Source organism: Cnephaeus nilssonii (genome assembly GCF_951640355.1).
Source record: "Cnephaeus nilssonii genome assembly, chromosome: 17".
NCBI classification, from domain to species: Eukaryota; Metazoa; Chordata; class Mammalia; order Chiroptera; family Vespertilionidae; genus Cnephaeus; species Cnephaeus nilssonii.
In genome coordinates, this window is record NC_137088.1 from 8,531,761 (window position 1) to 8,672,809 (window position 141,049).

General features: G+C 51.3%; 4 protein-coding genes across 13 annotated transcripts; 2 read left to right on the top strand and 2 right to left on the bottom strand.

Annotated features, from left to right (window-relative positions):
- The first annotated feature begins 6,978 nt into the window (after nucleotides 1-6,978).
- LOC307113216 (atypical chemokine receptor 2-like) lies at nucleotides 6,979-41,740 on the top strand. 8 transcript variants are annotated; one of them, XM_079794658.1, is made up of 5 exons: nucleotides 29,036-29,229; nucleotides 33,042-33,168; nucleotides 33,817-33,933; nucleotides 37,362-38,114; nucleotides 41,694-41,740. In XM_079794658.1, the coding sequence occupies exons 1-5, from the start codon at nucleotides 29,209-29,211 to the stop codon at nucleotides 41,705-41,707; spliced, it is 1,032 nt and encodes a 343-aa protein (XP_079650784.1). In that variant the 5' UTR covers nucleotides 29,036-29,208; the 3' UTR covers nucleotides 41,708-41,740. The 8 variants fall into 8 exon arrangements, with proteins under 8 accessions (XP_079650779.1, XP_079650783.1, XP_079650782.1 ...); XM_079794657.1 differs by lacking the exons at nucleotides 29,036-29,229; nucleotides 41,694-41,740 and adding an exon at nucleotides 6,989-7,106 and having other exon boundaries at nucleotides 37,362-39,671; XM_079794655.1 differs by lacking the exon at nucleotides 41,694-41,740 and having other exon boundaries at nucleotides 33,415-33,933; nucleotides 37,362-39,671.
- Nucleotides 23,529-27,394, bottom strand: CYP8B1 (cytochrome P450 family 8 subfamily B member 1). The gene has a single exon (XM_079794650.1). It carries the CDS (start codon nucleotides 26,044-26,046, stop codon nucleotides 24,553-24,555), a length of 1,494 nt encoding a protein of 497 aa, XP_079650776.1. The 5' UTR covers nucleotides 26,047-27,394; the 3' UTR covers nucleotides 23,529-24,552.
- On the top strand, nucleotides 41,698-74,816 carry GASK1A (golgi associated kinase 1A). 3 transcript variants are annotated; one of them, XM_079794648.1, is made up of 8 exons: nucleotides 41,698-41,775; nucleotides 43,625-43,751; nucleotides 44,272-44,376; nucleotides 46,796-47,052; nucleotides 66,445-67,680; nucleotides 72,793-72,915; nucleotides 73,584-73,687; nucleotides 74,344-74,816. In XM_079794648.1, the coding sequence occupies exons 5-8, from the start codon at nucleotides 66,490-66,492 to the stop codon at nucleotides 74,552-74,554; spliced, it is 1,629 nt and encodes a 542-aa protein (XP_079650774.1). In that variant the 5' UTR covers nucleotides 41,698-41,775; nucleotides 43,625-43,751; nucleotides 44,272-44,376; nucleotides 46,796-47,052; nucleotides 66,445-66,489; the 3' UTR covers nucleotides 74,555-74,816. The 3 variants fall into 3 exon arrangements, with proteins under 3 accessions (XP_079650774.1, XP_079650775.1, XP_079650773.1); XM_079794649.1 differs by lacking the exons at nucleotides 41,698-41,775; nucleotides 43,625-43,751; nucleotides 44,272-44,376; nucleotides 46,796-47,052 and adding an exon at nucleotides 49,297-49,567; XM_079794647.1 differs by lacking the exons at nucleotides 41,698-41,775; nucleotides 43,625-43,751; nucleotides 44,272-44,376; nucleotides 46,796-47,052 and adding an exon at nucleotides 49,298-49,617.
- A 17,731-nt stretch (nucleotides 74,817-92,547) lies between these two features.
- POMGNT2 (protein O-linked mannose N-acetylglucosaminyltransferase 2 (beta 1,4-)) lies at nucleotides 92,548-102,925 on the bottom strand. Its single transcript, XM_079795583.1, has 2 exons — nucleotides 102,723-102,925; nucleotides 92,548-94,856 (listed from the first exon to the last, which is right to left on the bottom strand). Exon 2 carries the CDS (start codon nucleotides 94,743-94,745, stop codon nucleotides 93,003-93,005), a length of 1,743 nt encoding a protein of 580 aa, XP_079651709.1. The 5' UTR covers nucleotides 94,746-94,856; nucleotides 102,723-102,925; the 3' UTR covers nucleotides 92,548-93,002.
- Between the last annotated feature and the right edge of the window lie 38,124 nt (nucleotides 102,926-141,049).

The following is a 141,049-nucleotide window of genomic DNA, read 5'->3' on the forward strand; positions in this document are numbered from 1 at the left end:
AGCTTGTCTAGGGAGCTCTTTATTTTTCCTTCAATTTTAAATGATAGCTTTGCTGGGTAGAGTAATCTTGGTTGTAGGTCCTTCTTTTTCATCACTTTGAATAGCTCATGCCAATCCCTCTGGCCTGCAAAGTTTCTGTTGAGAAATCAGCTGACAGTCCTATGGGATCTCCCTTGTAGGTAACTAACTGCTGTTCTCTCAGTGCTTTTAGGATTCTCTGTTTGTCTTTGACCTTTGGAATTTTAATTATGATGTGTCTTGGTGTGGGTTTCTCTGGGCTCATCTTGTTTGGGACTCTGTGTTTCCTGGACATGTAAGTCTATTTCTTTCAAAAGGTTAGGGAAGTTTTCAGTCATTATTTTTTCAAATAGGTTCCAATCCTTTGCGCTCTCTCTCTTCTCCCTCTGGTACCCCTATGATGTGAATGTTGGTATGCTTGATGTTGTCCCAGAGGCCCCTTAAACTATCCTACTTTGTTCTTGTTGTTTGATTATTTTTTCTTTTGGCTGTTCTGATTGGATACTCTCCACTTCCTTGCCTTCCAAATTGCTGATTCAGTCCTCTGCTTCTTCTATCCTGCTATTGATTCCCTCTAATGTATTCTTCAGTTTCAGTTATTGTATTCTTTATTTCTGACAGGTTCTTTTTTATATTTTCTACCTCCATTTTTATGTTTCCTTCCCTGTTGAAGTTCTCACTGAGTTTATTCTTCCCCTAAGTTCATTGCAACATTATGACCAGTGTTTTGAACTCTTATCTCTAGCAGATTGCTTGCCATGACTATAGCAGATGAGCTGTTGTATGTGGGCTGACCCCATGGAATGGGATTCACTATTGCAGGGCTCTGGTGCCTGCTGAGTTCACCCTTTTGGTGTGTTGTTTGTGGAGCTAATCAGGTGGTATTCTGGTGTGGTCTGAAGCTGGTCACCAGGTGTGTTGGTTCTGGGCCTTTTGGGAGGTCTCCAGTGCATGCCCAGGGCAGCTGCTGCCTGTACCCAGTCCAGAGCCACCTGGTAGGACCTACAAAATGATCTGTGGTTGGTAGTTGCCTGTGCTGGGCTTGGAGATGCCTCAGCTGTGAACCAAGGCCAGCTGCCATTAGTGACGGGTTGGGGGCTGCTTAGCAAGATGCACAGGGCATGCTGAAAGGTTTGTGTACCTTTCAGAGATTTTAGGGAAAACCACAGTGTGGGCTGAAGCCTGAAAGAGGTTAGGGCCTGTGCACAAGTTGGATGGGATGGGTTCTCAGGGAATCAACAGGGTTGGATGAGTTTGATGGAAACACAGATTTGGTACCTGCATATCCTGGAGACTCTGTGGGAGGGGAGGGCTCAGCAAAGGTACACATTGGCAGAGAGTGCTTCCCCTCCAGTCCTCGCCTTAAAGCCAGACAGTTCAGTCCCTCCCTGCATGTCCCTGGTGCCTTTGGGGCTGCTGCCCAGTGCTGGAGCTCAGATCAAATGAATTCCTCAGGAAGTAAGGCCATAGGAGGGCCCTTTAAGAGGATGCCTGGGACCCCAGCAGCCCTCCATCTCCCCTGGATGGAATTCCTGCTGGTTTTACAGCCAGATGTGGGGACTTCTCTTCCCAGCACTGGTGGTCCAGGCTGGGGAGCCCGGTGTGGAGCTGGGACTGCTCACTCCTCAGGGGGGACATCCGCAGCCAAGATATCCTGATTCTTTTTTTGGTGGTGGTGGTGGGGGGTTATAAAAGCCCTTTTATAAAGCCATTTTTAAACAAAACAAAGTTTACAAAAGAAAAAAAGATACAGAAAAAGAATAACTTGCTTCATGTCCCCAAAAGAAAAAGAAAAAAAGTAAAGGGGGCAATGCCAACATGCTCAACAATAAAGGGTTCTTTTTCTTATTTTTTTTTCTTTTTCTTATTTTTTAATACAAAATACAAGCAAAGGATTGACATACTTAAAACAGAGCTCAGGAGCAGACACGCAGTCCTGGAAACCCTTCCATAAAGAAAGCAGGAGTTTGTTTTCTCTTTGTCTATGCAGGTACATACAGAGACTGGGATATGTAAAAATTAAGTATCACCAAAGACCATCACACGTCTACCAATGTATGTTGCATCTATAATTCACTAACAAAACAAGATATCCTGATTCTTCACTGACACTCCTGGGTGTGGAACCAGTCCATCTTATCTCCACCCCTCCTCCCAGTGTCCGTGGGGCTTCTTTTGTATATCCTTAGTTATAAGAGTTTTCTGTTCAGCTCCTCTTCAGGTGGTTCTCAAGGGTGGTTATTCTATAATTTAGTTGTAATTTTGATGTCGTCGTGGGAGTAGGTGAGCACAGCATACATATTCCTCCATCTTCCTTGCACATCTTACAGACAGCAAAGATGACAAGCTCCCCTCCTCTGTGACTAGTTTCTCTTGCTGCTGTGCACTGGGCTATCTCTGCTTTTTAAAAACTCCTCGCCAAGCATATGTTTATTAATTTAATTTAATTTTTAAAAGAAATTACCTGTATTTTTTTTAAAAAAATTTTATTGCTTTCAGAGAGGAAGGGAGAGGGAGAAAGAGATAGAAACATCAGTGATGAGAATCATTGATTGACTGCCTCCCCCATGGCCCACACTAGGGATCGAGCCCGCAACCCGGGCATATGCCCTGACTGGGAACTAAACCATGACCTCCTGGTTCATAGGTCGACGTTCAACCACTGAGCCACACTGGCTGGGCATGTTTATTAATTTTAGAGAGAGAGGTGTTTGATGAGCCCTGGCTGCAAATTCAGCTTGAGAGGGGGAGAAAGGGGTAAGAGGAGAAAGAAACATTGATGTGAGAAAGAGAGATTGATGGGTTGCCTCCCGTACACGTCCCAACCAGGGATCGAATCCTCAACCTAGGTATGTGCCCTGGCCTGATAACGAATCTGCAACCTTTTGATGTACGGAACAGTGCTCCAACCAACCAAGCTATCTGGCCAGGGTTCTGCTTTCTTACAGTAAAATTCCAACTAATAAATATAGAAAGAATTGTGGAGATAATCACCATTTGGCAAACACCACAGTACTAACTGTCAGAAAGTGTCATTGACAGATGCTGCCCTTGGAGCTGGCGGAGAGCAGCTGGCACTGCCCCTGGGTGGAGAGCACTTCCTCTGCATGAAAGAATTTGCACAAGTACTGCCCAGCTGTCTGCCACCTGGGCTCCTGGGCAATTATCTCGGCAGCAGGGCAGAGAAGGGGAGTCGTGAAGGAAAATCTCAGGGTGTGAGATTGGCTGGTGCTGCTACTGGGCCGGTCAGGATTGGGGTGGATCTGTGGAGGGCAGGATGATTGACTGGAGAGCAGTGGGGTGACCTGGGCCTATCAGGCCAGGCTCAGCCCTTCCTGGAACTCCCTAATACTAACCCTGAAACCTTGACTGACTTCCCCTGACTGGAACCTGCCCAGTTATAGGAAAAAGGCCCAGCCCTTGCTGGGAAGATGCCTCAGTGAGTTCCAGGGAAACAGGTTGCAAAGGCTCTGAGCTCCCACCAACAACCTGCCCTGTACACCGAGGAGTAGGTGTTTGATGAGCCCTGTCTGTGAATTCAGCTCGACAGGAAACAGATGGGTTGAAATTTCAAAAGAGGATGAGACAAGTTGAACAGAAAAATAAATAATGATGTTCATGGAATAAAATGGATACCCATGAGTTCATACTGATAGAAATGAATGAATAAATAAATAAATAGGGAGAAAGGTCAACCTTTTCTTAGAGTAAAATTACAATTAATAAATGTAGAAAGAATGAAGGAAATAGAGAATCACCATTTGGCAAATGCTGCAGTACTAATTGTCAGAAAGCGTCATTGACAGATGTTAAAGTTAGTGGGCGAAAGTATGTTTAAGAAGCAGGATATTTGTGTAGTTTCCAATTACCTCCCCACAAGATGCCTAGTAATTACAAATGAATAAATAGTAATTTCACTGTGGAAAATCCTGGCAGCCTGCCCTGACCGGTTTGGCTCAGTGGATAGAGCGTCGGCCTGTGGACTGAAGGGTCCCGGGTTCGATTCCAGTGAAGGGCATGTACCTTGGTTGCGGGCACATCCCCAGTAGGGAGTGTGCAGGAGGCAGCTAATCGATGTTTCTCTCTCATCGATGTTTCTAACTCTCTATCCCTCTCCCTTCCTCTCTGTAAAAAATCAATAAAATATATTTTTAAAAAAGAAAAAAGGAAAGAAAATCCTGGCAGGCACCACGTTACCAAGTGACCAAAGTTGGCATTGTCACTCCTGAGACACTGAAATCGTGTACCTCCATATGACCCACTGAGAAGGACACAACATCACTTCCGTGGTGGGCCTGCCTGAGTGCATGTCCTCAATCTAATTATGAAGAGGCATCAAACCAAAACTCAGGGTCACTCTACAGCTCTCTTCAAAACTGTCCGGGTTATGAAAGACGACGCAAGACTGAGGAACTGTCTTGGAATGGAGAGATTAAGTAGATGCAGCCACCAAATGCAATGTGAGATTCTGCTTTAGATCCTGGATCAGAGAAAGGACATAAGTAGGACAGTTAAATATTTTAAGCTGCAGTTAAATATTTTACCCTTTGTTCTTCCCTGCATGATCTACAATAATAATTTGTTTTGTGTTGATATTTACTGCTATGTTGCTAACAATCACCTGAAAGAGAAGTTGGGGTGCTTCACTGGCCTGGACAAAGTTTAGCTAAATCAGAAAGCAGGTCTAATTAAGCAAGTTTATCTATATATATAAAAGCCTAAGCGACCATCACAACCAAACAGATGACCGAACAGACTGCGTGGGGCAACTAGGCCGGCAGGGGGCTTAGTGAGGGGTGACCAAACGACTGAGCAGCAGGCTGCATGGGGCAACCAGGCTCACAGGAGGGGCAGTTGAGGGTGACCAGGCTGGTGGTGGTGGGGTGCAATTGGGGGTGACCAGGCCAGCAGCGGGGGCAGTTAGGGGCGATCAGGCAGGCAGGCAGGTAGGTGAGCAGTTAGGAGCCAGTGGTCCCAGATTGTGAGAGGGATGTCCGACTGCAGGATCGGGCCTAAACCGGCAGTCGGACATCCCCCGAGGTTCGGATTGGAGAGGATGCAGGCTGGGCTGAAGGGACCCCCTCTGTGCACGAATTTTGTGCACTGGGCCTCTAGTATATATATAAAGCCCTCACTGGCCCCAATTGCAGGGGTGTGTTTCAATCTGTCATTGTCGATCCATGAATTTGGTTGACACTTCTATTATAGAGAAAGGGCGAAAAGTGATATTAAAATATTTCTTCTAATTAATTTCCTTTCAATGTGCATGAATTCATGTACTGGGTCATTAGTTTTGAAATAAAAAAGTTATAAAGGGGAGTAAGGGTATGAGGAAAAGAGCCCAGGTTCTAGAACTTGGCTGTTCCCCAGGATGGAACCAGGACTCTGTGGCTTTTGTTGGGCAGCTCCCTGGACCTTATTCTCCCTATTGGTATCTGGCGTTTGGACTAGAGACTTAGAGCCTCCCCCCTTGGAAGGTCCCTCCTTGCCATCCCAGGCATGGCCTCCACTCTATGTGGCCTGTGGGTTCCAGAGAAAAGCAAATGTCTAGGTGCTTGTGCACCTCTCTGGGAACAGGAACTTTCATCATGCCTGTCTGAGGAAGGCACAGAAAGGGAGACAAGAAGGAAAAACGCAGGGTGTGAGGTTGGCTGGTGTGCAGCGGGGCCGGTCGGGATTGGGGTGGATCTGTGAAGGGCAAAATGACTGACTGGAGAACAGTGGGGCACCCTGGGCCTCCCTGGCCAGGCTCATCCCTTCCTAGAGTTCCCTGCTCTTGGAACACCCTAATCCTAACCCTAACCCTAACCCTAACCCTGGAGCCTTGACTGACTCCCCCTGACTGAAACCTGCCACTCAAACTCAAACTCTGGTGTGGAATCTCATGAGCAAGATGGACCAGAGTGTCAGCTTCCCTAAAGACAAAGATGCCAGCAAGGGAGAGACAGGGGAAGGTGCTGTCATATTTGAATCTTCCTCCCATAGGATACAGGACACCCAGCCATGGTTTTTATTCAGGAACCACTTATCGAGCTGCTAGTTCTATCCAGGACTTTGAAGGACAGATAGGATCTGGGCAGGAAGTGACTCTGCAGAAAGGCCGAGCCCAGTGGATTAAACAGCAATCCCAGAGGGGGAAGGGATGCCAGCTATGACAGTTCTACACCATATCCAGTCGGTGTCCATGGTTTCTCAAGCACAGTGATGCTTGCTACGTGGCTGAGGGAAGAGCTACACCTTGTAGGGCACCGTGGCCTGGGAGGAAGGATAGTTTGGGAGGAAGGCCTGACCGGACCCTCTGCATCCGTTCTTTTGTGACAGTGCAACACAGACAGCCCCCTGTGGTGGCAGGAGGCACTCCCAGGAATACAGACTCTGTGTGTGTGTGTGTGTGTGTGTGTGTGTGTGTGTGTGTGTGTGTGTGTTGTGTACATACACACACGGGAGGAGGGTAAGGACAAACACATGAGGTCACACTGGTCAGGCCCCTCACAGCACCAGGGCCTCTAGGATCAGACATCCTGTTCCACACCATCTAGTGGCCAGCTGCACAGATGCAGCTGAGACCAAAGCCCTTCTGAAAATCATACAGGGAGAAAGCACCACTCACTCGCAGCCTCTTGGTCCCCCAAACCCACAGCTAGTAGGCACTGGGATGAGCCTTGAGTTGAGCAGATAGACCACTTGGGGTCTGTATAACCCAGAGATCCCTCTTTCACAGGCCATGGTTCCTCCATCCCTTGTCCCCAGTTTGGAAACTGATGGGGATCTTTCAAAGAGGTGTGGTTGGAGTCACATTTTTCCCCAAAATAATTAGACTGTTTTTGCGGGGGTGGTGGTGGCAGGGGTGGATACTCCTTCCTGGGGGAGGGTGGGGGCCGGTCATCTGAGCTTGACTTGTTTTGGATGAGAACAGTTTGTGGCTGTGTGGTGAGGTGGGGCTCAGGGTGTGTGAAGGAGGATGTATAAAGGATGTTGCCCAGAGAGGGGAAGAGCTTGGGAAGAGGAACACTCCCTCTACACTTCCCTGAGGAAGGACCAGGCGCTGCTGCTCTCCTCCTGAGCACGGGGTGTACATCCCCAGGCAGGTGGGTCTGGCTCTGGTATGCTATGGCCACTTTCGGCGTGGGGTGGGCCCTGCCCAGGGATTACAGAGAGAGACTGGATCCAGTGGCCTGGAGCTTTGGGGGGGAATGTGTGGGGAGAGGGAGGTGCTGATGGGTCACTGTGGAGCTTTCTCTTGAGGGCAACTGTTGGGGCAATAGCCCCCACAGCTGGGCAGTGTAGTCTGCTGGCCCCTTCCTTGGTTGACACCGGCTCTGAGAATCTGCTTTGTGGATTCTGAAAATCCCTGATAGTTGGCTAGGGGACTTCAGGCACTTCCCTCCCTCTCTGGGCCTCAGTTTCCCCAGCTGTACAATGATGGGGGCAGATGAGGTGGTCTCAAAGGGTCCCTCCCTCCCTCCCTCCCTCCCAGGGCAGAGGTTCCCCAGCTCTGTGTTCTTTTACACACGTCCACGCTCTCTCCTTGTGCTCCCCATCCTCTCATGGCCATCCCCTCCAAGTTCTCAGCCCCTCCTTCTGCCCCAAACAGTCCCAGGACTCCCCCTGATCCATCCCATACAGAGCCAAGTGTCATTTTAGGGCCTGGAAGGGAACCAATAGTTATGGGCCATGCCCTCATTTAATAATTATAAAAATTCCACCAAAGGAGGCATTTTATAGGTGAGAAAACTAAGGCTCAGAGAGGCTAAGTCATTTTCCCAGGGTTACTCAGCCATTAAGAAGTGGACCAACCTGTCCTTCCATGCTGTCCCATGCTGAGTGTACCACCTCCCAGGGGGTGTTGGTTGTGTTTCATTTTGAACCAGCACAATGCTGAAATATACATCCAAGGAGCTCTAGTGGTAGAATTTCAGGCAATAGTGATGGCAAAAAAAAAAAAAAAAAGAAAGAAAAGAAAAGAAAGAAAAAGAAAAGAAAAGAAAAAAAGAAAGAAAAGCAAGAACAGTTGGGGAAAGATAACAAAATGTTTCTTCTACTACAGCAGCTCCCTGAACAGTCGGGCTCTAAAACTGCTTAGGTTTCATTATCTGAAATAAGCTTTGGGAAGGAGGGGTTGCCTGTGATTTATCAATGTCACAAACATTTCCTGGTAGGAACCAGGAAAACAGGGAGTGATGTGGGGTCCCAGGGAGCATGGGGAACAGGCGGGGCTCAGATCTCCCAGGGAGCAGGAGGGGCCATGTCAATCAGGAGGAGTTGGGGCGGGGCCACCCTGCTGGAGAGCGGACAAGGCCACTCTCTTCCAGCTGGACTCTGTGATTCCACAAATCTGGGGAGGTTTGCTGCAGCAGAACACTGATGAGATATACCAAAACGTTCCCAAGGTTATTTCGGAATGGGGAGGAAAGGGAGTGTAAGATTATGGGGCATATTTTTTCTTGTATTTGCATATTTTATATGGAGCCTATATTACTATTGTAATCAGGAAAGATACACGGTAAAAAGGAAAGAGAGAAAGAGAGTGTGGGGTCAGTGGTCCAGGACTCAGTCAGTGGTCGGGGTTAGAGGGTTAGAGTCAGCTCTGCTAGCTTTCGGTGTACCGCCCCCCCCTCCCCGCCCCCCTTTCTTGTGAAACCAGGGAGCTGACACCGCGCAGCCTCTTCACAAAGGAGCCAGGAAGACTTTCGAGGATTGGAATATAAGAGCCTCAGGAAGTACTGAGTCCCAGGTAAATGCCAGGACTGGGTACTGCTGTTTTCAATGTGTTTTTTATATCGTATTGAATCCAAATGCAGCAATTCCCATGGTGGACCATGCCCAGGGCAGCCAGCCTCCTGTGAGTCTGAGAGAGCTCAGCTCCCAGGGTGTGGTCAGGACTCCGACTCTGGAGCTGATGGCAGGGACTTGATAGCTAGTCTTGACGTCCACTTGCTGTGTGTCTTGGGCAAATTACTCCCCCTCTCTGAGCCTCATTTCTTCATTTGCAAAATTGGAATAATAATAACAATGCTTGTCCCATAAGGTTGTTGGGAGCAGTAAGTGCATTAATACATAGAGAGCCTGGCTGAGGGGACCACAGCTGGCCTGCTGTCTTCTCTGCGAGGTAATGTAACTTTAGTGTTTAAGAGCATGGACTCTGGCTTTCAGTTCCTGGCTCTACTACTCACTTGCTCTGTGACATTGGGCCAGTTCCCTACCCTCTCTGTGCCTGTGTCCTCAGCTGTAAAACAGAGCTAATAATAGTACTTAACTTCCATACAGTAAATGAGAGGCTAGGTGAGTTAATATCCAGCATCCCACACAGGATTCCTTGGTGTTAGCTGTTACAATAATTGTATCAAACTTAATCCTCATGAAACCCCGGCTGTGTTTATTTTATGGGTGAGAAAACAGGCTCCTGGAAGTCAAGGGCTCCAGGGTGGAAGCCTGACTTTGTCTCAGGGCCGGCAGGGCTAACAGAGTGGGGCGGGGGAGGGGGAGGAGAAGTGTGGGAGACCCAGCTCCACCCCGAGGCGGCCATTCGTAAGCTCTCTTCCTGAGAGTCATTCCCGGGCTCTGGACTTCTTTCCTCATATCTTCCTCCTGTGGCTTCCACGTCCTTTTCCTGTTTTTCTATTCCCACACCATCAGCCTGAGCGATAGCACCCGGGTCTCCCATCACTTCTCCATCTCTAGTCCCCATCCTTCATCCCTATTTTTGAATGAGCATCCCAGACTCTGGGCCTGGTTTCATATCCCAGCTCTGCTACTTACTAGCTGTGTGGCCTTGGGGAAGTTCCTTAGCCTCCCTGTAACTCAGTTTCCTCCCATGTAAAGTAGAGGTGATAATAGTACCTGCCTCAAAGTGTTTTTGCAAGGATAAAATGAATTGGTGCGTGTGGTCAAGTTTTGAGAACACAGCCTAGCCCCTAGGAAGTGCCGTGAATGTGGTGGGTATTACTGTTGTGTTGTTGTTGTTGTTGTTGCTATGGCCACAGTAGCGTTTAATAGCTGCTGTTTTCCCAATCCCAGAAGGAGATCCCAGTTCCCCCAAAGGCAGGTTTTCTGCCACGTGCCCCAACACCAGAGCGCTTTCCGCAGCCAGAACCTGTGGTCAGGGTGTGAGTTTACTTCTCAACTCCTGATTCAACTTGGTTAGCCGCAGCTGGGCTGGGCATGCAGGGTGGCAACGCCAGGGTTATAGGCAGGGGGGTGCCCATTCCAAGCTTAGCCAGGCGGTGTCTAGTTGGAACTCCATTCTACCCCAGTCCTTCTGAAGCAGCGAGGGGAGCCTCAGGGGTATTGGGGTGGCCACAGGGCACATTCCGTGACACTGGTCCGGGAGGCTGCTGAACATGACTCAAGTGGAAATAGTGGGGCTCTGGGCGGGTCACGCGGCATTGTCACTGGCTCCGCAGAGGCCAGGCTGCGGGGGCAGAGTTGGCTCAGGCCGAGAGAACAGCTTTCAGAAGGTGTTTGGCTCAGCTGTGTCCAGGGCGTCAGTGTGGGAGGCAGAGAGCCAGGTAAGGGAAAATGAGGCAAGAGAAGGGTGGGAGACAGGTGACGGTGCTGATTAATGCCAGCCCCCTGGGCAAATGCCCATCTGTCACAGGAGGTGAGGGGATCCTGAGGCTGACAGGTGACCTGTGAGTGCTGGGCAGAGGGAGGGGGTGGGGAGGGGAGGAGGCTGGGGCAGGGGTTGCACCCGGTCAGTGGCCCCCACAGGCTTCTGGGAAGGGAGGATTTAGGTTACATTTGAAAGGATTAGAGTTTTAAATTGTAAGGAAGCCAGCAAAAATGACTGTCCACTAGAAGTGATCTCCAATGTTTTCCTTGGTTTTTATTTTGAAAGCTGGCATGGCCTCTTGGGGTCACGTTCGATGCTGTTTATTTGTTCACTGGTCTCATGCACTGTGGCCAGCATGCTCAGCGTGGGTGTTTGTGACCAAGAGGGGACCTACACGTGACCCTGTCCTCAAGCGCTCTTGACACAGGCGGTGGGCAGCTGTGGCACAGATGTGGAAGGTGGAAGAGGGAAGGGGGTGGGAGACACAGGCAGGGAGACAAAGAGACAGTCAGGGTTTGCTCAAGCTCCACGGGGTCCTGAGAAGGGTTGTGCCAGTAAAGGTTTAACGATCAGCTCTCTTATGGTGGTGGGGTAGGGGGCACACACAGGAGAAGGGGGGCTCCAATTTGTAGCACTTGCCATGGTGTAGACATTCCCACCAGGACCAATTTCCAGCTACCAACTTCACTGAGTGCAGATTGGTTAACTCCGTGACTCTCTGTGGAATGCCTCCTGGACGCCACAGAGCTGGCTCCGGATCACAACTGACTTTGAATCTTCTCTGCCACTCGTTGCTGAGGCCAGAAGTCCCACAGCCAGAGGCTCATCCTTCAAATCCAGGTTTGGTCCGTGTGGAAAGGGGAGCTGGGGAGAAAGAGTCACCAGATCTACTTGTGTTCATTCTTGGCTCCATCATCTACGGAGGCAAAGCCGTGGACAACTGGGCTTCACCTCTCCAAGCCTCAAGTTTCCTCCTCTGGAAAATGGGGGTCATAATAGTACTGCTTCCCAGAACTATGGTGAGGATTATCTGAGGAACTGCACGTGAGGGTGCAGCCCATAGAAGGAGCTCAGCTAGCATGGCTGCCTTCCTGTCCAGATGGATGGAGACCATCCTCCCCCTCATCGCCTCACCTGAGACTCCTCTGAGAGGCCTTGAGGTCCTCAGGAGGAGACCTGCTCTCCAGCCAGACATTCTTTTTTTTTTTTTTAATTTCTTTATTGATTAAGGTATCACATATTTGTCCTCATCCCCCCATCCCCATCCCACACCCCTCCCCACACATGCCCCCACCCCCCTGTTGTCCTTAACCACTGGTTAGGCTCATATGCTTGCACACAAGTCCTTTGGTTGATCTCTCCCCTTTACCCCCACCCTCTCCTACCCTCCCTCTGAGGCCTGACAGTCTGATCCATGCCTCCTTGTTTCTGGGTCTGTTCTTGTTCATCCGTCTATGTTGTTCATTATTTCCCCTAGATGAGTGAGATCATGTGCTATTAGAAATACACTTATAAGAACCAAAAATGAGACAAGCAATAATGGTTATGGTGACAGGAAATGAATCAGTCTGTAGTGAGTTTCTTTCTGGGCCAACAGTCCTTTTGAGACCCAATTTCAATGTCCAACAGTTCCTTATGTGTACATGTCAGCACTGACATTACAGTTCTGGATGGTGGACAAATGGTGGTAATGCAGGTCCGACTCTCTCTGGTTTGGTCCTGGGCAACCTGCAGTGATGCACAGCTGCTAACTGCTAGTATGGGAAGGCCATGTCAGCGTCTTCCATCTCTGGACTGCTTCTCTTCTGTCTTCATGGCTGGAGTAGTCCTGTCGATTCCTCTCTGTTGCTGGAATCCACATGGTCTCAGAGTTGTTTTCTGAAAATATACAAACATATTCTCGACCAAAAGTTAATAAAGGAATATTTTCTATAAATTTGATTTGGGATCCTATTTCATTTTTTGCCCAAATGATTTTCCTCTGGCTTGTTTTGACACCTTGTGTGTTTTTCATGGGTGTCTTGCTTTTAGCCTTACAATTAATTTTCTAAAGTATTAATTTTCTAGATGTATCCAGCCAGACATTCTTGCTAAGTCAAAGCTGGAGCCAGCCCAGGCAGCAGCCTCAGGAAGTCACCAAGAGGATGATGTCATTGCCCTAGAGATAAGCTATGGTTTGCCTCTGTGCCCTTGGCTTCACTGCAGGGGGAGCTCGGCTGACCTTATCCTTGCTATCCTCTTTTTAAAAGTCCCCCCCCCGCCCCCCAGCCTGTATAGAGTTCTCTGGATTCCCCTAAAGTTCCACTACAGAGCTTCATTCGGGATTGCCTTCCTACCCGCTGATTCATACGAGGATGTGAATAACTGACGCCCCCCCCATTCATTCCTCTTAAGGTGTCGCTGGATAAACTGAATGAAATCAGGCAATAAGGAAACGTGAAAGCCAAAAGAGAAGAACCAGAACGGGGCTAGAGGGACAGTTAGGGGTGAGGTAACAGAGACCCCAAGAGCAGCTAGGAGCATGGGGTTCATGGCTCAGTCCAGCCACTGACTGCTCATTGTATGCTTTGCACAAGTCGCTCCACTCCTTTGAGCCTCAGTTTCCCCACCTATAACTTGAAGAAGGTGGACAGGGTTCACTCTTACTCCCTCAGTCTGAGCGTCTGAGGGCACAAAAGGTCACAGGAAGTATATCACCTACTGCCACTGCATCAAAACCCACAAAATCAGTGGCTTGAAACAACACAAAATTATCATTTTCATGTTCTGGAAGTCAGAAGTCTAAAATGGGTCAACAAAGAGAAAGAAAAAAGAAAATGGGTCAACAGGGCTGCATTCCTCGGAGGCCCCGGGGACAATGTGTGCGCTGCCTCTTCCAGCTTCCAGAGAATACCTGCCTTCATTCTAACCGAATCCCTCTCACCACTGTTTCCCTTGTCACCTCTTCTCTGACTCAGCGCTCCTGCTTCCTGATGAGGACCCTGTGATTACCTTGGATAACCTAGGATCCTCTCTGCATCTCAAGATCCTTAACTTAATCACCTCTGGGAAATCCCTTTTGATATAGAAAGTAACATAGTTACAGGTTGCAGGGGTCAGGAGGTGGATATCTTTGGGAGGCCGTTACCTGCTCACCATAGGGAGGCTGTGTTTTGCAAGGAGGCTCAATGAAGCCTTGGGGACATCAATGGTGGAGTCTGCAGAGGCCAGACCAGCCAATAAGGGCAATGTTCTGGGCAACCAAGCCCTCCTGAGCCCAGATCCCACCTCTCAGGTGGCTCCTTTCAGTAAGCTGGACAGGTCAGGTGATTGGGACCAGAACGATGGGACGAGGGACAAGGCACTGTCCCCAGGATTCAGATGCAGCTAGTGCCTTCCTCCGAGGTGGTGAAAAGGTTGCTTTGCTTGTGGAGTGAGTGCCTTACAGGACTGCCACAGTGGGTATGAAGGTGCCTGGCCATTTCCCATGTGTACCTGGGGTGGGTGGTTGCTGCTGTTGATGAAAGTGGTGGGAGGGGCTGGCGGGTGGCCTCAGAGATCCAGAGGACCTGGAAAGACTCCCAGAGTGAACGATGAGGAGGCCGAGAGAAAAGGGAACAGAGTGTTCCAGGTGGTATGGGCCAGCCTAGGGCCTGCTCATCCTGACATCTGGCTTTGATCAAAGCAATCGTCAGACTTGGCTGTTTGTTAAAGCAAAAGTCAAGGACCCTGAGAAACCATGTCAGGACCAAGTTCAGTGATGACAGAGCAGAACTGCTGGTGTTTAGTTAGTGGCAACTCCTGACTAATGAATTCCAATCAGGCCCCAGTGCAGAAGAGCACCTCCTCCTCCCAACCCCACGGCGCACAAACTCCCAGCGCCATCCACGTGCTGGGGGTGTGCTTGCTGCTGCCCAGGGAAGGGAGGGGCTCGGGGACTGGAGACCCCAGAGGCACAGGAGCTGAATGGAGGACCAGGAAAGGAAGGCATAGGGCCACGTTCCTGAGGCCGGTCAGGAGCAGAGCCCTGGATAAAGCCGCCCACTCTTGAGCTCCAGGCGTGGCGACAGGGTGTGTGTGTGATTTTCTCGGCATCTGGCCCAGACGCCATGTAAATAGAATCCCAAGGGTGGGACAAGGAGTAGGAGGACGCCAGGGTTGCCCTGGGAGAGGTTCTGCCTCAGCAGCATTGGATATTTCCATCAGCTATGAAATCACAGCGCCAAGGAAACTAGAAGGGTCCGCTGAGGACCTGAGTCAATATCTGTTTCAAGATTCTACCTGGAAAAGTAAAATAGACAAAACTTATATTAGAAAGGACTGGGGAAAATGTTTACAATCCTATCCAATAAAAGAATAATATGCAAATTGACCATCACTCCAACACACAATATGTCTGCCCCCATGTGGTCAAAGATCCTGCCCCATGTGGACACAAGATGGCCACCACAAGATGGCCAGCAGGGGAGGGCAGTTGGGAGGCACCCGGCCTGCAAGGGAGGGCAGTTGGGAGGGACCAGGCCTGCAAGGGAGGGCAGTTGGAGGTGATCAACCCTGCAGGAGAGGGCAGTTAGGGGTGACCAGGCTGGCAGAGGAGGGAAGTTGGGGGCAAACAGGCTGGCAGGGGAGCAGTTAAGCATCAACCAGGCTGGCAGTGGAGTGATTAGGGGTGATCAGGCTGGCAGGCAGAAGCGGTTAGGGGCAATCAGGAAGGCAGGCAGGCAAGCAGTTGGGAGCCAGCAGTCCTGGATTGTGAGAGGGATGTCCGACTGCCCGTTTAGGCCCGATCCTAGTGGGATCGGGCCTAAACGGGCAGTCGGACATCCCTCCAGGAGTCCCAGATTGGAGAGGGTACAGGCTGGGCTGAGGGACAACCCCCCGCCATGCACGAATTTCGTGCACCGGGCTTCTAGTCTATAATAATAAAAGCGTAATATGCAAATTGACCCAACAGCCGAACACTGAAACGACCATCAGGACCACACTATGACACCCACTGGCGCCAGGCCAGCCAAGGCGGGTGTGATGCGATTGGTCGGGGGCCCGGCCATCGCCTCATGATAGCCCTGCACAGGGAGGTCCAGGCCACTGGCCAGTGGGGCGATTAATTGGGGGGGGCTCCACGATTGCCTCAAAGAGGGAGGCCCAGACCCCTGCGGCAGGTGGGCGGGGCCTCCCTCTGTGGGGAGATCCATTACAGAGCCCCGGCCAGGTGGGCAGGGCCTACCTCTTTGGGGCGATCGATGGCAGGGCTCCCAGACTGTGAGAAGGCGCAGGCCAGGCTGAGGGACACCCCTTTCCCAGAGTGCACGAATTTTGTTCACTGGGCCTCTAGTATCTGTATAAAAAGCTAAAATTCTTACAACATAAAACCTTTTATAGAATGAGAATCCCACCCATTAAAACAATAATTTATTCACACAAGAAATAAAGCTGGCATTGAACATATTAAAAAGTTCAATCTCACCCTAACCGGTTTGGCTCAGTGGATAGAGCATCGGCCTGCAGACTCAAGGGCCCCAGGTTCTATTCCGATCAAGGGCATGTACCTTGGTTGCGGGCACATCCCCAGTAGGGGGTGTGCAGGAGTCAGCTGATAGATGTTTCTCTCTCATCGATGTTTCTGACTCTCTCTCCCTCTCCCTTCCTCTCTGTAAAAAGTCAATAATATATATATATTTTTAAAAGTTCAATCTCCTTTGAATCAAAGAATAAACACTAATATGCAGAGGAACAGGTGGGGGTGGCTTGTGTTCTTCTCTTTGTGGCCCGTGATCATGGGCAGCCTCCAGACCCCACTCTGGTGGCTGTGCAGGGTTGCCTGTTTGGGCCACATCTCCCTCCTTATCTCCTTCCTCTCTCCCTCCCAAACCCTCTCCCCATGGTGAACAATCTAGCGCATTGGACATGATGTTTCTGTTCTGGAACACAGAACAAGATGGAACCTAATCTTGCTTCATGACAGTCTCTCATCACTGCTTCATGTGAGACTCTCTTTTAATAACACCATTGAACTTGGGGAACCACCATCCCAGAGAGAACTTGACCATGCCTCTGGCTTCTTCTGCCTAGGCAGCTGCCAATCATTCTCTGACTTTCCCTTTCATCTCTTTGAACTCATCCTCTCTAATAAAATGGTAATATGCAAATTAACCACCACTCCGCTACATAAGCCACGCCCACCAGCCACGCCACGCCCACCAGCCAATGAGGGCGAGTATGCAAATTAACCCCAATCCAAGATGGCTACAGCCAGAGAGAGCAAGGTTTCCCAGGTAACCGAGCAAGCCAAGCTTTCCATAGCCGTTGCAGGCCTAAGCCTCCACTCAAGCTACAAAGTTTCAATTATAGAAGGTAAACAAATTCAAACAAATGGCGGCAGAATGGAGCTTGAGAGAGCAGGCCAGGGTTGCCGGCGGCAACAGGGGAAGCAAAGCTTTCCCCACACCCTGGCCGGGCTCACCCGCTTAAGGCTACAAAGTTTCAATTGTAGAAGGTGAATTACCTGCCACAGAAATGGCTGCCGCCCCAGAAATGGCTGCCATCCCAGGCTACAAAGTTTCAATTGTAGAAGGAAAATAAATTCCAGATACCAGGGCCTCCCCTTGGGTTGCCAGGGGGCGTGGCCGGCCTGCAAACCACCACAGGCCCCTCGCTCAGGCCGCCCCACACCCCAAGGGAACCCCCACCCTTATCTGTGACACCCTTCAGGGCAAACCAGCTGGCCCCCACCCGTGCACCAGGCCTCTATCCTATCTAATAAAAGAGTAATATACAGATTGATCATCACTGCAACACACAAGATAGCTGCCCCCATGTGGTCAAAGATCCTGCCCCCATGTGGACACAAGATGGCCACTATAAGATGGCCAGCAGGAGAGGGCAGTTGGGAGGCACCCGGCCTGCAAGGGAGGGCAGTTGTGAGGGACCAGGCCTGCAAGGGAGGGCAGTTGAGAGGGACCAGGCTTGCAAGCGAGGGCAGTTGGAGGTGATCAACCCTGCAGGAGAGGGCAGTTAGGGGTGACCAGGCTGGCAGAGGAGGGAAGTTGGGGGCAAACAGGCTGGCAGGGGAGCAGTTAAGCATCAACCAGGCTGGCAGCGGAGTGGTTAGGGGGTGATCAGGCTGGCAGGCAGAAGCGGTTAGGGGCAATCAGGAAGGCAGGCAGGCAAGCAGTTGGGAGCCAGCAGTCCTGGATTGTGAGAGGAATGTCCGACTGCCTGTTTAGGCCCGATCCCACCAGGATCGGGCCTAAACGGGCAGTCAGACATCCCTCCAGGAGTCCCAGATTGGAGAGGGTACAGGCTGGGCTGAGGGACAACCCCCAGCCGTGCACGAATTTCGTGCACCGGGCTTCTAGTATATATATATGTGTGTGTGTGTGTGTGTGTGTGTGTGTGTGTGTGTGTGTGTAGTGCATTTATATTAATTTTGTTAAAAGAATATCATGCCGAAACCGGTTTGGCTCAGTGGATAGAGCGTCGGCCTGCGGACTCAAAGGTCCCGGGTTCGATTCCGGTCAAGGGCATGTACCTTGGTTGCGGGCACATCCCCAGTAGGGGGTGTGCAAGAGGCAGCTGATCGATGTTTCTCTCTCATCGATGTTTCTAACTCTCTATCCCTCTCTCTTTCTCTCTGTAAAAATTCAATAAAATATATTTTAAAAAATTATAAAAAAAAAGAATATCATGCATATATTTGTATGGGACTTGGAGGTAGTGGACATATTCCAAAGGTAGTAGAATGGTTTTGAGGGGGTGAGGAAGGAATCTGGGATATCTCTCATGTTTCAGTCTTAGGTGACTGAGTGGTTGGTGGTGCCATTCAGTTAGGTAGACCCAGGACAGGAGAAGAAGCTGGTGGGAAGGTGATGGACTCAGTTCTGGGTGAAGCAATAATTTAAACTAATATTTATTGAGTGCCTACTACGTTCTGGGCACTCTTCGTAGGGCTTGAAGTGCTTCACATGAATTATCACATTTAAGCCTCAAAAGAACCCCATGAGTAGGTACTATTAATTATCATGATCACTTTAAAGATGAGGAGATTGAGGGATGGAAAAGTTTAGTAGTTTCTATCAACATGATGGATCACTCCTTTCTGCTACAAATCTGAAAATACTGGATAAAATATATTACAATATTAAATATAAAAGAAAATATTGATATAAAGCTATACTTATAAATAAAATACTGCAAATAAAAGCAAGGGACACTCTCAGGTGATGGAAGTAAAGAAGGCTCAAAGCCAGAGTGGGCACACTAGACTTTTATAGATAAAACAAGCCCACTGAAGAGAAGCTCTCATGCAAAAAAATATATATAAGCCCCACAAAGAAGAATAATGATAAGCCACATATGAGGAAGAGTATGGAGACAGAATCAATAGATGAATTGGTAGCCCTAAATAAGGAAGAAAAATCAGAAAGACAGTACCAGTCTTTTTAAATGATGAGGGAGAAAATAAAGAAGAGAACCATAAGGAAAGAAGTGAATACCTACCCAAGGTGACATCACTATTCAGTGTAGACTCGGGCTCCCACACTTATGCTCATACTTGCTCGGCTACAGGCACTGATGTAGATGTGAAGGGTCCATTGGACATCCCGGAGCAGTAGAAACTGGGTTTGAAGAGAGGGAGGGATTGCCTAGCTTCATCTTATTTCTCCCACACTACTCTCTGGTCTGCAGCGCTCCAGGACGGGATGTATCCTCTCGACATGGCCACCTCCCCTCAGCCACTCACCACCAAGGTCGCCAGTTCCGAGAACAGCAGCGCCTTCTATGACTATGAGTACTACTTGGACCAAGCGGCCTTCATGCCCTGCATGAAGGACGAGGTTCTGGCCTTTGCCAAAGTCTTCCTGCCGGTCTTCTACAGCCTGGTCTTTGTGCTGGGCCTGAGCGGGAACCTCCTCCTCCTAGTGGTCTTGCTCCGGTACGTGCCTCGCAGGAGGATGACGGAGGTCTACCTGCTGAATCTGGCCATCTCCAACCTCCTGTTTGTGGTGACCCTGCCCTTCTGGATCATCACTGTGGCCTGGCATTGGGTCTTCGGGAATTTCTTGTGCAAGATGGTGAGCACTCTCTATACCATCAACCTCTACAGTGGCATCTTCTTCATTAGCTGCATGAGCCTGGACAAGTACCTGCAGATCGTCCACGCTCAGCCCCACCACAGGCTGAGGACCCGGGCCAAGCGCTGGCTCCTCGCTGTCATAGTGTGGGCTGTGGCCCTGGCTGTCTCCATCCCTGACATGGTCTTTGTGCGGATCCATGAAAACCATGAGGGTGTGTGGAACTGCCATGCGGATTTCGGGGGGCATGGGACCATCTGGAAGCTCATACTCCGCTTCCAGCAGAACATCCTGGGGTTTATCCTTCCACTCTTTGCCATGATCTTCTTCTACTCCCGCATCTGCTCTGCCCTGGTCAGGCTGAAGCCCCCAGGCCAGGGCCGGGCTCTAAAGGTAGCCGTCGCCCTCGTGGTGGCCTTCTTCGTGCTGTGGTTCCCGTACAACCTCACCTTGTTTCTGCACTCGCTCATGGACCTGAAAGTCTTTGGGGACTGCGAGACCAGCAATTACCTGGATTATGCGCTGCAGGTCACAGAGAGCATCGCCTTCCTTCACTGCTGCATCACACCCATCCTCTACGCCTTCTCCATCCGCTGCTTTTGCCAGTACCTAAAGGCTCTCTTGGCCGAGTTGTTTGGACGGCGCCAGGGGCCATGCCCTGCCCAGGCCCCGCTGTCCAGCTGTTGTGAGAGTAGCAGCCTCACTGTCCAAGAAATGACCAGCATGAAAGACCTTGAGGAGGGGCAGTCTGAGGACTCCCCCAACAAGGGGGCTGTCGGGGGACATAAAGCCTCAGCGGCCATGCCACAGTCCGGTGAGAGCGGAGGGGACCCAGCTCAGCTGGGCATCCACCCAACGTCTTCTCTCCAAGGGCCCCAGTGACCACGTTGCTCAGCCCAGAGCTCAGTTCTCAGTTCTCAACCCTCAGCAGCACCCGCTCACTCCTTCCAGGACATCATACTCCCTGATCTGCTGCAGTGGTTGCCCAACTGACCTCTGTGTCCTATTGTCACCGTCTCCGATCATCTAATCTGCACCCAGCAGCCAGAGTGATTGCAACATCTTCGGCCTTCACTGCCATCTCCCTCCCAGAAGCCTGAGGCCACCCACCCACCAGGCTGCTCCGGGCCCTCTAGTTCAGCTGGGGAAATACTGGTGTTGTTTTGTTTAATGTTGCAACCTTGGTGGTGGCTCCGGAGCCTGGCAATCCAGAGGCTCTGGAGATGCAGCACCTGGGGACCTGCTGAGGGGGAAAGGCAGGCGTGGCTCCGTCCAGGAGCAGGGCTGCCCACCCTCCACCCTGGGAAGTGTGGCGAGGGCATTCGCAGCAGTTACTACCTAGGAAAACATCTCTTTTCTTCCTGGGGTGCCTGGAATTGCACCATTGGCACGTCATTCCTGACTGGCTTTGTTATAAGCTTTCCTCAGAGAATACACATAGTGGGCTTTTCTCTGAGGGGGAGAAAAACTGGTGCAGAGATGAGAACTGCTGGGTCAGGACAGGTCTCAGTCTTCCTACTGCCTCAAGCCTCTGCAAAGAAGGAAGGGGGACCCTTGGAGAGGGTGTCCCCAGCAGTCCCCATGGGGGGCCAGTGGCGGGCATTGGCCTATAAGTGCACTCTCTAATTATGGGAACTCACAGATTCCTGGGAGGCCTGTTGTTACGTGGACGTCCTTGGCTGTGGGATGGGACACTTGTATTTACTTCATACCCGACCACCGACCACCGAGGCTTCCCTCGGTCCCAGACCCTCAGACAGGTCACAGGATCCATGAGGTTCGCTCTCAATTGAGTCTCTTGGCCCTGACTCAGTGGACCGGAGCCCTCAGCCCTTCCCCAGCCTGTCCACAGGCCAGGCTCCTGGCCTGTGGTCCTTTGGGTGTGGGGGGAAAAGACGGGATCCAGCACCCAGGTCTGGGCAGGGTCAAGGAGGTATGTGAAGGCCCTGCCACTTTGCTGCATTCCACACCTGTGCTGGCACCAGGCCTGGTTATGTGGGCAGGTTGTTGGGGAGCTCCCCATGGTCAGCCCCCAGCCTCTCAGCCCCCTTCTCCCTCTCCTGTGCGCCCTACTAACTCTGTATACTGCTGGCCCCTCATGGATTAGGATGGGATGTCCCATCTTCTCCTAACCAGTCAAAGCTCTGTCAGGCTCCAGGTCGGTGTCATCATTTGGGGGCAGCTAGACCCAGAGAAAGGCAGGCCCTGACCCAGAGTCACGTAGCTGGTGGGGACAGACTCCTGATAGTCTATTATCTGGGCAAAACTTAGGGCAGAACAGGTAACCTCAACAGGAAGGAAGAGGCCAGTCAGGGGTGTGGGGGAGGAGTAGCAGAGAGAAGCCCCACTGGGCGGTCCTTGCAGGGGGTCCATGCTGCTGGGGCCTCCCTCCTCCAGGACCCTACACCAGTTCCCATGATCACAGCCCCAGCCAGGCCCTGCCATCAGCCAGCTGCTGCTCTGGCAGCTTCCCCTCCCCCTCTCCCAGCCCTGGTAAGCATGCCTGGCAACAGGGACTGTCTCTAGTTCATATGTCAGAAAGCTGAGTGAGGGCACGGAGGGAAGGAAGTGATTTGAGGACGTGAAGTAAGCCGAGACTGGAAGTCAGGTTTCTATAATTTAATCCACATCTGGGGAATTGGGGGGTCAGAGATGAGGAATACGATACCAAGCCCCATGGCCTCCAGTGTGGGGAGGGGACAGGAGGAGAAATCCCGGACAGACAGCAAGGACACATAACAGATGTGCTGTGATGCAAACAGTACTCGGGGAGCTCCAGTAGCTGGAGGCCAGAGGATGGGATGGGGCCAGACCTAAGAAGGCTTCCAGGAGTAGCCGGCACTGGGGTTGGCAGGACAAGCAAGCAGCTGTGCTTTCTAGACCTAGAGAGTTCCACTAGGGAAAGCTGGTGACGTTGAATTGCACTGGATGGACAATTTGGAGACCAACTGAGACAAAACTTAAATATCAGGTGTGTGAAGGGAATGGGGAACCAGCAAATAAAATAGTGACAATTAGAGATGCTTTTAGAAAAAGGTCTCTGGTAGCAGAGTGGGCAGAGGGCCTGGCAGGCCGGGTGTGGAGAGAAATGCTTGAATCACTCCTACACGAAGGCAGCATTTCTCTACCGGCTGCCCCTGTCTGGTGGCCACTACCCACACGGGCTGTGGAGCACTTGGAATGGGGCCGGCTTGAACTGAGACGTGTTGGAAGGGTAAAAAGTGCATACCAGATTTTTGAACATACAATACAATATACAGATGATGTTTTGTAGAATTGTACCCCTGAAACCTATATATTTTATTAACCAATTTCACCCCCCAAAATTCAATTTTTTAAAAAGTACATACCAGGGAAAAAAAAGTACATACCAGATATGGAAGACAATACCAAAAAGAAATCTAGAAATATTCTTTATATCGATTACATGTTGAAATGCTAATATTTTCGATATACTAGTATGGGGGTAAGTACAATCATCATATATAATAAAGAGGTAATAGGCAAATTGACCATCACTCCAACACACAAGATGGCTGCCCCCATGTGGACACAAGATGGCCACCACAAGATGGCTGGCAGGGGAGGGCAGTTGTGGGTGATCAGGCCAGCCGGAGAGGGCAGTTGGAAGGGACCAGGGCTGAAAGGGAGGGCAGTTGGGGGCAATCAGGCCTGCAGGGGAGGGCAGTTAGGGGTGACCGGGCCGGCAGAGGAGGGCAGTTGGGGACAACCAGGCCTGCAGGGGAGGGCAGTTAGGGGCAACCTGCAGGAGAGGGCAGTTGGGGGAAACCAGGCCTGCAGGGGAGGGCAGCTGGGAGGGACAAGGCCTGCAGGGGAGGGCAGTTGGGGGGACCAGGCCTGCAGGGGAGGGGAGTTGGGGGGATCAGACCTGCAGGGGAGGGCAGTTAGGGGCAATCAGGCTGGCAGGGGAGCAGTTAGGTGTCAATCAGGCTGGCAGGGGAGTGGTTAGGGGGTGATCAGGCTGGCAGGCAGAAATGGTTAGGGGCAATCAGGCAGGCAGGCATGCGAGCGGTTGGGAGCCAGCAGTCCTGAATTGTGAGAGGGACGTCCGACTAAACGGGCAGTCCGACATCCCTTGAGGGGTCCCAGATTGGAGAGGGTGCAGGCTGGGCTGAGGGACACCCCCCCCCCCGTGCACAAATTTTGTGCACCGGGCCTCTAGTATATCATAAAAACAAATTTTACTTGCTTCCTTTATTTTTTAATTTTTTATTTAAATTCTTTATTGTTTAAAGTATTACATGAGTCTCCTTTTTCCCCCATTGACCTCTCCCAGGCCACTCCCAACCCCCAGCACATGCCCTCACCTCCCTACGTCTGTGTCCATTGGTTATGCTCATATGCATGCATACAAGTCCTTTGGTTGATCTTTTACCCCTTCACCCCTTCTTTTATTTTTAAAAAATAAGTCAACTATTAAAAATAGTTGGATATTAAAAATTACACTTGTGGCTTGCCTTGTATTGCACAACATGGTTCTAGAATGTGAATTCCAGAAGACATGGAATAGTATTGAGGGGGAAAATTAAGGTGGAGGGGGGGAGATGTAGGTCACATTGGCAAGATGCTGAGGTCCTCGTGAGTACCCGCTTCTATCCCGCAGGACTGGTGGAGGCCTGTGTTAACTCCCAAACTGAGCTGCCTCCGGACATTTCCCTTCCTCTGGCCTTCCTGTGAAAGGAGGGCCTGCAGAACCCACTGTGAGGGGGCTTTAGCGAGAGAATGGTAAGCCTGTGAGGTGACTAGAAGGAGACAAGAGAGCAAGGAGGACCACCAGGACAGAGGCAGGGGCGCCGCAGAACCCCAGGGAGCAGTAGTCGGTGGGGGTCTTGGCTGCACAGGAGCAAGAGGAGGTGAAGACTCCTCAGGGAGCCCCTCTGGCCAGGCTTGCGCCCCCCCTGGCAGAGCTCACTCAGGGGACCGCAGGCGGTATCGGAAGCGCACGTCATGGCTGGGCTGCGTGGTGCCAAAGCCCCAGCGCTGGGGGTCCACGGGCGGCACAGGCGTGTCGGGGTCCACCAGCTCCAGGTCAAAGTGTGTGATCATGAGCAGGACAAAGAGCTTCATCTCGCTGAGGGCCAAGAACCTGCCGGGACACATGGAGACCCCCGAGCCCCAGGGCATGGTGTAGTGGTGGATCTTTTTGCCTGCCTTGTAGAAGTCCACCTTTCGGCTGCCATCGGGGTTGAGGAAGCGGTCGTACTTGAAGGCAGTGGGCTCGGGGTGGATGTCAGGGTCCATGTGCACCGAGAGGTAAGGGAAGAGGGCCACGATGTCTCCGCTGCGGAGCCGGTACTCCTCCCCACTGGCCATCGTCAGGACGTGGTCATCGTGCACCACCCTGAGCAGGGTGGGCGCTGCCCCCAGCCGCAGCGTCTCCTCCATCACGCTGTCCAGCACTGGGGTGCGCTGCAGGGCACTGACGTCGAAGTCGAAAGACTGCCCGGCCTCCCCCAGGACCCGGGCGGCCTCCTCTCTCAAAGCCTGCATGGCTTCTGGGTGCTTCAGGAGGAACAAGAGGGCCCAGAAGGAGGTAGGCCCCGTGTTCCCCTGGGAGGCCCACAGCATCATGAAGTTGAACTTGTCCTGCATGGCCGGGGCTACCCCCTGCTCCCTCAGAAACTGAAGCATGTAGGCTATCCAGTTGCTTACGCCATCCTTCTCCAGGTTTTCTTTCACAGACAGGGTCTTGTGGAAGAGCCGCTGGAGCCGGCCCACTTCCAGCCACTCCCGGGGCCCCAGCAACGAGTAAACAAACCTGGGGAACAGGCGGTCAAACTTACGGAACTGCGTGAATAACTCCTCCGCCTGGAGCAGGTCCTGCTCCGTGTCCTTCGTGTAGCCAAACAAGCTCAGATAGCCGGCCTTGAACAAGATGTTGTAGCAGAAGTGAAAGAGGCCATCCTCACGCCAGCTGCTGGCATCCGGGCTCGGGCCCGCGGGTCCCAGGATAACCAAGGACAGGCAGTCCCGCATGGTCTTGTTGAGATCCTCCAAGCCGTTGCCCATGAGGTGCTTGGTGCTGGCGGAGTGTATCATCCGGTGGTCGCCTGGTATGGACTGGTACCCAAATACCTTTAGCACCAGTTTTTCCGCATACTCCACGAAGTCCAGCTTTCTCTTCACGTCCTTGAGGATGGGGCCGAAGGAGAGGGGGTCCATGACGAAGGTGAAGTACTGGCCCCCTAGCTGCACTGTGAACACGTCCCCGTGCTTGGCCCGCATGTGCTTCAGGAATTCAGGCATATTCTTCCGGAAAGCCATGGCATGGCCCAGCCAGGGCACAGAGCCCTTGTCCAGAGGGGGCTCCTGGGGCCTGCGCTGCCGGAGTAGCCCCAGCAGGCACAGGTACCCTACAATGACCACCAACAGGGCTCCCAGCACCGGACCCCAGAGCACCATGGCTGTGCTCTTCCAGGTTAAACTCTGGACAGACTGTCCAGAGAGCTTTCGGGAGGCCTTGACAAAGGAAAGGTCTGCCCACACGGACCTTGCCCTGTGGCTGCAAGTTACAGTAAATAACCCTGGTGAGACAGTGAAATTATGTGGAAGTGAAATCAGCACTTGCTAGAGCCTGGTCATGTGGGGGAGGAGGAGGTGGGACCAGGAGGAGGCCTGTAGCTTAGGGTCACAGCCCCTTACCAGCTCCAGCATCTTCTCTACAAAGCCTTCCTTGCCTCTACTCCCACCTCCATGATCTACTGACCACTCGCCCCTTTATTTACTCGTGTGCAATGATGCATTAATTTGCTATCTCATTCATCAGAAATGTACCAAGCAATAACTTAAGTTTCGCATCCACCCCTTCCTTATCCGACTTCAGTCTCTGAGCCTCTGGCCTGGCGGCCTGGCCCTGGCCCAGCTGGTTTGCATACTTGTCTAGCAAGGACACACTGGAAATCTTGAGAAATTATGAAATTTCTTTACGGCAGCTGGGCTCTTGACAACCGGCCCGTGTCACATATATCGGCGTTAACCTAAAAATAAAAAGCCGAAGTGAGAGGCAGCTGGTGTTTATTTAAGATCAGACAGAATCAGATAGTAGAGGCCTCTGTGAGGTGTCAGGTCAGGTCCCTGCCAGCAGGCCCCAGAAGGAGAAAGCTGTCCCATTCATCCGGTGGTCGCCTGGTATGGACTGGTATCCATACCAGTCAAGCAACCCAGCCCATTGTTGCGATAGGTGAAGTTCAGACGTAATCCAATCACTTCTGATCACCCCCGAATGACTCTGATTTCCTAAATGACCTGCAAACAGGGACTCTGTCTCCTCAGATAACCACAGGATTTCCACATGCCCTCCTGAGTAAGCTCCCTTTGCATGTGCAGGTCCACTCCACAGGAGCTGGAAACTTCCCCGCTCTTCCTCCATGCTCAGGGCACAGCAGGAACTCAGCACCATTAACTCTCTCCAGCCTTAGAATCCAGTTGGCAAATTATGGGCCAACTCCAATGAGCTGAACATAGTCCCCCAGTTTTTAATGGGTGGCGGTACCACCTTACATTCATTCTCACCTTCATTCATTCATTCATTCATTCACTCACACCCACTCATCCATTCATTCCCTCCTTCCTTGGAACAGCCCCATCTATCCTTTCAACAGATATTGACTGGTCATTTACGGCCAGAAATGTTGCTACAACCTGAATGAGACAGACGTAGCCCCTGCCCTCGTGGAGTTTATGGTCTAAGGGGAAATATATTAAATCATTGCCCACAGACGTATATCGTTACAATTGTGTTAAGTGCTGCGCAGAGAAGAGCAGAGCGGGAAGGGGAGTGGGGAGTGGGGAAGGCTACACTAATCTGGTGGTAATTAAATGAAGGCCTGGAGGATGCCGAGGCCAGGTGTGTTGGGTGGTGGTGGTGCTAGAGATGGAGATAAAGGTGTGTGGGGTGTGCTGCTCAAAGCATATGTCAGGGTTGTCCTAAGGTACAGACAGGGTGCACACCTACTCTGGGCCAATGTGGCTGCAGAGCTGAGGGGAAGCGCCCCCAGCAGGGTGTGGCGCCCCAGGCTCAGTTTGGATTCGTGCTTTGACCCACCGCATTGAACCCTTTCTCACCAGCCACGGGCTGTCTGGATCTGTGGTAGGCCAGTTAGACAGACATGAGCAGAGCAAGGACCACGGGCCAAGTACAGAAGGTCACCAGGTGGAAAGCCTCAGGTGCCTAGCAACAGACAATTGTAGGTTGGGACCTCATCCCCAGGGTGACCTCTCCTTCCCTGGCACATCACTGGCTTGTCTTGTGGTCTGGACCTCCCTGACCTTTCCTCCCTACAGATAACATCTAGGCCTCAGTTGTACTAGTATTTCAGCTCCAGGCCCAGGAAAGCAGCAAAACCAGACAACCGCCGTAGCCGGTTTGGCTCAGTGGATAGAGCGTCGGCCTGCGGACTCAAGGGTCCCAGGTTCGATTCCAGTCAAGGGCATGTACCTTGGTTGCGGGCACATCCCCAGTGGGGGGTGTGCAGGAGGCGGCTGATCGATGTTTCTCTCTCATCGATGTTTCTGACTCTCTCTCTTTCCCTTCCTCTCTGTAAAAAATCAATAAAATATATTAAAAAACAAAAACCAGACAACCAACCCCAAGACTGACCTCAGGACCAGCTGCATGGAATAATGACCCCCTGCCCTGGTGCCCACCAATCCATCAGTGGAGACCCGAACCCTGAAAGGACACACCTGGAAAGCTGCTGAATATTCTATAGAGATCTTGCCCTGGGACCTCCCCTAAAATCTCCACCCTTAAAACTCAGAGGAAGGAGGACCCAGTCTCTCCCTCCTGGGAGCATGCCTGCACCCCCTCCCTCCCCCTGCCCCTCCAGGCCTGTCACCTTTACCTCCCTCACTTCCAAGCTCCAAGGGCCCCTCCTGTGCCTCTACAACTTGTTTCCTCAGCCCATTTCTTCTACCAATTACTTCTTCTAACTCTGTGATCTTATAAATAAATGCTCTCTTGTAGTTTGAGTCTTGGCTCTGAATTCTTTCCTAGCCAGAGCTCAAGTACTGAGGTTGCTGAGCCCAGGTCCCAGTCTGGCCCCACAGGTGCCCTTCCCGCTGCCGCCAACAGATCCAGACTTAGGGGCGGCCAGAGGGACCGGCAGGGATTCCTGGCTCTTCCGCCGGCAGAGGCCTCCCAACTCCTCCGAGTAGACCGGGGCCAGCGATCTAGACAGAGCAGGGCACCCCGAGACAGGTCTCTGCCTCCCATGCTCTGCAGAACGTAGGGGCGGGGTTCCCTCGGCGGGCAGGACGGCCTGAAAGGACCAACAACACGCAGAGGCGGCCTCCGGGCGTGCTAGAGCGGCTGCGGGGGGGTGGGGAGGGGGCGGGGAGAGGGGTCCCACGGCCGGAAAAGCGGTGATGCACTTCCGGCCCTGTAGCCTGCGCTTTGGTTTAGGGGTCCCTGCGTAGGCGCTCTCAGCCCGTCCCTCGCGGGGAGTTTGCGCCAAGGCGCTGTGTGTCTGTCATTTCGTCTGCAGAGCAGTCAGTAAGGCAGTGGGGCTGGTGGTGTCAAAATTTCTGCTCGGGTCCGAGTTCGTTGTCTTGCAAAATTGAAGAATGAGTTCACGGACAAAGACGGTAAGCGGAAGCAAAGTTTATCGAGAGAGAGACAGACTCCCTGCCGGGTTGCCAGTTACGTTTCTTAGTCTAGGGGTAGACATATGCTTTGCTGGCTTCTGCTTGGTTCTTGCAAAGAATTCTGCCTTCGTAACACCCGAACATTGTAAAGCTCACGTCTCCGCGCACCCTTCTTTCCTGCCCGGTTGGGTTGACCGTTTTGTCGGAACAGGGCGTGGTCAGCCAGCTGCATCCCGCCCAGGTCTGCAATGTTCTCCTCCACACGCCCCGCCTGTGACCCCGCCCCTGACTGCCTAGCCCTCGTCTATCTCTTCCCTGGGTTTGGAGGAGGACTAGCTGCGGGGGAGCCTCCTTCCCTCCCATCACCGAGGTTTCGAAGACGCACGTTGAGCGAAGCCACCACTTGGCCCAGATTCGGGGGAGTTCTCAGAAGGCCCGCGAGAGCATGGTTTCGGTCGGTGTCCTTCCGCATTTATCCATAGATGGCCCAGGATTTTGAGCAACTGGGCACCGACCAGAAGGTTCCGTTTATCTGTTGTGGTTACCATATTGGGGTTCTCTGTGCCATCTCTAGTCCGTCTGCACCGCCAATCCCCCCCGTCTTTTTGCCCTTTGTTCCAATTCTAGACGATATTGACGGCTCCCCCCAATGCCTGCCACTTCCTGCCCACCGCCTCACCCCCAGAATGCAGCAGCAGTCCCGTTGGAATGGAGGTTCAGGGGAGAAATTATTTCACTCTGCCTTTAGATCGGGTGATAGTTTCATTTAAGTTAGGCATGGGCTTATTTATGGTTGCTTTGCCTTCCTGGCATTCAGGGTTTCTTCTTTTTCCCCCCAGGAATTGAAGGGAACTCCTTTATGGCAGCTGGGCTCTTGACAACCCGGCCCACGTCACATACCTGTGTCGGTGTTAACCTAAAAACAAAAAGCCGAAGTGAGAGGCAGCCGTGTTTATCAGAGAATAGCTATTGAGGAAGCACTGATTCAGGCAGAAACCCAAAGAGTGTTCTGATTATGGGGTGAAGGGAAGGCGAATAATTATGTGAATAGAAGAGACTGAATATACATATGGATAATGGCCAGACCATCTAGAAAAATAGAACGCTGACCTCCAACCTTAAGCAATCAGCCCAGGAAGGTAATCCATTATCTGCAGTCACCAGTCCAAGTCTAACTACTATCTGTGTCAGCGAGTCCAGGAAGCCACAATAATCCTTGTATCCCCAAACAGCCAGAGTTTGATTAATATGCTCCCCGAGCCAATGACATACAATGTTCTGCTTCTAGCCAGCCCTCATGCCAACAAGTCTCCACTCAGAGCACACCCGAGGCCTTCCTTTTTCCTACTATAAAGCTTTCCCACTGCTCTGCCTAAATGCAGGTGACTCTGGCCAACTCCCTTGCTATAATAAACTCTGAATAAATATCGTTTGCTTGTTCCCATTTGGGTGGTCTTCATTTATTTCCACAACTCTGTTTAAGTTTAACTTCCTGACATGCTGTGTGATGCTAGGTAAGCCATTTCCTCTCTTATTTTCAACTGAACATTTGAAGAAATGTTCAACATTTATTTTATTCAACAAATACTCCTTGGCACTTGAAGATTCTGGGCCCTAAGAAGTGCTGGACACTGGGCGGATGTTAGCGGCACAAAGATGGACATATCCAGGAAGTCATCTGTTCTCTAGGAATGTAAAACAGTAAAGGAAGGCAGATACAAGGCACGTAGTCAGTGAAGTATATACTAGCTTATGTCAGCATCCACCCTACAGGGGTGCAGAGAAAAGGAGAAGTGTGGTCAGTGGGGAGAGGGCCTGGAACGGGTTCCCAGAGGAAGCCTGTGGTGTCCTGGGCAGTGGATGTTTCGGGGAGATCTTTGGAGGGAAGAAAGAAGGACCACAGAGACGAGGTGCCCTCCATCATCCTAGAGAAGCCAGAGTGGCACTAATGTTGCAGCCTTCACCTCTCCCTTGTGGAGCCCTGGCCCGTGAAGAGTGTGGGCTGCTGGGTGTGGGGCTAGCATGGCCTGCAGGACCCCTGGGGGTGGGCCTCTATGTCAGGCCCTCCCCTGTCTGGAGTGCCCCTTCCCCACACTGGGCAGCCCCCGAGTGGGCCCAGGGCACACTCACTTCCCCATGGGCAGCCCAGGCCATGACCAGGCCACTGGAGCTGCTGCTGGGACAGCCGGTACTGGCCCTGGATATGCCTGGTGAGTGCGGCACTGGCACCACAAAGCTGACTCAGTTGTGACCCCAACTCTAAGCCCAGATTAAGGGCAGAAAGAGGGTAGTGAGGCCCCTGGGAAATTGGCGTACATCCCAGAGTGGAGGACCTGGAGGAAGAGACTGGGAGCAGAGTGGCTTTGACACTCTTCAGAGTGACACATCAGGAGAAGCACACACGCAGCTGGCTAGCTGCACATGAGCCGAGTGCTGGGGCAGAGGTGGTCACCGCGCTGTGCGCAGTGACAGTTGCCCAGAATTTCCATGACACCTGTTTTACAGAACTGGTTATGTTTAAGCTAGGTCTTGAGATGAACATGAGTTTGCAGGCTCAGGAGGGAGGACCTGGATCTTCAGGCAGGGGGAGCTGCAGGTGCCAGGGGTCAGATCTGGGCAAAGAAAGGGTTTGAATTCCTAACAGGTTGGTGACAAGATAAAAGATAAGTAAGGATGGTGGCTGGGGATGATCCTTGGCAGGTAAATTGGGCCCCTGAATAGTGAATGGGGGTGTTTACGGTGCAGAGGATTTGGACTTTTTTAGGTAGGCCTAGGTGAGCCAGCCTTTGAGCCTTGGAGTGCAGGATAAGTCGCTGTGGGGACTTCATAGGCAAGAACTGGCAGGAAATGGACCAGACTGGTGCCCCCATACAATGGAGATTTCGATCCTGATTGAGGCAGTGGTTGGGAATTGTAGGTCTTGATGGTGCTAAGTGCTCTTTGTTTCTTAAGGGGGTGAGAGAGAAAGGAAAGAAAAGGTGCAGGAGCGCTGCCTCCTGGGAGATTCTGGAAAAAGGGGACATTGAGACTGGGACCTGGGGGAGAAAAAGCAGGGTGGGGTGTTTTAGAGAGTATGTTGGGGTGAGGGAGAGCAGAGAGTAAAGTCAGAGTTTGAGTCTGTCCTGTTGAGTCCAGTTTCCAGAGCAACTTGAGTGTTCTGGAAGCCCTTAGCTGCCTCCTGGGCCGGTGGCAGTGACATGGAGGGAGAGAAGAGAAAGGGTCCTACATAGGGGCGGGGGGACGGGAGGGTGAAGACAGAAGGCAGTGTGGCATAGCAGGTAAGAGCCAGAGAGGCAGACAGGCGGGAGTTGTGTCTCAGTCTGTATCCTTGTGGGAAGGAAACTGATCCTCGGTTTCCTCTTCCATAAAATGGATCTAACACCCTCATAGGTCATGAGACCTACACAAAGTAATATCTGTGAAGTGTTTGGCGCAGGCTCAATGAATGGTGGTTGCTTTTGTTACCACCATTGGTGACCTCTGAAGGAGGACTCATTGTGGGGAAGGATATCACCTAGAGCACAGACAGTTGTTTCTGGCATAAGGGATGGGAAGGGGAAACCTGCACAGACTCTTGGAGAAGATGAGAGGAGGTTTGCTGAAATAGAGATGAAGAGACGTGAGAATACTGATGGCCGATCGCTTTCATCTTTGTAAGCAGGGGCAAAATCTGCTGACAGTTCCTTCAGACATTCAGAATCCAGAAACTCAACCAGCATCCCCTCCAGTACCACTTGGTGCCTGGTGTACCCCTTACTCCAAGCCTCGGTCCTGGGATTGTCCTGAGGGCATTTAAACACGTGTTGTTTCAGGGCTCAGTGACCTTTGAAGACGTGGCTGTCTACTTCTCTGAGAACGAATGGACCTGCCTGACCTGCACTCAGAGGGCCCTGTACAGGGACGTGATGCTGGAGAATTATGGGGCTGTGGCTTCCCTGGGTAAGGGCCTTTCCCCTAGGACTCTGTCTCTGTCCTTCAGAGTTTCCTGGTTCCTTCTTCCTCAGAGGCTCTGGAATCTTCGAGAGCCCTCGGCTGAGCAGCACCTTCAGGCTCATGGATTCTTAATGACCCAACCTCTGGGTCCTGGGCAGTAGGAAGTCCTGTTATCAATTCGGGCCTCACCTAGGACCTCCTTGCCCCAGGGTCAGAGCTGCCCGCCTCCTAACCCCTGTGCTGTGGGTACAGTGGGAAGGGAGCAGATTCCTGGTGCCCCCCGGAGCCCTCGGTTCCCCATCCCCTAAATTCGGGAGACGCAGCCTGATACCACACGGCCATGCAGATGTCTGAACTTGAGAGCTCTAAGAGAGGGAGAGAACCAGAAAGCTCAATTCCTCAGTGAGTGAAATCGCCCATTTGCTCACTCAAACTGTTACTGAGCATCTCCTGCTCTACTTGCTGACCTTTGGAACCTCTGGCTGCTCCTCCCTGGGTGTCTTCCCCTTTCCCTGGATGTCCTTTTCTTGTTCTCCCTGGTAATTTCCTTTCTTTCCCCTCCTTCCCTTGGAGACACAAGCCTTGGGGGGAGGAGCCCTGGGATGACGCTGTGTCGCCCCACTCACCTGTCTGTCCCATTTCCTTCCCCTCAAGCAGCATTTCCATTTCCCAGACCGGCTCTGATTTCCCAGCTGGAGCGAGGGGAAGCCCCCTGGTGCTCGGCTCCCCAGGGAGCTCTGGATGGAGAGGGCTCAAAGGGCATGTGCTCAGGTGAGTGGAGACACACGTGTCAGTCACCTGACAAGTTCCCTTGTCTCAATCTTTACATTGTAATAATTATGCGTTCTCTTAACCTAGTGTCGTGAACAGCAGGGGGATTCCTTTTTGTTCTCTGTGTTCCCATGGTTTTCCATCTTCTTGTTTTATTCCTCCTGGCTCCTCTGGGTGCCATCTTCATTCACATGTTTTTTCTCTTCCCCATCTTTGATGTTCGTACATGGCCGCCACTTACCTTTACTCCCGACTTTTCTGTTTACTCTCTGATTGAGGTGGCCTTTCCACCCTCCTGGCCTGCTTATAATCTCCAGCAGAAGACTCTGACTGCCCTTTGGGGCATCACGGCCATCTTTATCATGATAAATCAAGAACTTTCAATAACCCTGAACCAAACAGTTCCTATTCCTCAGGGATTTCTGGTGGGGAAGCCGTGGCATTCCTTAAGCCCAGCACAGGGCTTTCCTGCTCCTAACTTCTCAGTGAGAACTCTGTCCCCTCATTGCCTCGTTGGCCCCATTCTATCTTCTCCCCACGGGGGCATTTTTGTGGGCACAGTGGGACTCAAACTCTGTCCTCAATTTCTCCATTCTCACAGTTCCTTGCTGCATCTATCAGTCTTTCCGTGTTTGGAAACTCCTGATTACAAGTAACAACCCATTTCAAACTGGCTTAAACAGTAAAGAGGAATTTATTATTTCATGTACCTGGGAAGTCCATAGGTAGAGAGGGCCGCAAGTAATTTGATAAGAATTTCAATCTCTGCTCATTTCCATCTCCTTGTATGTTGGCCTTGTCTACAGTCTGGCTCCTCTCATGATTGTAAAGGTGATTGGTAGTTGTGACTCATGCCTGAGAGGGAAGTGAAGCAGGCCTTCTGCAGACTTGAACCATCGCTAATCGGAGTTTGAGTATTGTTCCAATGAACCAGTTTACGTCTTATGCCAGCTCTAAATCAATGACTGTCCAGGGAAATACTGTGCACCAATTGACTTGGCTTGGACTGTGGTCCCTGAATTGATCTCATGTAGTGAGTCAGGTGGGACAACCTGCTTAGCTTAGACTAGTGAGAGGCCTACACTAGGAGCTGGAGTTGGGATCACTTCCACACGAAGGGCATGGCTTCTCCATAATGGGGGATATAGAGAGAATGGATGTAGGGAGATAACTACAGGGTCCTCTATATTCTCAGGATCTCGATGCTTACTCTCCCTGCCACCCAAGGGGAATTTAGGCAGAAAGCTAACAGCTAAGTTATTCCTTAAGCCATACCCTAGCTCCCTGAACTGCAGCAGATCTCCCTGGAGCTCATGCTCCTACTCACAGTCCACTTTTGTCTCAGAGAAGAGAAGAGACTACTCAGGGAACACATAGTCCCTGGCTTTAGCAGCATTAAAAGGTTGTCATTTGGAAGGTGTAGAGTTGATTTGTTTCTTTGGAGGCTTCAGATGGGCATTCCAAAGGGACAGATCTTAGCTAAGCCCAAAGAATAGTGTATTAGAGTGGACTTTTGTGTAGCGGTGTCTATCATTAGAGTAAGAAGACTCTGGAAATGGCTGAGTGAGGCTGTGAGGCCATTTCTTATGGAGAGACCCACTGTCGATTCTTTGTGGAAGAGATGACCATAGAAAGATGGATAGGAAGGAAGGAAACTAAGAGAACATGGTTTCCTGACATAGCCTCTGGTACAGCTCCTTGCAAGTCCAGCCTATCCTGATTCTTTCCTACGTGAAAGACCGAAGAGACCTTAGCCTTTCCTATTCCTGACATTTTAAAGTGAGTGATTTGTTTTCATATTTTGGGGAACTGATGGAATAACAATTTCCTGTATCTCTATTTCCTATCCTTTATATATTTTTATTTTTTTATTTTAAAGAGAGAAGAAGGGGGGAAAGAGAGAAAGAGAGAGAGAGAGAGAGAGAGAGAGAGATATCAATTTGTTGTTCCACTTATTTATGCATTCATTGGTTGATTCTTGAATGTGCCCTGACTGGGGATTGAACCAGCAACCTTGGCATATTAGGATGATGCTCTAACCAACTGAGCTACCCAGCCAGGGCTTATTATTTATGTTCTTATGCCTCTTAAGTTTCAAGTCATCTGTGTTGCCAGTCTTTCCACCCATCTTCATTCTCTTCTTACAACTTTCATCTCTGCTTTCTTCCTAATGGGCTCCACTCCTCCCACTGAGCCAGCCTTCTCTATATCTTGGCAGGCTATCCATTACTTTTCCTTTTTTTGTTGTTTGCTACCCTTCCCTGCATCAGAAGGCTCATCTGGGGCATAGTGTTTCCCTAATGCAGTGGGGCCTGCCACAGAGTCAGAAGGCTCACACTGTACACAGTGTTCCCTTAAGACACACTGTACACAGTGCTCCCTCCTGCCATGGTGTCCCTTCCTGCTTGGATTTCCCATCTTGAGCAGGAGGACGAGCCATTGAACCTGAAACCACTTACTGGTGAGAAGGAAATGAGCACTTTTCTCCTAATCACATACTTTCCTCTGTATATCCCGTTGTAAAATGTTAAAAGTCCATTTTACCATTTATTTTATAAATAAAAGATCCTCTAAAAACCTCTAAATCAATCAAGAGAAAACAAACTCCAAGCTTCCAGCTTCAATTGAACAGGCACAATTCATTAAATTGGGTGCATTTTGGGTCATAGACTCAAACTGAATAGATGGCCTACAGTCAACCAACATTTTAAAAGTAAACATTTGTACTTTACTCATTGTGTTAGTTGCCAAGGATAAAAAAAAAAAACAGTTAATATTTGGTGCTTATTCCAGAAGGGCTCACAATCTAATAGTAGGACATTATATGAAAATGTATAATTATAGCAAAATATGATACTGTGAAAGAGGTGTGAATAAGACCCTATGAGAAAAAAAGAGGAGGCAGTCTTTTCCCAGCTCTGCCTCAAGTAGTTTGGGGAAGTACTTTTCCTGGCAGCCCTGGTGATTGGATTGAATGAGAAGACTACACTTCCTTTTACTGTTAACAAGTACGAGGGAGATTCTTCTTGCTGCTCCCCTCTATGTGTGACGAGCTCAGGTTCCGCAGCTATACCACAAGGATTCTTGATTTCTGACCAGGTCTTCTGCCCCGAATCCTGGCTTGTTCTCATTTTATAAACGAGACCACCTGGAAGTAATTCTGATTTGTCCCCCTTAGATTCAATTGGACTATTTCCCAAGAGCACCACTGTCCCCATGCTTGGGTCTGGTGCTGAGATTCACAGCCCTGAGGAACTCTCTGTCTAGTTGTTGCCTTTTGTTTTTGGTGGCTTTCTGTGTGTTAGCTCTGTTTTGTCATTTCTGCTAGGTCAGGCCTCTGGCACTTGAAGAGAAATGGATATATTGGTGACTTTAGGCACTCTGTCATGGGTAATCAAGACATTTGCAGCTCTGATTTCTTCTTTCAGAGGGTGTGTTGAAGAGTGATGAGAAAGAAGATTTTATTCTGAAGGAGGAAATTTTTGAGGAGCCACAGGACCACATGGTACCATCAAGAGGACCCCCATGGTGTGGGTCCCGGAGATTCAGGTTTGGAAAAACCTGTAAAGAGGAGAAATGCAGGTTAGGAAGATGGTGTGACTACCCCAATGGGGGAAGTGTGGAGAACACTACAAATGATATTATGGAAGTGATTGCCAAAGATGAAATGATCTCAGTAGAAGAGAGTTCAGAAAATACTGATGTTAACACCCACCTAGTTATACATCAGAAAATTCTAAGTGAGCAGGTATTCTGTATCTGTGAAGAATGTGGCAAGTGTTTTGATCAAACTGAAGACTTGTATCAACATCGGAGAATTCACAATGGAGAGAAGGTCTATGGATGTAAGGAATGTGGGAAGACTTTCAGTTTTAGATCACATTGCATTGCACATCAGATAATTCATACAGGTGTAAAACCCTATGTATGTCAAAAATGTGCTAAAGCCTTCATTTGGAAGTCAAAACTGATTCGGCACCAGATAATACACACAGGAGAGAAACCCTTTGAATGTAAGGAATGTGGGAAGGGTTTTAGTCAGAATGCAAGCCTTCTACAGCATCAGCGAATCCACACCGGGGAGAAACCATATACATGTAAGGAGTGTGGGAAAAGCTTTATTCGGAACCCAGCCCTTCTTCGACATCAGCGAATCCACACTGGGGAGAAGCCTTATGAATGTAAGGACTGTGGGAAAGGCTTCACGTGGAACTCAGATCGTGCTCAGCACCAGAAGATCCACACTGGAGAGAAGCCTCATGAATGTACTGACTGTGGGAAAAGCTTCATTTGCAAGGCAAACCTTATCCGACATCAGAGAATCCATACTGGGGAAAGACCCTATAAATGTAATGACTGTGGGAAGGCCTTCAATCAGAAATCTGTTTTGATTAAGCACCAGAGGTGCCATGCTAGAGAAAAAACCTATAACTGTCAGACCTCCCACCTTCTGGAACATTAGAGAATACATAGTGGTGATACTTGTTTATGATATTCATGATACAGGAACCCCAGAGACAAAATGAGATGACTGTTCACATTTGCTATGGCTCTAATAGCCAGTATTACCTTTCTCCTCCTGAACAGATAACCTGTACTCTAGCAAGATTGGTCCCCCTGTTCAACCATGTTCATATTAGGCAACATTTAGTTGAGCACTTACTCTGTGCTAACCACTATACATACATCCTCTAATTTTTCTCAATCTGATTAAGGTAGATATTCATCCCCATTTTATAAATGAGAAATCTGAGGTTGAAAGGTTATAAAACTCATTTAAGGTTGCTTAGCCTGTGAGGGCAAGAAGGAAGAGAGCAGAGTCAACAAAACAGAGAAATGAAGCTGTATCACTAATGACAGTATTCAAATTGTATTATTTTATGTTAGGGGAAGTGATTTTTTTTTTCCTGAAACTACATTGTTCTAAAATGAATATTATTTATGCAAACCACTCTGGTATAGCTTCTTTTGATTTTGCCTTAGCATACCTACCCCACCAACAATGTATCTTGTGATGATGCAATTTCTTGTTAGTAGGAAATGTGATCCTAACCCCTGCTCTTGCATATTTAAGTCTTTGGGGCGTGATCAGAGGAGCTCCTATAAAGGTCCTAGGTGATGCATACCATCCAGAACTTGAGATAAAATAACCTTGAAAAGATGTGACTTAAGTTGCACACAAGGACCTTGTGGATCCCGGGGGAAGTGTTGGTCTCAATAGGATATGGCTGAGGTCAGGATGCTTCCTCTGGAACCAGCCTTGTTGGTAGAATGGTTGTTTTGTGGAAAACAATGGTTGCGCATGAATGTGAGGTAAAGAGAGCTGTAACTTTGAGCTCCATGTGGGGCATCACAGTGGCCGGGTAGGAACTAAACAAATGAAGACATCAACTGTGGCGGACAAGTGAAGTTCGCTGAACCGGCCAGGACAGGCTGAGAAAGAAATGCATGGGGCAGTGTGGTAGGCTTCTAGCTGGGGCCTGGACTCACTGCTCCCTGCTCCTGACCTTCCCTCATTCGTGGTGGCTCTCTCTACGAAGGACCAAAAAGCACTGCCTTTCTGACATCCTGGGGGTCTTCTGGATATAGAATAAGATCGCCACTCGGTTCCTCGACTTCCATTTATTCAGCAAACGTTTCGGAGGCTCCTCCGTCCTGCGGCCTCCACCCCGTCCAGGGTAGCCCCTCAGCCCAGTTCAGATCCCCCTCCAGGCTCCAGATTGCTCTTCCAGGCCCCGCAGGGAAAGGCCCACCGCAGGTGGAAAATACGTCCATCGGGGGCTGGGCCGGTCTCTTCCCGGAAGTGGCTTCCGCCGCCAAGGGGAGGGGCTACTTAGGCGGGCTCCGCAGCTACGGAACGAAAGCTCCGCTTCCAGCTCCCGCCGCAGACTCCGCCTCCTTCCGGAGGAGGTCGGCGGCGCGGGGAGCCGGACCCGGGCTCGGAACCCGGGGGCTGGGGAGGAGATGGGATTTATCTCGCCCGCCCTCCCGTCTCCGAAGGCTTGTCTCGCGGAACCCGGAGGAACCACCGAGATGTGGGGTCCTCCAAAATTACTAGAGGGAATCTCAAGGGCGGTTTGGGTCGGCGGGTCAGTGTGAGGAAGTACTTCCGGGGCGCAGCCATTGTTCACGCAGAGCGTTCGGTTTGCGAGCACCCGCGGGGCCGCGTGCGAAGCCTCTGTTCGTTGGGACTCGGCGTAGGCCGCTCAGAGCCCAGGGTGAGCGGGTCTGACTCGGCCCGAGCTGGAAGGGGAGGCCCTGCAGGGAGACGAGAGCGGCGGCTGCTGCCACCGGGGTCCTCATCCCGCCACCGGGCCCGGGTCGATCCTGTCGAGAGGGGGCGCTAGCCTTCGTTTCTCGTCCCCAGCACAGCCAGCGGCCTGTGTATTCTTTTGGGGTACTGATAAAATGTGAGGGGCGTTGACACCGAGGTTCTTAAAAAGTCTTCATTGAGCCCCAGGACACGCTGTCCCCAGAGAATAGATCCCTCGGCCGTTTCAGCCCCTCGTGTCCCGGCTGCGGAGACCCCAGCCCACCCCTCGGCCTGTGTACACCTAACGTCTTTCTCCCTCTGCAGGTGGTCCCAGGAAGTCGGTCTGGGAGCACTTTTATCTACTCACCTGGTCAGGTGTCAACCCCATCTGAAAGCTTATTAGTGTCCCTAGAGCAGGCGAAGTCTTGGAATGGTTCCCCCTTTCCTCACCCCAACCCTCCTCCGGGATGGAGGCTACTTAGTTCACAAATTGGAGAATGTGGAGTTCTGGATTTGGATTGGCCCATTTGAATGTTTAATCCAAAAAAAACCCCCCCAAATCTCATGATGAGTCATATCCATCAAGCACCTAATGTACAGTGTGCCCAGTGTTTGGCATATAATTTCCTATGTAAGGCACTGGAGATAGGGAAAGATTTCTGGGCCAAGAAATAATCCGTTATTTCTCTTGTCATTACATCCATTTAACGTTTCCTCATTGTCTTAACCCCGTGGTCGGCAAACTGCGGCTCGAGAGCCACATGCGGCTCTTTGGCCCCTTGAGTGGCTCTTCCACAAAATACCCCGGCCTGGGCGAGTCTATTTTGAAGAAGTGGCGTTAGAAGAAGTTTAAGTTTAAAAAATTTGGCTCTCAAAAGAAATTTCAATCGTTGTACTGTTGATATTTGGCTCTGTTGACTGATGAGTTTGCCGACCACTGTCTTAACCTAACTGTTGAGGTTGGTGATCCATGGGATTGAGCCTTTGGCCCTGGTAGTGCAGTGTATTGGATTGTGATCCGTTCCCTGCTGGGTTTTTTATGCTTCAGCTCCATAGCTATGCTTTCCCCATGGGAAGAAGGAAGGGAACGTTTTGTGGGGTGGCCAGGGCTGCCATTCTACTTTTAGATCAACAGTGTGGGTCAGACCTTTTTGTTAGGTTATTTTGTTTAATATGTCAGTATTACTAAGTATCCACTGCAGGGGACATTTATTACAAAGATATGATGACAGCATCATGACTTAAGAGAATTGGAGGACACAGCTACAAGGGGTACCCATTTACTCAATTTGAATCACTGCTTTGGTTACCCTTGGACTTAAACCCTCCATGAGTTTGGCAGCATGCCTGCTCTCTGGCCACTGTGAGATGTGTATTGTCACTGACACAAGGCAATAACTGATGAATAATAGTAGATACAGCCTCGAAACAGGGTGGATCAGATGTTGTGTGCAGGCGTTAGGGTCAGTAGAGTTATTGTGACTAATGCTTCTTTCTTTACCTTCAGCTCCTGAGACTTAACCTTTCCTCAAGACCCGAATAAAAGAGGTCAGATAATGACAGCAATGTCCTTAACAGCTGGGCCCCAGGTGAGCTGGGTTTCCTCTGTCTGTACATGAATACATATGTATATATACATATATATTTATATATGCATATTTGCTTATATATATGCACATATAAATATACATTCATATAAATTGTATATACATACGTATACATGCATATGTACACATATACAACACACATTTGTATATATAAAATAAATAAATTTCTCATTGAGGTATTATTTATCTACAATACAAATCTGAACTGTATAGCTCACTTTTTAGAAATACACACACCTGCCCTGGCCAGTGTGACTCAGTTGGTTGAATGTCGTCCCGTGCACCAAAATATCGCCTGTTTGATTCCTTGTCAGGGTGGGTTGCAGGCTCCATCCCTAGTAGGAAGTGTGCAGGAGGCAGCCAATCGATACTTCTTTCTCTCTCTCTCTCCCCCTTTCCCTTCCTCCCTCTCTAAAATCAGTTAAAAGAAAACATGTTTAAAAAATATATATATACACACTTGTATGACCATCACTCATATTAAGACATAGAACATTATCAGTACCACAACAAGCGCTATCATTTGCCATCCCAAGCGGTCCACCCCAAAGTTTACTGTTATTCTCACCTCTGTCACCATAGTTTAATTTTATTTGTTCCTGAACTTCATGTAAATGGAATCATTCAACATGTATTCTTTTGTATCTGCCTTTTTTTGTTCACCAATGTGTTTATGAACTTTACACATAACACTCCTTTTTAATTGCTGAATAGTTTTCCATTATATAATTACTAGAGGCCTGGTGCATAAAAATTCATGCATGGGGGGGGGGTGCCCTCAGCCCAGCCTGCCCCCTCTCACAGTCCAGGAGCCCTCAGGGGCGGGAGGCAACCCGGCGATCAGGGGAAGGCAACGCCCCATCACAACCGACATTTTTTAATACATCGTGTGTCATTTTTTTCTCCTAGTTGTAGTTCTGCATTATGGATATGAGTCCTTGGTCAGATATATATGTTATGAAATATCTTCTCCCAGCCTTTGGCTTGCTTTTTCACTCCCTTAGTGGTGTCCTCTGATAAACAGATTTTTCTCTAGCCTGTTCCAAGTAAGCAGTGTTTTCTTTTTTATTTATTTTTTAAAAATATATTTTATTGATTTTTTACAGAGAGGAAGAGAGAGGGATAGAGAGTTAGAAACATCAATGATAGAGAAACATCGGATCAGCTGCCTCTTGCACAACCCCTACTGGGGATGTGCCCGCAACCAAGGTACATGCCCTTGACCGGAATCGAACCTGGGACCTTTCAGTCCGCAGGCCGACGCTCTATCCACTGAGCCAAACCGGTTTCGGCAGCAGTGTTTTCTTATTGGATCTCTAACCTCACTACCTCTGCATGGGGGTGGGGAGTCATTGACAGATCGGAGAGCTCTGTGCCTGGGGTAGCGGACAAGGAGACAAGAATGAGGGAAGAACTGGGATGAAAGCAGAATTGGGAAATGACAGTAAAATGAGCAGCCCAAATAATCACCCAACTGTATTACAAAGTGGGGAGGGGCTGAGAGCTAAGGTGTCAGCCATATCCAGTTCCATGTTAGTTCTCCTTTTATATACATAATTTCACTCTCAGGCTCAAGCCCACCTCCTATACAGTAGTCTGTTTGGAGGTCACTTATATTTGGAAGCTCATGTATTTGGTTCTAACTGGGAAAGTATGCTGAACTCTGGCTGCCTTTAATTTGCATCCTCTTTCCTCACACCTTCCCCCCAGGCACATGAGGGACCCAATACTAAATACATACTGTTGTAGGTGCCCTTCCCAGGCCTCTCATTGACAGTGTTGACCATCACAAAGTTCTGAGGCCTGGACGAGTAGGAGCTTGTTGTTTCAGGAGCTGCTGACTTTTGAGGATGTGGCCGTGTACTTCACTGCGGAGGAATGGGCCAGCCTGGTCCCTGCTCAGAGGGCCTTGTACAGGGATGTGATGCTGGAGAACTATGCGGCTGTGGCCTTCCTAGGTAAGGCTCTGCCGCAGGTCTCTGCCTGGGCCCTCAGAAGTGAAAGGGCTCTCTTAGCTGACCCCAAATGCCAATGTCAAGAGTTGCCAGGTACAGACAGCCCCGGTGTCTATTTGACCTACAAGAAGGCTTTCCTTCTTTTTCCACCATAAAAGCTACTCTCCCTCCCTAGCTACCCTCCCTCCCTGCCTTAGAGAGGTACCCTCAACCCTAGCATTGAACCTCCAGATTATCTTGAGAGAACTCAGCCCCTTAGTCTCCCTGTGGGAGTTGCTCCTAGGAGCCATGTGTCTGTTTTCCCCCAGTGAGAATTTTCCATCCCCTAGCAAAGAAGGTAAGAAATTTCGTTTCCCTTTAAATAGAATTTTGCCTCCCAGGGTATTACAGGCTTCCTTGGGAGCATGATCCTGAGGCTTCTTCTCAGGACTCCTATTTAGGGTACCTCTAGCTCAGTCCACCCAGGAATTGCTCTCCTCACCTCTGTCTACAGCTCAGTTTGTATCTTCTTTCCTTCCAGCAGCATCACCCAGTTTCAAACCAGCTCTGATCTCTCAGCTGGAACAAGGGAAAGAGCCGTGTTTCATCGAGCCACAGGGAGCCCTGAGTTGGAGAGCAGACCTTGCAGGTGAGTTAAGCAAGGGGCGCCCTTGCCAGCGGTGTCTTTTCCTTTGCTTTTATTTCATCAAAATGAAAGATGTGTGTTCTTTGTGAAAAGCATCATGGAGTGCATTGGGATCCTTGCTCACACTCTGACTGCTCCGTGATTCATTGCTTCCTATCCGTTTACACCAAGCATGTCAAACTCGTATAACGAGGCATGCGGCCCGCTGGCTGCGAGTTTGACACTGTAGTTAAACACCCTGTAGTAAACATGCTTGCTTTACACTGTAGTAAACACCCTGCTTGAGTGTTTCACGCACTGGGATGCTTTGATCCCTGGGGATGTGTAGAAACTTTTTTCTAAATACTTGTCTGCTTGTATGCATATATGCATAACCCATGGATACAGACAATAGGGTGGTGAAGGCCTGGGGTGGGGCGGGCTGGGGGTGTCAATGGGGGGAAAAAGGGACATATGTAATACTTTCAACAATAAATATTTCTTAACCCTTTGCACTCGCTTGCTTTTTTCTCGATTCCTTTATTCTACTCGGGATTTAATTTTTTAAATACCCCAGATTTTACAAAGCGCGGCAGTAGAATAAAAAACTGGAGTTTCTTTTTCATACAAACTTATTTATTTGGATTTTTTTATATTTCAAATTATTGATACAATCAAAGAGTAATTTTAATCTCGACATCCGAGTGCAAAAGGTTAAAAATAATAGTAAATACTTGTCTGGTTATGTGTAATCACCTTTTTCCAGTTTCCCCTAGTTTTACAAAATTGGTAAACTCAGTGTAGTCTTATTATATTGTCCACTAAGCAACAGAACAGATAGAAAAATTTATTTTTGCTTTTCTTGATAATATATTAAAATTATATTTTTTATATTGACATACTTTAAGGTAGTTTACAGATACTTTGATTTTTCCTTTCCTTTAGGATACAGTGCAAAAATAAGAAGATGTATGTACTTAGCTAAAATGATGACATATGCCATAAAATTAAAAATTCTTCAGAATCGTCTCTTCTGGGAAGACAGGACAAAGGCTTAATTCCTTACGTTTAAATACCACTTTTCAGAGTAAGGAGTTGATTTAAGAGCCATCTGAAATGATGTCAAGTATGCATTTTCTTGTTCTGCTGACACATGCATTTCCTAGATTTAATGTTTTTCATTCATTAAAATTATTCATGTTGATATACAAAGCTTGCTTTCATGTCCTTTTTAAAACAGCTTTATTGAGGTATAACTCACAAACTATGCAGTTCATCCATTCAAGATGTACAGTTCAGCGGTATTTAGCACATTCAGATTCATGTTAGCATTACTACAATCTACTTTTAGAACATTTTGTTTTCAAAAAAGAAACCCTATGTCCATTAGCAGTCACCATCCCTCTTTCTCCCCACATTCCGTTTTAGGCAGCCACTTATTTACTTTGTTTCTACAGGTTTGCTTGTTGTGGATATTTGATATTAATAGAATCATACAATACATGGTCATGTTCAGCTGGCTTTCACTTAACAGGTTTTCAAGGTTCTTCCATTTTGTAACATGTTGTGCTCCATTCCTTTTATGTGTTAATAATACCCATTAAATGGATAATATCACATTTTGCTTATCCATTCATTAGTTGATGGACATTTGAGTTGTTTTCACAGTTTGGGCGTTATGAATAACTAGAGGCCTGGTGCATGAAATTCATGCACTCGGGGGGAGGGAGGTGTTTCCTCAGCCCGGCCTGCACACTCTTGCAGTCCGGGAGCCCTCAAGGGATGTCTGACTGATGGCTTAGGCCCCTCAGTCGGACATCCTTAGGCTGCCGCAGAGGCGGGAGAGGCTTCCACCACCACCACTGCGCTCGCCAGCCATGAGCCAGACTTCTGGCTGAGCAGCGCTCCTCCTGTGGAAGCGCACTGACCACCAGGGGGCAGCTCCTGCGCTGACCGTCTGCCCCCTGGTGGTCAGTGCACGTCATAGCAACAGGTTGTTCCGCCATTCGGTCAGTTTGCGTATTACCCTTTTATTATATAGGATATGATCATTAGTGTACAGTTTTTAATGCAGACATGTTTTCATTTCTTGTGGGTACATACTCTAGATATATACAGGGTGGGGCAAAAGTAGGTTTGTAGTTGTGAGTACGCGAAACAGTTTATTTTTTTTTGTATTATTATTAATTACTGGATTATTTTCCATATGAACAACTGTAAACCTACTTTTGCCCCACCCTGTACTTGCTGGGTCATAGGATAATTCTGAGTTCTGTCTCCACCCTTGTGAAGCTGGGACATTAGTAGGTAGGAAAAACTCAAGACCGAATCAAGGCCTAGAACAGCTTCCACATGGAAAGTTGACCACACGGTGGTGCTATTTACTTCTTCAAATCCACATTACTTAAAACATTTCTCTTGTATTCCCTTGATCTGGGACCAGCCTGGATGGGGCAGATCCTGCCTGCCAGCCGTGAAGCTCAGTGCATTTCCTCTAAGGAGATCACTGTCCATGACTGGGAGAGCCATTCAAGATACGCATCACCTGAGTCCTCAGAATTCATCTTCAGATCTTAAATGATGCAGTCAGCTAAAGAGTGTTGGCTGACCTTGAGAAGAAGTGATTGGCATTGGGAAGCATGTTGAATTGATGCAGCCCTTCATCCATCCTCGAGACTGCTGCTTGGGTACAGGAACAAGGTAAGGGATCATAATAGCTTTTTCTCCCCCCACCCCCCCGCTTTTTTTTCATTATTATGTTTTAATTTAAATTCTTTGTTATTTGAAGTATTACATATGTCTCCTTTCCCCCTCATTGACCTCTCCCTGGCTACTCCCACCCCCCAGCACATAGCCTTCTCGAGGACTCTGTGAGCAAGCCCTTGGTGAGGGTGGAAGAGAAGAGCTACCATTTGATGAGCACCTGTGAGGTGTTAAGCTCCTTGCATTCATTGTCTATTTAAAAATTTCTAACAAATTTCTCGAGGTAGGCATTATTCCCATTTTGTCGATGAGGAAACAGGCTGGATGGGTACATTTTTTGGTCCGGTTATACAGCCCGAAGTGGCGAGATTCCGTTTTAAACCCAGGTCTGACTATTTCCACAGGTCCCAACTTCTCTTTCTCCATGTGATCTGTAAGGCAGAGCCCTGCCCTTGCAGCATTTATAACCAACTTAGGGAGACAAGATTCCTAAAAGTGTGTTTAATAAAATAAGGCGACGGCAACTTAAAACTCATGAAAGAGCGTTACTTTTGTCGACATGGAAATGGTCACAATATATTGATAAGTGAGAATAAGCAAGCTTGTGAATAGCAAGTTAGTCTTCAGTGGAGGCCAACAGTGGGAGGTATTGTGCCCATTGCCCAGATCTAGACAGCACGGGAGGCTTCCCACTGCTTCCTACCAGCCAGCCTCTTCTCAGGGTAAACCATTTCTACTCCACACTATAGGTTAGGGTTATCTGTTCTGCATACAAAGGAAATAATTTAGTATGTATACTTACTGTTAATACTCGAACACAAGGACATTTCCCCTTGATTTTTAGAGAGAGTGGAAGGGAGGGAGGGAGAGAGAGAGAGAGAAACATCATGTGAGAGAGACACATCGATTGGTTGCCTCGATTGGTTGGCTCCTGCACACGCCCAGACCAGGGCTGGGGATCGAATCTGCAACCCAGGTATGTGCCCTTGACTGGGAATCGAACCTGCAACACTAACCACTGAGCCATGTCAGCTAGGACAGTATGTATAGTTTTTTAAAAATATATATTTTATTAATTTTTTACCGAGAGGAAGGGAGAGGGCTAGAGAGTTAGAAACATCGATGAGAGAGAAACATCGATCAGCTGCCTCCTGCACACCTCCTACTGGGGATGTGCTGTCCACAACCAAGGTACATGCCCTTGACCGGAATCGAACCTGGGACCCTTAAGTCCGCAGGCCAACACTCTATCCACGGAGCCAAACCGGTTAGGGCAGTATGTATACTTTTATATTTCGATGCGTCCAGCACATGTTGTCTGTGAGATTTATTCATGTTGTTGCATATAGCAGAGACCTTTTCAAATTGCTGTTTGCTATTCCATTGACTGGATATACTACTGGCTGATGGACATTTGGGTGATTTCAGATTTGGGGCTATTGTGAAAAAAGTTACTCTGCATACCCTTTTACATGTCTTTTGGTTGACGTATTCACTCATATCTCTTGAATATTTGGATTATTTCCAGTTTGGGGTCACTGAGAAGAATGCTGCCATGAGCATTCTTGTTACCTGGCTTTTGGTGCACATCTGTAGGCAGTTCTGTTGGGGACACGTCTGGTTTGCTGGGTCACAGCACGTGGATATTTAACTCAGGTAGATAGCCAGAGTGTTTTTCAACACGGTGGTACCTCTTGCTTGTTATTAACGTTCAGTACCAAACAGGGTGGGTGGCAAGTGTTCCCTGGATTGCATGCACGGAGAGCAAGGAAGCAGGGGGACAGCAAATGAAAAAGTGCACAACAAAGTCCCGCGGGTAGACCTGTTGATTTAGAGGCACAGGCGCGGCTCTATGGAGGAGGATGCTATCCGGGAGGGGTCGCTATCAGTCATTTACTCCATTGTCCTAAAGGGGCTATGAGATGCCAGCAAAAGGGGCTTCTCTTTACCAGGATTCCCAGGGGAGAGGAGAACCATGGTTTTGGTGACGCCCAGCAGGTTCCTCCAGATTGCCGGCTTGCAGCGCATCTGCACACCTTGGAGGCGGGATCTGGGCAATGCGCCCAGGCCCTGCGCTATGCCCCCTGCCTCCTGCCCTGGCTTATCAGCCCTCGGAGGGCGGGACAGTTCCTTCCTAGCACCTGGGTCCCCCGCTTTAGGCGGCTGCAGCTGCCCCAGGCAGGGCTTTTATTGTGAAAGGAGCTCCCCCTTCCGCGCTTTCGGGGAAGTGGAGAGGCTGGGCCAGGACTTGCCGCAGGGACTTTGCAAACTCGGCAAACGTTCCTAGCTGATCGTGGAGGCTCGAGGCTGCGGGAGAGCTCCCGCAGACCCGCAGATCCCACGTGCATTTGCCCAGACCTCCTCTATCAACTCCACGGCGAGCATCCCAGCGCACATCGCACACCCAGGAGTTGTCTGCTGGGAAGCTGTGGACCTTTGGTCCTCGAAACTCACGTCCAGGGAAGCCTGGCAAGCTACTGTGCCAGGGCGGCCGGGGTGGCAGGATGAGCTGGTGAGCCGACTGAGCACCGAGGAGTGGGTCCAGCCATCGTGGGGGACATGGTAGGAATCGCAGGAGGGGAAGCGCGGTGGGACGGTGGGGTGGACTCCCACACAGGTGGCCACATGCAGCGTGCACCCCTGTGGGCATGGGGAACCTGCACAACCTGCGACCTCCGGGCTTGAATTGTTCCCCGAAGGTTCCATGGGGGCAGGGGCGCCTTTCATTTCTGCACCTAGGACGGGGGCACTCAGCTTTGCTGCTTCCCTTGGTGGGGAGGACCGTGATTCTGGGCTTTCATTGTGGACCCGCACATTCCATAACCTCCTCTCATCTCTGCGCAAACTCCATCCAATCCACAGGCCGGGAGAGGAGAAGGTTCTGGCAGGCACCCATGGCAGCCTCAGACGTGTGAGACCCCTTAAACGTCGCTTTATTCCACTGGAAAATGCATGTGAATTTTATAGTCTATAGCTTAGCCACGTTTGAATATTAAAAAGTAATGCCTTACGTTTATTACCATAGAATCACATTGGCCCTGGAAAGGTTCCAATGCCTGGCTCCCACCCCTCTCCACCTCCCAGGACCACAGAACAGGTGTGGGAGCGCTGGCCAGTCTGGGATGTCATTCATGAGGCTGGGGACCATGTGAAAGCCCCTCTTCCATTGACAGAGCTCACAGACACCAGCAAGCAGAAAAGATGGCCAGACCCTCTGAGAACATGACCGAGGCAGCTTAGCTGCAGCCCCCCTGCGGCTTTGGGAAAGGGGCTTCCCCTGGGCGGCTGCTGATTAGCTCTGTTCCAGGTAGAAGCTACCTGCAGGTTCCACCCACAGGCTCCCACAGTCCACTGCCCTGCCCCTTGGGGTTTCAGTTCCTGGGGTGGCTCTCCTGGCTGCTTCTATGACCCTCCCCCCCGCCCATGCTCAGAGGGCACACTGGAGCTCAGGAGATACTTCTCAGGGAGCGTAGCTGTGGGCCTGGATTTTAGAAGGGCTTTAGGGGTTCCACGTGGGAGGGAGGGTCTCTGGGAGAACAGCTCCCTGTGCAGGGGTGTCCTGGCAGTGTTGGCACCGGAGGCCCAGAAATGGGCAACAGGAGCTGGGGCTCAGGAAGGTGCTTCTGAGGCTGCGCGCACTCGTGTGTGTGTGTGTGTGTGTGTGTGTGTGTGTGTGTGTGTGTGTGTGAATGTTCCATCTCCCCCTTACCCACCTCCGAGTAACACCTTGTCCCCAATCCTCCTCAGTTTTCTTCTCAAAGCAGCTAAAGAGAAATTAAAGTTGAAAAGGGGGAGTGATTGAAGAAACAGAATGTGACACAAGTGTAGAGATTTTTCCTACCAAATTCCCTGCTCAGGGGCAAGAGTGTTGCCAGACGGGAGTGGAGGCCAAGGCCATCACTCAGAGGGCCCTTCCTGGTGTGCAGGAGTCTCTGAGCTTTAACGGTGTCTGTGGCAGAGCCTGTCAGGTGCCCTGCGGGGGGGGGGGGGGGGGTCGAGTGCAGGGAGGGGAGAAGGTGCCTGCCTTCTGCTCTGGCAGCCGAAGGGGGGTGGGTGTGTTTGCTCCACTGCCGTGTGCCTTCCTGTTCCCCTGAGCCAGCCCCTCCTGGCTTTCAGCCTCAGTTCTGGGGTTGTGTGAGGAGGCAGACTTGTCAGGCTGTCCCTGTGTCAGGGTCCACTTGCCAGAGATAGGGGCCCAACGGCAACCTCTGGCAGCAAAATGGCCTTGAGGTCTGAAGGCTTCCTTTGCTCCTCCCTCTGAAGGAAGGGAGGGTCCTGTGGTCCAGAAGCCTGGGGCCCCGGGGCAGCCAGGCACTGGCTGGACCCAGCAAAGGAAGAGGCAGGGGGCTGGGAATCCTCCTCTGTAAAATGGGAGATTGGACCAGATGCTCATCGAGACTCCATTTCACTCCAAAAATGGATGATGTGTGAATAATGAAGAAGTTGAACTCCAACCCTGGTGGTGGCTCTTCTTAGCATGGACAGCTTAGATGGTGTGAGGAAGAAGGAGTTCCAGCTCTGATTCTGTCTGCTCCCCAGACCAAATCCAGGGTGGGGTCCGGATCAAGGTATTTTTCTAAGGCTCCCAGGTGATCCCAGTGTGCAGCCAGGACTGAGAACCACAGGGCTAGAAGGCTGGGGTTCAAAACCGCACCTCCCCGGTAATCCCTGCACCAGTAGAGCTGCCACCCTGTGATCACAAGTTCTGAAATGGAAGGTTTGGGGGGAAATTCATCTGGGAAATAATAAATACTACATCCCCTCGTGGGGAATTCTTCCATAGAGAAAACTCCTTAAGCTCATTAAAACTTCCCCAACTTGTTTGAAGATGGAAGCCTTTATCCAGTAATTCCTTAACACCATCATTTTATGGATCCAAGGTACATAAGATGGGAAAGCCTCAGTTAGAAATGTAAAGCTAAAAGTCTGGAATCCTTAGATGCCTTTTTGCAAAGGCAAACACTGAGCTGCAAGACCTGAGGGCATTTAAAAAAAGGTTTTTGCTGATTTTAGAGGAATGGGAGAGAGAGGGAGAGAGGGAGAGAGGGAGAGGAGAGAGAGAGAGAGAGAGAGAGAGAGAGAGAGAGAGAGAGAGAGAGAGAGAGAGAGAGAGAGAGAGAGAGAAACCTTGATCCGCTGCCTCCTGCATGCCTCCTACTGGGGATAGGGCCCCACAACCCGGGCATGTGCCCTGACAGGGAATGGAATCGGTGACCTCTCGGAGCATGGGATGACACTCAACCACCTGAGCCACACAGGTTAGGGCCTGAGGGCAGTTTTGATTATGCCGAAGGGGCTATGAGCCTGTGCCAAGGCTTGGTGTGTATATTTCTAAAGCTAAGATTGCGGCACTCACCATCTTTCCTTACAATAACGGAGGGAGACTTGATGTGTCCCAAAGACTCCGGGCTTGGATTAAAAATACTGATACATGAAGACTTACTGACAAATTAAAAAAAAGTTTTCTTCCGGATTGTTGGGGGATATATAAGTGACAGCCTTGCGGCCAACTTCTTTCTTCAGGTAACCATGGTTTTCGCTGTGATGTATTTCCTACTCTTTGAGCAGCAGTATTTTAAAGAGTTGAAATCATACCAAACATACAGTTTTACAACCTGATTTTACTTCACTTTTTATAAAAGCGTGTTTCCACGCCCACATTTCTAATAACCATCCTTCTAATGCTCAGTACCAGGGTTTTTATAATCGTCTCCCTGCTGTGGTCTTCCCACTTGGGCTGTTTTCAGTGGCGCGTGGCCAGCTTCTGACTCCCCATGGAAATGGGTTTCTGAGTGTCCCGCTAAGTGAAGTCAGACAAGCTCGCGGGAACAAGTTGCTTCAGCCTCTTCATCAGAGATTTTACCGCAGCTGGCCACCCACAAGGGCCTGGAGCGTGAGTGTGGGAGGCACATCCCCGTCTGCGTTCTGTGCCGTCAGCATGTCATCAGGCAGGCACCATGAGGGGGAAAGGGGGTCCCAGGAGAGCCCACACGTGGGTCAGTTCTCCTCGCAAGAACCAAGAGCTAAAATTGCTGGAGGGTAAGCTCAGCGGGGAGTCAGTCTCCAGGTGAAGGAGTCCAGGTGAAATAATGTGACCTGAAGGTCACTCTGGCCTGGAGCCTAGGTCTCCTAGTTCTTCCTCTCCTCGCCCCTCAGTGTGCAGGTCCCCTCACAGACACAGTGGCCTCTTCGCATGCCTGAGGCATTGGGTGCAGCTTGGAGTGTTGGGGAAAAGGCAGAGGGACTGAGAAGGATGAGGTTTGTGCTGGACTAGGCTGCTGTGTGGCTCTGAGCAAACACTCTAGTGTTCTGAATCTCAGACTCCTTGTCTATAAAATCAGTTGTTACAAGGAGCAGATGGAATCACAGAGGTGAAAACACTTGGTGCCCCCAAAGGTGCTAGAAGAAGAATGAGGGTTTTACCAAGGTCCCACAAAAATAGGGTTTCCTTCGGTCAGGACCGAAAGCAAACAGTCAAGCAGACACTATGGAAATCACCACGCATTTCATGCAGTACCTGTCAAGGGGGTGCTCTGGGACTCTTCGGTAAGTGTGGATCCGGTGCAGACAGTTCCTATCTAAAATAGTGTTCTTGCTCCTTTAAATCTCTCTCTCCACCAGGCAGGAAATGCCCAGTGTGTGGAGAGGTTGGCCCAGTCTTTGTTCCCTGGGCCTCCGTGCTGGGTGGGAAGGCAGCCCCCACTCAGCTGCAGCCCCTGGGCTCTAACGCTGGCATTTGAGTCCCTCAAGAAGTGAAACCAGTTTTGGAATCCGAACTGGCAATCCAGGCTGAGCCTGAAGGAATCGGATACCCTCTCTGTGTGGTCACCCGCCTCACCTGCAGCTCCTGCTGCGTACGCGAGCCCGGTGAGCACAGGGCTGGCTGGGAGCAGAGGGTTTTAAACAATCCGCTGGCCCAACCACACCAAGCAGGAGTTGGTCCTAAAGCAGTGTATTGGAAGTGGGGGTGGAGGGGGGATTGGCCTCACAAAGAAATGAGTGCCTTGGCTGTTTCAGGGGCCAGTGGGAGAAATGTGCTTGGGGGGGGGGGCGCAGAGATGCTGACAACCCCCTCGGAGGAGGCCGGAGCTCCAGCCCTCCCTCTCCGTGCACAGTACCAACGTGGGAACAGGTCTCCGTGAGGCCCCGGTGCTGAGCCTCCTGAGCTGCCTTTGCTTGGGTGGTTTTTGATGTGACTGCTAATGTGCTTCCATCTGGGCCATGTGGGGCACCATCCCTGTATTGTTGGATGTGTCTGCACTGGCCCGCGTCTACAGGCCTGAGAGTGAGGATGCAGCGGTGGTTTGTGGGTGACTCTGGGCTGCCCTTCTCTGTGTGGACCCCTATGTCCTGCACACAAGCACAGACACCTGGTCCTGGAAGTGGCCTGGGGTCCGGCCATATTCCCAAGGGTCTGGCCTGATGGCTCCAGAAGTGCTCACTGAGAGGAAGCTAGGAGGTGCTTTAAGTAGCTGCTGGTGAATTCAGGGTGAAGGGATGAGAGTGGAAGGAAGGGAGAGGGGATGTGGGGTGCAGGGAGATGAGGAAACAGTGGGGGCCTCGTGCTGGTCTCCAAGCCTTGCCTGGTTTTGATGAACACGTGTCTCCATTGGGCAGGGCGTGAGTCTTACTCCCAGTGGCTTTGGACTCTTGAGTGGCACATCTAGAAGGCCACGAAAGGGGAATTCACAGTCTATGCATGAGTGCATATTCGTGCTCCCTCTCGCTCCCTGCTGCCTTCTCATCCATCCATCCATCCATCCATCCATCCACCCATCCATCAGAAAATGCCTGCTCTAAGCCAGACATTGTGCTAGGGTAGAAGATACAACCCAAAATAACACAGACCCTGCCCCCCGGGGCATATGCAGTCAGTGATGCTGCTTGTGTGTGCCTGTGTGTGTGCACCTGTGTGGGCGTGCATGTGGGGCGGAGCAGGTAGTAGGTTCAGGGGAGAGGGAAGCACAAAGAAGTGTTTCTTTCCCGTGAGCTACATGCTCTGAAAGGGGGATCCTCGTGCTGGATGCCCCCAGCCTGAGGAGTGAGGGGGCCCCGGAGGCTCCAGGACCGGGGACTGGGAGTGTCTCAGGATAGGCTGGATTTTGTCAAGTGAAGAAAAGAAAAGCCGTGACATGTGCACTGGGATAGCTACAAACACAAAACACCCTGAGTATCAAGTGCTGACCGGGATGCAGAGCGACAGGAACGCTCAGTGGCAACGCTCAGCCTTGCAGCCGCGTGGAAAGCAATTTGTCAGTTTCTTCCGAAGGTGAACATACACTGACTGTGTGCCCAGCAATCCCATGTATTTACCCAGGAAGAAGGAAAAGATGTCTGTACAAGAACCTGGATCCCAATGTTTGTAGTGGCTTTATTTATCACTTCCCCAAGCTGGAAACAACCCAGATGTCCCTCAGCTGTGGACTGGAGAAACACACTGTGACCCATCTATACCACGGGCTCAGCAGTAAAGAGAAAAGGGACTGTACGTGGGGGGACTCTCAGAGGCATCATGCTGAGGGGAAGATCTCAATCCCGGGGGTTCCGTACAGGGTGATTCTGTTTATGTGCCGTCTGGAAAAGGAAAGTGTAGGATGGGACCACAGGGGCTGTACAGGGGAGCCTTTGGGGCGATGGGACTGTTACATGCTGGTTGGTGGCAGTGGCCGATCTATACATGTGTTAAGACTCATAGAACTGCACACGGAAGTTTTTTACTTTTACTGTATGTAAATTAAAAAATAATAAAACAACAAAAAGTGGGAAGGCAACCTAGCAGAAGGAACCGCATGTGCAAAGCCCTAGAGGCAAAAGTGATCCGTCAGAAGTTGGCTGGGAGGGAGTTGGGGGAAACCTCCTAGAAATGGGGCTGGAGGCAGAGCCTGGCTGTTGGGCACTAGTAGTCTCCTGACCCAGCCAGGAATTTGTGCTGTTACCGAGAGAGAGAGAGAGAGAGAGAGAGAGAGAGAGAGAGAGAGAGAGAGAGAGAGAGAGAAGAAAGCCTGGAGAGGTGGAGTTGTGTTTGCATTTTAGACAGCAGTTGGGGGTGGTGCAGGTGCAGGGAGTGGAGTGGAGGGGAATGTCGGGAACGATCAATCAGTAATGATCCTGGTGGACAGGATGGAGGAACAGGCCTTGCATCGCGAGCGGGAGCAGCTGGGAGGGATATGTGGGCAGAGCTTCCAGCCCTTGGTGACCTCAGATGGGGGCCTGAGGGCAGGTCAGGAGTGACTTCAGTTTCTTGCTCAGGCATCTGGGTATACAGGCCTCTCCTTGTGTACCTGCCTTCCTCCTCTCTCTTCATCTTCACTTTCATGTATCCTATGTGTCCTTTAGTCACACTTAGAAGTAATCATGATATAGAAGCAACTTACTTGAAAATGATACCAATCATTTTAATTCTATAAAACAGATAAATATGTGATATTCTTAAGAGCAGTGGTGAAGTTTTGACGTTTCTCCCTTCATCCTCTGAATTGGTTCTGCCTTTCTAATTGTGAGATGGATAGATGTCGCTGCAATACTCAATGACCACAGTGTTACGTTGCCCTGGCCACCTCGCCCGCGGTCCCTGGTGCCCCCTGCCAGCCAGCGCAGCCACACCGGTTCCGTCCTCCTGGCCACAGGCCCAGCTGACCGCCCCTGCGGACGGCGGTTAGGGGCTGTAGCGGCCCCCCCTCACCTAGCCCAGCTTCCCCAACGGCCGTGGGCTTGGGTTTCTGCTAAGTGGCGGTGGGAAGGGGCTGTGTCACGTGCTGTTGACTTGTGGGCAGTTTTTGTTTGGCTTTCGAGGGTGTTTGCTTGCAATGAGCAAACAGCCTCTTCAGAACCATCTGGAGAATTCAGATCCTTCCATCTTGGCTGGGCAGCAGGTTCTCGGCTTCACGTTTAGGAGCCAAGTCAGGTAGGGATTTTTCCAGAAACACCATCAGCCAAAAAACTGGGCAAAGACAGCAGCGGGGATAGGCTAAAAGGGAGGATGGGAGGGAAAAAAGCGACAAGCCAGAGCCGGAGCTGTGTGGATGGGAGGTGAGGAGAGTGAGGCTTGGACAGAGAGGACCGGCCCCCGCCTGTGGGCACCTGCACCGGGGCAGAAAGGGTCCTCCCAGCCTGAGAGGCTGCACTGGGCAGGGGCTCCGAGCTGGGTCTCCGCAGAGCAGGGACGTTTCCCGCCGGCCTGGCTGGTGAAGGCCGATGGTGGGCCCTGCGCTCCTGCCAGGGAGCACATCAGCAGGGCAGACTGGGCTTGTCCAGCGCTGGCCTTGCTTCTGTCCAGACTGGCTTTGCACCGCTGCTGTGAGGTGACTTTAGTGCACCCGGCACTGGGGAATTCTCAAGACATTCTGTCAAGGACTTAAAAAGTGGCTTTAGGACTTTTAAATGCTTGGTGACATGTTTGAGTGGAAAGGGAAGATTCAAACCTATAACTTGATCAAAGGGTCACGATTTCAAAAAGTGCAGGATCCACAGCTGCCTTCATCCGTTTCATTCGTTTCCCCAAAGGAGATGAATGAAGCCCAGCCTCAAGAGTAATCGGATGACCCACAGAGCAGCTGCGGGGTGGGGGTCCCAGCACCCTGCTCCGAAGCAGGAGTGTTTGGTGGGTGGAAGGACGGAAGCCAGGCTGGGTGGGACTTTGGGTCGCACTGTCAGGACGCCTGGGTCCAGTAGAGGGGAAAACTGCAGCTGGTTTGAGGACTGGAAGCTGGGATGGCCCGTGAATGGGCCATTGGGATGTCCATCCCTGTGCTGGGAGGTGGGTGGGCGGGACACACAGGCCTCTTTCTCCTGGACAGAGTGGCTCTGTTGTCTGTCCACACAGACGCTCAGTGTGCACCTCCTGGGGGACCTGGACCCTGGCTCAGGAACTGGCCGTTGGCAGTGGGTGGCCTCCTGGACAGCACTCGCATTCCCCACCCCCAAGCCTTCCCCCTCTCCCCCGCACACCCGGCCACTGCCTGCAGGTTCTGGTCTGAGTTAGCTCACCCAGCGAGTTCTCTCTATCCCCGGCCCCGACCACCCCCACTTCTCCCGGTGCCTTAGAGATCCCATTGCAACTACAAAGGTGCTATTGTATTTCTTTCTTTCAGAGCATTTTCTCTTGCAACTTGAGTTAAAATCTTCTCTTTGGTGGGTGCAGGGGCGGGGGGGGGGGTGCGGATGGCTGACTGGGCAATGCCACCCTGTTTAGTCACTTCAGTGGCAGTCAGGAAAGGTTCCCAGCTGCTCATTCACACTCACGCATCTCCCTGGCACTGGCCCAGGGTGACTGGGTTTAAACTGTAATTGTCACAGCACCTGACTCGGTACAGTTTTAAAGCACGAACACTTCAGAGGGTGAGTGGTCATCTGAACTGGATTCAAGCTGCTTCCTACCTCAGGCAAGTCAGTGAACTTTTAACGTGGCAGCCGCAGGTCCCCCATGAAGATAATACTGCCCTCTTGTGGGTGGGTGTATTTCATGCTGCAATGAGCATAAAGCACCTCGTACAATAGTCATCGGCACGTAGTAAGTGTTCAGTTAATGGGAGCTGGGATTACATGGCCCCTGGACAACAGACAGGGCTGGAGATGCAGCAACGGGGCCTCTAGGACAGTTAGTAGGATCCTGCAGGGAAGCATCAGGGGGAGCATGAGTTGCAGGGTAGCTCCCAGGAAAAGGGGTTCTGGATTGGGGGATGTGTGCTATAAACGGACTGCCTTCATTTCAGCCATGCGGACCATCCCTGCAATGGTGAGCTAGAGAAAGATGTAATCAAATGATAGATGTAGACGTGTGCCTAGTTCAAGGGTTCCATCTTAAAAAAATTAATTTATTTTCCGGTTGAGATACAACATGATAGTAGTTCCAGGTGTACAACAGGGCGATTAGACACTTACATACCTTACAAAGTGGTCACCCGATACGTTTAGTACTTAAGGGTTCTTGACCTTAAGATTTGGGGGAGCCCTAAACTTGGTTGAAGAAGAGTTCCACCTTTGTGGGCACGGATCTCTGACGGAAATGCGGCATTTCCTCGATGATGAATGTAGGCACGAGCCACAGGAGTGTTAGCAGGACCTGAGTGGCCAGAGAGTAGAAATCTCTGGAAGGCTGGAACAGCCCAGAGGGAACGTGCTTAACTTTTTTTCTGCAGCAGTTTCCACTCCCTCCCTCCCCAAGCCCGAGACCAAAATGTAAGGCTGTTAATAAAAGGCAACCAGAGAAAATTTCCAACAAATGACAGGGTCTCCAGAATTCCTTCTCTCTGCGGTGTTCCCACACTGGTGCTCTGTGCGCTGGAACAAGATGGTGATTCAGTCATGGGGACGGAGAGGGCTCTTGGGGCCAGCAGGGCTGCCCCAACGTATAATCAGCGTGGAGACTGGAGCCCCACGACCAGTAAATGGGGAGCGGGGGGGGGGGGGGTGGGGTGGGGAGGAGAGAGAGACAAAGAGCACAATGGTTAACTCCCTCCTGTCTAGGGAGCAGAGGATTCCCAGGCCCATCTCTAGGGTCCCAGGAGCCCTATGACGGGATGGAGGTAACCCCGTGGGCGTTGTCAGAAAATTACCACCATCGTAGGAGTAGCAGCAACACTAATGGAACCCAACTCTATGCCAGGCTCTGTTTTGAATGCTTTACCTACAACAGCTCACAGAACTCCCTTCGTGGAGTGGTTTGTTTTTATGAGTGACAAGTCACATTCTTTTCCCACCAGACTGTCCCCTTCATAAGGGGAGTGACTTTTGTCCCTTTTGTGTTTGATGTAGCTGTCCTGCCTGGAGCAGTGCGTGGCTCAGGAATAGCTGCTCCATGAACTAATGAATGGACCCTCCTGGGAGGGAGGTACTGTTCTTATCACCATTGTACAGATGAGGAAACCGAGGCCCAAGGTCACACAGCAAGGACGCAGTGGAGCTGGAATCAACATTCAGACAGCCTGGCTCTGAGCTCAGCGTTAATGGGCTGGTGGCCCTGGAAAAGCCAGGTGAGCTGCTGCCTCCTCTGGCCCCGCCTCCTCTGGCAGCCAGCTCAGGGTCTGGAGAAAGGTTGTGGTGAGCAGATAGATTTGTGCCGGGGGCTCATCTTTCCGTTGGGGACTGGTGGGGCCCTCTGGGACCGTTGGGATGTGGGGTGCTCAGGCCCTTGCCGAGCCTGTGTCTGTGGGCTGTGGGCCATCCACACTGGGCCTGAGGACTTGTGGCCTCTCCGGAGAATGTGCACAAACCCTCAGAGGCTGTTTGTCTCTCTGATGACAAGTAGGTTACTCTGTCCCTGGAGCAGACACCTGGCTGCTGCACGCGCCAAGGGCCCTGTGCAGAAGCGCACACTCCACTCTCCCTCCGTGTGCCGAGCAGTGAGCCGGCGCCGAGGCTGGAACGTGGGCTGGACACTGTCCACTCTGCGGTGGGGCTGGCGGCCCTGTGATGGGCAGCCCCACAAGCTATGGTGCTTTGCTTGGTGTCCGTGATGCAGATTTTTTTCTTCCTGCCCACTCTCCACCCACTGAGACCCACACCTTGGGTGACCCCCTGCCACTCCCTTTAGCAGAGTCACAGGAAGATAGTTTTGTGTGATTGTGTCTGGGGATGGGCGAAGGGGTCTGAGGGTGGGCAGGCCCTCAGCAGATCCTGCTGGTCTCCCTGCTGGCCTCTGCTCCCTGCTCAGCAGGGCTCCCTCCTGCCCTGACTATTCTTTTTGTCAAGTGGCAGGTGTTGCGCGTGCAGGCTGCTGTTTGCTTGAGAGAGAGTGGGGGAGAGCGGGATAGATAGATCTGGGTTCGCAGAGATGGGGAGAGTCTTCAGATGGGAAAACAGCACATTCTTTTCCAAGAGTGCACGTCCTGGGGTTCTCAGCCAGGGACAGCTCTGAGCCTCACTCTGCAGATTCATCTCCCAGCTGTCCCCCACACGACTCCACCCAGGGAGGAGCCCTCCGCTGCTGCCACCTCCTTCTAAATGTCGTTTACTGAGCATCTACTCTGAGTCTGGAATAACTGTCAGCACTAGACGTGTTATCTCATGTAATTCGCATGACTGCCCTGGAAAGTGACATCTTCCGCTGGCTTCCCCGGAAGCCGACCTTCAGACAAGGATCCCTGTGCAGGGGCTTTACTTGGAAGATGTCACTGAAGGGTGGAGTGGGGTGAGGGTGTTGGGGGTGAGGCCAGTTTGGAAGGCAGTGTGCCTGTTGCTGCATTTTTTTAAAAAAATATTTCTTTTATTGATTTCAGACAGGAAGGGAGAAGGGAGAGATAGAAGCACCAATGATGAGAGAGAATCATTGATTGGCTGCCTCCTGCACGCCCCACACTGGGGATCTATTCCGAAACCTGGGCATATGCCCTTGACCGGAATCTAACTGGGACCCTTCAGTCTGCAGGCCGACGCTCTATCCACTGAGCCAAGCCAGCTAGGGCTGTTGCTGCATTTTGAGATCACCACACCTCCCTGCCAACATGCACTCTGTGTTCTGGACCAACCTGGGGCACACTGGTGCCTCCCCACAAGCCAGCACCCTCCCCTCCCACAGGCCCCAGGCGGTCAGAAGACAGACGTTTCCTCGTTTCCTCCGTCTAACCCTCTGTAACGCTCCCTGTAACACATCTGGGGAGCTGAGGGCCTCAGGAATGCAAACAGGAAAAGCACGATCGTCCTTTAAATCCGTTCCTTCTTGCACTTGTTGGTTTAGAGTGCTGCGCCCAGGAGACCCACTGTCAGGTCATCCAACAAGTGGCTGCAGTTAAGGACAATTTGGCTTTCATTGTATCTGGGGGCAGGATGCGGTCTGGAAGACACTGGAGACTAATTTCTCCTCCTTGCTAGTTTTGCCTTTTAAAGTCTTGCCCTGGACCCATTTCCTGAACTCAGATGAACGTTTTCTTGAAGACAGGGAAGGAAAACCTCATTCTTCTGGACCCCGTGGCACCGCCGTGCCCTGTCGAGGACCCAGGAGATGCCTGTCACAGGAGGGAGAGGGTCAAGTGCTGGACCAACTTCACTTCATGACACAGAGGAGCCGAGTGTAACCCTCCCAGCTCCTTCCCTTGGTGGAACTTGGTGATGTACGGTCCGGGGTCAGGGACCATTCCTTCTAACACAGATGCAACTTAATCCAAGGAGCGCGTGGCCCCATCCAGCTGGACCAGGGCAGGAGGCCAGACAGAGGAGACGGAGCCAGAGCTATGAAATATTGGTCTGTGTCAGTGTGCTCGCGCAGCCCTTGCCAAGTGTATGGACGGGGAGACAGTGCTTGCTTATTTACTCAAGACAGAGCGGAGACAGGGAAACGCCATGGACTGCCTTCACCCCTTTTGAAAGAGGAGAGCTGAGATTCGAGGGGTGTGTGTGTGTGTGGTGGTGAGGGGGGGGGGGGGGAGGGCAGGGCCTGCAGCTGCTGACTTCCAGGAATGCCTCATTTTGCCAGGAGCCTCAGTGAGAAATTAGAGGAGGAGAAGACAATAAGGGGACAGGTCATTACAGCCCCAGCGTTGGGGGACTCTGGGTCACCAGTACTTTTTGTATTTATGTGGCCAGTAGTCTCCTATTGCCGGTCTAACAAATGGCTACGAACTTGATGGCTTAAAACAACAGGAATTTGTCCTCTTACAGTTCTGGCAGCCAGAAGTCCGAAATGAGTCTTACAGAGCTAGACTCAAAAGTGGGTACCTCTGCCCAGTCCCTCCCTCGTCCCCTCCAGCCCCAGCTCCTTGTTGGAAGGAGTCCTGTGTCCTAATCCCCAAGTGTGAAGGCACCTCGGAGCGTGTCATGTTCTAAGTGAAAGGCAGCAAAGTGGGCTGAGAGAGTTAACATTTCCATTCCCATTGCTGTTTTTGAAGAGATCATTTTTACTTTGGCCGAGCCTTTGCTGAAATAATTTCTCGAATTGCTTTTCTTATTCTCAGGAGGGTGTGGAGAATTCACTCTGGATCCGATTCCTGCGATCTCTAAATGTAACGTTCTTCTCTTGATTGTTTTCATAGCTGGTGTTCCCGGGGGCTCTTCTCCCTGTTTCTTTTCTCCCCCAGACCGAGAGCCATTGCTTTCTAAGATGTCACGTGGTCTCCATCAACATCCCCAACACCCGCTGTTGCCATTTGTGCAACAAGGACGTTTCCATCATGTCACAAGGTGACCGCGGCCCTGAAGTTATGCTAGAACCCGGCCAGACAGCCAGGGTCGCATCGCTTGGGGAGAAGGGAGATGGAAAGCTGAACCCAGCGGAACTGCCCATTACTCTGCCCTGGACCTTCAGGCCCGCCTCTGCCATAAACCCCAAGGCCAACTATCTGTGGTGTCTTTGCCTGTTCAAAATGCTTTTCCTCAGCTGTGCCAAGGATAGCATTGGCAGGGCCAGTTCAGGAAGGGGGAGGAGGAGATGAAAAGAGATTTTCACTTTGAAGAAGGACGTTTTTCTGTCCTTAAGAACCCCCTTCGCTGCCCAGCACGCTATCCCGTCCTTCCTGGCCGATGAGTGGAGGCCCAGGTTTGGCCATCTTTTTGGACATCTGGGCCTTGAGAAAAGCCGCTTTGCCTCTGTCCCTGCCGGCGGTTCCTCTGCAGCAGCCGGTGGTGCCAGGGTTTAGAGCAGGGTGTTCTGGGAGGTGGTCCGGGGAAGGACGGCTAGTGCCCCAAAGAGAGGCACGATCCTGGCGGGGATTTCCCAAAGCAGAAGGAGCTGCAAAGGGCTGAGGTCCTTTCCCTGTGACCCTTCAGACGTGAGGCAACGTCTCCTGCTGGCAGCTGCAGGACAAACGGTACTCGAGTCCTTTCCTTCAAGTGTCCTTGTCTCTCAAACTGTCCCTGTGCAAAGGCCCCCGGCGCGTGTTGGGATTTTTCTTCAAGTCCTTCTCAGAAGACCTCTCTGGCGTCCTCTCCACGTGCCATCTGCCCATCTTGTGGGGCCCCTGGTTCATGGGTTTGTCTGTGACCAGGTTGCCCCATCCTTGTCACCACAGCCTGCGCCCCATCGGTAGTGACAGACTCACACCCTTGTTAGTCAACGGGAGGACGCTGCTCTCTATAACTGATTTGCCTTATTGTTATGTAATTTTTCAGGTGCCATTGTAATTCAATACCTGTCTACACTACATAGTGTTCACCACTCTAAATCTAGTTACCATCCCTCACCAACCATTGAGCCGCCCTATTGTTCGACCAGGGCACACGCTGAGGCGGGCCGGTCCAGCTGGGTCCCACCAGCAAACTTTCTAGTCTACAGTGCGTCATCTCCTTTCTCCTTCCTCTCATGTACTCTTCATTATTCAGCCGAATAGTTCTCTTCAGAGGATCTCCCCCCTCCCCCCAATTTGATCAAAGCTGCCTTTCTTTCCCCAAAGCTTTACTTGGGTGGCCCTGCGGGGACATCTGCTCAGGGCCCTTTGAACCCCTCTCTCGGTGCAGCTGTGCACTTGCCAACTCCCCCAGGTTGTCTGAAGCCAAGAAGGCCTAGTGAGGGATCCAAACGTTTTGTCTCCTTGAGATTTTAAAAAGATGATTTCTTTCCCCACAATGGAATCCAAAAATTTGAGAATACAGCTGACGAATCCAACTTGAAAACATATTTTCCTTTTTAGAAGGGAGAAAACAACACCCAGAGTCTTTGTCAGTGGCCATTTCTCCTTTTAGTTTTAACGTAAAACATTGGCATTCTTGCCAGCTGTGTGAGCCTGGGCACATCTTAGCGCTCTGCACGTGGCGGCCTTCTCATCTGTAAAAGAGGAATGCTGTGATCCCACTTCCTTAGGTTCTTGTGGGGATGAAAGGACATGCTCACCGACATGCCGTGAAAAGTTAACATCAATGAGAAGGAGTGCGGCCCGACACGTCACCCTTCGGGGTCTCCTCTATAGACATCCTCACCATTTCCCCCGGAGCTGCGTGGACAGGATCTTCAGTGCTGAGTTCTTGGCTGTAATAAAAATGGGAAATGATCTAAAGACCCTTCCTGTAGAGAAATGGGTAGAGGGTTGTGGCACAGTCCCCCTGTGAACCACTGTGTAGCAGTTAAGTAAGTTTACATGGAAAAAGGTAGAGATGGAAACAGCCTCGGGACATGTTGTCATGTCAACCAAAGCAAGCTGTGGAGTAATCGCCTCCATTATTTATTTATTTTTAACCTTTTGCACTCGGATGTCGAGTGTGACTCGACACGGTTAGCATTAGAATAAAGGAATCGAGAAAAAAGCAAGCGAGTGCAAAGGGTTAATTGATTTCAGAGAGGAAGGGAGAGGGAGAGAGACAGAAACATCAATGATGAGAGAATCATTGATCGGCTGCCTCCTGCACACCCCCTACTAGGGATCGAACCTGCAACCCGGGCATGTGCCCTGACCGGGAATCGAACCGAGACCTCCTGGTTCCTAGGTTGACATTCAATCACTGAGCCACACCGGCTGGGCTAGTCACCTCCTTTATGCTAAAAGTAATTACCACCTGTAATAGACTGAGAAATTGGTACAGCCACTATGGGAGACAGCATGGAGGTTTCTCAGCGTATTAAAAATAGAACTGCCTTCTGTCTTAAGTTGAATAGGTAATAAGATGAATAAATTCTGACAACACAGTGGCTCAAACGGCTCTTGGCAGCCCTGTCCCATGGGTCCTGCAGGCTCCCAGCTCCTTCCTTCTGGTGACTCCACGGTGCCCGAGCATTAGTCACCTGGAGAGCTTGTAAAAACGCAGATTTCTGGGCCCCTGTTTTGATGGAGTCGTTCTGGGTTGGGGCCTGCGCATCTGCCTTTCTGACAAGTTCCCAGGTGATGCTGATGCTGATGGTCCCGGGACCACGTGTTGAAAATCACTGCCCCAGGGTGTGTCCTTGCCAACAGGTGCAGAGCAGGTGGCTGGCAGCCCACTTCCTTTTGAGCAAGAGGGGCAGGCAAAAGTGATGGACTCCTGCCATGGGCAAGGACTTAGTCACGTGGCCACCCCTGGCTGCAGGGAGGCTGGGCAGAGTCATCTGTAGCTGAGCAGCCCTGTGCTCCTGGGAGAGGGAAGAGTGTGTTTGTGGCAACTAGAGGCCCACAGAGTGGCCCTGGGACTCCCACGGAGATCAAGAGCGGGCCGGCACTCAGCGGTGGGGACAGATGTGGAAGAGACTTATGGTGCTTGGTGACCAGTGTCAGATGGCGGTGTATTCCAGGGGGAAGCCCATGTCTGCCTGCAGGCATTGCCAAGGCTGCCCTGGACACAGGCAAGCCAAGCTTTGAAGCAGGAGTGCTGGCCGAGGTGCCCACCTCTCTTCAAGGCGGTTGGGTGCCACTGGCCTGGGCTCTGCCTTTCCCTCTCAGGGATCCAGGATGGGCCTCCCTTCCGCAGCCCCAGTGTTTTGTGAGTTGGGCTGATGTTACCCCAGGTCTCAAACGTTCTTTTTCTACCCTCCCCCTCCCCCCCCCCCCCCCCCAGGCACCTTGGGTCTGGAGAAAGCTGCGCGGCAAGAGGCGGCTGGTCATGGCATTCTGCCTCCTGATGACCCTGTCTGTGATGGCTGTCACCCGTTTCCCCGCACAGCCTCAAGCCGCCGTGGAGCCCCAGGGGGTCACCAGCACCCCCGCCCCCCACGCCCCGCAGGCTCTGCGCTCTCGCTGGAGGCAGTGGACAAGGAACCTGCGTTTCTGGAGAGGCCAGGCCCTGCCCACGAGTTCCGTCCCGGGGTGCGCTGAGGAGCAAGGCCACCGGAGGAGAGTGGATAGCAGCAGGTCCCCCGGAGGGGGCAGCAGGCATGTGGGGCGGGTCAAGAGGGACATTGCTTTGAGACTCAGTACCCCGCGTCTTGTGCCCCTGAGGGAGGATGAGGTCCGGAGTCCAGGAGCCAAAGACCTGCGACCCCCTTGGGAGGATGGTCCCATCCAGGAGGCACAGAGTGACACGAGGGCCCTGGTCAGCCCTGTCACAGGGCACCAGAGAGCTGCTGCTGGCCCGACCCTGCAGCCCCAGCCAGGGAGAGGCAGGGCTCTGCCAGGGGCTGGGAGCAGCGCCTTGACGGGTGGGCAGCCAGCAGGGGATCCCACCCCGGCCACAGGGACTCGTCGGTGGCCTGGCTCCGTCGGGGAGCTGCAGGGATCCATGTGGTGTGCCCCCGAGACCCCTGGGCTGTTGACCGGCTCGGGGACCGATGGTCTGGTGCCCCCGTGGTTCACAGAACATGATGTGCAGATCCTCCGGCTGTTGGCCCAGGGGGAGGTGGTGGGCAAAGCCAGGGTCCCCGGCCACGGGCAGGTGCTGCAGGTCGGCTTCTCCGCTGAGGGTGCCCTTCTGGACTCATCTCCTGGGCTCAGCGGACTCTGCTCCCAGGGACTCTGCGGCCTGATCAAGAGGCCCGGGGACCTGTCCGAGGTCCTGTCCTTCCACGTGGACCGCGTGCTGGGGCTGCGCCGGAGCCTGCCGGCCGTGGCCCGGCGCTTCCACAGCCCCCTGCTGCCCTACCGCTACACGGACGGGGGCGCCAGGCCCGTCATCTGGTGGGCACCTGACGTGCAGCACCTGGGTGACCCGGACAATGACCAGAACTCTCTGGCCCTGGGCTGGCTGCAGTACCAGGCCCTGCTGGCGCGTGGCTGCAGGGGGCCGGGCCAGGCGCCCTGCCTGGGCATCCACCACGCCGAGTGGGCACGCCTGGCTCTCTTCGACTTCCTGCTCCAGGTATGTGGGGCCGGGCCGAGTCCTGGAGGGCAGCAGAAGAGGGGGCGGATGGTGACTCCCCCCAGCCTTGTCTTTTGAGCATCGGGCACCTGTTTTTGTTATTTTCCAGCCTCCAGGCTTATTCATCCAGTTCCAAGTGCCGGAATAGTGAGTGGCAGCTCATGAGAGCTGATGGTTCAGGAGTTTTGTGAGCTGGTTGTGAAACACAGGCATTTAACAAATTTTAATTATAAACAAGAAAACAAAACAAAAAAGGAAAAAAAATTAAATTATATAAACTAACAATGTAATAATTAGCAACAAAGGTAGTAGATATTCAGAACCCATTACTTCCTAGTTCTCTCACCACGTTTTCCCTGTTATCTGTGCTCTTGAGGCTATTGCGTGTCTGGGAAATACTGTGTAGCGGTGGCTCGTCTCCTGTCAGCTCCGCTGTCAGTCGTGTTGGCAGCTCGGATTGGCCAGGGTGGGGCCGTTTACACCAAGAGAGTCAGCAAGTGCTGCATAAGGGCCCCCTCCTCCCGGGGAGTTAAACATTTACCAGCACATGACTGTTTATAATATTATATCCGTGACTCGGCAAGGACTCAACATGATTGTGTAATTTAAAAAATGAGAGAGAGAGAGAGAAAAAGAGAGAGAGAGAGAGAGAAAGAGAAATGGGTGATACAGGTCAAGCCTGGGCACTGAAGAGAGGAGGAAGCCAGAGGGCAGCTGAGGTCCCTGTTGTGCCAGCAGGTAGTTAATGGGGACCCTGGGGAACAGGTGGAGTTAATGGGGACCCTGGGGAACAGGCTGGAGTTCTGGGGACCCTCAGTCAGGGCACAGGGGTAACTGGGGGACTGTGGGCATCAGCTATTTCCTGTCTGGTCTGGGGTCGTGCTGTGGTGCATATTCCATATTTCTCAGAGTTGCCTACCGGGATTGTGCCCCAGGTACCCGCAGTGGTCGCAGCTGGCCTCTCTGTGTCTCGTCCCCTGCTTGGGTTTTGGGATTAGTTCACAGATCAACTGCTTTCGCTTGAATCCTTGTCTCGGTGTATCCCAGATGCTAACACTGACCCGTGAGGTTTCTGCACAGGAGGTCCTTACTTAAGACAGTGCCTGGTGGAGGCACACGCTCAAGAATGAGCAGGCACTGCCCCTGACACTTGTCAGGAATTGGTTCATCCACTCTCCATGAAGGCTTATGGGTGAGATACTACATTTATCTCTGTTAAAGTGGAGAAATTGAGGCCCAGAGCAGTGACGTTACTTGCCCAAGGTCACGGCTGGAGGAGCGGAGACGCAGCCTGGACGGTCTGACTCCAGAGCTCACCCTCTCAATCAGCATCACTAGTCACCTGGCCATGACTGAGGGCAGGAAAAGGGGACCTTTGCAGGGATACCCTTGAGATCGGGGCACCTCCGCGCAAAGCCCCGGTCCAGCTGATGTGCACACGGCAGCTTTCTGCTCACACAGAGGCCCTCTGTCTGTGCCCTGGGGCCGCGGTGTGGGACCTCCCTCCGCCGCCAAGGCCTGCTGTGGGGATGGAAGTCTCAGCCGCCAAAGCACACACAGGTTGGGTGTGTGGTCAGATGCGACTCGGCTGGCCGCGTGCCACCTTTTCCCTGGTCTGCTGAAGACTGGTCAAGTCCAGTACTCCTTTCTGGCTGGTGCTGCCTTCCTAGAAACCACTGGCAAGTGGAGAGAGGCGGGGCCGTGGGTTTCCCAGCACAGGAACTGGAGGTACCTTCTGACCGGGAGTTGGGAACAGACTCCACATGCAGCCCATTTTGTGATATGCCTGCTCCTTTGTTTTGTTTGATCCAGTACAAACCCTTGTTTTTCTGTGTGTGTGTATCACAACATACCGTTTACCTGGGCACAGAATACACAAGAACTGCACACATACACATTTCTATACCCCCACAAGTCCTATGCTTTTCAAATCCCACATAGCACTCTGAATTAGTGATTGTAGAGATAATGCCGTGTAACAAAACTCTCCCAAACTCAACAGCTTAACACACCAGCTCTCCGGGTCTGGCTCCAGGGTCTGTGGGTCAGTGGGGCTCAGTTGAACTTGGCTCCAACTGTGGGTGGGTTCAGGACTGCTCTCCACTTCTCCTTCTGGAGCCCAGGCTGCAGGCGCAGTACCACCTGGACAACCCTCTCACGGGGAAGGGAACAGGCCCAAGAGCTCAACCAAACTGCAAGGAGCACATGTAAGGCCTCTACTCATCCTCCTTTGGCCAAAGCAAGTGAATGGCCACGCCCATTGTCAGGGAAGGGAAGCACACTCTGCCCAGAGTTGAAGGCGGAGAGGAGAAAATATCTGTTGGACAATCATCAAATCAGTCACAACATCTCAAACAAATGCGCACTTATACATACACCTTATAAGCTCACATGTGCTATAGCCACACACCCACACATACAATCCACAGGGTTCCCAGACACTGCCGGGCAGAAATTTTTAAAATTTGTATATTATTTGAGCTGTTCTTTTATGACTTCTAGGTTAGTATATTATATTTCAAACTAGAGGCCCGATGCACGAAATTCATGCAAGGGCCTTGGCCCCAGCCCCTGCCAGCTACAGCGGCGGCCGGGGGCCTCTGCCGCCTCTGCTTCAGCCCCCACCCGCTGCAGCTTTGTCTGGAAGGAAGGACATCTGGAAGGATGTCCGGTCTAATTAGCATATTATGCTTTCATTATTATAGATGGCCGTCCTCATTTCCAGGCTGTTTTGAAAGTTCTCCCATGTGTTTTCATATATCTTTGATCCATCTGGAAGTTACTTGGAGCAAAAGATAAGGTACAAAACGGTGATTTTCCCCCCCTCAAATGGCAACCCAAATGTCCCAGCACCATTTGCTGAATAACCCATCTTTCCCCCAGTCTGCAGTGTTGCCAGTTTCCATATGTACGTAGGTCTATTTCTGGACTCTTTTCTGTTCCAGTAAAGGGTCTATTTATATGCCAGAATCACACTGTTTTAATTACTGTGCTTCATAATTTATGTTACTAACTAGCAGGGCGTGGTCTTTCTCATTGCTCTTTCTTATAATTTCCCCCATATCCTTGCATACTATTCTCATGAAACTTAAGAGTCAGCTTGTTACTTCCTTCTCCTTCCCAAGTCCTTTTGGGATTTTATTGGAATCAAATTAAGTTTGTGTGAACTAAGACAGAAATAATTTACACCCTAAAATGTAGAGTCTTCCAGCCAACAGTAGGATATGTCTCTCCCTTTATTCACGCTCCCAAAAGTATCTTGACATTTCCTTCACCTGGGTCCTCGATTTTATGTTTGGTTATTCCTGGGTATTTCGTCTTCTGTGGCCATCGAAAACGTGACCTTTCTCCTCCTTTATAGGTGCTGGCTGATAGCTCTGTGTGGAGGCTATTATTTCTGTGTATTAGTTTGGTTACTGGCCACCTGCTAACTTCGTTTGGCCACCTGCTAACAGATGTTTGCTTTGTCCTTGGCTTTCCAAGTTCACCATCATTTTATCTGTAATGAATATCTTCTAATCACCTCTTCTTTCTTTTTCCTACCTCATGACGTTGCTGGTGCCTCCAAAGCGATGGTAAATATTAATGGCATGACGACTGTGACTTGTTTCTGCAGACTTGGGACAAGGTCTACAGTTTTTGCTGTGGAGGATTCATGTTTTAATGGATGCGGGTCGGGGATGCGGGGAGAGGGGCATGGGCCACCGGGGACAGCCAGCGGTTCTTCTGGAATCCACCAGACCCAGGTCAGGCCCTGGCGGAAGAACCGGTCCTGGCTTAGGAGCCTGGTGGGTTAGTTAGAGGGCTTGGCCACCCCTCGTTCCCTGTGCTGGGCTCCCTCCAGACCGCGCCTCCTCCCCAGCTGGGCCTGGTATCCCTCCTGGAAGACTGCAGTGTATTGTCCTGTTTGGAGACCACAGAGCCAGGCCTCCCCCTGAAGCCTTCTGGTGATGGCGCCCTGGGCAGGGAGGTGCGTGATGGGCAGGCTTTCTGTGATCACAGTCCTCATGTGAAGCCCCCTCTAGATCTTTCCTGCTGCCAGGCAGCCATGTACTTCATCCATTCATTCTTCCACCCCAAAACTTCGGCTGAGTCCCTGGCTGGGCTGCACCATGTGTTGGGTGCTGGGATCAGCTTGAACCACACCTACACTTTTGCCATCAACTGATGCCAGAAAACAGGTGCCTGCCACATTCTAACTCAGCCATCAGAGCCAGACTGCCAGACTCCACCACTTGCACACTGTCAGACATCGCACATTACCCAGCCCCCCCCCCGTGACTCAGTTTCCCCATCCTTGAAATGGGGATAATAACAGATCGACCTCCTGGCTGCTGGGAGGGGTTAATGGTGTGTAAAGCACTCAGAGTGGTACGTGGCACAGAGTAAGGGCTTTGCAAACGGCTTAAGTTCAATTAAACAAAAACTTCGGTTCACATCATGATTATGCAACATTGGTAGGTTGGTCAGAAAATTAGAACAGCGAAGGATTTTTTATTTTTTTTTGGTAGCTCCTCAATTTTTCAAAAAGGGGGGAAAGAATCAAATCCTGAAGGGCTGTGGAAATGAAATTTGAACTTGGTTTTGTTGGCTGCTAGTCTGCTGTTGTTTGACGGAATTTCTCTTAAGTGGAAAAAAATAACCAGATGGTGTGGCTCAATAATCAAACTGGTGACTGGGCCCGGCCAGACCCTTCCTGTTAGACACTAAATGGGTGGAGATTTGGGGAAGCCAGCGATACACGTGTCACACGGGCCAGTATTCCTTGTAGCTTTCTCTGGAAATAGACACTGCAGCAAGTGGAAATCTGCAGAGAATGGCCTGGAGCCATGTGTGGCCTCCCAAGTGGACACGCGTTCAGCATCAGACCCTGAGACCTCAGGCCAGAGCGCAGGGGCAGCTGCGGGTGAAGCGGTGGGTGCGGCTGGACATCCCTGCTGGCCTGAGCGTAGTGTGCAGGGTGGGCCGCCGGCCAGAGGGGCAGGGCAGAAGCCCCTTGAGGAGCCGGAGGCCAGCCACAGAGCCACGGAGGACTGCCCCCAGCGTGTGGCTCAGGGGCCAGGCGGCCTGGGTGCCGTGCCACCCGCCCTCAGAGGAGGGGTGTCCCCGCAGGTCCATGACCGCCTGGATCGCTACTGCTGTGGCTTTGAACCTGAGCCCTCGGAGCCCTGCGTGGAAGAGGGGCTCCGGGAGAAATGCGCAAACCCGGGCGAGCTGCGACTGGTCCACATCCTGGTATGTCCCTCATCACCCTGACTCCAGTCTTCCTGCCTCCTTCCGAAGATGCTGTTAGTGAGGTTCTGGGATCGTGTGGCCCAGGGGTTCCCAATCCTGTTCCTTTTAGCAGCAGAACCCTTGGTTTGAATAATACGGAAAACTGGGTACAGGTGTTGGTGGGGGGGTGGTGAGCTGTGTGTGTGAGCCTCTACATGTGCTATACATCCTGCAGTCCTGCGGGCAGCTTAGCTGTGCACCTGCCCCATTCTCACCCATGCTCCTCACCCCTCTGGCCACCTGAGCAGGACTCAGTCCCTCTGCCTTGCAATTCCACAGGATGGCGCTGTGGCCTGGCCCGGGTTTGAACCAGCCAGCTATTTATTAGCAGTGGGACCGTGTGCAAATTACTTCACTTCTCTGTGCCTGTTTCTGTCAAAGGGGGCTCACGCTGGTGGCCCCCTTCTCAGGGTGCTGGGAGAGCTCACTGAGAGGATGCTTGGAAGCACTGAGCAGTGTCAGTACGGTCAGCTGACTGCTCAGCACCTGGGGACCATCTGGCAAGTAGCAGGTGGATAGTGGGACTGACAGCTCAGGGCCCCCGAGCGCCCTCACCCTGACGCAGTCCCTGGGCGCCAGCTAGGCTGCACCCTCCCCCAGCTCTGTCTCTGCCCACCTTCTCCCCTGAGGTCCGGAGCAGCGATCCATCTCACCTGGTCTACATCGATAACGCCGGCAACCTTCAGCACCCTGAGGACCGGCTGAACTTCCGGCTGCTGGAGGGCATAGATGGGTGAGGGTCAAAGGGGTTGGGTGGAGGTTCAGGGACTGAGGCTTGATGGCCCTGCTGGAGACCATGGGACCTTAAATCGGGGCTCTGGACAAGTCCACAGTCTGCCATCAGACAAAAGCTGTTAGATCTGAGCCTTGGGAGGGGTGTGGGGACGTGGGAAAGCTGAGAGGTATACAGCCAGCAGGCCCTTCAACTCCTGGATGGAGTGCCCCACCCCCAGTATCCAGAGAGCCTCCTGGCCCACAGCACATCAGCTGTCCTACTGGGGTAGAGGCAGGCTAGCCCTTCCTTTACCCTAGATGGGTGGGGGTAGCCTGGCAGCCTGGCAGCCTGTCTTCCTGCTCAGTCTTGGCAGGCAGCTCAGGCTTCCTAGGACTCTGGCATTTGCCAGCAGAGCAGCAGGCATTGTCCCCGGAAGGGCAGAGTTGACTGGCCTGGCTTCGCTCTGGGATGGGACCACCTGAAAGCTTCATCCCTGCCTGCTCTCAGCTCAGCGGTGGAAGAGTCCCTGGTAACAGGTCATCCAGGGTGCGGCCCTTGGGTCCAGGGTTCCCGGCTGTGCGAGTTCTGGCCTTCCGGCTTCACCTTGCTCAGAAACTCCCTGAGATCACTTTTGCGTTTCCTTTCTCTGCTGACCTTCGGGCACTTTCGTCCAGGTTTCCCGAGTCCGTCGTGAAGGTTCTCCAGTCAGGGTGTCTACAGAATATGCTGCTCCAGTCACTGCAGGCGGACCCGGTGTTCTGGGAAAGCCACGGCGGGAGACGGGGCCTGAAGCAGCTTCTCCAGACCCTGGAGCGGCGAGGGCAGGTCCTCCTGGGACACATCTGGAAGCACAACCTGACAGTCTTCAGGGACGAGGACCCATGAACCCCACACTGCCCAGGAGGGCTCTCGCCTCGCTGGTGGGGGGCTCACAGCACGACCTGGCTGGATGAGCACCCGTGCGGATGGCCACATGTCCTTGGGTTCGCCCATCTTGAAGACAAATGGAAAAAGCCAGAGCCAGAAGGGCAGCATGGATGCCCTGGGCTATGCCACCTGCGTGGACGTGGTAGGGGCGCTGGGCTTTCAGTCTCACCACATTCTTTTCTGCCTTCTCGGCAATGGTTATGTACTTCCTTGCACCAATAAAGACATTCAAGAATGTTCTATGAACTGTTCCATATACCGTAAAATTATGCACCCCACACGCATATGTAGAGCTGGACAAGTGTGTGTCTGTCTGAATCTATGAGTGTGTGTAGATGTGTGTAGGTGTATGTGGCATGTGTACATGCCCGCACACATATATGAGATAAAGGGTCTTCATGGGTTATACTCATTGCTTGGAACTGCCTGGGCTGAAAGTCAACTCAGGTCTAAGAAGTGAAACACTAAGCATTTTGTCTTTATAGGCGTTAGATGTTCAATTCTTATTCAGTTATGTTTTTGGTTTAAGGATTATAAAAGTAATACATGCTCACCAAAACCAAATTCGTAACTAATAGAAGCACATAAGATAAAACATGAAATTCCCTAGAGATGTGTATGTTTGTATTTTTATTTACACTCACACTGCATACAAATTCTATATAATAAAAGCCTAATATGGTAAGTGTCTGGTCGTCTGATTGGCCGTTCAACCAATCAAAGCATAATATGCTAATGATATGCTAAGGCTACTCAACCGCTTGCTATGACCACCAGGGGGAAGATGCTCCGACCGGTAGGTTAGCTTGCTGCTGGGGTCCAGCCCATCAGGACTGAGTGAGACAGGCCAGACACACCCTGGAGCCCTCCCGTGGTCCCTTCCTGGCTGGCCAACCTCCCACAAAGAGCGGGCCTAAGCCGTCAGTCGATTACCCTTAGCACTACCGCAGAGGTGGGAGAGGCTCCCGCCACCGCTGCTGCGCTTGCCAGCCAGCAGCCCAGCTTCTGGCTGAGCTGTGCTCCCCCTGTGGGAGCACACTGACCACCAGGGGGCAGCTCCAGTATTGAGCGTCTGCCCCCTGGTGGTCAATGCACATCATAGTGACCAGTTGTTCCACCTTGGGGCCTAAACGGGCTCTCTGACATCCCCTGAGGGGTCCTGGATTGTGAGAGGGCACAGGCCAGGCCAAAGGACTCCACTGGTGCATGATCTGGGCCGGGGAGGGATGCAGGAGGTTGGCCACCCAGGGAGGGACTACGGGAGGGCTCCAGGGTGTGTTTGGCCCATCTCACTCAGTCCTGATCGGCCAGACCCCAGCAGCAAGCTAACCTACCAGTTGGAGCATCTGCCCCCTGGTGGTCAGTGCATGTCATAGTGAGCGGTTGAGTGGCCTTAGCATATCATTAGCATATTATGCTTTGATTGGTTGAACAACTGGACACTTAGCATATTAGGCTTTTATTATATAGATAGGATCATCATGTTTGTCAGCTCACTGCTTTTACTTGACTCTGTTTTCTACATTCTGTACCAGCCACCAGGGTTGACCCAGGTCATATTGATGACTGCACGGAATTCCAAGGCAGGGATGTGCTATGTTTACTTAGCTGTTCTCATTAGGATGAACACTAGGTGGCTCCAACTTTTCACCAATCAGTAACAATGCTGTCATGAACATCTTTGCATGGTGTGCAATTATTTCTGCCAGCTATATTTGCATAAGTGGATTTCTGCATCAAAGGGCATGTATGAGCATTTATTATTTTGAGGGAAACTGCCAAATTTCCCTCCAAAATGGAGGTGTCAAGTTATACTCCAACCAGCGGGGGGGGAGACTGAATGTCTTCCTACCACCTTGCCAACACTTGCTATGCTCAAGCTTTGTTTTTATTCAACGGATAGGGAAACCTACTTTTATCTTTTATTTTATAATTTTTAAAAATATATGTATTTTTATTGATTTCAGAGAGGAAGGGAAAGGGAGAGAGAGAGATAGAAACATCAATGAGAGAATCATTGTTTGGCTGCTTCCTGCATGCCCACACTGGGGATCGAGCCTACAACCCAGGCATGTGCCCTGACTAGGAATCAAACTGTGGTTCATAGATCAATGCTCAACCATTGAGCCACATTATCCAGGCAGGGAAACCTACTTTTAAAACTGCATTTCCTTAATCACTAAGGAGGTTATCTTTCTAATTATTTAATAGTTATTTGTATTTGATTTTCTGTGAGCGCCTTTTTCTCTTGAGATGTTTGTTCTTTCCTTGTTAATTTGTTAGATCTTTGAATCTCATTAGCATAATCAATCTTTTCCTCTTTAGTTATGTTGTAAATATGTTTTTCTAGCTTCTCACTTGTCTCTTGACTTTGTTTATGGTGCCTTTTGGCAAGTAGAAAATTTTAATTTTCATGGAGTCAAATCTATTTTCCTTTCACTTGGAGTACTCTTGAGTTTCATGCCTTCTGAGAAAGGCTGTCACTATTGCAAGATTATTGAAGTAATCTCCTATGCTTTATTCTAGAATTTACATTCACTCTCAAACCACTAAGATACTGGAAAGTCTCACTAAGTCCCTTGAAGCTCTCCTGAAGAGGCTTGAGTAACCTTATAACTGTGTTTTTGAATTCTGTACCCAGTAGTTTGCTTGCTTCAATTTCTTTCATTTGTGACATGTTTATTTGTCGCCATGTTTTGCCTGCTTCCCTGTGTTTGTTTCTATGTATTAGGTAGAGCTACCATGTCTCCTGGAATTGGTAGAGTGGCCTTGTGTAGTAGGTGTCCTGTAGGGCCCAGTGGCTCAGCCTCCCCAGTCACCTGAGCTGGGCCCTCTGGGGGGGGGGGGTGTAAGCTGTGTGCACAGTCTTGTAGTTGATCCTTGATTGCTGTTGGCGTCTCTGGGAGGAGTTGACCTCCAGGCCGATTGGCTGTGAGGCCCAGCTGTGAAGCAAGGCCCGCTGGTGCTAGAGCCGGGTCTCGGGCCTTTTATTGATAGGTTTGGGGCACGTGGTCACCAGCTGCCGCTTGTTAGAGAGATTTTGGCAGTCTGAAGCCTGATCCAGGACAGGCTGTTCCTATGGAAAAGCTGCTTCAAACAGCTTCGGTGCGGCTGCAAATTGGGTGGGCGGGGTCTCAGGGAATTACAGGGCGGAGCAAACAGTGTGGGCCACACTGATGGAGGCAGATATGGCTGCCGGTCTGGTCAGCCCTACGACAGGGGAGGTCCCAGCACAAGAACAAGGACCCCTGAGAGCACCCCTGTCTGGGAGAAAGCCACCCCTGAGTTCCTGCCTCGAAGCCAGGCCATCCAGTTCCTGCCTGTGTGTGTCTGGGTCCCCCGGCGCTGGAGCTCAGAAGAAGCGGGACCGGGTAAGTTTGTGCGCGGGCCCTGGGATTCCAGCAGCCTCTTTGTCACTCAGCCACGATCCCCGAAGGTTTTTATGGCCCGAAGTTACGGGGACTTCTCTTCCCAGCTCTGGGACCCGGGGCTGGGGGTCTGTGTGGGGCTGGGACCCCTTGCTCCTCACGGGCGGCCTCTGCAGAGACCATCTCCCTCCTGATTGTGAACACAGCACACGTGGGTGTGGGCCCAGCCGCTCCAGGCCTCCGGGAACGCTGCTCGCTCCTCCGACCATCTCCATGTGCTTTTTCTCCTTACTTCTCTGGGAGGACTTCTATCCAGCCAGCTTTCAGGCCGTTTGGGTGCTGCTGGCTGTGTATTTTCGTGGTAAAGTGTGATGTGGTTGTGGGAGGCGGGGAGTGCCGGGGTTTACCTGCGCCGTCATCTTGGTTCTCTCTCTGTTCACTTCTGAGGCCGAGCCATAGTTACATTCCCAGAATAAACCCATTGGGCTGCGGTGTGTTAGTCTTTTAGGAACTATGGGATTTCATTTGCTAACATTTTATTTAGAATCATTGCTGATACAGTCACATGTGGTCTAAGGTTTCCCTTTTCTGTGCACTCCATGGCCGTCTTAGTTTTTAAATGAAGCAGATCTCATGAAATGGATTCAGAATTTTTCGTCTTTAGTGTCCTGGAACACTTTAAGGAGGAATCACGTGTTTCACAAAGGTTTGCTAGCGCTCCCCATCAAACCACCTGGGTGGGCCCTGTGCCTTTATCTAGATCTTTTACCACCGTCTCAAGGAGCTTCCGATGGGGTGGGGGGGGGAGGACACTACGAGCAACCATGATGCCTGGCATCCTCAGTGGGCACAAGGACGCAGCCGTGTCCTGGGCAAGATTTAGGCCCTTGGAAGGGGGAGTTGGGCTTCTGAAGGTTCAGGTATTTCTCTTACAATCATCAATACATTTGTCTTCTGTCGACGTCTTGCATTTTCTCCTCCCCTTTTCTTCTCAGGTCTTCCCTAGGATGCCCTTATCCAGGGGTGTGCCCCTCCCGGACTCCACAGTGTCCATTTAACTGCCCCGTTCTGCCTTCCATCTGGAGTCCCCCTTCCCTCCCTCCTGCCTGGTGGAGGACCGACATTCAGCCAGAGGTGGGAGCGAGACTCTTGTCATCCTAGAAAGCGTTAAGGAGAGAGGAATGTGGAGGAACATTTCATTGCCAAAGCAGAGCTAGGACACTCGTTTCGATTTCTTTTCACACCACTTGACCAAGAGGCTTAAAGTTAGAGGGTCATCCAGGGGAAGGCAGCTGGCCAGGGCCCTTCAGGGAGGCGGACTGAGCTCCATCCCGGAGCAGGTTTCCTTTGCATGGAAATAGGTCTGGGTGGCTGCCTGGGAAAGGAGGGGAAATCCGCCCAGCAGATGGGTGGGTTGGCTGGTCTGTGTGAGGGGTGTGTGTGTGTGTGTGTGTGTGTGTGTGTGTGTGTGTATGTATAGAGTTCCTGTCTGAAGATACCGAGCCAGAATCTTCCTGTCAGTGAGCAAGGCCCCAGGCTTCTAGCAAGCACTTTTGTGTCCTGATGGGAGCAGGTCTGCTCAGCTCAGAAAGAGGGACCATGGGCAGACACTCCACGCCACCCTGCCTGCCCAGTGCATGCCCGCTGCCTGTGGCACTGTGGGGCAGGGCCCATCTCTCCCGGCTTAGTGCTCCCAGCAAAGACACCATCTCTGGGCACTCCCCTCAACACTGGCCTCTTCCTCTGGGGAGAGGGGTGAAGAGAGGGGGCAGGGGGCTCTGCCCAAGTCCACAGAACTCCAGGGTTGAGCTCAGCCCCTACCTTGGCTACTCCTCAGCTGACAACGGCTCAAATTTGGGAGCACAGGCTTCTCATGTGCTGTTCCTCAGCAGGTCTCCCTTCAGTCCCCATCTTCTGCTTCAGAAAGTCTTTAAATATATGTCTCTATATCTATAACTATATCTATATCTATATCTATGCTTTAAATTGTTTTTAGCTTTGCCTTTTAGAGGACGGGACTTAAATGCAGGAGCTGTGGGTTCAAGTGTGAGGTCAGCACTTGACAAGTGTTTACTGAGCACCCGCTATAAAAACCACTAACATTTAATGAGTGGGACAGTGGTTTGCATGGTTTAAAGCATTTAACCTTCCCACAACCTGACGGGTCGCTGTCATTATGATTTTATCTTCATTTTATAGATGAGGCAGAGAAGGGTTAAGTAACTTGTTCAAGGTCACCCAGCTTGTAGATGGAGGGCCAGAATTCAAACCCGGGCAGGAGCTGTGCCGACTAGTCGTGAGCCCAGGACCACCACTCACAGACGCGCGCACCGCCCTCGCCAGCCACTCTGGCAGCTCCTCTTCCTCTAACCCTTTTGGATTCAGAGCTGGTGACGGGGCAGGGCCCGGTCCCTGGAATGTGGAGCTGCACACTGAGACGCTGGCCAAGCACATTCACAGGCAGTTGGCTCCCCGCCATTGCTCTTTGCTTGTTAACGTCTGCTCAGTCTATGATCTGCGTCTTTCCTGCAGACTTGAAACTTCATCCACTTTTTATCCTTTTCAAAAAGCCCTCGCTGCCTCAGGGCGTGCTGCTGGCCCTGTGCCTGAGGATGATGTGCCAACTGCAGCAAACTGCCGGGGAGGGCGAATCAGGACATTCCCATCAACCGTAGAGGCTCCGAGAACAGGAGCTGCCACGGGGGCTGCAGTGCAGGGGGGAAGGGTGAGGGTGGGAAGGATGTCCGCTCAGTGGCAGGCTAATGGGCCTTCAGAAAGAGGCCGGCCAACGGTCTCCGGTGAGGCCATCGCGATCACCGGCCACTGTGCTGCGCGGCTGGCCTCACGGCAGGCCTGACCCCGTTCCTTGGCACCACACCCCAAAAAGGCTATTCCAGGGAAAATGATGGCGTTTCCCAGCCGGAGAGGCTGATGATCGTAACAGGTTCACCGGTCTCTCGGTGCAACTCCAACAGTCCCCAAGCTCTGCACATCAACGCTTTTCCACGGGTCGGTGCTGCTCATGTCCCACGCTGCGTGGGTATTCGAGCTTCACCTCAGAGACTTCAGTCACCGGGTGTAGCCTCAGGCCCTGCTGCGGGGATGGCATAATACCTGGTGCCTTTCTACCTGAAAAGCTCAGGCTTCTGAATCACAGCTGCCTCCGGGGTTCTGGTATGGAATTCCGGAGCCATAATAGCTAATGTATCACCAGCCAGGTGCGGTGCTGAGAGCTTGACTGAGAGCTTGACACAGGTGACTTCCTGAATGCCTACAACAACCCCAGCTGGCAGCCTCATGCTACAGATGAAGAAGTTCAGCTGGGCAAGGAGTGAGTCCCCGAGGTGCATGGATAGAGATGGCAGAGCCTGCCCGTGCACCTGGGGAGCACCGCCTGGCATGAACTGAGCATGGACAGTGGCCTCCACTGTGCCAAGAGCTTTTCCTATGCTCCTTATTGCAACACAACTCCAAGAAGTAGGCTTTATTGCTCCATTTGACAGTAAGGGAAACTGAGGCTCAGGCAGGGTGTCACTTGGCTCAAGGTCGCAGAGCAGGTAACTGTTGGACCTTCCTTCCTTCCTTCCTTCCTTCCTTCCTTCCTTCCTTCCTTCTTTCCTTCCTTTCCTTCCTTTCCTTCCTTCCTTTCCTTCTTCTTTTCCTTCCTTTCCTTCCTTTCCTTCCTTTCCTTCCTTTCCTTCCTTCCTTCCTTCCTTCTTTCCTTCCTTTCCTTCCTTTCCTTCCTTTCCTTCCTTTCCTTTCCTTTCCTTCCTTCCTTCCTTCTCCTTCCTTCCTTTCCTTCCTTCCTTCCTTCCTTTCTTTCCTTCCTTTCCTTCCTTTCCTTCCTTTCCTTCCTTTCCTTCCTTTCCTTCCTTCCTTCCTTCCTTCTTTCCTTCCTTTCCTTCCTTTCCTTCCTTTCCTTCCTTTCCTTCCTTTCCTTCCTTTCCTTCCTTTCCTTCCTTTCCTTCCTTTCCTTCCTTTCCTTCCTTTCCTTCCTTTCCTTCCTTTCCTTCCTTTCCTTCCTTTCCTTCCTTCCTTCCTTCCTTCCTTCCTTCCTTCCTTCCTTCCTTCCTTCCTTCCTTCCTTCCTTCCTTCCTTCCTTCCTTCCTCTGTCCCTCCCTTCTCTCATTCATTCAGTATATCTTTTTGAGCAAATTTCCCCAGAGAATGAACAATTTGGAAGGAATGAGAGGCCGTGTGCTGTGGTGGCCACATGTTCCAGATGTTTGGAGACCGGCCGGGTTTTCCATACGCCGTCTGGTTGTCAGAGCACGTGTCTTGGCATTCTGTTTGGAAAGCGAGGTACCGGTAACTGAAGCTACGGGCTGTGGACCAGAGGTCAGAGGAAGAGCTCTGCCTGGGGTGGGGGTGGGGGACAGGGGGGCGCAGGGAGTGTGGGAACGGAGACCTCCCTGCACATTCTGAGGCGTTTCCCCTTGGCCTGGGCTTTCGGACGCCCCCCCCCCCCCCCCCCCCCCCCCCCCCGCTGAATCCCCGAGGCTCACCTGCCAGCTCAGGTAAGGCACTGCCTGCAGGCCCACTTCTGTGCAACCTGCAGGCAGGGCTGTCTCTCTGGTTCTGGACGTTTCCATGGACACTGGCTTTTCTGCCCCTTGAACCCTTCCCCTCCTCTGGCCCGAGGCTTCTTCAATGGGGAGGAGGCATTTTGGGTATGGGGGCTGGAAGCTTTCCGGGGGTGAGTGGGAAAGCTGGGGTAACCTCTGGGACCTCTGATTTCATCCAACCGACAAGGGAAGGCACTGAGTCTCAGGAAGTGAACCAGAGAGGAAGGCGTCTCCAGGCAGAAACTCAGGTTCCACACATGAGCTGAGACCGAGTGCAGCGTTTGTCACAAAACAGCAGGAGGGGTCATGGGTCTGGGGACGTGGAAGGTGATGGGCCGGGTGATGGGGAAAGTGCTGGACTGTTGAGCCGGGCGGCCTTAGGGAGGAGACGGCAGAGTCGGCAGGGAGACAGATGGCAGATGGAGGCCGGGGAACCTGAGAGGTGGTGGGATATGGTTGTAGGGGTGCTGTGCTGGGTCCCGGCCACAAACAAGGCTTCCTCATGGGTGGAGAAGGCAGCCCATGGGAGGTGTGATCCGGGGTGCTTCCTGTGCAGCCCAGCTTCCAGCTCTCATTCCCCAACCTGCACCTGAATCTTTGATGGGCTGACTTGACACAGATTTATTTATTTTTTAATATATTTTTTGTTGTTGATAGTATTACAGATATCTCCCACTCCCTTCCCCCTTCCTCCTCTCTCCCAGCCCCTACCTCCCCTCCCCTCCCCAGGTCTTTATTACCCTATTGCTTGTGTTCACGGGCATATAAGGATATAAGTTCTTTGGTTTATCTCTTCTCGTTCCTCCAGCTCCATATCAAGGGATGCCAGTCTGTTCCATGCCTCCATGATTTGGGTTTTATTTTGTTGGTCAATTCATTTTGTTCATTAGATTCCACAAATAAGTGAGATCATGTGATATTTGTCTTTCTCAGTTTGGCTTATCTCACTTAGTATAATATTTTTCAGATCCATTCATGCTGTCCCAAAGGGTAAGAGATCCCTCTTTTTTTTTTACAGCTGCATAGTATTCCATAGTGTAAATGTCCCACAGCTTTTTTATCCATTCATCTACTAATGGGCACTTGGGCTGTTTCCAAACCTTAGCTATTGTAAATAATGCTGCTATGAACATAGGGTGCATATATCCTTTCTGATTTGTGTTTTGGGGTTTTTTAGGATATATTCCCAGAAGTATATCTGGGAATACTGGGTCAAACAGAAGTTCCATTTTTATTTTTTTGAAGAAACTCCATACTGTTTTCCATAGTGGCTGCACCAGTCTGCATTCCCACCAGCAGTGTTCCCTTTTCTCCACATCCTCACCAGCACTTGTTGTTTGTTGATTTTTTGATGATAGCCATTCTGACAGTTATGAGGTGATATCTCATTGTGGTTTTAATTTGCATTTCTCTGATTATTAGTGACTTTGAGCATTTTTTCATATGTCTCTTGGCCATTTGTATGTCTTCTTTGGAGAAATGTCTATTCAGGTCTTCTGCCCATTTTTTAATTGGATTGTTTGTCTTCCTTTTGTTGAGTTGTATGAGTACTTTATTTATTTTGGATATTAACCCCTTATCAGATGTATCATTGGCAAATATGTTCTCCCAAACAGTGGGTTCCTTTTCCCTAGGAAATATATTTGTAAACAGATTGCTACGTGAAATGTCTGAAATTTTACTGCCTATGTTCTCCTCTAAGATTTTTATGGTTTCATGCTTTACATTTAAGTCTTTTGCCCATCTTGAGTTTATTCTTGTGTATGGTGTAAGCTGGTGGTCTAGTTTCATCTTTTTGCATGTGTCTGTCCAGTTTTCCCGGTACCATTTGTTGACGAGACTGTCTTTACTCCATTGTATTTTCTTGCTTCCTTTGTCAAATATTAATTGACCGTAATGGTGTGGGTCAATTTCTGTGGTCTCTGTTCTGATCCATTGGTCTATATGCCAGTACCAGCCTGTTTTGGTTATAATGGCTTTGTAGTATAGTTTGATACTCAGTATCACAATACTCCTACTTTGTTCTTCTTTCTCAAGATTGCTGCAACTATTCAGGGTCTTTTATAGTTCCATATAATTTTTTTTTTGTTATTTTTAAAAATATATTTTTATTGATTTTTTACAGAGAGGAAGGGAGAGGGATAGAGAGTTAGAAACATCGATGAGAGAGAAACATCGATCAGCTGCCTCCTGCACACCTCCTACTGGGGATGCGCCCGCAACCAAGGTACATGCCCTTGACCGGAATCGAACCTGGGACCTTTCAGTCCGCAGGCTGACGCTCTATCCACTGAGCCAAACCGGTTAGGGCTCCATATAAATTTTTAAAGTATTTGTTCTAGCTCTGTGAAGTATGCCATTGGTATTTTAATAGGGATTGTGTTGAATCTGTAGATTGCTTTGGGTAGTATAGACATTTTAACGATGTTAATTCTTCAATCCATGAATATGGTATATGCTTTCATTTGTTTGTATCTTCCTCTATTTCTTTTTTCTTTTTTTTTTAAATTTCTTTATTGATTATGGTGTCACATATTTGTCCTCATCCCCCCATTCCCATCCCACACCCCTCCCCACGGATGCCCCAACCCCCTGTTGAACTTAACCATTGGTTAGGCTCATATGCATGCACACAAGTCCTTTGGTTGATCTCTCCCCCCTCCCCCCACCCTCCCCTATCCTCCCTCTGAGGCACGATAGTCCGATCGATGCCTCCTTGTTTCTGGTTCTGTTCTTGTTCATCAGTCTATGTTGTTCATCATTTCCCCTAGATGAGCGAGATCATGTGTCACTAGAGATATACTTATAAGAACTGAATGTGAGACGAGCAATAATAGTTATGCTGACAGGCAAATGAATCAGTCTGTAGTGAGTTTCTTTCTGGACCAACAGTTCTTTTGAGACCCAATATCAATGTCCACCAGTTCCTTATGAGTACATGTCGGCACTGACCCCTCAGCTCTGGATGGTGGACAAATGGTGGTAATGCAGGTCCGACTCCCTCTGGTTTGGTCTCGGCCGGACCCAGGGTCACGGCTTCACCCGGACTCAGGGGCGCGTGGCCTCACCTGGACTCAGGTGCGCACGGCCTCACCCGGACCCGGGACCCAGCCTCACCCGGATCCAGGGACACACGGCCTCACCCGGACCCGGGATCCAGCTTCACCCAGACCCAGGGGCGCGTGGCCTCACCCGGACCCAGGGGCGCGTGGCCTCTCCCAGACCCAGGGGTGCGTGGCCTCACCCGGACCCGGGACCCAGCCTCACCTGGATCCAGGGGCACACGGCCTCACCCGGACCCGGGATCCAGCTTCACCTGGATCCAGGGGCGCGTGGCCTTACCCGGACCCAGGGGTGCGTGGCCTCACCTGGGCCCGGGACCCAGCCTCACCTGGACCCAGGGGCACACGGCCTCACCCGGACCCGGGATCCAGCTTCACCCGGACCCAGGGGCGCGTGGCCTCACCCGGACCCAGGGGTGCGTGGCCTCACCCGGGCCCGGGACCCAGCCTCACCCGGATCCAGGGGTACACGGCCTCACCCGGTCCCGGGATCTAGCTTCACCCGGACCCAGGGGCGCGTGGCCTCACCCGGACCCAGGGGCGCGTGGCCTCTCCCAGACCCAGGGTCGCGTGGCCTCACCCGGATCCAGGGGCGCATGGCCTCAGCCGGACCCAGGGGCGCGCGGCCTCACTCTATTTCTTTTTTCAATGTCCTATAGTTTTCCAAGTACAGGTCTTTTACCTCCTTGGTTAAGTTTATTCCTAGGTATCTTATTTTTTTTCATTGTTGTAATGGTAAATGGGATTGCTTTTTTAGTTTCTCTGAGAGTTTATTATTGGTGTATAAAAATGCCATCAATTTGTGGATGTTGATTTTGTATTCTACTACCTTGCCAAATTCATTTATTACATCTAGTAGTTTCCTGGTGGAGTCTAGGGTTTTCTATGTACAATATCATGTCATCTGCAAATAATGACAGTTTTACTTTCCATTTTGGATGCCTTTTATCTCTTCTTTTTGTCTGATTGCTGTGGCTAGGACTTCCAGTACTATCCTATATAATAAAAGCCTAATATGCAAATAGACCAAATGGCAGAATGACCAGTGGAACCACTGGTTGCTATGACATGCACTGACAACCAGGGGGCAGATGTTCAACACAGGAGCTGCCCCAAGCCTGCAGGCCCCAGGCCAGCCAAGGCGGGTGCCAGTGGGGGCCCCTGATTGCCCTGCAGACCAGCCCTGATCACCGGCCAGGACTAGGGACCCTACCCATGCATGAATTTCATGCACCGGGCCTCTAGTGTTGAATAAGAGTGATGAAAGCAGACATCCTTGTCTTGTTCCTGTTCTTAAGGGAAACACTTAGTTTTTGCCCATTGAGTATTATGTTTGCTGTAGGTTTGCTATATATGGCCTTTATTATGTTGAGGTATGATCCCTTTATTCCCACTTTACTGAGAGTTTTTTAATTAAAAAAAAAGGGTGCTGGATTTTCTTGACTGCTTTTTCTGCATCTATTGATATGATCATGTGGTTTTTCTCTTTCAATTTGTTTATGTGATGTATCACATTTATTGATTTGCGAATATTGTATCAGCCTTGCATCCCCAGTATAAATCTCACTTGATGTGGTATATGATCTTTTTAATATATTGCTGGATCCAATTTGCTAATACTAGTATTTTGTTGAAGATTTTAGCATCTGTGTTCATCAGGGATATCGGCCTGTAATTTTCTTTCTTTGTAGTATCTTTATCTGGTTTTGGAATTAGGATAATGCTGGCTTTATAAAAAGAGCTTGGAAGTGTTCCTTCCTCTTGAATTTTTTGGAATAGTTTGAGGAGGATGGGTGTTAGTTCTCCTTTGAATGTTTGGTAAGATTCACCTGTAAATCCATCCAGTCCAGGACTTTTGTTTGCAGGAAGATTTTTAATTACTGCTTCAATTTCATCAGTTGTTATTGGCCTACTCAGGTTCTCTGATTCTTCCTGATTGAGTTTTGGAAGATTGTTATGTTTGTAGGAATTTGTCCATTTCACCCAGGTTGTCCAATTTGTTGGCATGTAGTTGTTCATAGCATTTGCTTACAATCCTTTGTATTTCTGTGGTGTCTGCTGTTAGATCACCTCTTTCATTTCTGATTTTATGTATTTGGCCCTCTCTCTTTGTTTCTTGATGAGTCTGGCTAGGGGGTTCATCAATCTTGTTTATCTTTTCAAAGAATCAGCTCTTGGATTTATTGATCTTTCGAACTGTTCTTTTTTTTAAATCTCTATGTCATTTATTTCTGCTCTGATCTTTATTATTTCCTTCCTTCTACTTCCTCTGGGCTTTTTTTGCTGTTCTCTATTCATTTATTTATTATTTTAAAAAATATATATATTTTATTGATTTTTTTACAGAGAGGAAGGGAGAGAGATAGTTAGAAACATCAATGAGAGAGAAACATCAATCAGCTGCCCCCTGAACACCCTCCACTGGGGATGTGCCCGCAACCAAGGTACATGCCCTTGACCGGAATTGAACCTGGGACCTTTCAGTCCGCAGGCAGACGCTCTATCTACTGAGCCAAACCGGTTTCGGCTGTTCACTATTCATTTAGTTGTAGGGTTAGTTTATTCTCCTTGCTGAGAAGTCCGGGATGGCGTCTGTGGCGGGGACCCAAATTGCTATTTCTGACTAGTTAGATCAGGCAAAGACTCAAAGCCTCCAGAGAACCGCCTCTGTCTGCAGACTGGATTGAGTCTGGAGTAGCCTCAAGCAATTGTCCAAAGGTGGGGTGAGAGGTTTTCCAACAGGGTGGAGCATCTGCTTCTGCCTGGAGGCTAATTGTTATTCTCAGTCTCTTGATGAGCCTCAGAAACTCCAGGGTAGGGCAAGGGATTTCCCAATAGGGTTGGCCAACTCTGCCCTTCCTCTGCCAGAGCACAAGGTGAGTGGCTGAGTTTGAAATTTTGTGTGTTGGCCCTTTAAGAGGGTCCCTGCATTTCCAGTCATCTCTCCCTGGCAGACAGCAACCCTGCTGCTTCTCACAGCCAGGTGTTATGTGGGCACCTTTCTTAGTTCTGGTGCTCTCTGCTGGGGGGCCCAGCTTGGGGGTTAGACCCCAGAGGTCTCAATGGCAACCCCCCACAGCTGAGATATCCCTCCAGAACTTCAGCTGCTGTCTGTGGGAGTCCGGCCAGCCCTTTCTCACCTCCATCCTTCCTACCAGTCTCTATGCAGTCTCCACTTTCTGTCCTTGGTTATCAGGGTTCTCTCCAGCTAGTCTTCAGTTGATTATTCAAGGTGTTTTTTTTTGTTTTTGTTTTTTTGTATTTTAGTTATAATTCCAGTTTAGTCCTGGGAGCATGTCTATGAGCTTCCACTTAATTCACTGCCATTTTTAATCTCCTAAGACATAGATTTAAAACAAACTAGCATTGAGAAATAATATGCTTAATGTTAAATGCACTTTAATAATTTCTGTAGTCCTGGCTGGTTTGGCTCGGTGGATAGAGTATTGGCCCATGGACTGAAGGGTCCTGGTTTGATTCCCGTCAAGGGCACATACCTTGGTTGCAGGCTTGATCCCCGGCCATGGTAGGGCCACATGTGGGAGGCAACCAATCGTTGTCTCTCTCTCACATCAATGTTTCTCTGTCGCTCTGCCTCCCTTCCACTCTCTCTAAATATCAATGGAAAAACATCCTTGGGTGAGGAGTAACAAAAACAAAACAAAGCAAAACAAAAAACAAACAAAAATCCCCAAATAGTTCCTATATAATAACAAAGAAATAATTCTTGCCTACTAAATTTCTGAAGTATACAAAGTACAAATATGGGGGTGGTAGACTTATCCTCACCATGCAGGATGTGCATACATGGATGGATATATCTGTCAAACTCATGGGACTCTACACCAAAGATGTATATGTTTCACCATAAATTAACTAAACATCAATTTTTAAAAAATACGTTAAAAACAAACAGAAGCTGCCCTGACCAGTTTGGCTCAGTGGATAGAGTGTTGGCCTGTGGACTGAAGGGTCCCACGTTCAATTCCAGTCAAGGGCATGTACCTTGGTTGCGGGCACATCCCCAGTAGAGGGTGTGCAGGAGGCAGCTGATTGGTTTCTTTCTCATCAATGTTTCTGACTCTCTATTCCTCTCTGTAAACAAATCAATAAAATATGTTTAAAAAAAAAAAAAGCAAAAGAAGAAAAGCTGGTGATACTCAGTGCTATCAAAGGGTGGCTGCGCTGGGTGTACCAAATGCTGTGATACCAATTCCTTTGTGAGTCCACACAATGGAAAGCCACCCAGAATCTTCTTCTCAAAGAATAATGCTTAGTGACATGGGGAGGCATTCATGCTATAATGTTAAGAGAAAAAAATACCAGGACTAAGTTTCATATAAGACAGGACTTCAAATTTGGAAAAGGTGAACTGGACACAGGCAGAAACTCATTGGTTCATTGAACCAATGAACCATTCATGGAGCTCCTTCTGCCACCCTGAGCTTCTAGCCTGTGGGCACCTCCTTGTGGGAGCTGAGCTGGGGTTTGGGGGATGGATGTGGCAGCTTAACTGCCAGGGAGCTGGAGGAGACACACATGGGTTTTCCAGCACTTGAGCCGAGTTTTTCCTGTTTCATTGAGGTGTAATGTGCATGTATGAAGTGTGTCAAGTGCACTAGTCTCAAGTATAAGCTGATGATTGCCCGCGTGGACAGCTGCTGTGGAACCACCACCCTGATCAACATTCCCAAGTTCCCCTGTTCATCCAGTCTTGACCCCTTTCCAGTACCACGGCGCTGACCTGTTGCCACAGATTTGTTTTCCTGTCCTAGGATTTCATATAACTGGAATCATATGGCATATATTCTTTTGGGCCCGACATCTATGTCTGTGAGGTTTATATTGTTGCACATACCCACAGTTCATTCTTCTTCAATTGCTGTGTCCTCTGCATGAATTTACCTGCCGATGGCCACTGGGGTTGTTTAGTTTTTGTCTGGTCAGAGCTGGGATTATTTTATACATGTCTTCTTGATGAGCTTGGCATTCATTTATGGGTATACTAGTATATCTAGAAGTGGAATTGCTGAGATATGTGGTAGCTGAGATGTGTGTTCATCTTTACTAGGAACTGCCGAATAGTTTGCTACATGGTTGCACCATTTTTACTCCTCCCCCTACCCCCACCCCCACCCCCACCCCAGCAGTGTCTGAGACTCCTGATTGAACTGAACTTTTTCATGTGGATCCATGTGGCAGTCTGAGGCAGTGGCAGGTGGAGGGTACAGTTAGGGAGAAAGATACTCGGGGTAGAAGGAATGTCACGGAGGCACATGCTGACCACGAAAATGTGCCCCTCAGATCTCCTCCCATCAATCCAGCTGCCGAACCGGCACTGAGACGACTCTTCCCACAGTGGCTCAGCCAGAGACCAGGAGACTCGTCTGACAGACAACTCCAGCTCCAAGAACTCCTGATTGTCCTAGAGCAAATCTCTCAGAATGAGCTACAGCCTGAGACTCTAAGTCTTTGACGCCTCTCTTTCCCTCTCTCCTTCGCAGCAGTCAGACCTGTATCAGAGTCGCTCTTTGAAGAAAAGGCTAAAACTCTTTCTCCTTCTCTAGGGACAAATTTGACCTGGGGGTTAACTTTCTGGCTGTTTCCATGGAAGCCAGATAAAGGTGGAATGTCAGGTGTTTTATTCTGCAGAACTGCTGACGGTAAAATTGACCTCTGCTAGACAAACCACATCTGGATGGAGGGACTGTGAATGAACTACAACACCTGGCAGGACACCATAGCACAGGCTTCCCTGAGGGCGACAACTCTTATAATTGCACAAGTCCTTTGAGGGACCCTGGAAACTGGCTGTGGGTTTTTAAAAGATAAGGGCTTCTATGGGGCTTCCAAACCAACGTGCCCCCCACAAGTACCACTGTGGGTCTCATCTCACCCCTGAGCAGCCACTCGGGGACGAGGGCAAGGGAATGGCCCCTGGACTGGGGTGAGGACGCCTCCTGTGGAAGAGCAGAGCCTGGCGCTGCCCAGCCACCCTGCCTTGTCCTGTCCTACATCCTTCGGGGTAGACCCTGTGCCAGGTGTGGCCTCTCGTGGTCCTGAGTCTGAGTGTCCAGTGGAACCTAAGACCCTGCTCTTCCTCACCACAGCCCTCTCCCACCCACTCCCAGCTTTATCCCACTGAGATGGAAGTGTGGCCTTTATCCAGCAGTCAGTGGCCTCCCTTCCCAGTCCTCCACGCTTCCCTCTGCCACATCCCCTTGTTTGACAATCAGGATTAAAGGGCATCTCCTTGCCAAGCCAGTGTGGCTCAGTGGTTGGGTGTCAACCTATGAACCAGGAGGTCATGGTTTGATTCCCAGTCAGGGCACATGCCCGGGTTGCAGGCTTGATTCCAATGGGGGGGTATGCAGAGGAGGCAGCCGATCAATGATTCTCATCATTGATGTTTCTATCTCTCTCTCCCTCTCCTTTCCTCTCTGAAATCAATACAAAAATATGTACTTTTAAAAAGGGCATCTCTCTTCAGAGGAGAACACCCGAGCTCCAGTTCTACCAGAGATGACAGTGCATCTCTTAGGCACTCACTGCAGCAAATTCTGCTGGCCAGCCAGTGATGCCATGAGGCAGTGTAAGGGTCTCCCACGTGTAAGGGTCCAAATCTCCTCTGTTGATTAAACCCAGTTTTGCTGGAACAATTAAGATCAGAATTGCCCTGGTCAGGTGGCTCAGTTGGTTGGAGCGTCGTCCCATTCACCCAAAGGTTGTGGGTTCAATTCCCTATCAGGGCACATAGCTAGGTTGTGGGTTCAATCCCCAGTTGTGGCACAAATGGGAGGCAACTGATATATGTTTCTTTCACATTGATGTTTCTCTCTCTTCCTTCCTCTCCCTGGAAATCAATGAAAGCATATCCTTGGGTGAGGATTAAAAAAAAAAAAAGGCATCTCCCAGCCCCACTTCCTACCGTCTAATAAAAAGACTTGACTAAGATGTTAATAATCATTTAATGAATGCAGGTGGATTTTACGGTGATGGAAGCTGATGAACCACTTGCCCAAACCACCGTGATTGATTACTTGCCATTTCCAGAAACCTGGGTACCAACCAGAAAGACGCGGTAAGGAACAGCATGATCACTCAGCCAAAGAGGTTCCTTGGGATTCTTACCTTCCTTCTCCTCCTCCCCTAAGGACCTTCTCCAGGGGTATGGATGCTCAGGAGGGAGAAGGGGCCGGGGGTGGGGGAGAGGGGTGTCCCACCACAACAGGGCACAGAGGAGTGCTGCAAACCCCACGCCCCAGATGCAGTAAGAAGACACGGGGGCACAGGCCCAGGGCAGGCCTGCTCAATAAATAAACACACAATTCCCGAAGCCACCACGGGGGTTAGCGGGCCCAGGGACCCTGAGCTGGAGGGGCCACCCTGAGGCCCGGCCTCGGCACACTCGCTACGTGCTGCACACCAGCACGTCTGCAAAGGGTCCAAGGAGGAGCTTGTTGAAGATGCAGCGGACCCACACCAGGTAGGTCGTGAAGGGCTTGATGTTCTCGGTGAAGGTGTGGTTCTGCAGGGCCAGGATGTAAGGCACGTAGGTGTTCTCCCCCTGCTCCTGGAGCCACACCTCGTACCTCACCTCGCGCACCTTCAGGTACTTGAGGTTCCATGGGATCTGCCAGGAGACAGTGAGGCGGGCCTCGGAGGCGCCCTGCACCGACGCCTGGCACCGCGCCTCCCGCACCTTGCCTGGGTAGAGGCTGACGGTCCACTTCTGCTTCCGCGGCCCCGGCCGGCCCTTCACCACGCGCCGTATGGTTTGAATGAGGGATGGGATGTCCACCTTGGTGTCCTGGTAGATTCGGAACAGCCACTCAGGGTTCCGGCAACAGAGGTGCCTTGGGACCTCCCGGCTCTGCAGGATACGGGCCTGCTCGGCCTGGTCTAGGTGGGCGATGCCCCCCTCGTCCCAGGGCCGCTCAGGGTGCGTGACCGTGTTCTCTGGCACCGTGTTCCGCCAGGCGACATAGTAGAGGTCCATGCCAGGCAATGTGGCCAGCGTTTTATAAGGGGTGTAGTGGTCAGGGTTGACGGCATAGGGGAAGAGCTCGACCACGGTGGCCCCACGGGGCAGGAAGAGGGCCGTGACCAGCTGGGCCCCGTGCATGCTGACCAGCATGGAGGCGTTGCTCACCAGCCCCACGACATCTGCGAAGGCGTGGTCCTCCAGGGACACCGTCACCGTCTTCATCTGGAACTCCTGGGCCAGCGCCAGCAGCAGCTCGGCCTCGTTCAGGATGAGCCTGTTCTGGGTGCGACTGAAGACCAGGATGTACTCCTCGCCTAGCGGGCCCCCCGCGTGGCTCACGTTGAGCTTTTCCGTCATGAACCGTGCAAACTGCCGGATCTCGTGGCCCGAGACCAGGATGTTGGCTTTGGGGCCCTGGGGCTGGACAAAGCCGTACTGGTACCAGGTGGTGGTCTTGGTGAGGCCCACGAACGCCCGGGAGAAGCACAGCAGCCGGCCCAGGGTCTTCAGCTGGGCCCGCAGGAGCGGCGGCTTGGGGCTGAGGAGCTTGTAGAGGTCAAAGTGCGCGCCCTCGGCCCAGCCCTCCATGAAGAAGAGCCGGGCGTCGCGGGCCAGGCCGGGGACCTGGCGCAGGGTGTAGAAGAGGGGCAGCAGGTCGTCGTGGAAGACGTGCATGAGGTTGTCGGGGTTGAAGCGGTTGGCGATGAGGGCCACGTCCGGCACGAACACGGGCTTGGGCAGGAAGCGCAGGGCGGCGGCCGGCAGCTCCAGGAAGTTGAAGTACTGGGTGTTGTGGTCATCCACGGTGGACAGGTCGAGCAGGGCGGGCTGGAAGCGCCGGGAGCCCAGGTTGGGCAGCATGACGGAGGTGTTGCCGTGGAAGAAGATGAACTCCTCGGCCTCGCTGGAGTAGCAGAGCCGCTTGAAGCGGCAGATGCGGTCGGTGTGGGTGCGCCCGGTGCACACCATGTGCGTGCCGCCCTCCACCAGGCTCTGCAGCGCCTTCGGGTAGTCGATCCTCGGGGCCGAGGCTGCCTCGGGGGCCTGTCGGCCGAGGGCCAGCTCCTCCTCCAAAGCGGCCGCATGCTCGCGCAGACGCACGTGCTTCCACAGCACCGCCGCCAGCACCGACACCAGCAGGGCGTTGAGCACGGCCGAGAGCTGCATCCTAACGCCGCCACCCCGGGGCCCTAGTGAGACGATGGCCCCTGGTAAGTGCCGCAGGCCTGCCGGGCTTTACCCATCCCTGCGGGCACCTGAGCACCGGCTGGCCACAGCCTGCAGGAAGAAGGAAAAGAAACAGCTGTTGGCACAGTCTGTCTGCAGTCGCCTCAAACCCCTGCTGTGTGCCAGGCACTGGGCTCGGCTCTGGGTCCCAGCTACGGCAGGGGACCCGGGCACCATTAGGCACATTGGCAGCACAGTCGATTAGACTGTTATTCAAGAGTACTTACTCCTGCCCAGCCAGCGTGGCTCAGTGGTTGAGCATCCACCTATGAACCAGGAGGTCACGATTTGATTCCTGCCCAGGTTACAGGCATGATCCCCAGTGTGGGGTGTGCTGGGGGCAGCCGATCAATGATTTTCTCTCTCTCTCTCTCCCTTCCTCTCTGAAGTCAATTTTAAAAAAGTACTTACTCCTCCCCACCCCCACTGCTTCCGGGTACAGTACACATCTCTCTACCTTGACTTTGGGCTTGGCCACATAACTTGCTTTGACCAAAAAGGAAACAATGAAGAATCAAATAAATCACTACTACAAGTGACAAGATTCTGCAAAGTGGATGAGTCATAAATTGATATTCAGAAAAAATAAAATAAATAAAGCCCTTCCTGAGGGGATGAGAGGCAGATGTGTGCGCATAAGCCAATGCATGTTTTGCTCTGATCACAGACAAGAACGGCTTCCAACAGAAATTAAAGCTAAAACGAACACACCCAGGGAATATCAGAAAGCAAGACCCCCAGGAAAATGAGTCAAGGGGAGAGGAAAGACCCACCTCCAACCGGAGTGGGCATCTCAGCCCCGGTACTCACATCTCTAGTGAGCATTCTGCTACCTGCCCCTCCGAGGTGTCCCTGTGGTGAAGGCAAGCGGGGATGTGGGAGGGGTGGCGGTGTTCTCTTACACCTGGGGGCTGTGTGAGCAGTGGCCAGTCCACTGAGCTCAGGCCCTGGGGCAAAGCTTATAGGAACCAGGCGTGGAAAGGAAGGTTTGCTGGGGATGGACAGCACGTTCTGCTAGAAACAGTGTGGTGTTCAAGTGCCTGGGTTTCTAACTTGACCACTCAAGCCAGGCAGCCTGCACCAATGTCTGATGGGAACAAATGCAGACACCATCCTCCCTGGGTGGGAAAGCTTGGATCCTAAGGACTAAGCAGCTGCCCACAGTGGCAACAGGCCTGACGCACCCCCTTGTCCCCTTCCCTGTCTCACTTTATTCCCCCATTCATGGTTATTGGAAACGAGTGCAAATTTTACACCTGAATCCTTTCAGGACAAAGCATGATAGAGTAAGACTATTTTTCAAAGGAAAGGGGGAAAAATAAGGGACTAAAATATGCCCAAGAAAGCTCTGCCAGGCAGACAGAAGGATGCTGCCAATTCATTTCCCCAAACTGCTTTGCTCAGCTCCTGGAGCAGCTAAATCCTACCCGACTGCCACGGATTTGGGGAATCCCCCTTCCAGGATCCCACCTGTTCCAAGAGGCACTGGAGGCAGGTGCCCATGATGCTGCCACACCTGCAGACTCAGTAAGAGCTGGGCAACCGGGGTGGGGGGTGCCACCTGCCAGAGGGACTCACCATCTGAGGCTGGGCATCTGGCATGGGGTGCAGGCCCCACTTCGGGAGGTGGGGTGCGTGCTGGCCAGCTCCAGACACAGGCTCAGAAGTCATTCACAGGGGCCTTGGGATCTGATAAGGAGTAAAGGCTCCAAGAAGTCTAGGCCTAGAGCAGAAGGTACAAACTCACATGCTTACTGGAACCAAGAGCCAAACGGGAGAGTGAAGCCAGGGGCGGGCTGTGTGGCCCGGAGACTGAATTCCCAGGTTAGAGCTCAAGAGCATGAGGGCCGGGCATCCGTCTGCTCGGGCGGCCATAACACAGTGCCACTGCCGGGGTGGCTTAACCCACAGACAGTTCTTTTCTCCCAGTCCTGGAGGCTACAAGTCCAAGATCAGGGTGTTAGCAGGTTTGGTTTCTCCTGAGGCCTCTGCCCTTGGCTTTCAGATGGACACCTCCTCACTGTGCACAGAGGAGGACATCTCTGGTCTCTTCCTCTTCTCACGAGGACACGCCCCATCAGATCAGGGCCACCCTTACGACCTCATTTAACCCTCATGACCTTAAAGGCCCTATCTCCAAATACAGTCACCTTGGGGGTTCGGGCGTGATCATATGAATCTGTGGGAACACAATCCAGTCCATAACACTACTCTGCTGGTCTTTCCGGGAAGCCAGAAATCCACTTAAAATGTCAAATGTGCCCAGCCGGCGTGGCTCAGTGGTTGAGCGTCACCCTGTGAACCAGGAGGTCACAGTTTGATTCCCAGTCAGGGCACCTGCCTGGGTGGCAGGCTTGATCTCCAGTGTGGGGCATGTAGGAGGCAGCCGGTCAATGATTCTCTCTCATCATTGATGTTTCTACCTCTCTCCTCCCTTCCTTTCTAAAATCAATAAAAATATATATTAAAAAAATGTCAAATGTGCTCACTTATAACTTACAGCAACTATTAAAGTTGAATGAGAATGATATGTAGGCCCAAGGGCTGGGGCTGCTGGCCTCACCCGAGTCCCCACCTGCAGGACCAGCTGGCACCCCTCCAGGAGCGGGCTTGGAGGCACCCGCCAGGCCCGGGCTGCAGGAGACCCAGCAGGGCCCAGGCCAAGACGGTGCCCACACAAGGTCTCACATAACTTTCTAACCATTTTACTTCCAAGGGCTGTGCCTAATTGTCATGGAAAAGTATAAGCTTCTTTTGCCATTGAGAGGTGTTTTTACCCTAGATACAGCCTGAATGGCTAGTGCTGAACTACGGAGGCTTTTCCTCTGCACTGACGTGTCTCACACTGTTAGTAAAGAGCAAACAAGTTCTGACAACTCAAACACCCTCAGAATGATCTCTCCCCCAACCCCGCCCCCCTGCCGCCTCCCCTCTTTTGTTGCTGGAGGCAGCATATAAAATGGAGACTGGTACCATATTGCTTAAATGTGCCCCTAAGTTAGACAAACATTTATAGGGCACCAGGTGTTTTGAGCAGAGTATTTACCCTTTGCCAAGACGCTGGCAGCCTCTGAGTGCTCCTTGTAAAACTTCACATTTAACGGGGCAAGCGTAGTTAACACTCAGCTAAGAGTCCTCCTCGCTTCAGGATAAAGGGCAAAGCTCAGCCAACGCTGGAGACATTCATCCTACATTAACAGTCGGTGGCTGTGACTCGACTTCCTTATCAACACACATGTATGCAACACTTTCAAAGAGGGGGACCCCAAGAGAACTCGTTTGTGTGGCTCTGGCGAGATAGGTGTTATCAGGCTTGGCGGAGGACAGCCAAGACTCCGAGGTTCTCAGCACAGGCAAGAGTGTCGAGCAGGCAGAGGGGGCCCAGCCTCGCCTGCATCCCTCTCACCAGCCCCCCAATGCAGAAACCTTTGATCACACAGCCAGCTCTACCATCACCTGGCTTTGATCACACAGCCTGCTCTACCATCACCTGGCTTTTGCTTGGCACCGTGATCACTTGCAAGTTAGGCCGGCCTGTGTGGTCCTCTCTGGTGTCAGAGAGCAGCACGAAGGCGCACCCCTGTGGCCATGAACGGGGACGCACGCAGGGAACAGAATCCTGTGAGCCTCTGCTGAGATGCTCCCACAGGTGACACAGAACGTGCCCACATCCATTTTCCCAGGTGAAACTGCCAAGTTCAAATAAAAGCAGTCCTTACAGGGAATGCTCAGGTCCCAATGTGGACACACATCCGAGGGGCCCCTGGGTCCGGTTTGAGGGGCTGAAGCATCAAGAGGATCCGAAGACAACTCGTTCACTGTAGGAAGCATAAAGCATTCACCAGGACGTGGGAAGTGTGTGCAGCAGCACACAGGCGCACCCCAGGAAACTGCCGGCTGGGGCTGCGGCCAGCCAGACAAGTGACCTGGGGGGCGAGGGGGGGGGCGGGATTTGAGCAGGGTTTTGGAGGTCATGGGGAATAAGATGACCAGCTCTGTTATGTGTTCACATGTCCCCATTTGTAGCAATGCCCACTCAAATCTCTGTCTACAGCAGGCATCACTGTGCCCAGTTATCACATCTGCCCACCAAGCCAGTCCTGAAACCACTAAGCTGTAGGCTCTTCACCCATCCTAGGTCAGAGACGGCCAGACCCAAAGCCATGTGCAGCTGAGTGGGCCCTGCATTACGAGACAGGCAGAACCCGGGAGCTCAGCTGCAGGGCAGCGCGGACCGCACCAGGGGAAAGCAGCGGGAGGAAGCTGCCAGGGACCTGGGTTTCACGGGTGGAGGCCCATGAGCTCAGGCAACCACTTGTAAAGCCCTCTGCAGGCTAAGGTGGGTGATCCCTGCCAGATCCCAGGGTGCCCAGCAGGTGAGTCCTCAGCCCTTTTCCTGTACCTCTTCATGTAAGCCTCACAAAAGCTCTCCTTGCGGGTACTAGTATCATCTCCATTTTCTTTTCTTTAATCTTCACCCGAGGATATATTTTTATTCATTTTAGGGAGAGAGAAAAACATCAATGTGAGAGAGAAACTTCCATCGGCTGCCTCCCATACGCGCCCCAACAGGGGATCAAACCCTGCAACCTGGATATGTGTCCTGACCAGGAATCAAACCCGCCACTTTCTGGTGCATGGGACGATGCTCCAACCAACTGAGCCACCTGGCCAGGGCCAGGGCCAGGGCCAGGGCCAGGGGTCTTGTTCCCAAGCACTGTGTTCATCTGCCACCAGACTCAGCGGTACGATTAGCAACAGAGAAGCAGGGTAGCCCTCAGAGCAATGAGTTTTTATCACTCAAGGGCAGAGCAGCTGTGGAGAGCTCTGGACACGCAGACCCACGGGCCCTCACCTGTAACTTAGCAACCCAAGGCGGCCTCTGTGTAACTCACCCCACCTGGCCAGGCACAGCGCTACCCCCGCTACCCCCGGTGGCAGGAGGCTCGGGGAGGGGGGGCATTCTCTCCCCCAGGGAAGTGTGGGTACACACTGCTGTGTCCATTACCCCACCTGTCCTCGGCCGTGCTGAGAGGGCTAAGCCACCAATTTAGAATGACAAAATCCCCCTTTTTAGAGCTAAAAGAACCCTGCGAAATGATTTGCTCCAACTCGTTATAAAAGAGGTCGTGAGAGGCAGTGTGAGCTCTCACAGGCAGCCAGGATGCAAACAGCGGTGTGCTGAGTCTGGGGCTCCTCCTCACATCCCGGCTCAGGAGCGGCCCACCCCACAAGCTGCCCAGAGGATGCAGTTCCGAGCGCCTTCCCAGCCCTGAAACAAGACCAATACGTCTCCTAACCACGCTCTCCAGGTCTCACCCGGATTGCACCTGGCTTCAGCTGCCTCTTCCTAACACTGCACCTCCCAGATCACTCCGTGGGTGGGAGGGTCACTCTCGTCCAGCCTCACAGGACCTCCGACCGGGACAGGACCTCACAAGCAGCCAGGGCTGCAGGGTCCCGCCTCTTCCCCAAGTGGCACGAGCACGCCCCTGCTCCTAATACGGAAGGCTGCCCCGGGCACACCTGTGCTTCACAAGCTGCAAAGGCCGGGGCCGGAGAGCTCAGGGCTCCTGCTCTGGAGCCGAGATGCCAGGATGTGAGCTCCCGGCCTGTCGCTTAGCAGCAGCGTGACCCTGGACCGTTTCCTCCTCTTCCTTCTGATACGCAGAGGGCTGTACATAATTAATGTCTACACCCGGATGAGCTTGGAGAGAAGTGCACACCCGTGAAACCATCAGCATAATCTACGTGCCAGAACCTACCCATCACCTCCAAAAGCTTCCTCCTGCCTCTTGTGATTCTTTTTTGTGATAAAACGCGTAAGATCTATCCTCTTAGCCCTGACCGGTTTGGCTCAGTGGATAGAGCGTCGGTCTGCGGACCCAAGGGTCCCAGGTTCGATTCCAGTCAAGGGCATGTACCTTGGTTGCAGGCACATCCCCAGTGGGGAGTGTGCAGGAGGCAGCTGATTGATGTTTCTCTCTCATCGATGTTTCTAATTCTCTATCCCTCTCCCTTCCTCTCTGTAAGAAATCAATAAAATATATTTAATAAAAAAGATCTATTCTCTTAGAAAGTGTTAAGCACATGATAATATATAAGCATTGCTACCTACCGGCCCTATGCTGTACGGTGGACCTCTAGGACGTGGTCACTTGGACACCTGAGACGTTGCAGCCTTTGACTAATGCCTTCCCGTTTCCCTTCCTCCAACCCCTGGCAACCACCATTCCATTCTCTGCTTCTGTGAGTCTGACTGTTTTAGATTCGTCATCTAAATGGTGTCACGGAGTACTTGTTCTTCTACGCAGAACAAATTGTGCCTTGGCCAATTCTTGACCCCTGCAAGCCTCCATTTCCTCGTCTGAAAAAGACGCAATTACGCCTGCGTCTCAGGGTGGTTTCATGAATTCAAAGACACAACACAAGCAAAGCACACTGCCTGACGGCTGTCCTCATGCCATTATTCCTGGCCATAGCAACGATATAACAAACAGCTCCCATTCACCGGCTCTTACTCTATGCCGGGCGCAACGGTAAGCCCTTTACCCGAATCATCTCATTTATTCTTGCCTACAAACCTAAAACAGGTGTGGGCAATCTCCTTTCACATCTGAGGACGTATGCGCAGTTGTTAAGTGAACTGCCCACTGTCACGCGCTATGAAGGGGTGGGGCTGGGGTTTGAGCCCAAGTCTGACTCCAAAGCCTCTGATGTCATTTGTAGGTTCCCCCTTTCACATTCATCATTTCACCCCATTTACCTACCTATCATCTATCTATCTATCTATTTATTTTAGAGAAAGGGAGAGGGAGGGAGAGAGAGAGAAACATTTAAAAAGCCTACCTAGTGCTGAGCGAGTCCAGGAGACTACCCACTGACAACCAGATTGAGAGTGACCAGGATCCTTGGGGAATGAAGCACTTGGTAACTCAATATTCTGGTTAGCGCAGTCAACTCACTAGCAGCCTTTGCTGATTGCTAAGCACCTTCTCAAGCAAGGCTTAGTGCAAGAGCTGGCCAACCAGAAGGCCCGCTGGAGAGAAGCTTGGACAGGACAGCCCACCATGCGGAGGCCACCACGATGCCCACGTGGCCACAGTGTGCGGGGACTTTTACTCCCATGTGGCAGAGGCAGAGACGGGCTCAGAGAGGGTAAGTGACTGGCTGAGGGGCACACAGCTGATAACCATCAAGGACCTGAGTGGCCTGCACGTGTAACAGTCAACATTTGGTGAAGGAAGCCTGTTCCGTGTTCTTAGCCACCAAGTCCTGCCAAGCTCACCTGGTCACCCTACCCCTGCCGGGCTTGCTTCCCCCAAGAGAAGGCTCTGCGAGTCGGTTGGCATAACCAGGCCCAGGGTGCCCACCACCACGTGCAGGGCTCTGGCCTGAGGACCTCAGCCCCTAGCAAAGCACTTCCGTTCCCGGAGGCTGCCCAGGCACTGCCAAGCGGGCGTGACGGGCTCGTGTCACGGGCTCGTGTCACCGACACACAGTAGGGGCCCTGTTGAACCCCAAGTGGCACAGGGACGGGCGGCAGGCCTGTCCGCGTACTGCCTTCCAAGGGAGCTCGGGAGGCCAGGCCCTCTTCGCACACCTCCCCTGGCTCCCCGCCACCCGCGCCGCATCGCGCCATCACCTCCCAGGCTTGGGGACCCAATGCCAGGGCCTGCGCCCGGGCGGCGGCACCAGGACGCTCAAGGTCCACGGCCCCCGACCCCTGCCCGCCTCCCGCGCCCACTTCAGCCCGCATCCCACGCCGCTCCTCCGTTCTGCCAACTCCCCTCGGCTCCCCTGCACCCCAGGGCCCGGCGGCCCCTTCGTCCACTCTCAGGGGAGGTCCGGGGACCCATCCCTCCACTCCCGGCCAGGTCACGGAGCCCTCGCCAGCCCCGAGCGCGCGCGGCTCACCTGCGGTCGGGGCTCCGCGGGGCTGAAGCCACTTCCGCCCTGGCGTCCAGGAGCGCTTTCTGCGGCGACAGCTTCGGCTGAACCCGGTGCCGGCTCCGGGGAGGCCCAGGCAGGGAGCGCAGGCTGCGCCGCGCCCGCCGCCCGCCACCGCCGGGCTCGCGGGTGCCCGCCGCGCGTCTGCCCCGCGGAGCCAGCCCGGCCAGAACCACCCCCTTGGTTCGCGGAATTCTGGGAATTGTAGTTTGAGTCCGACAACAAACCACCTCTTCCGCCCGGGGGATCCTGGGAGTTGTAGTTTGCTCCCGGAGGGGTTGTTTTCCTTGGCGTTAAGTTTGTACAATTATGGGAGTCCTGATAATAAATTTAAATGCGAGTTAAACCAACAACCAGATGGTGTTTATAAAATCAAAGTAAGTAATAGGTTCACGTGCTTTAAACAGTGTAATATGACGGGGTACTTAAATACAAAAGCACCATTCCTCTTCAGCATCACTCCAATGTTGCCAGCCTCACCCTAACCCACCCGGTCTGCCCAGCTCCTCAAAGGTGACCAATCCCAACTCTCTTGGCTGCTGCATCTGGCATTTACTCCCAATGCTTGAAATATACATATGCCCCAGCTCTTGATTTATGAATTTTAGGCACTTTCACCTTTTGCTAGGGTAGATTTTAATTTCACTCATTTAAATGTGCACCGGCCATGACTACCTCCACCCACACGGAGCTATGAGAAAAAAAATAGTAGCAATAACAAATGCTGGTGAGTATGCAGAGAACCAGATCTCTCAAACAGTGCCCTTTATTGAGTTGGGGAAAACCTATCTTGGCTTTATAATTATTTTAAATGATAACGCCCAGGTATGGAGGCAGTAAGTTGGTCAAGTTTTGCAGGGCAATTGACAATACAGTCAAAAGTCTTTAAAAACATGCAGCCCTCTAACCAAGAAATCCTAACAGTAAATGGATGAATGCAAGGGTTGACCAGTGTTGTTTATAATTATAAATAAATTAAAAGGCTGGAGTGGCTTTATTAATTTCGGGCAAAACAGAATCAAGATCTATTAAAATTAGCAGGGATAAAAAGGGATTGTATGTGCCCTAGCTGGTTTGGCTCAGTGGATAGAGCATTGGCCTGCTGACTGAAGGGTCCCTGGTTCGATTCCAGTCAAGGGCACATGCCCGGGTTGCGGGATCAATCCCCAGTGGGGGGGCGTGCAGGAGGCAGCCGATCAATGATTCTCATCATTGATGTTTCTCTCTCTCCTTTCCTCTCTGAAATCAATAAAAAAATATTTTTAAAAAGGGATTGTATGTAATGATTATTAAAAAAGTCAATGCACCAAGAAGACATAATAATCCTAAATGTGAATGAACATAACAATAGAACCTCAAAATAAAACGATCCAATACTGACACAACTAAAAGCAGGAATGGACACAACCGCAGTTATAGTTGGAGACTTCAACTTCCTCCTCTCAACAATTGATAGGACAACTAGATAGAAAGTCAGCAGGAATACAGAAAAACTCAAATCAACAGGATCTAATTGACATTTACAGAATAGTCCATCAAACAACAATGGAACACACACTCTCTTAAGCACCCATAGTACATACATTAAAACAAACTGTATCGTGGGCCATAAATTTAAAAATTAGCAAAGGATATGGATACATATTTTACTGAAGAGCATAGATATATAGCGAACAAACACATGAAAAGATTTTCAGCATCACTAGCCATTAGGGAAAAGCAAATTAAGATCACGTTGAGAGACTAGCTGGAGAGAACCCTGATAACCAAGGACAGAAAGTGAAGACTGCATAGAGACTAAATAGGAAGGATGGAGGTGAGAAAGGGCTGGCCGGGCTCCCACAGCTGAAGTTCTGGAGGGATATCCCAGCTGTGGGGAGTTGCCATTGAGACCTCTGGGGTCTAATCCCCAAGCTGGGCCCCCCAGCAGAGAGCACCAGAACTAAGAAAGGTGCCCACATAACACCTGGCTGTGAAAAGCAGCAGAGTTGCTGTCTGCCAGGGAGAGATGGCTGGAAATGTAGGCACCCTCTTAAAGGGCCAACACACAAAATTTCTAGCTCAGCTACTCACCTTGTGCTCTGGCTGAGTGGACTGGAGCTGTGTGAGCAGAAGCCAGGGTTGGGGGCTCTGGGGTTGGAGCTCAGAAGGCAGACACCCTGGTTTCCTGTGCCGAGTCATTCCCACATGCTGGGGAGGCCATCTTTCTCAGGCAGACCTTTGTATCCAAGCGGTTTTTGCCTGGGGGAAGACAGTTGACCCACCCTATTGGAAAAACCCTTTTCTCCATGCTATGGAGCAGGGGTCCTCAAACTTTTTAAACAGGGGGCCAGTTCACTGTCCCTCAGACCGTTGGAGGGCCGGACCATAGTTTAAAAAAAAACTATGAACAAATTCCTATGCACACTGCACATATCTTATTTTGAAGTAAAAAAACAAAACGGCAAAAAAAACACCCGCATGTGGCCTGTGGGCCGTAGTTTGAGGACGCCTGCTATGGAGTTTCTGAGGTCCATTAAGAGGCTGAGAATAAAAATTAGCCTCCAGGCAGAAGCAATTGCCCCAACCTATTGGAAAACCTCTCGACACACCCGTGGACGATTGCCTGAGGGCGAACCCAGACTGAATCCAGTCAGTCTGCAGGCAGAGGCGGCCTCTGGAGGCTTTCTTTGTCCGATCTAATTAGTCAAAAACAGCGTTTGACACCGTCCTGCACTAGAGCAGCGGTTGGCAAACCACAGCTCAAGAGCCACACGCGGCTCTTTGGCCCCATTGAGTGTGGCTCTTCCACAAAATACCACGGCCTGGGCGAGTCTATTTTGAAGAAGTGGCGTTAGAAGAAGTTTAAGTTTAAAAAATTTGGCTCTCAAAAGAGATTTCAATCGCTGTCCTGTTGCTATTTGGCCCTGTTGACTAATGAGTTTGCCGACCACTGCAGATTGAGGGGTGTACATAGTCACAAACCCAAACAGGCAGCCAAAATGGGGAGACAAAAAGATAACCCCCAAATGAAACAAGAGAATTCTCCAGAAGAAGAGATAAATGAAATGGCGATAAGAAATTTATCTGATATGGAGTTCAGAATAATGATGGTAAAGGTGCTCAATAGCATGCGAAAAGATGTAGTAACTATGAAAAAAAGAACAGTCGGAAATAAAGAATGACATCGCCTTAATAAAGAACACATTGGAAGGAATACACAGCAGATTAGGGGAAGCTGAAGATCGGATCGGTGGATAGAAGACAGGGCAGAAAAAAAATCCCTCAATCAAAGAACCAAAAAGAAAAAAACAATAAAAACAAAACAAAACAGGAGGGCAAGCTTAAGGGAGCGGTGGGACAAGGTTTTTATTTTCAGACTTGCAGAAGTCATTACGAGGGTGCTATTCTCATAATGTCCACAAGAGGGCAGTATGTCAACACTGCCCTGCCAGGGCGAGAGCCCTCTAGGACTGTCAATGGGATTATCTTTTGAGACTCCCGGAATTACTAGGGTGCTGTTCTCAGAATGTCCACAAGAGGGGACTATTGCAACTCCTCAGAGAGAGTGGGAGGGGAGACACAAACATTGATGGGAGAGAGAGACATGGATTGGTTGCCCCCTCCACTCCCTGCCTGTGTGTGCTGTCCGCCCGCCTCTCCTCCCTTCTCCCTATGCCCTTGGCTTCTCTCCAGAACAATCATTTCTTCTCTTGGCCTTATGCTCCTTTCTCAGGCCTCAGCCCTCGCTGGCCCCAGGCCCCAGAGGTCTCGACTTCAGCGCTGCGTCCCAGGGGTTCTTAGCGGCAGACAATGAAGTCACCCTGGTTGGCGTACACAGAACCGAATGTATGAAGGGGTATGCGGTGACTCGCAGGTTCACTGAGATGATGGAGGAACACACTCTAGACTGGGCTTCCAGGAACAATGTCCGCAGCCGAACTGCTAAGGGCACGGCTGCCTCCGGTCCCCCGGACAGGCTGCCTCCACTGCTGCTGCTCCCAGAGGGAACCCGCACCATCGCCCACCACCTCCCTGCGCCGGGGCCCCACCTCCTGGACGCCCAGCTGTTCAGTTGCCGAACAGCCTCTGTTTTCTTTCCCAACCACGTGAACAGCCTGCTGCGCACCACATGCCATTCTAGCAAGAGAACACCTGCAGGTTAGGGGGGCAGTTAGCTCCTCTGTGGGGGCCCAGGTACAAGCACCTTGACTTTTGTCCAGATGTGGGGGTCACTGCTGGAGGTCTTCCTCCAAGGTCAACAGGCAGCCGTGGGTCCCTGCTTCTACCCGGGAACAGCATTCTTCAGCAGTTTTCTCCATTCAGCAAACACTCCGTGCAATGTGTCACTTGGGGGTGTTCATTCGTGTTTGGGGGGGGGGGTCGTCACTGTGTGTTTTCCGACTACAACACCTCTGAGGAGGCATTTGGGCTACGTTCCATCCATCCATGACCAGGTGGAGGGCTGGCTGGCTTCGCTTCCCTTGTGTTTGGGAAAATTCTTCTAGTCTGATGGAATCTACCTGGTTCACAGCCGGACAGACTGGTGCGGGCCGTCGTCTGACAGACAGTCTAAAGGATTTTGGAGGAAAAAGAGATCCTCGGTTTGTCCTGCTCTTATCAGAATGCCATCACCCACTCCCCAGGCCCCCGGAGAAAGTGCCAGCCCTCGGCCTGACTCTGGGGGGCCGAGGCCAGGCTCTTGAACTTGTTCTGTCTCATCGTGGGTCCTTCTGTCAAGTACTTGATCCTGGCTCGTGAAAGAGACATTTTGTAAGAGCAAAAATAGTCATAAGGTTGACTTGGGCAATGCGACCTAAAGAGCAAGATCTCATGGGCACAGTTACATTCACCTGTTCACAAGGGGAAGGCTATTCCTGAAGATGCGGGAGGAGACCTCTTCAACCAAAGATAGCTTGTAGGAGCAGGAAAGTCATCCAATACGGCCGCTCATCTTCCATACCTGACCCTTGAGTTTTTACGCACAGAGGTCCCTGCATGTTCCTCCCCAATTCCGGGCTTCCAAAGCCCAACTAACACACTCCATTCTGCAGAACAACTGTTTGGCTCATTCTCACCGACAGGGCTCTTGCCGCCTCCCCCCGCCCCCCCATGCCTTCCATGCACTTTTCTTAAGTATCGTTTTCTTAAGTTGGGTTCTCCCAAAACAAGAATATGAGGGCAAGCAGTTTATTTGAGAGGTGGTCCTAGGAAGCTCCAGCCAGGGGGTGGAGAAGTGAGACAGGAAAGGGAAGGAAGCCAGTCTGGGTGAGTTAATGCCACCGCTGTGGGAGAGTGTGGCTCGGGCCCACCGGGAGCTCCGGTGGGCCCCCACATACATAGACTTATCCCTCATCGCCATCGTACACGAGCGAGGTCGGAATGAAGACTTTTATCTTTCCACTCCCATTCATCGTGGCAGGAGCTGTTTCTAGGAGTCTGGGTGGGCACTCACTTCTGCCCCACACCTGTGGACTGAATATTCCACAGAAATCCCTGTGGTGGAGGATCCCCGGTCCTTGCTTTAAGAAGCTTTCAGGGTGCAAGGGAATGGGGAGGGCTGAGGAGATGTGGGTCGCCACTTACAAGAAAGTACAAGGATGGAAAAAGATAAACCACTTTCTTTCTTCTTCTCCAAAGTCTCTATAATCCTATCTAATAAAAGAGTAATATGCAAATCAACCGAACGGCAGAACGACCAGTTGCTATGACACGCACTAACACCAGGGGGCAGATGCTCAGCACAGGAACTTCCCCCTGGTGGTCAGTGTGCTCCAATGGGGAGAGCTGCTCAGACAGAAGCTGGGCTCACGGCTCCTGAGTGCAGCAGCGGTGGTGGTAGGAGCCTCTCCTGCCTCCACAGCAGCACTAAGGATGTCTGACTGCCAGCTTAGGCCCACTCCCCATGGGGACCCCCCCCCCCAAGTGCACAAATTTCATGCACTGGGCCTCTAGATAAATCGTAATGCCCATTGTATTATAGACATGGAAAGCATCTGAAGGCGTTCAAATGTGCTGCTTTGGCGTGTGAATTATTTTGAGCTGAAGGCAAATAGAGACCCTGTTGGCTCAGGAGAAACTTTTATCTTTCCCTAAAATAATTTAAATGAGGGGCCTTGCTCATAATAAGAAGTATCACTAGAGATAACAATTAAAAAAAAAAATCCTCACCCAAAGATATTTTTCATTGATTCCTAGAGAGAGTGGAAGAGAGAGGGAAAGACAGAGAGAAACATTGATGTGAGAGAAACACATCGATTGGTTGCCTCCTGCACGAGCCCCGACCACAGGTACATGCCCTTGACAGGAATCAAACCCAGGACCCTTCAGTCCACAGGCCAACGCTCTATGCAGTGAGCCAAACCGGGCAGGGCAAGAAAGATATGTTTTTATGACTTATCTGGAGGGCAGGGAAAACTTCTAATTACTGAACATCTGCTCTTATCATCCTGCCAATGACCGTCCTTCCCTCTGAAGCCCCAAGGGGCCTTACCTCATCCTTAGCTCAGACTGTCTCATTGCCTCCCTTCCCCTCTCTGTCTCTGAACCTCTGGTGCATGTGGGGTCTCTGTTCGTCCCTGTATGAAACAGCCCCCCTTTGTACATATGTCATTCCATCTCGTCACTTCCTCTTGTTCATCTGCCTCATGTCTATGTAATGATCAGACCGGCTGAGAGAACCTGGACAGGGAGGGGAAAGCTTCTTTCTCCCCCCCACACTGACTTAAAAAGATTTAGGGATGTCTTACGCATTCAAAGCTGGAAAAGCTCCCTGGCCTATTCAAAGTTTATACATATACAGAAGCCTGAAACCGTGCAGAAATGACCCCTCGTTTTCCCCGGGGACATCGCAGAGAGACGCTGTGGGTGGAGGGTGGGGCAGGCAATAACGGCTTGGACACAGGCCCCCAGGGAACCCAGCCTGCTCATGCTACTAAAATGACAACGTGACACACGCTCCTTCCCACGAGGCTTATACTACTCAGGAGGTCCACGTGTGGAAAGAAAAGGTCTTTTGAAGAAGCTTTTGTGTTTTCTTTACAGAAACAGGTAATAACATGTTCACCGTGGGCAACAGTAAAGGCCGCAGTAAGCTAAAAGAAGGCCATTTAAAATCACCCGTAATTTCACCATCCAGGGGAGCTCCCCGGTTCCCGTTTGGCTGTATCACCGTCCGGGCTGTTTGCTCTGCGTGGTTACGTCAATACGCAAGGTGAGCTCACACTGTGAACATTGTTCTGTCACCTGCCCTTTCCACTTGCCAATAGGTGGTGAGTGTTTGGGAAAGAAGCATATCCGGGAAATGACAGCAGTTCTCATGAGCATCACTAATAGATTGGAATAAGGTTGCTGACTCACCTGCTTTGGCCACAGCCACTTTCTTTAAGTGCCTTTGAGATGAATGCAGACAGTTTTAAATGATAATTCTCTATTTTTTAATAAGCCCATGATTTTCCTTGTTGCCATGGGTGCATGCTTTCACACTATTCAGGATTAATATATTTTATTCCCCTGGGGTGAGCCTAATTATACCAGTGATGTGAGCTAATTGCACAGTCTTTCAGGTAATAGTGAAATTATTTTATAGAGGTAGAAGAGGCTTTTTTGGCAATGCTTTAGTCCAATCCCCTTATTTCATGGGTCAGAAAATTGAGGTCTAAGCTAGATGGAACTGGACTTGGGCCAGAAAGCTGGCAAATGGCACATCCGAAGTCCCCGGAAATGATTTGCACATTTCCCAAAGGACTTTGTCTTGTGGAAATAGCATAACCAGAAAGATCTGAGAGTGGTATAGCATTGAGACAAGGTAGGTACCCCTAATGTGAACATGGAATTAAAGGCACCCCCAGCTGTAACCTCCATCCCTTCACAGGGACCCATACAACCCCAGTAGAAACTGGTCATGTGAGCTGATGACAAAATAGAATTCTGAGCTGGGCTGGGGTCTGGCGAGGTCAAGGCTAATAGAAAAGGGAGAAGGAGGATGAGTATAAAACTAGGACGAGGAGGGTGTGATGAGGGTGAAACTGGAGAAGTCAAATGACTATTCAAGTCAGGAATAAACCAATGATTAGGAGCTTGTCACCACGGAAACAGAGAGGGCTATGAGGGGCAAGGCAAGGCCAGGCGAAAAGATGAAGATATTATTTCTTACCTTTTATCTAAGGAATGGCTCACGGCTTCTCCATTTGGAGAGCTGCTCTCCACTGCTCCCTGCGCGTGGCTGACGAAGGCACGGGAAGATTGTGTGATATGTCCTGGGACACTGCTCTGGTGGCTGGCGTGGATTTGAAGAGGCCACTGGCCCTCCCTTTTCCTGGCCTACACCTGTCCACAGGCTCCACCTTGCTGGGCAATGCTATTAATTCTCATGACTTTTCCAGCCAGGACAAGAAGACAAAGGGGGATATATATCTTTAAGGCGTGCAGCCCATGGGGCTCAGAGCCCAGGCTGTCACAGCTCATTTTCAGGTTCACCTGTAACCATGACAACTGCAGTGATGCAGGTTGCCATGGAACATAATTTAACCTGTACCAGATTGTAAGAGAAAGAAAGAAGGGAAGAAAGAAAGGAAGGAAGGAAGGAAGGAAGGAAGGAAGGAAGGAAGGAAGGAAGGAAGGAAGAAAGGAAGGAAGGAAGGAAGAAAGAAAGAGAAAGAAAGAAAGAAAGAAAGAAAGAAAGAAAGAAAGAAAGAAAGAAAGAAAGGAAGGAAGGAAGGAAGGAAGGAAGAGAGAGAGAGAAAGAAAGAAAGAAAGAAAGAAAGAAAGAAAGAAAGAAAGAAAGAAAGAAAGGAAGGAAGGAAGGAAGGAAGAAAGAAAGAAAGAAAGGAAGAAAGAAAAAGAAAAGCTCAGCTTCGTCTCAGGGGACTCTCAGAGATGGGACCTCTGTCGACATGCTCTTAACTATCATATTCATTTAATTATCTTTGCTTGTGATTTCCCTGGGAGAGGTGTTTCTGCCAGGAGTGATTTCCTGGGAAGGGTGGGGAGTGTTTGCATGGATATGGCTAGTGTTAAGGAATCCAATGGCTCACGTGACCTGGAGCAGGTCCTGGGTGGGAAGACTTTCACCACATCCCCGGAAGCCCACCTCGTTTCCACTGCGTTAGCTCTAACGGGGGGAGAGATCAGACCACTCATCGCAGGTCAGAGCTGGAAGGTGCTCAGATGCGAAAGTAGGAGGAGGGAAGTTAAGGATGGACCTGAACCCACTGGGGGTCTAGGTCGTGGTTCTATACCTCCAAAATTAAGGAGGCCAAGAAAGCTCGTAGGGCATAAGAAGAAAGAGCTCCAATCAAAGAAATGCCATCATGGAAAAACCCTATCATCTTATAGTTAAACAGAAAATATCAGTACGTCATTCTTTCTTTCGTTTCCTTCTTAAAAGAAGTATCTCTTAAAAGAAGTGTTTCCTAGCCCTGTTTGCTGAAAAGGCCTCGAAGCAATGAACGGGCTTCATGCCTGAATGTTAGTCGTTCAATATCACTTCCCAGAGGAATCAGGGCTCCTTGAAAAACGGCCGATTCCACACCTGAGACCGAAAATGTGCGAGACGATCAGGGACACGTGGTCGTGCAAGCAAAGGAGGAAGCTGTCAAATATCAATGGAACCTTATCAAAGGCACCCAGGGGTCAACTTGAAGGTCTCCCCCTGACTAAAAACGGGAAATTAGGACATCAAAATTAATGCAGTACAGTATACGGACATGGCAATGGATGGAATGAAAACCCATAAGTTTATAATAATACTTACAAGAACAAAACTTTACTGGTCCATCTTTGGAGCTTGCTAGGGATCCCAACAAAGAAAGGGAGAGAATCAAGCAGTTGTCTCGAGTTTCCTGCGCGAACTGTTTTGCAGAGAAACCAAATCGTTGATGAGAGTTCTTTGTGAAGAATTCCAGATGGAAAGATACCATTAGCAAATCTTCTAGAGTAATGTAGGTAGGTAACCACCACCAACTTATGATATCACAGGTTACCTTTGGTAACACTAGGGCAGGAGAAATCACTGGGCGGGCACCGATATCTGGGCAAAAGTCCTTGGCAGAGTCCTGGGGAAACGGGGACCCAGAAGGGGGGTTCAGTGAACACAAGTGTGGACCTGTGAGGGAGTAGTCAAGTGAACAAGGGGGTGTGGTCCCGGGAACAAGGGGGTGGGGCCAGGTAAGCAGCCAGAAGTGCTCACTAGAACCAGGGGGTGGGGCCAGGTCCACCCCAACCCCAGCATGAAGCCTGACACCAGCACTGACCCCAAGGGTGTCCCAGGCAAAGCATGGACTCTCTTCCTGGGGCAGGGCCAGCTCTTCCTGCCTTCTTGTATTGGCATGTGTCTTCCTGGCTCCTCCTCCGACTCCCCCAAACCCAAGAACTGACCCTCTCCACTGAGACCCCATTGGGGTTCTCAGAGTGCCGGGGCCAGAAAGGTACAACTTCTGCTCACAGGCTGTCTCCACACCTCACACAGCCTGTGAGGATGCCTCCAGAGGCGGGCGGGCACAGATGTGTGGGCAAGAGTTCTTGCAGAATCCTGAGGAAACAGGGACCCAGATTGGGTGATCAGTGAATACAGGTGTTACCCTGTGAGCGAGAGGTCAGGTTAACAAAGGGTGTGTAGGTGGAAAGGGGAGTGGAAACAGGTGAACACCGACCGGGAAGTAGTCAAGTGAATAAAGGGGTGGGGCCAGGTGGACAGCAGGAAGTGGTCAGGAGAACAGATGGCAGGGTTCACATGAACAAAGGGATGGGGACAGGTAAATCCCAATGGCAGCATTAACAATGCCCCAAGCACTGACCTCAAGGGTGTCGAGCATTGAGGCATCTCTCACTGGACTGTCCTTCAACCCTGACAGCTCTACCTCTGGGCTTTGATATCAGGGAAAGAGCTGTGTGAAGCCCCTGAAACCCTGTAACATCCTGGGAGCACTGTCCTCCCCCAACCAGAGTCACTCACTGGTCGCCAGCTTTCTGCCTCATTCACAGGGAACGCCCCTCCTTGAGGACAGGGACCTTCTGGCTGCCATCCAGGGTCTGGACCACAGGAAGGCGGGGCGTTTGCATCCTCTTGTGACCCCCCGTCTCCGCATTCACTGGGCCCCACCGCCTTAAACACTTGACCACTTCCAGCTGGTCACCAGGCCCCAGCCCCTTGTTCACATGACCACTTCCAGTTGTTAATGAGGCCCCCCCCCCATTGTGGACCTTGAGACATTCCAGCAGGTCCCCCACCTCCCCGCCTTCACGTGACCACTTCCAGCTGTTCACCTGGCCCTTGTGGACTTGACCGCTTCCGACTGGCCACCGGGGCCCTCCCCCTTGTTCACGAGACCCCACTCCTTGTTCACCTGACCACTGAGTAAACACTGGGCAGGCTGCTTTGCCCCTCAGAGGGGTGGACTGCCCAGTATCTGGAAGTTGGGTTAAGTGCCTAACACCCACAGCCCCAGATCACACTCTGCTCACAGGCTGCCTCCTACCCAGCGGAAAGGGCGGCAAGAAGGGGGACGCCAGCCCCCCCTTTAAGACAGCCATGGGGGGTCTATGAGCCTAGGGACCCCACGTGGTCCCCACCATGGGGGCATCTCACAGTGGACTGTCCTGAAACCCTGACAGCCCGGCCTGTGGGCTTTGAAATCAAGGAAAGAGCTGTGTGAAGGCCCTGAAAACCCATTCCATCCTGGGAGCCGAGTCCTGCCCCCTCCACAGTCACTTACAGGTCGCCGGGCCCTGAGGCCAGCTTTCTGCCTCATTCACCGGGAACGGCCTTCCTTGAGGACAGGGACCTTCGTGCTGCCGTCCAGAGTCTGGACCACAGGAAGGTGGGGCGCTTGCGTCCTCTGTGACCCTCCTCCACATTCATGTGGCCCCACCGCCATATCCCCTTGATCACTTCCAGCTGGTCACCTGGCCCCACCCCCTTGTTCCGGGCATGACTCCCGGCTGGTCACCTGGCCCTCGTTCACTTGACCACTTCCGGATGTTCTTTTGGGCCCTCCCCCTGGGTCCCGCGTCCCCACCCCCTTGTTCACCTGACCACTGAGCTACACAGGCTGGGCTGCTTTGCTCCTCATGCAGACGAGTGGACTGCCCAATCTCTGGAACTTGGCTTAAGTGCCTAACACCCACAGGCCCAAATCACCCTCTGCTCAAGGGCTTCTTTCTACCCAGCAAGGAGGGCAGCAAGAAAGTGGAAGTCAGCCTCTCTTTAAGACAGCCATGGGGGTCCGTGAGACTAGGGACCCCACATGGTCCCCACCATGGGGGCATCTCACAGTGGACTGTCCTGAGACCCTGACAGCCCGGCCTGTGGGCTTTGAAATCAAGGAAAGAGCTGTGTGAAGCCCCTGAAAACCCGGTCCATCCTGGGAGCACGGTCCTGCCCCGTCTAGTGTCACTCACTGGTTGCTGAGCCCTGAGGCCAGCTTTCTGCCTTGTTCACAGGAAATACCCTTTCTTGAGGACAGGGGCCTTCTCGGTGCCATTCCGTGTCTGGACCCCAGGGAGGTGGGGCGCTTGCTCCTGTTGTGACCCTCCTCCCCATTCACGGGGCTGACCGCCTTGTCCACTCGACCACTTCCACCTTTTCACCGGGCCCCAGCCCCTTGTTCAGGTGACCGTCACTTTCGGCTCTTCACCTGGCCCCTCCCCCTTGTTGACCTTGACCACTTCCAGCTGCTCACCTGTCCCCACCTGTCCTGCTCACGTGACCCCTTCCGGCCGTTCACCTGGCCCTTGTGTATTTGACCACTTCGGGCTGTTCACCCGGCCCCTCTCCCTTGTTCACATAACCACTTCCGGTTGGTCCCTGGCCCCTTCCCCCTTGGTCCCTTGCCCACTCTCCAAATGCGTCTTTCCCTACCCCTTCTTCACCCGACAACTTCCGGTTGGTCACCTGGCCCCACACCCTCCAACACGGCACCACTTCCACTTGTTCACCTGGCCCCACCCCCACGGCCATGTGACCACGTCCAGCTTTCCACCTTTTTCTAAAGTCTTGTTCCCGGGAGCCCACCACAGGCTCACCTGACCACTGGGCAGCACTGGCAGGGCTGGTTTGCTCCTTGCACAGAAGAGTGGACCTCCCGATCTTTGGGAACAGGGCTGGCGCCCACCTTTTTTCCGTCCTCCCCACTGCGCAGTAGTCAGCGTGTGGGCAGAAGGTGACTGGGGCTGTCGGCGGTTAGGCACATAACCTAACCCCCAGAGACCCTGAGGTCCACCCCTCCGGGCGAGGAGCAAACCAGACCGGCCAGTATGCCCACTGGTCAGGGGAACATGGGTGTGGGGTCCTGCTAACAAGGGGAAAGTGGTCATATAAACACGGGGGGGGGGGCGTCCAGGTGAACTTGAAGAGTGGTCGGGGAGTAAGGGGGTGGGGCCACGTGAACAGGAATGAGGGGTCAGTGAGGCCAGAGATGCCCGTAGTGGGGCAGACTCGAAATAGCAGCCAGAAGGCCCTGCCCTCAGGAAGAAGAGGTGGACTGTGAACCTGGCAGCTGGCTTGCCCTCAGGGTACGTCGACCAGTAAGGGACTCTGGTGGGGGGAGGACAGCGCTCTTGGAAGGGATGAGGGGTTTAGGGGTCCCAGCACAGCTGTTTCTCTGAGGTAAAAGCTAACGGGCAGGGTTGTTAGGGTCCCAGGATAGTCCACGGAGAGATGTCCCGATGGTGGGCACCCCTTGGGGCAGCTGGCCACACGGGCACACATGGCTGGCTTGAAGGGGCCTGGCGTCCACCTTCCTTGCCGTCCTTCCCGCTGCGCAGTCATCAGCAGGTGGGCCGATGTGACTCTGGGGCTGTCTGGTGTTAGGCACGTAACCCAGCCCCCAGAGATGGGGAGGTCCACCCCTCAGGGTGAGGAGCAAACAGCTCTGCCGGGGTTGCCCTGTGGTCAGGTGAACAAGGGGGTGGGGTCAGGTGAACAGCTGGAAGTGGTCAGGTGAACAAGGGGGTGGGGCCAGGTCCACTCCAACCCCAGCACAAAGCCTAACCCAGTACTGACCCCAAGGGTGACCCAGGAACAGCATTGCCTCTCTTCCAGGGGCAGGGCCAGCTCCTATGGCCCTCTTATCATGGCATGTGTCTTCCTGGCTCCTCCTCCATCTCCCCCAAACTCAAGAACTGACCCTCTCCCCCAAGACCCTGTTGAGGCTCCCAGAGTGCTGAGACCAGTAAGGTACGCCTTCTGCTCGCAGGCTGTCTCCACACCTCACACAGCCAACAAATGCCTGTGAGGATGCCTCCAGAGAGGGTGGGCACAGATGTCTGGGCAAGAGCCCCTGACAGAGTCCTGGGGAATCAGGGACCCAGATGGGGGTTCAGTGAACACAGGTGTGGCCCTGTGAGGGAGTGGTCAGGTGAACAAGGGGTGTGGTCCGGGATACAAGGGGGTGGAGTCAGGTAAACAGCCAGAAGTGATCACATGAACAAGGGGAGGTGAACAGCTGGAAGTTGTTACAGGAATAAGGGGGTGGAGCCAGGCGAACTGGGAGAGTGGTCTTGTGAACAAGGGGGTGGGGCCACGTGAATAGGAGGAGGGGTCACAAGATATAGGAAGTTGGTGGTGGTTTAGGGGGAGTTGAGAAAAGCCTTCTGTGTGTTTTTTTTAAAAAAATATTTCATTGATTTTTTTACAGAGAGGTAGGGAAAGAGATAGAAACATCGATGAGAGAAGCATTGATCAGCTGCCTCCTGCACACCTCCTACTGGGGATGTGCCCACAACCAAGGTACATGCCCTTGACCGGAATCGAACCTGGGATCCCTCAGTCCACAGACAGATGCTCTATCCACTGAGCCAAACCAGTTAGGACAAGCCTTCTGTGTTTTGATGCTGATTTGGGGCCTTGGGTTTTACCTACTGGGTAGTCAGAGACTACAGGAAGAGCTCTGAAGCTGTAAATATACATCATTGGCCCCATAAAGGACCTGCTACGTGAGGTGTGTTCTTCAGGCTGAGGTAAAATTCAGGACTTGGTCCATAAGCAGAGAGCACGGGTAACATGAGGGGAAGAGAAGTGGTGCCCATGGGAGGAACGCTGAGAGGGCAGCTCCGGGTCCCCACCGCTGTAAAATTCAGGGGTGTGGCTGGCCCTGCTCCCTCGCTGCCAAAATTGTCCATGCCTTTCCCTGGGTTCACAGCTGGACCCCATTTCCCAGCCTCCTCTGCAGATATATGTCACATGACTGACTTCTAGCCAATGGAACAGGAGCAGCAGTTCCCTGACAGCTTCCCACATGTGACCCTTTTTCTATTCCCCTGCCAGCTCAAGGTCAATGTCCAAGGTGACCCTGGAAGTCACATGACGCAGAGCTGCTGTCAGCATGGGTCCCTGGGTTTGAGGAGATACCTCCATCCCACCTTGTCCCCACCACAATCTAGAAATACCCGTTGTATACGATTATACACGTAATATATATGCCTTTATTGTGTTAAGTCACTAGAGTTTGGGGGCTGTTACGGGCAGATAGCAATACACTAACGTGAGGAGCAAGCCTCCGAATCTCTCGCAGCTGCTTTAAGTACTGATGGAGAGCGATCACGATAACATCACCAGCCATTGGTGCAAACCCCTGCGTTCCCTCAGGCACAACCCCACCTCGTAGGGACACAAGCAGAGGAGAGGTTATTATCTCTGCTTCCATGGCTGAGTGGGTGAGACTAAAAGCGATACAGCAATTGGCACAGGCTGACACACCCAGCAAGCCCTTTGTCAGGGAAGGGCCTTCTTAAGGTCACATGAGAGACCATGTCAGAACTCCACCCATATGGCCATGGGCGTCCCCAAGGGCCACTTCTGCTTCTCGTCTGGGGGCTGGAGTCCACTGGACCTGTGCACATGGCGGGCTGGGGGCGCATGGTGAGCTTGCGGCGCCGGGAAATTTACAACCTTCAGGGGTGCCCACTGGGAGGCCAGTGCAGGGGTATAAATGCTCTTGCTCTTCACTCCCACTCTGGGGTGTGATCTGCACTGTCCCTGTTGAATGGAGCCCAGTGGGGGCCTCAGGGGACTTTGCCCAAATGCATCTTTGCATGGCCTTCCTCCTTCCTGGGCCCTCTCCCACGCTCTCCTATCGGTTTTCCTTAATACATTGCTTTCCCATTAATGCTTGTCAGGGGAACCTACCCTAAGATCTTCAAATAGAGTGCACCCACCTCCTTGTCTAAGTGAGGAAGCTGACAGACAAGGAGGGACAGAGGCACGCTGGAGATCACAGAGGGGAGAAGGGGTCAGAGCCCCCGTCCCTGAGTGTCACCCGGTGCTGCTGTGACAGCTGAGCCCATGAAGGAATCTCCACTCCTGACATCTGCATCATCGACGGCAATCGCTGAAACCGGAGTTGGGGCTTGAACTTGAGCCAAACAAGCTGAATCGCCCAGAACAGCCCTTACCTGAACTCCTGATGCTCTGATATCCCCTCCCTACTGAAATAACAGGCGGCCATTCAAGAAGAGATACTTATCGAGCGTCTGTGTGTGCCAGGCAGAGTTCTGGATGCTGGGAATCAGGGTGGACAAGACGATTCACATATCTGCCTCTTGCAAAGGAGAGAGGGATGATGTACCATCCGTGAGTGCTCAATGCTGAGAAGAAAAAGAGACAGAGACCAGGGGTTTGAGAGAGGTGGAGGCTGCTGTGTCGTACAGGGATCAAGGGCACGAGACACCGAGCCTGGTTTTCTCGAGGTGCCCTCCACTGCATCGGGAGAAGGCTGTGCCCAGGATCAGCTGTGGACTCAGCGTGGCTCCTGGCTGGCACTCAGTAAATACCGACTATCGCTGATGGGGCTGGCTCTGCCTGGGGGCACAGCTCAAGCTGTTATCTTAACAAGGTGATCTGGATTACACATCAGCCATCCTGCCCGGACTTTGGGGGGCAGCCTGGTCTCCTCGTCAAACTTATAACAGGAATTTTCTCCAGCTGTAACTATCTGAGAATCCCTTTGGAACTCAGCTCCTGCTTGTGGGATTTGCAATAGGGCAGACATTGCTGTGTGCTCTTGGGATCCTCACACGCCCTCTCTGGGCTCAGACCTGAAAGACGAATATCTCAGGCACAGGGAACAGCCAGGGCAAAGCTCCCAGGGCAGAGATGAGCTCCTGCGTTCAGAGAGAATTATGAAAAGGGGTAATAACGGCCCTCCCTCCTAGGCCTGGTTGGGGCATCAGTCAACCAGCCCCACCTCCGGCTTCATCCTGAACTACCCATGATCCCCAAACGTGTGGCTCCATGCATTTGGAGGAAAAGGAGGTCATGACACCCTGAGCAAGCTCAGTGCTTCTTGGGTGGGAAAGACATGAGGGACCTCCCCCAACACCCTAGACAATTACCCCTCATAGGCAAGGCCCCTCAACCCGCCCTCCCCCACCCCCTCCCGCCAGACTCAGGACCTCCTGCTTTGTTTTAATCCCCACTGAAATTGGTTGTGTGTGTGTGTGTGTGTGTGTGTGTGTGTGTGTGTGTGTGTGTGTCGGGGGGGGGGGGGTGTCTAATATTTATCTTTCAGTTTTGCTTTGACAATAGCAAAGAAAGTCAGTCACCTTGAGTCCCTCTTCCCGAGATAACCTTCCTAATTTTGGGTGTATTTTATTCCAACCTTGTAAACAATATCTTCACACAGCTGACAAATCACTACATATTTTTTTCTCTTCCTACCAAGTTGTTTATTTTCTTGACCTGCCACTCCTATAAACATTCTAACATACCCTAGAGGAATTTTCCTCTACCTGGGATTTTGGAAACAATTCAAAATGATTCTCTAGCCATTGTTGGCTGAAAGGTGGCTTTATTTTATGAAAGCTGCCACTAGAACCAGGGTCATAGAGCTGTACGTAGTGTGGGGAATGCAGGCTGGCTCTTGCTACAATGACAACCGCTCTGCATAAAGGGACTGCTAAGCACCGACACACTCGTCTAAACCCACTACCTCCTACCTCCGCAGTAATTGTGCCTCCGCACCTTCCCCTCCCTTTTGCTTATTTGCATTTTTCCAGTTTTCCTACAATGTTCAATGTAAAACGTTTTGTAAAATAAAAATCACATTCTACTGTGATCCGTGTGGTTGAACGGAGCCTTATTTTGGTGGGGAAATATCAGAACACGTCAGCTCTCAGACCGCTGCGCTCCCACCAGCAGACTGAGAAGTGTGGCCAGACCCATTATGGATTTTCTTGTCAGTGAAGACATCTGGGAATAGAAAGACGTTCTTGGGCATTTGGTTAGGAGGACTCCTGAGCTTTTGGTTCAGCAGAGACTGCAAGCCTTGAATCAACAGAGGGCACGTGCCCCCGAATTCCAGGGTCATAAAATAGGCCTACAAAGGAGAATAAAGGTCATAATGATGAGTGGGTGCAGCAGACAGGTGAGTAGCTGCCCGAGTCCGCTGGGGTCTCAAGGTGACAAGGCCTGGACCTGCATCTCGGCCGGAGGACCGCCGCTGGCCGCTGGAGCCAGTGCTGGCCAGCAGGTCACCGGTGCGTAAGCATTTGTGTGGAGCAGCCTGCACCCAGCGACGGGCTTCCTCCTGACCCTGCCGGCAGATGCCCGAGGTGCAGAGTCCACACCTGCTCCCAGAATTCCCCAGTGGCCTCTGGTTTGATAAAAAGCACCTTTTATTACCTCTTTCCCTCCGGGGCCTCCCTTTCCCTATGAAACAAGGTATGTCCCGCAGGCATTTCTTTCCTGGTAAGATTGTTAGTAAGAAAGGCTGGTTTCCGGGGTGCCCCTGATTCTCCAAACCCAGATTTGCACCCCTTTGCAGCAAGTCAAAAGCATTTCCCTCTTATTTCCGACAGAGGGCAGCATTTCCTTTTCTGTCACAGCCAGAGAGACACTCCTGGGCTTGCAAATAACTGCAGCTCAAAATAAAGAAAAACAAATTGAAATGAGGTTTGTAATCACCGTGAAGGGAATGAGAGGCTGTGTCAGCGTTTCCATGGTAAATGCCATCTTTCAGAGACGCATCCTCCCAGCTGTAAAAACACGCTTTATGCTAGGAGTTGGCAAGAGCAAGCCTTGAGTCACTGAAAATCTATATATTGTTCAAGATTCTTCTTTCAATCAAGTCGGAAATGTGGCTTCTGTGCAAACGGCACAGAATGTTCCTCGGCTCCTGGTGACAGCCGACTGTGCCCGCTGCGTCGCTGCCAAATCTGCTCAGACCAGCTCCTCGGAGTGGCCAAGGCCCAGTCCCTGGACCTCTCCAGACCCCGCTTTGCATTCTGGGAGTGGTTACCCTGAGGAGGAGGCCTGGTTCTTCATGGAGGTGACGTCGTGGTCCTTGCCGGGACCTGTCTGTGGGGCCGAAGGTGGCGGTCAGCCCTGCTGGCCGTGGGGCCAGGGAAGGCGAAGAAAGATTCTAACGTGATTACTCGTACTACGCAAAGGTCACGGTCAGACCCGCATCTTGTTTGTTTGCTACTTACCGAGTCAAAACAAAAGTGAAGTGAAATCCCTTACAATGAAATAAGATAAAATAAAATACACCTTTCAGACCTTGTGCTTGCCCTATCACTTCCTGTTATCTCTCCAAATGCCCCACCCATCCCACCCTGCACTTGGCCTCAGGTCCAGTCTGTCAGAACCCTGCCTCGGTGAGCTCTCACAGTGCCGGGGTGGGTGGGTGGGGGAGTGGGGGGTGGTGGGGGTGGTGGTGGGGGGATGAGGGGGGCTGGCTGACCTCTTGCTGGGCCTGCCTTGGTTCTCCAAGTACAAACCTCTCTCTGGGCCATTGAGCCGGCTTCTTTGTCAATATCCTCACCCTTTCTGCTTCCTGACCCCAGGCCCCCAGGACATTGCACCCCTGGCCCAGGGACTTCAGAGGTTCTAGCAAGAGCCCCCTCCAGCCTTCCCTCCAGGCAGAGCAGAAACACTCCCCCCGGCCTCCTGGGCCCTGGGGAGGGCTCAGCCTGCTTCCCCGAGCAGGTTTGCTGGGGATTTCTGACTAACAAGTTGTCGAATAGGAAAAGGAAGTCCTGAGAACCCACATCTGAGCTGAGGAAGACATTACATTTCTGGATGATGGCCCAGAATAAGGGTCGGGTATTTTCTTCCACAGGAGTTTGCACTTGGCCCAGTTCAGAGGGAGGAGTCAGCTTGTAGGCACTCAGTCTGGGGCGGGAGGCAGGGGCTCAGGGCCCGTCTTCCCAGTGAAAACAACCCTAAACATTCTGGTGGAAGCATGTCTACGTAACAGCGAATCTTTGCAGACAGGCAGGTAGGAAGGAGGCTCTGTCTTTGGAGATGGAGGTACCAAGCTGGGAAGTGACTTATCTGAGCGCGTGAAACGCCGGTGACCAATCAAGGGAATGCTTTTCCAAGCACCTAATTGAATTCACAGTTCTTTGATGCCGACAAACCACTCATCTGAAACAACGCTGACTAACAGCATCCATCAAGCACTGTTTATGGGGTAGGCCCTGGGGACGCCCTCACATTATTATTTATTTATTTTAATCCTCACCCGAGGATATTTTTCCATTGATTTTTAGAGAGAGTGGAAGAGAGAGGGAAAGACAGAGAGAAATATCGATGTGAGAGAAACACATCGATTGGTTGCCTCCTGCTTGAGCCCTGACCAGGGCCAGCGTGGGGGAGGAGCCTGCAACCGAGTACGTGCCCTTGACTGGAATCGAACTCCGGGACCCTTGGGTCCACAGGCCGATGGTCTATCCACTGAGCCAAACCAGCTAGAGCCTCACATTATTTTTAAATGTTGGTGCTGTTGCCACGCCCACTTTACTGACCAGGAAACCGAGGTTCAGAGAAGTCCCCTAACTCACTTAGGTTCCACAGCGGGCAAGTGAAGGAACTAAGATTGGAACTCAGCTCTCTCCCTGCTGTCTAGTGAGCATTTCAAACATGTGTCAACAAGCTCAAAAATATCCCCGCTCTCTGATGCCATCACCCCATCTCTAGCAACCCATTCTCAGGAAATGATTCTAAATGCAGAATAAGTGTCTTGAAGTTCAACATAGCTAAGGACACACTGGTGTGTACCTCACTTCCTCCCCCACCCCCCAAATCCCACCGAAATGACAGAAGAAATACAGAAATAAAAATGAATCATAGTGGCTGTGGACAGTCAGGAGCAGTGGGATCAACAACCAGAAGATTGAGGAACTTGGAGAAACCTATGACAAGCTAAGAACAAGGTGACAATAAAATGCAATGGAAGCTGAGACACTGCAGAGCTAATGTGCAATCGTCACAGAGTGGATCCCCCAGCAGAATCCAGAGCGGAGGCAGCAGGTCCCGGGTGAACGAGTGCGCTCGGGGTGGACTGTGGGACAGTTGAGCTAGTTCCTTCCACTGTGCACTCACCACTTCCCGGTACTCACAGGCACCAGCTTCCACACCGCTGCTGTAGTCCTGCCAGAGCAGTGGTCGGCAAACTCATTAGTCAACAGAGCCAAATAGCAACAGTACAACGATTGAAATTTCTTTTGAGAGCCAAATTCTTTAAACTTAAACTTCTTCTAACGCCACTTCTTCAAAACAGACTCGCCCAGGCCGTGATATTTTGTGGAAGAGCCACACTCAAGGGGCCAAAGAGCCGCATGTGGCTCGAGAGCCGCAGTTTGCCCACCACGGTGCCAGAGGCATGGGGTTCTCACCGGTGTCAGCTGTGGTGTCAGCGGCAGTTTGCCGGCAATGCTGGCTGGGAAGGTGAGGAAGCAGACAAAGCCACGTTGAAATCCACACTCGCGAAAACCGTGGAAAGACCTCCAGGATGCCCTGTCAGGGGATGGATGGAGCAAGGTCCTGGCAGGTGTGCCGTGCATTCGCCTGTGTGCCCCCTGAGACACCCACACCCTTCTCGCCTGCTGGGACTCTCAGGAGACTGGCTTGTAAATGCACACACAGCCTCCCCCGTGCCCGTGACTTCGGATAGGGGTTGGCCAGGGGGCCTGCAGAAGATCCAAAGGGGTGTGAGGGCGGGTGTTTAGTCCCTGGTCCCTTCCCTGCCGCATTGTACTAGGATAGGGTGTCCCTGTACCTTGAGCCCTTTCCAGGAAGTTCTCTCTGTCTCTCTCCTCCAGCATCGAATCCCTGCAGGCCGGGGGCCCCCCACAATCACCAGCACCCAGGGTATTGCACGGTCCCCATCGCTTCCCCACAGCCCGTCCACACCTTTGTCAGCAGACCTAGTCAACCCTTCTTCAGTCACCCGGCTGCCGTTTGCTTTCCCCGGAGACCCCGCCTGATACACAGGGCGTGCCACGTGCTAACTTCCGTGCACCCGAGGGAAGAGGCAGAGTGAGAATGAACATTTGAAGCCGTGCGAAGAGGGATACATAAGAAACGAGTAAAAGGCTTACTATGGGGTTCCCGTGGGAGGAAACTATGGACCAGGACAGAGTGGGAACAAGATTTCTCATTGAGTCTGGTCTAGGTTATTTGATTTTGGAGCCGTGTGAGTTACTCTCCATCGGACAGAATGAAACTGGTTACTTGGGGGGAATCCGTTGAGTCCTGCGCAGAGCTCCCACGGGGGAAGCTCCACATCTTGAGCCGGAAGAACCCCGGCACCGAGGGAGGTGGCGTCTTGGACTTGGCTCAGGGGAGCAGGGCCGCAGCCAGCAGCCCATCTGGCCTGTCCCTCCTCCGTCCTCCCAGGGTTCTGGCCTCCGCCACCAGTGCCTGGAGCTGATGCCATGGGGTTTTTCCATGACCAGGAGAGAGAGCAAGACCAGCATCAGTCCCGCTCACACCAAACGTGAGGGCTGCGTTCAGTCCGTGGTTTTTGCTCCTGGAAACTTCCAAAAGTCCCAGCAAGAGCCGTTGGCTGACTTGCCAGGTGAAATGCCCCTGGCACATGGCCTGAGCTTGGAGAGTGTTCACCCCAGCCCCCTCCTTTTGTAGTGTGTCCCCCCCCCCCCACCTCCTTTTGTAGTGTGTCCCCTGGGCCTCCGGTGAGGGTGACACAGATGCCGAGCTCAGAACCACCCTGGGCGAGGCGCCGCCTGCGACCCAGACCTCAATCACACTCAAGAGAACTTTGACCTTTGCTATTTCTCCTCGGCTTTGCGGGATAATCCGAGGAACCAGCATGGAAACAAAGCTCGCATTCACCAAGCTCGGCGCTCCTTCCCTCGTTAATCCTCCGAGTCACCATTACGAGGGAGGGAGAGGCCGAACGCGATTGCGGCCTCATAGCCACAACAGAGGGGCGATGACCTGCCCTGTGTCACGCACGAGTCATGAGTCATGAGCAGAGCGGGGTCGGGCCCTGACCTCTGGACCCTGGCGCAGCATCCTCTCCTGGCTCTCCTGGCAGCGAGGGAGGAGGAAGGGGACATGTGCACGGAGAGCTCTAGGGGGCGCTCTTCCCTCCTTGTGCCCCTCGCTTGCTATGCGAGGTTAGCCAGAATGCACACACGGATTGGCCTAGCACTTACCTAAGAGGATGGCCTCAAGTTCAAAGATAAAGATCTTCCCCACTAGGCCTGAATGGCTACCATTAGTCTCACTTTGGGAGTTGGGCTAGTTCATGGCAGCTTGGCAAAAGCAAGCTCCTGGTCCCAAACATTTGGGAAGTCCTGGACAATGGCAGCCTGTTTTTTTTTAGTTTTTTTTGTTTTGTTTTGTTTAATGTCTTTATTGATTAAGGTGTTACATATGTGTCCTTATCCCCCCATTACCACCCTCATCCCCCCGATTCATGCCCTCACCCCCCTGTCGTCTGTGTCCATTGGTTAGGCTTATATGCATGCATACAAGTCCTTTGGTTGATATCCAGCCTGTGCTTTTGTGAGGCAACGTCCCTGGACACTCCCTCCGTTAAAGTGTCCATCGAGGTTAGAACGTCCGTCCTGCTGCATCCTGGGCACAGACGGTCAGTTTGACTTGGGTTGGAGGGAGTCACAGAAGCCTCCATGGAGAGGTGGTGCTTGCCGGTCTCAGGGGCAGACCCGGGGCAGGAGGCATCCACGTCTGAGGCGGAGGCTGTGGAGGGGGACATGTGGGAAGCAGGTCCTTCAACAGCAGGGTGGGGAGCGCTCAGGACACACTGAGCCTGGGGGAGCGGGGAGGCTTGTCCCCAGTCGCTTCCATTTCTTGCCCCTTTACCTGTGCCGGGCTCTGGGCTAAATCATCTTCATGCGTTCTCACAGTTTCCAGAAGAAAACCGGACAGCCAGAGAGGTAAACTGCCCAAGTCTGCATAGCCAGACATGGCCGAGCTGGAATTTGAACCCCTGTCTGGCTGCAGCTTAAATGTTCCCACTTCCCAGAACATTCCCACAAGTTGATTGGCCCACAGATCTGGAACAAGTGGTGGGGAGGGAGAAAGTCGGGAATAAAGGGGACCAGGTCAGAGGCAGAGCAGAAACGGGGAGGCGGGGACACGGGAATCCTGGCCGTGCACACACCCGCTGGCTGCACATACATGGAGCTATTTTAATGTCAAGGCCAGGGTGCAGCCGAAAGAATGGCGGAGGCAAACTGCCTTTGCTTCTGCAGTTGGCCTTTCAAATATGTTTTTCATCACCATGAGAGCCCTGGTGAACATCGGGATCTCCCTAAGTGAGCCTTTGACATTAAAACAAGAAGTATTCAGGTACCGAAGCAAATATACTTCCGGCTTTGTGGCCAGCAGTCACCTGACCTCTGAGATCCTGGCTGTTCCTGCTCGCCTGGTCCCTCCTTTTAAATCAACTTGCTGGGAGGAGCTCCAGAGAAAAGGGGACATCCTGCTGAAGTGTGGCCCAGCAAACGATGTGAGAGGAAGGCAGGCGAGCAGAAGTTGCACGACTTTGTCACTCCTCTCATTCTCGTCTCTCATCCCTCCCCGACCTGGTTTTAGATGAGCTCAGGCTCAGAGGAAAAGCATGGGTGGCCGGCCCAGGAGCCACCAAGTCCACCTCTAGTGGCTAGGAAAGGCCCCTGCTCACCCTTGGAAATGCACCTGCCACCTGTCTGGTGTGGCTCAATGGTTGAACATCAACCTATGAACCGGGAGGTCACGGTTTGATTCCCGGTCAGGGCACTGGCTTGATCCCCATTGGGGGCATGCAAGAGGCGGCCAATCAATATTCTCTCTCATGATTGCTGCTTCTATCTCTTCTCCCTCCCCCTTCCTCTCTGAAATCAATAAAAAATATTTTTTAAAATAAAAGAAAACGCACTTGCCTTTGTCATCTACGGCAGGCCAGACCTAACCTCCCTTCCCATGGTTCTCCTCAGCCCGTCAGCCCACAGGCAGTGAGCTCAAGTCTGAAGGTACCCAGCACATGGCAGGGGTGGGGGGGGGGGGGACTCAGGAAGTCCAGTGTGGAAACTGCCCTGCCTGCACCCACTTCCTTGAAGATCCTGTGGCTTTAAGTATATTTCGCTTTTGAAACTTGAATTTGTATCTTTAGCCCAGCTTCTCTGCAAACGCTACACTGGCCTTCTCGACATCCCGTTCGGCTATATCATCTCCAGCTTAATTTAACATTTTATAACCACCTTCTGATCCCTCTTCCCCACCTTCCTGATCCCCCTGAGGTCTCCCCATGTCTCCTTGCCTCAGGGGAACCTTGGAGCACCCTCGCCCTTCCTCTCCCATCTCCCTTGTCCACCAGGAAAGCATTTCAGTTCTATCTTCAAATAGATAAAGATGCCAGCTCACCTCACTCTCTCAGATGACCTGCTGGTCCAAATAATCATCGTGGCTCACCTGGGTTATTGCAACAGTCCCTGCTCCTATCTTTGCCCACCTGTTGTTTACTTTCAAGTCCTGATATATCATTTGTTCAAAGAACAGTTATAAAATATGCTATGATCGTAAGGTATGACCCCACGTGTGTGTGTCTGTGTGTGCGTGCACATTTACCCCCGGCGCGTGGGTCTGGGGGCTGATTGTCCTCATCCCCACTCAGCCCCGCGAGAACACGAGGCTGTGCCACCGCCTCCTTCCAAGGGGTTTGGAAATGGGCTCCCTGTCTAAAAGCCACTGATTCAGTCACTCGAACCTGACGTTAGCAGGAATCAGGAGAGCTCGGGCTGTGTACACACACACACACACACACACACACACACACACACACGGAGGCAGGGAAGGCAGGGGTGGTCGTGAGCAGGAAAGAGACCACTTTCTCGAAGTCTCCTTCCCCTCCTGTAGGGCAGGAGCTTGAAGCATGTCAAGGGTGGGGGTGGGCTGGGATGTTTGGAGCTGAGAGGCCAGGGTAGCCGACCCACCATGCTGGCCAATGACACCTGCTGTGCTTCTGCCAGGGGGTGCCCAGAGTGGGGAGGATTGCCCTCAGGGAGGAGACCTCACTGACCAGTCTGGTCCGCCAATACACATCTCTGCTCTTCCTCGAAGCGGCGTTTAACAGAATAAATCCACAAACCGCATGTGAGTTTGACCATCAGATGTAGTGATTTTGATTCTCACTGATCAGTCCCCCAGAGCCTTACTCAATATGAGCAATGTGTAAAAAGTGAATGTCCATTCATGCGTTTATTCATTCAGCATTGCATTGCTTACCAGGGACTGAGGAACAAAGCTCCCTCACCCCCCAGAAACTTGTGGTCCAGCCGAGGGCACAGGGCATTGAGCAGCCGGTGCAGGAAGATGTGCTGGGCTCCGTGATCGCAGGCGCATGTCTGTGTGTGCCTGCAAAGAGCTCCTCATCCCCTCCTCCCCCCGTGTCCCCTCTCTGTCCCCGTCTTCCTTCCTGTTCCCTTTCCCCTTCCTCCTCTGTCTCCCAGTGACAACCTGTCCCCATGTTCCCATCCCCCCAACACACACCCAATTTTGTCTCTCCTCATTCTCTTCTCTCACCCCCATCTTTCCCATGCATCACCTGTCCCTCCAAGCCCACTGAAATTCCCCGCCCCACCTCGAAGGCAAGGGGAGCATCCATCCCCAAAAGACAAGGACCAGAACTAGACTGGAGGCCCAGAATCATGCTAAGAATTTCCTGGGGGTGGGGAAAGGCCACCGATGATCATAAAAGAGTTGCTTGCTGCCATGACAACTGCCATCATTCAGCCCCAGGACCAAGGGTTTGGCGACAATAAAATCAACTGGATGTTTATTTCCCCAGCATGACCAGCACCCCTAAGGAGGGGGAAGCCAAGAAGGAAATGCCTTGGGGCCACCACCTGTCACCTGCAGGAGCACCAGGGTGCTTGGCAGGGATTGGCCCTCCTTTCTCCAATCTGCCATCGATTGTGACATTGCTTTCAGCTGTGCCCTCATCTGTACCAGTTCAGCCAAGGCCATTGGGAGTTCACTAGGAGCTCAGCTGAGGAGGCTCAGCCCCAGGTTGAGGTGTGTGGCCCCTGCCCGGAAGGCTCAGTGCTAACAAGTTACCCAGATCATGTTTGGGCTGGGAAGGGGGAACCCCACATAACAAAACAGGAAGCAGATTTGATTTATAAGAAGAAAGCCTAAAACTAACAATGGGGGGTGGGGGAAGAATAATTTGTAGGACCCCTTCTAGGGCTGTAGCTAAAGTGACACCGCTAGAGATTTGCCAGGCCTCGCTACAGAGAGGCCCTGAGGTGGGGCAGTCACCACTTCCGTTTGAGGTAGCTGGTGAGTGTGAACGTGAACTTTCCATGGTGGATTTCCTCAGGCTGCACGTCAGCTAAGCTAGCCATCCAGCCACAGGGCGGGGCGTTTCTGAGAGACAGGTCATCGCCATCTCCAGAGAAGCTGCCACCTGCTCTGAGGCCGTTGGCAGGTGCTGGCAGCGCCCGGGCCGGATGCTTGACCTCCAGTTTATCTGCATTGTGAGGATGACTAATGAGCTTGAAGAGCAGTGGATCAGCACTCTCCCCGCACTACGCTCCTCCCCAACCTCAGGTACTCGCGGCTCTCCAGGGTCTCTGCACTTAATATGGCCAAGTGCTCCTCCCCAACCTCAGGTACTCTCCAACTGTGTGAGATGTCAGTGGAAGTATAAAAATATTGCCTGGTGTGAATGGCTGTCATAAGGATGCTCCTTTAATCCCCTGTGCCTGGGCGCTGGGGAAGGGGGAAGAAGGTGGTTAGACACATGTCAGGCCGCTGCCCGAACTATTAAATACGACATGGGGTTCAGAACCAGACAGGCGCTTGTCAATCTGACTCCTTTATTGGCTGAATGGAGCCTGACTGGTGCTCGGATCAAAGAAAAGCTCCTTATCCCCACTGGAAATTTCCTTCTAGCTCGCTGGCATTGTTCAGCAGGGGAAGGTGAAACAAAGGCTGAATTTATTCACAGACAGGCGCTTCAAAGTCAAAACATCAAGGAAACGGCCCCAAACTTCAAACTCAGCTCTGACCTAAGTTCTCTAATGTTCCATATTTTCAAAAATCACAAGAAGAGGGTGAATTATCCAAAAAGAGCAAATTCACTTTAATTTCCATTTAAATGCTTCAAAGCAGAAAGTCTGAGGGTTCAAGTCCTCTCCCCCCGGCCGTCAGCCAGGCGGGGGCCCCTCGGATTCTGCCTCCTGGTTTCTCCATCTTGTGGTGCCAGCCTCCTTCCTAACTGATGGGGCTGACACGAATCAACGGGCAGCTGCCATCCCGTGCTTATTGCCTCAGAATAAGGGAAGTTAAACATTCACATCCAAGCATCTCACTGATTCACCACATACCACACGGCTCTAAAAACAAAAACTGGCTTTAAAAACAAATGGCATTGGAGAACAGTTTGGCAGGGTCTTAAAAAGTTACATGTAGACCTGCCATATGTTTTAGCCATTCCATTCCTAGGTATTTACCAAGAAAAAAGAAAACACAGCCCATACAAAGACTTTTGCATGAATGTTCATGGCAGCTTTATTTGTAATAGCTAAAAACAGAAAGTCCATCAATAATGACTCAATATAGTATGAACAAAATAACCAAACACATTGTGGTATATCCAATGCAATGGAATATGACTCAGCAACAAAAAAGGAGAAACGAATGATACCAACAATAACATGGATGAATTAAAATAATTAAGCTGAGTGAAAGAAGCTATGCAAAAAAAAATGTATATAAAACTTTAGAAAAGTTTGCAAACTAATCGGTTGTAACGAAAAAGCAAATTAGTGGTTGCCTTGGGAGGAAGGTCCAGGGAACCAGAAGAGGATTGCAATGGGGCATGAAGACGCTTCTTGGGGTGATAGATATGTTCATTGTCTTGAGTGTGGTGATCGTTTCATATGTGTATATATACACTGAGTGGCCAGGTTATTATGATCTCTGAACGCATAATAATCTGGACACTCAGTGTATGTATGTATGTACACACACACACACACACACACACACACACACACACACATTAGAGGCCCGGTGCATGAATTCGTGCATGGGTGGGGTCCGGCCAGCCTGGCCACAGGGAGGGGACATGGGCGGTTGGCCGGCCTGCCTGCTGGTCGAACTCCTGGTCGAGGGGACAATTTGCATATTAGCCTTTTATTATATAGGATATACACTGAGTGGCCAGATTATTATGTGTTCAGAGATCATAATAATCTGGCCACTCAGTGTATGTTAATACTTGTCTATTGTACTTGTTAAATGTATGCTGTTGTTTAGATCAATTATACCTCAATAAAGCTGTTTTAAACGTTAAAAAAAGTTAAAATATTCCACGATATAATAACAGGGACTAGATATATACCCCTGCCTTAAACAACTAGAAAAGTCAGGGGGAAAAATGAATCAATCTTCAACATTGGAAGAGTTGTGGACTCTGAGAAAAGGGAAACAAGCTAAGTCCTACAATGGTACCAGGTTACTGACTAGAAAGAACCCAAAGGAAGCTGGAAGTCTTGCAGAGTTGAGACAGAGTTCGGAGTTCTGGGAGGACAAAGCAGTTCAACTTTACAGGGCAGAATATCAGAGAGGAGGACTTCTAAACGCAGAGAAAATGCCAGAGACTGTCAGGTAAAAACCTCAAGTGCTCGATCTCCTATCAGAGCCTGCATGTGAAGACATCCCTCGAGGCAGGGAGAGGAACCACCTAAAAGGAGCAGGCCAAATAATTCTGGAGCGCTTGCAGGGTTAGAAATAGCTGGTAACTCCCACCAGCCATGGTGGAGACTTAGTAATACACGGGTAGCATCCTCAGAAGGCTATCCTACCTAATAAAATACTAATATGCAAATTGACCGCACATTCGCTACGCCCAAGCCACGCCCACCAGCCAAAGCCACGCCCACCAGCCAATCAGGGTGACTATGCAAATTACCCAACAAAGATGGCGGTTAATTTGCATACACTGAGGGAGGGAGGAGTGAAGACTGAAGACAACTTAGAAGGAAGAGGGAGGAAAAACGGAAAGCAAGGCGGCTGCCAGAGGGAAAGCCCGGGCGGGGCGGGGCGGAGTGGGGCGGGCGGAAGCAGAGCGGGGGTGCAGGCGCGGCTGCCGCAGCGGCGGCAGCAGCGGCAGCGGTAGTGCACGCAGCCGCAGTGGCCGCTTGCAGGATTCTTCCTGCAAATGGGCTACTAGTTGCCTTAATAATAGGGCTAAATTAATCCTAGACAAAAGGCTGTTCTGGACCTAGCATAACAAAGTGTAAAAGCAAACCCTGAAAAGATCAAACTGTGCCAAAACCAAGTTCAGCACTCTTTCAAGGAATAAAACAAAACCCAACATCAACCACTGCAAAATTTCCCCTACCTGGCATCCAATCGAAAATTACTAGGCATGCCAAACAGTAGGAAAATATGGCATATAACCAGGAGAAAAAAATAGAAAATAAGCCCAGAAATGACAGTGATGATGGAACTAGCAGGCAAGGATGTTAAAATAGCTATTATAAATCTTAGTAGATTCGAGGATACTAAAGGAAAAAATGAACTTAACTATGAGAAAAATAAAAAAATAATAAAAACTCAAATGAAGGTGGAAAATACAACATCTGAAAAACAAATTGTGGATGAAATTCATCATCTGGTGGACAGTAGAACTCGCTTTCAGGTTAGGAGATAACTGAAATCATCCCTTCCTTGGAACCTCCTTGGCTGGAACAAACTCAACAAACTCACAGGGCTTCAACCTCCTCTTCAAAGCACTTGCCATAGTTGTAATATTTCTGTTATCTGTGGGACTGTATGTTGGGTGTCTGTCTTCTCCCTAAGTTCCATTAGAGCAGGAACACATTTTTACTCACTTGTATGCCAGTGCCCAGAACAGTACCAGGCAGGAAGTAAGCACTCAATAAATTTGAAGTGAATGGACTCTTGCCTCAGCTTTGCTATGGATTCATTCGGCAGCTCTTATTTAAATGTCACTGCTGACTTTATCAGTGTACTGATGCTGGGTGGTCATGGGCTACAATTCTCACACGGGCTCTTAACATGCGCTTCCTTTGGGCACTAGTGAGTCCCGAATTAAGTGTGAACAGATGATTCAGGGAGTGACCTGCTGTGAGCTGCTCTGACCTCTGGGTTTCTTAGCTACTAAATGAGGTCGTGGAAACATCTCTAAGAACTCTCCCAGCTCTGATGTTCCAGGATCCTATTGTCGCCCAGTCTCTAAGAATGTTCCTTTCCCTCTCCTCCCTCTCTCCCCGTCCCACCCCCTCAGAATTCTCACCTGGTACCCATGCTCCGCCTACATTGAATCTGGGCATTCTATGTGACCAATAGAACAGTGAGTGACTTCTGAAGGTAAGTCCTAAATGGCATGTGGCTCCTGCACTGGTCTCCCAGATTGCTTGTTCTAGGGGACGCCATGTCATAAGATTATTCTTGTGGCCCTGGAGATAGGTTCTCAGGGAGATGAACTCAGGTCTCCTGCTAACAGCCCTGTTTGTAGGACATTTTGGAACTGGTTCCACCAGCTCTAATCAGACCTTCAGCTGACAGCCCCAGCTGACTTCTGACCTTAACTTCGTGAGAGACCAGAGCCTGATCCACCAGCCAAGCTGCTCCCAAATTCCTGACCCACAGAAACTGTGAGAGATAATAATTGTTTACTGATGTTTCAAGCCACTAAGTTTTGGAGTAATTTGCTATGTAGCAATAGATAACGAGTATACTGGTAGTGAAAGCTGTCCTTCCTTCTCTCTGTAATGACTTCTGCTATGAAGAAAGCACTAAATTGTTGCATGAGCTAAACCTCCAAAACAGAAATCTTTTCTAATTTGGGGATCAAGTTGGGTGCCTGGAATCTAGTGTAAAGGAATATAGAAGCCCCTCTTTTCTTCATTGGGCCCCAGGAGACCAGAGGCCACCCCATCTCCATTGAGCTCCCTCATCTTCTTTTTTCTCACCAGCTGTTCATCACTCCAGTTTCAACAATTGCACTCCCACCCTGCTTCTGATTTTCTAGGTGACCTTGGTACACATTTCCTGCTCATCTGAATGAGTTTTCCAAGGTCCATACTCAGTTTTGAATGTCTTCAAAGCACCCATGGGCCCATAGCAGGTGTTGAATAAACATTACTTTGTGTCTCGGTCCAGGCCCTACAAAAAACAAAACCAGCGAAAGGATCAATATTCTAATAATTTAGTTAGAAAGCACAAGGCCAGGGCAATGGAGGTGAGGAAAAGAAAGGTGGTGAGACAAGGAGTCCAGCAATGTAATGTGACACATTCCTCTTTCACCATGATCAGTGAGGTGACACCAGTTCACTTAACGAGGTGCTTCTATGGAATGGCTGTAAGAAGGAATCGTGATCCAGGGTCATTCCTGGGAGAAAGGAAGACGGAGGAATTTGTCTGCCCCACTTCCACCATCTATCTCCTAGGCCAGTGGTCGGCAAACTCATTAGTCAACAGAGCCAAATATCAACAGTGCAACGATTGAAATTTCTTTGGAGAGCCAAATTTTTTAAACTGAAACTTCTTCTAACGCCACTTCTTCAAAATAGACTCGTCCAGGCCGTGGTATTTTGTGGAAGAGCCACACTCAAGGGGCCAAAGAGCCGCATGTGGCTCGCGAGCTGCAATTTGCCGACCACGGTCCTAGGCCAGTATTCACCCCATGGGGAGTTAGCTCCCTTGGTTTATCCAGCCCCTGACGACTATCCAGGGAACCAGATCCCATGCCCTATGGTGAGGAATTTCATCCAAGTCCAAATTAGAGGGCATCCAGGAACCGTTGGAACACCAGTCAAAAGAGAGAACCAAGTCACTGAGCATCCTAAGATGATATGCAAAATGTGGCCCATCGCATTACTTCTTCAGTCCCTTTTCCAATTCCTCAGATACTAACTTGCCAGCACAGCCATCGGAAGGCCTGTCTGACTGCCTCAGTTCCTCGCATGCATAGTACGGGCAGAGAATTCTGTGAGGCTGCATGTCAATGGGAGCTGAGCCTTGCAGACTTCAAGACAGATGGACACACTCAAATCCTTGCAGGCAAAAGGCAAGACTTCCTCTCTCTCTCCAGGGCTGGAAGGGAGACCTTATCTCTCAGCCCAGGGGCCTCTGACACAGTAACATTCCCCCACCAGCTTAGAAAATACAACTTAATTGAGTAGAGCTGAAGACTTTAGGCAATCACTGGGCTGTTTTGGGCAAAATGAAAAGGCCCTGAATGCCCTTGTTTTTAGACTAAGAAGAGAGATGTTCTTGCCAAGAGCTCCAAACTTCTCAGAAGCAACCCTGGGAAAGTGGCTGTGAGCAGTAGATGGAGATCCCCTGGGTCCCTCGGAATTCCAGTGTGCTGAGAGGTCTGTCCAGCTCCCATTAGCAGATGAGGATGGATGACTGGATGGATGAAGGTGGGTGGGTGGGTGGATGGATGGATGGGTGGGTAAATAGATGGATGAGGAAGCTCCTCAGTTTTGTGGGTATATAAGAAGCATTGTCCAGATGACTTTAACTGCCCCCTTTCCAACAGGCAATCAAAGAAATCACTGGGTTTTTACTGTCTTGAATCTGTCTCTGCAACATGCATTTTCCTGTCCCTGACACAGCCACCCCCTCTGATTCCCCACCCTCTGGCTTGTTATCAGCTTCATGCTGTCTCTTTGCATTAAAGTGACAAGAAGCAGCACCAAGCTGACGACAGGAGGCTGGAGTGTAATTTGCACTGACATTCACTGGTGTTATCCACTTATTGCCTGGTAAGCCAAATAGGAGATCTGTCTGATTTTGATCCCAGGAAGAAAAATGACAACCCTGCTCCACTTCTGCCAGTCACAACAAAGCGCCAGGCTGGTCCTCAGGCCTGAGTCCGGGCTGGCAGTGCCCACCTGCGCCCTGTGGGTCTCCAGTATGGGCGTCCTCTCCTCGGACTGGAATTGCCTTTCAGGGGTGGGCGGAGACCATGGCATGCTCTCGGCTGGTGCCAGTACTGTTCGTAGGTTGTCAGCGGGCCTCAGAGGGCATGAAGTGCCCCCTGGGATGTCAGATCCCAGCTGACATCACCTGAGCAGCCCCCCCTTCTGCCTCCCCAACCCCTCTCTTCAACTCCTCCCAGCTGGAAGGGAGCTGAGGCTGAAACAGAGGCTCCTGAGAAACAGCATCAAGGAGTTAGCCCGTGGGCATGGTCTGCTTCCTAATTTACAGGGCCCAGCACAAAATGGAAATGTGGGACCCCCTTGTTAAAGAAGGCACAGGTCATTAAAGGTACAAAAATATAGAGCTTTCACCTTTCTTCTGAATTGTTTTTTATTTGCTGTGCAATACTGTTCTCAGTAAAAACAAACAAACATAAATAATAGAAATATTATAAGCACGAATTTACCATCATACCACGACAGTTTTAAATGCACACACTTTATATTATACCATGACAGTTTTAAATGCACATACTTTATATTATACCACGACAGTTTTAAATGCACATACTTTATATTATATCATGACAGTTTTAAATGCACATATACTAGTAAGAACTTCGAACTCAGATGTGGAATCACCAAAATGACACAGTTCATACTTCCTACCTTATCATGCATGTACTAGTAGATTTCATTCCTACCCGAGTGATGGAAATGCTGCTTAGAACTGTTCCGTTTTCACTTCTTGGAGCACATTCTACCAACACTCTGCCTTCCCCTTACTGATGAACAGAAAAGGACTGGGAGGAAAAGAAACTCCGGTTGCCCTACCTTTCCCGTTCTTTCTGTCATCATTTCCAGTGTGAGTGGCCAGTTAATGCAGGGAAGTAACACAGGCATATGATGGGGTGCCTGGGCCTGTCTTAGCCCACTGTTGTCTTCTTCCTGCATGCAAGGCCAAGTGTGGCTGAACAGCGGCATGGTCTCTCTGGGCTGTGGGTGGTATCTCCCTCCCCACCTCCCCACTGAGCCAGTCCTGCAGGTAACACGCTTCCCTTGAGCTCGCTTTGGGTCTCAGGCGTTGTGTGTGCGGTGGAATGCTGTGCTCACAGGGTGTCGCCAATGCTGTAAGAGATGGGGCAGCGAGGCACAGTGGACACGTGGCTCCCACATCTCCACTCCTGTGCACGCTTCATTGTCTCATTGACTTCACTTAGAACAAACAAGTTCAAAGATAAAATTAATAAGAATTTCAAGATGCTGACAGCAATGCATTAAACTAAATGTGAGACCCTTTCTGAGTGCGGGGGCCCCCGAGCAGCTGCAAAGATCTCACCTGTGAAGCTAGCCTACCTGTCCGGGTGGGAACACAGGAGCGAACACATGGAGTGCCCACAGGGACCAGGATCTCCCCTGTGAAGCTGGCCTACCTGTCCGGGTGGGAACACAGGAGCGAACACATGGAGTGCCCACAGGGACCAGGATCTCACTGTGAAGCTGGCCTACCTGTCCGGGTGGGAACACAGGAGCGAACACACGGAGTGCCCACAGGGACCGGGCCCTGGTTCAAACGCTTGATCGAGAGTAACTCGTGGAGTCCTCTTGACAACCGCATGTAGCGGGGAAGGCAGTACCCCATCTCCCCATTTCAGATACAAGACTTGAGGCACTGGGAGGCTCAATGGCTTGTCCAGGGTCTCAGAACCTACCGCTGGCAGAGCCGAGATGGGCACCTGGCCCCGCCGTCTGGCCCTCAAGTCCGTGCCCCTGGCCACCACGAGGCTAAACGGCTTCCCAGGATAAATCAAGGGGAGCCTTGGGAGGAGGGCAGTCCCCCAGGGAAAGCCATGACCTTCTTTAAATCGCTACCTTTGCTCGAGCCCACGCCAGGGGCGCAGGGCCATTTTAAGAAACTGTGTCCCTTCACCAGCCCCCACATCTCATCTTCCTCAGGGTGACTCAGAAGCGTTCCCCACCCGCTGCCTGGAAAGGCGTGGCCAGCAGGTTCAGGTTCACCCGGTCAGAGGAAAAGCCCTTTCGTCCTGCAAACGTCAGCAGGGAGGAAGGACAGCCAGGACCAGGAAGGCGACCACTCCCTTTGGTGTTTGTGTAGGCAGGAGAGGGCAGCAGGGTCATGGGCGGGAATAGAGGTCTTGGGGTGTGCCCAGAGGAGGGGAGTGCAAATGAGATCAGCACTTTACACAAGGTCCCCGGAAGATGAAGGGATGGATGCAGCCATGGCCAGCGGCTTTACGTCGGCCTTGACTGGTTTATCGGTCAAGGCCAGCGGCTTTACGTCGGCCTTGACTGGTTTATCGGTCACCGAGCAGTCTAGTCCTGTTCGGCATCTTTATGCCAACAGAGCTAGTGACCCTGGCTCCCAAGTAGTGTGTGCCCTCTGACCAGCCGTCCCCACAGGGTTATGTCAGTTGTCTTCCCACTCTGAGCGTGAAGGTTGTGGGCAGAAACCCCCAGACCTGCCTGCCGTAAAGACTTCCGCATCGGGGTGCTTTCATGCACAGTTGGGTTTTTCTCCATGGACAATCCCGCCAACACAATCTTTAATGTTGCATCATTTAGGAATTAAGATCAGAAAGTGTCACGGAAGTGTAACTGGACATTGACTACTACAGGTTGGATGCCTGGACTTAAAGAAAGGGCATGTGTGAAGGGAAGCCATGGCTGAGGGCGGCTGTCTCCATCCTCACAGCAGCGGGCCCCGCCCCTCTCCAGCTAGCTTTCATTTTCCCGGAAGGCAGGAGGCTTTCTTTCTCTGCTTGCTTTCCATCTCCCTGTGTACCACGCCTTTAGGGGCATCTTAGGGATCAGCAACAGCAGGGGGCAGAGCTCTCCTGTCCTGTCCTGTTTCCTTTTTGGGTTATAATGCTCAGTTTCTCCCTGGATGGTCTGGAGACCAACAGGCATGTATTTGATGCATGGTACAAATGCCATGTGATGGTGTAAATGTCACACGGTTGACAAAAGAAGACAGGGAAGAGGACGCCAGCAGACTGGATGGGTGTTACATTTCATACCACACAGTTAATTGCTGACAGCCTAGAGCAAACGCAGCCACTTTGTGGGTGGGGAAGATGCAAGAATTCCCCAAATGGCAGGCAAGAATTCCCCTTGCCCACCTCTCAGGGAATTTTCTTTTTCTTGCTTCTCTTCTTCATCTTCAAAAATGCTACTGGTCCCAGGGCTGAGGGACAAGAATTGCTGTTCCCTCTCAACATAAAGGTCAGGATCCTTTGTTACAAAGTACGTTTCGTGGCCCGGGTCCAGTTGGGCCGACTCGATGTCTGCTAAAGAACAATGGAAACCAACCCTCTTCCGGTTGTCACATTTGGCCAATTTGCAGGGAGGGGGCTCTTGGGTACAAGAGCATATGAAACCACACAATTACGGTCTCTTACTCCTCTTTTTATAGACAGGCAAAAGGGACCCCAAAATGCCAGACAATGCTGGACCTTGAAAGGAAAGTCAATTTTAAAAAAATCAGCCTTTTCTTCTTATGTTCATAATCTTCTGTTAATATCATTTTAAAGTCTCCAGCAAAGATTCTGACACGATGATGAGACAGCTGATGTTTATAAAAGATGGAGAACCCCCTTTCATCCTGGCTTGCTGATTTCCAGATTTAGTCTGGCTTTCACACAGGAGAGCTGGGGTGTCGCAGCGCAGGCCAAGCAGTTGGAGGTTGACCCCTGGCTGGCTGACCTCCATCTCTGAGTTCATTTCCACCAGCCGCCAATCAGGGAGGAAGCAGCAATTGGCTGTATGGCTGGTGCGGACCATTCCTTTCAGGTTGTTGTGGGTTGCCATGGAAACAAGGATGTCTTCATGTTAAGAATAAATTTGCTCCTCCTTTGAAAACGATCAACTAGCTCATTACATGCATTAAATGGCTAAGAGCAACGTAGACCTTTTCAGATACACTAAAGTTGAACGATCTTAGTTCCAGAATGTTTTGCCTGTGTACCTAAAACTCAAGAGACATCTCACAAAACCAAGCCTCCAGCAATTATTTATTTATTTATTTATTTATCCCAAGGGAGGGGTTGCCTGAATTACCCGGGAAGGTGCTTGCAGCTCCCTCCCCTTGGGCAGCGGTGGGGTGGGGGTCCTTGCAAGCATAATTCTTGGAAACAATGTTTAGC

Bases quoted from the DNA above. Each gene is read 5' to 3' on its own strand.
- CYP8B1 (XM_079794650.1), bottom strand. From the start codon at position 26,046: ATGGTGCTCTGGGGTCCGGTGCTGGGAGCCCTGTTGGTGGTCATTGTA.
- GASK1A (XM_079794647.1), top strand. The intron at 67,681-72,792 runs GTATGTGGGGCC...GTGTCCCCGCAG, and splicing joins TCTTCGACTTCCTGCTCCAG to GTCCATGACCGCCTGGATCG. The intron at 72,916-73,583 runs GTATGTCCCTCA...TTCTCCCCTGAG, and splicing joins TGCGACTGGTCCACATCCTG to GTCCGGAGCAGCGATCCATC.
- LOC307113216 (XM_079794651.1), top strand. From the start codon at position 29,209: ATGAGTTCACGGACAAAGACG. The intron at 29,230-33,041 runs GTAAGCGGAAGC...GTGTTGTTTCAG, and splicing joins TGAGTTCACGGACAAAGACG to GGCTCAGTGACCTTTGAAGA. The intron at 33,934-37,361 runs GTGAGTGGAGAC...TTCTTCTTTCAG, and splicing joins CTCAAAGGGCATGTGCTCAG to AGGGTGTGTTGAAGAGTGAT.
- POMGNT2 (XM_079795583.1), bottom strand. From the start codon at position 94,745: ATGCAGCTCTCGGCCGTGCTCAACGCCCTGCTGGTGTCGGTGCTGGCG.